General features: G+C 48.1%; 2 protein-coding genes across 3 annotated transcripts; one reads left to right on the top strand and one right to left on the bottom strand.

Annotated features, from left to right (window-relative positions):
* The first annotated feature begins 8184 nt into the window (after nt 1–8184).
* LIMD2 (LIM domain containing 2) lies at nt 8185–31088 on the top strand. Of its 2 annotated transcripts, none has more exons than XM_077806477.1 (6): nt 8185–8289; nt 20277–20418; nt 21677–21806; nt 28769–28813; nt 29289–29428; nt 30141–31088. In XM_077806477.1, exons 3-6 carry the CDS (start codon nt 21765–21767, stop codon nt 30298–30300), a joined length of 387 nt encoding a protein of 128 aa, XP_077662603.1. In that variant the 5' UTR covers nt 8185–8289; nt 20277–20418; nt 21677–21764; the 3' UTR covers nt 30301–31088. The 2 variants fall into 2 exon arrangements, with proteins under 2 accessions (XP_077662603.1, XP_077662604.1); XM_077806478.1 differs by lacking the exon at nt 8185–8289 and adding an exon at nt 18937–19071.
* Nucleotides 31089–46861: 15773 nt separating this feature from the next.
* On the bottom strand, nt 46862–97432 carry MAP3K3 (mitogen-activated protein kinase kinase kinase 3). The gene is made up of 17 exons (XM_077806414.1): nt 97146–97432; nt 88815–88939; nt 88316–88405; nt 83001–83041; nt 76004–76103; nt 74151–74264; nt 68921–69041; nt 63039–63172; nt 62135–62208; nt 60737–60804; nt 60358–60450; nt 59108–59299; nt 57024–57172; nt 55014–55145; nt 53063–53192; nt 50032–50209; nt 46862–47702 (listed from the first exon to the last, which is right to left on the bottom strand). The coding sequence occupies exons 1-17, from the start codon at nt 97147–97149 to the stop codon at nt 47474–47476; spliced, it is 1974 nt and encodes a 657-aa protein (XP_077662540.1). The 5' UTR covers nt 97150–97432; the 3' UTR covers nt 46862–47473.
* Nucleotides 97433–103147: the final 5715 nt, after the last annotated feature.

Here is a 103147-nt window from a genome sequence, read left to right as displayed (position 1 = left end):
GCAGCTGGGGCCCCGGGGAGGGGAGGGGCGGGGAGGGGGCAGGAGCTCCCCAGGGACGGGAGGGGGCAGCTGGGGCCCCGGGGAGGGGAGGGGAGGGGGCAGGAGCGGACAGGGGCTCCCTGGGGAGGGGGAAGGAGCTCCCCAGGATGGGAGGGGGAAGCTGGGGCCCCAAGGAGGGAGCTTTCACCTTCCAGGGGCTGCCCCACAGGGGGCGGGTTCCCTGCCCAGCACCGGGTGGGTCTGACGCAGCCCCCGGGGAGGCTCTAATTCAGGCTGTGGCTCCTGGGGGCGTTAATGAGCCTAGCCCAAGGGGCCAGGCTGGGAAATGCTCCCCCACCCCACCGCTGCAGGTGAGAGTGGCTGGTGCAAGCCATGTGTGCCATGAGGAGGGGGCCTCCTTCCCGCTGGGGCAGTGCTGAAGGCAAAGCACCTCCATGGTTCCAGGGCCGCTCTCCTCTGAATGGGGGAAAGCCGAGCTCCTGGCCACTTGGGGCCACGAAAGATCCCCTGGCACTTCTAGGTACAGTGCTGGGTGTTAGCCGGGCTGTCCTGGCCAAATGCCACCTCTGGCTACTGCATCCCGCCCCTCTGTAGGTACAGTACAGCAGGCCAATTCCCAGCTGCTGCGCCCTGTGAGACAGCTGCCACATCCCAGCCTCCAGGTGCCTGCGTTCCCATCTCCGTGTCTGGGTTAGTAAAGCTCTTTGCGGTCCCTGGACGAAAGGTGCTAATAGAAGGGATTATTATAGGCTACACTGAGTCAGTAGCAGCTGTTTCTGAATATTAAGAACACTGCTGTTTTCCAGCCTGCCAAATGCATGCTGAGGAGGCATGTGTATCATGATGCCTGCAGCATCTGAGTGGTTAATTCCTCCTCCCTGCACCTGTGTCTCATCTCCACCACCCCTCTCTTCTCTGTGCCTTGCCTCACTTCCTGTGAGCAGAAAGCCTCGCCAATGCAAATCATTTGGTTCCTGATCTTGAATTGGTCAAGCAAAGAGTGTGGCTGGCGGCATGGGTACAAGTACAGAGGATTTAGTGTCTTTGGTAGGGGATTTATTGGTGATCCTGGATGGCTCAAAGAATTGGGAGAGGGGTGGGTTTTATTTCCCTTTGTCTCTGGGTCAGGAGTAACTAAGGTGATAGCCTGATATTATCAGGCCCATCCCGATATAAGGGGCTTTGTCTTATATAGGATCCTATTACCCACCCTAATTATTCCCCCACATCCAGATTTTTCACATGTGCTATCTGGTCACCCTAGAAGAAACCAAAAGTCTTTCTCTTCTTTGGTGTCCTGTGTGAAATAAATTGGTGCATTCTGCTAAGAGCAGATGTAACACTGGCAGACCCCAGTCTTTGGTGTGTGGGATCAAACCGGGGACCTCTGGAGCTTAGTGCATGAGCCTCTACCACGTGAGCTAAAAGCCAAACGGCCATTAGCTAAGGCTGTAGAGCAGCCTCATTAATTGCTCTCTAAGTGGTCTCGGTGCCACTAGATGGGATAGACCACCACACCCAGAAGGTGTGTGGGTTACATGGACACGTGTCCAAATCGTACCAGCCGCCCTGTTGGCAGCAGAAAGGACAGAAGCTCATTTCTAGAGGTGGGATCTCTCATTCCTAGAGGTGTTGATTCTCATTTCTAGAGGAGATGCCCAGTTTTAAAGTATATTAGTGCCCAGTATGAGAGAGACTGGAAACACTCACTTGACATTGTGTGGTCAGGTGCTCTGTAAACAGCCCTCAGATACAGCTCTGCCAATGCACCTCAACCCTGGTCTGCAATGGTCTCTGTTATTCTAGTCCAGAGCCACCACAGCTCTGCCAAGGCACATAGTCCTTATCTGCAGTATCCAATGCTGTTCCAGCCCCAATGCCTCTGCCCAGGCATCTCATTCTGACCTACAGCATCCCCGGATACTCCAGTCATGAGCTTTTACTCAGTTCAGCCGATGCACCTCACTCCTCCCTCTCTGGTGCTTATACGGTCCCACCACTGTAATTTCTGAGCAGAACCCTCCTGAACTTTTCTCATGTCGTGTTGTGGATCATGCCCGCTAAGGACTATAAAAAGGGCTAGATTCTAATGTCAGTTATGCAGGCATCCTCTGGAGTAACCTCTGTCGATGGACTAATATAAAACAGAGAGGAATCTTGCATGGTCTCTTACAATATGTGTTAACTACTTATGCCAAACTGTTCCATTTTGTATTTAGCTGTGACACTTTGAGTATCTTTCCCAGACCTGAAGAATGGCTCTGTGTAGTCTGAAAGCTTGTCTCTTTCTCCCACAGAGGACGGACCGATAAAAGATATCCCCTCATCTACCATGTCTCTGTAGGAACCCCAGAATCCTTTTCCATTTTGTTCTCAGACAGATTTACACTTGGTTCTTTAGAAAACTCAGTTGGGTTCCCCACTGAGGCTTGGCCTCAGTCCCCTCTCTTTTAACAAGACTGAATCCTTTCCTCCTGGCCTTGTTTTGATGTAATGAAATGTGTACGAATCTGGCCTTGTCACTGTTCAGAAGGTGCAGCGTGTTCCCGCTAACTGATTTTACGGGCTTTAGCTATTTAGGGATTGAGCAGGTTTCTGATCAAACAATGGACTGCCCAGGACCATCTGTCACTCCCTGGTTCTTCCTTTTATTGCCCTCCTGTAATAATCAAGCAGGTCCATGTTCCATAATTTCATCCCCCCTAGCAACAAAGCCAGACAATGTGCTCAGATGCGCTGGTTTGTGGCGCTCCTGGCCTGGGAGTGGGGGGTGAGTATTGTCTCAGTGAGGGTCTGAAGGACGGGGCTCTCAAGAGCAACCTCTAAGAATGGCTGTTCCTAGAAGAGCTGCGTCTACTGCTGGCAGCCTGCCTGAGCTCTGGAGGAGCTGGATTGTCTCTGGAGGAGACAATCACAGGACAAACTGGTACAAAGGAGCAAAAGAGAAGAACACATCCCCTGGGTTACCTTGTTCCCACTCCTCCCCTGTGATTGGACCAGCTTGAGTAGAGATCAGGATGCTTGTTGGCCAATAACAGTGACGAGAATGTAAGCACCATCCAACCCAGACCTATCCAAACTGTGTTAGCCCTCTGCACCCAAGGACCTTATGAACATTCATTGACCTTTAGGTTCTACTCCCATTTTTCTGCTGGAGAAACTGAGGCACAGAGAGATGTGACAGGGTCACACCAAGGAGTCAGTGGCAGAGCCAGGAATAGAACCCAGGCGTCCTGGCTCTGTTCTGTGTTCTCTGTCTCTCCTGGAAGCCACAACACAGCGGAAAGCTGGCTCTGGCCAGGGTGGAGAGTTCTCTGACCAGCACCAGTCCCATCGCATGGATGTTTATGGTGTCCGTCCTGCTGGGGAGGGGAAGATGCTGGGGCAGGACAGTATCAGGAAGGCAGAAGCGTGTGCAGGTGAACGTGGGATGCGATTTACACACGTCCCCCCCCCCCCCCACCTCCTCCCAGCTCTGCTGTTCAGCATGCACCAGGCCTGGCACCTTGCTCGTCACCATAGCAACAAGTAATAGAGCTGAGCATCATTCTGGAGCTTTGCTGGGTGCGGTGGAGGCTGAGATGGAAGAATGAGCCTTGCTGGGGCTGCGAGAGGAGGGCAGGAACCACGAATTGCCATGGGGCACGAGAATCCAGCCTGGGATCCCCGTGAAGGGGGAGAAGGCCAGGTTACCGAGCTCTCAAGGGTGCCCTGTGTGACAGGGGAGGAGATGCTGAATGCCTTTTGTCGTACACGCAGCAGGGCGACTCAGTGCCTTTTGTCTTAGCTGGGTAGCTAAGGCTCCTTCGCCCCAATTCCTGCCAATGCACCTAATTTCCTGATCTGGAGCCTTTCCGCTGCTGTTCTGGTCCTTCCCCCAATCCTCCCTGCCCCCACTTCAATCCTGACCTGCAACCCCACCCTACTGTCAAAGACCTGGGTGAGCCCCCCACAACATGTCTCCCCGGAGCACCCCCCCGACTCCTTTAACAGTGGAAAAGGAAGGGTGTCCTGGCGTAGAGGGGTGTGGAGCAGAGCAGGGGGATGGGCTGCTACGCTTTCTAGCTAAGGTCCTTCCCACACAGATGATATAAACACGGACCCATGCTGCCCTTTGTGCATTCATTCACTCAGCCTGAGAACAGCCAGTACGCAGAGATCAGATTAATGAGCTGAGGAGGGTCCCCTTGTCTAGAATGCTCCTGGCCTTTTGGGGCCACAGTGTAACACAGGAGATCTGGGTTCTAGTCCTGGCTCTGCCACTGGCCTGCCAGGGGGCTTCGGGCAAGTCTCTTCCCCTCTCTGTGCATCTGTAAAACGGTGCTAATGATACTGGCCTCTTTTGTAAAGTGCTTTGAAATCATCTGATGAAACATGCTGTGTAAGAGCCTGGTATTTTTATTTATTAATCGGTTTCCATGTCTCAGTCATGTAGGATGGCGCAGGGCGCAAAAATGGACACAACTAGGACACGGCAGGGGTCTGACTCATGCCAGTGGCTATGCTTCCAGCTTCCTAACACAAAACCTAAACCACTGCCCACAAATTGACCTGGCCAAGTAGTAAAACACACCCAAATACACACACATCTCCTGTACAGAGCACTCCTGTACACCGGAGCCAAGGGGCCTGATTCTTCATTGCCCTGCACCTTTTGTCATCACTTACACAGCACAATGGGAGCACAAAACGCTACAGAAGGGTAACAATTTACATCCTCACGCTAGTGCAAACGATGACATAAGGTACAGGGCAGCTCTGGAACTTCCTTATTCTGCTTTGTATTGGGTGTCTGTCAGGAACGGCTCTCAGTGGCTTTCTGATCAAACAGCTGCTTCTTTCTTTTCAGAACAGTTCCTTCTGCTGCGCTCAGTTCCCACGCTGAGGTGGGGCCACGCCCTGGAGACTGGGTTTGCTGCTTTGGCTGTTTTTCGATGCTGGTGTGTGTGTGGGAGATATGCTTCCTCTCTAAGCACCTGATCAAAGTTGCTTGCGTTCTGGATGTCCTCAAGAACCATAGACTCTCTATGTGACCTTGCATATGTCTACACTGCATTTGTAAACCAAGGCTCAGACTCAGGTTTGACCCCAACCCTCCCTACCATCCACACACAACTCTTTCTGACTTAGGTCAGCAAGCCCTTTGGACCTGGGTCCTCGGACCGACCAGGGGATGGGCCCTAGGATGCACATCCAAGCCCGGTCATTTTGCAGTGTGGATGCAGGTCAAGCTGCAGACCCGAGTCAGAAGGTCTGTGTAGTGCAATGTGGGAGACCCGCGTTGACAATGCAGTGCGGACGCTCAAGCCTGGGCTCGGAAACACCGAGTCCACAAGCCCCGGTCCCACAGGCCCAGGTTAACAATGCAGTGTAGACCTACTCTCTGTGCCTCATTTCCCCATCTGCGCCATGGGATAGCAGCACTGCCCTGCCTCACGGGTGTGATGGGGATCCGTATATTAAAGGTTGCGAGGTGCCTGGGTAGCAGGGTCACAGGGCTCAGATAAGTACCATGGATAGAGTTTTGTTTCAGTGTTTTCTATTCCTCCTGCAGGGGTCTCCCTCAGCAGTGGGTCTGACATCACCTTGGTGTGGGTGGCTGATACAGCTGTGGCCTTTGCCGCTTGCTAGACACTTTCTGTTTGAAATCCAGCCTTCTCTCTCACTTACTCAGCTTGGCGTTGTTGTATTTCTTCTGTTCTAGTTTCCTGGTATTAGTTTCTTTTCTAACTGCTTCAGGCTGATTGTCTTTGGCTCCAGAAGCATATTAGATGTTGGTAGTAAGGGTTTTGTCCTTCTGGCCATGAGTTTCTGAAGTTGTGATATTTGAACAATGCTAAAGAGAGAGGCCTCGAATCCACTAGGGTTGGGGGGGGGGGGGAGTATTCAAGGATGAAATCCTGGCCCCATTAAAGTCATCAGGAGTGTTACCATTGGCGTCAATGAGACCAGGATTTCAGCCCCCAAGCCTTTGCTATTTGTGTGGACTTTCCCACCAACTCATCTGGCTGTGTCATGAGGTTTTACCTGAACTGATCTAGCCAAGGGAATTGCTGAATTGAGTCATTTGGGAAGTGTGGGGCATTTTCTGGTATGAACTTATCTAGACTCCCCTGGTGAGCAAATGGTACATTGCTACCCAGTCTGATTTGCAACAGCTCAGTTGCATTTAAAAATACAAACAAACCCATAGTAGTCACTAGTAAGAGACCTAAAGAGTATCTTTCCTGTTTCTTTCCAATAGATCTGCACCAGATTTGGACCAGGGGCAACAAGGAATCTCATGTGCTTTCAGTGGTTCTTTTCCATGGTGTTTCCTGTGTTCATTGTAGATTTCACACTCGGATATCTTCTCTTTCATGGCAGCATTCACGACATAATGAGGCATCTCCTGCTCTGTTCTTACGTCTCACTACCCAGATGGGCACTGTGGATTATGCGTAGTATTTCTGAACTTACACTGTGTGGACTTTATTATAGTGATCATATTCTTAACCAAGTAATTTAGTGTCTGTATTTGCTCAGCAACATCTAATTTTACCATCCAGTCAAGCTCAGCTGTGTCAGTGATAAGGGAACGTTATGTATGCAGTGTTATTGTAGCTATGTTGTTTCCCAGGATATTAGAGAGACTAGAGACAAGGTGAATGAGGTAATATCTTTTTAATAAAAGAGACAAACTTAGGAGCTTACGCAGAGCTCTTCTTCGGGCCTGGAAAACATCCTCACAGTGTCACAGCTAAAGGGGGAACAGATGGTTTAGTATAACTTGTTAACACATATTTCAAGGGCTCATTCAAGGTGAAGTGGCCCCTTAACACCCTTGTAGTCATAGGGGGGAAGGATAGGACTTTGTGTAATAAATGTTTTTTAGGCCATACAGTGGGATCTGTATCTGTATCAGTGTGATGTATTATTTTATTATTACATCCCCGCCTATTAAACACCTCTGGAAATTCATTCCTGTTTTTTGCATTTTGTTCTGTAGACAAATTCTGCCTCTCTTAGGTCACCTGGATGCATTTGCAGATGGATGTTTCATCTAAACACACCAGGGACTTCCTGCATGGCATCAAACTGTACTTAAATGGTATGAGTCCTCGTGCAGATCTATCAGTGTAACCGTGCTACTGTGGAGGCTCCTTTGGGGACCATTATGTGAAACAAGCTTCGTTTTTATCACTAGTTTTTTACTGGGGTTCTTAATACGTTTACAAAGCAAAACTCCACAACAGGTTGGTGTGTGACACTGGAAAGAAGTGAACAAAGTGCGAATTCAAAAGAGCCGTTGGAGCTGAGCGCAGACTTTCTGGGTGCCCTTGGGCAAATCATTTAGTCTCTCAGTGCCTCAGCGCAGAGGGGTGATGATAATGCTTCCTGTCTTCACAGGGAGGTCGTGAAGGTGAATGAATTAAAGCCTGTGAGGTGCTCAGACACCCCGGAGATGGGCAGCAGTAAGCACCTTCGATGGATGCCTTCTCTGATCCTTAGGAAGGGAGCGTGTCTGCTGTGAACCTTAGGGGGAGGGATCTCCCAAGGCAATGCATCAACTCCCCGGCTGTGCCTGTGGTCCCCCAATCCCTACAAGCTTTAGCAAGCCTTGGAACTTGGGAACGGAGCTATGGGAAGGAGGGAACTTCTGGGGGTGGGGGGAGGGCTGCCATGAGGGGTCAGGGGGGCCGCAATGAGCAGAGAGAATCGTGCCCCATAGTGTTGCTAAGTGGGCCTGAGGGTCTCTACCAAAGGGCACTGCTGACCGCCTCTCCAGAGATGGCTGAGCCCAAACCCCAGAACTTTGCCAGGGGGTCTTGTGGGGTGGGGGCTGTTTGGAGAACCGGCCCCATCTTGACAGCAGGGGAGGAGGAATGATTGTTTGCCCTGGCTCTCCTAGAGAGAGGCAGGGACCTGAGGCATGTGCTCTGGAGAGATCTCCTCTGGCAAGGCTCACATTGCCGACAGGCCAGGAAAGCCACTTGGAGTTTTATTCTGGCGGCGGCGGGGGGGCAGAGAGAGAATGGTGAGGGGGGGCTCGGAGGAGGTTGGGGGTTATAGGTTGCTTCACACAAAGGAGAAAAGCAAGGAGCCAATCACAGGCAGCAGCCTGGTGATAAAAGGACGAGCAAGGCGGCTGGAGGGAGCTGGCAGGAAGCAGCTCCCAGAGCTGAGTCTGGGCAGAAAACCCCCCCAAGAACCCCCCCGCCCGCTTCCTGGCCAGAGGGGCGGACAGACGCTGCCGGGGAAGCCTCCCTCTGCTCTGCCTTCCCGCGAGGAGCCGTGCCCGGCCACAGGGTGAGTCCCCGTTCTGCGGGGTACGACGGGGCGCCCGAGCTCCCCGCCCGGAGGAGACAAAGCGTCGGGCTGGGGGGGTGATGGGGAGCTCTGCCCCCAGCTGGGGGAGGGAGCGGGGAGCAGCCCCCCGGCGCCGGGGGGCTGGAGGGAAAGGGATGGAGAGATGCACAGGGAGGCAGACCCCGAGCCGGGGAGAAGGAGGCGCATGGACTGTGTTGCACAGCAGGGGAAAGGGGGGCTCCAGCCCTGCCCGATTTCGGGGCAGCGGGGTTCATGAGACAGGCCAGACGTAAGGGGAAGCCGCCTACAACTTTTGCTCTCCGGGGAGGGTTTCGGAGGAGGTCCAGATGGGTGGCCATTGGGGGCTGAGTCTTCAGGCTGCATGAACCCCAAGGGGTGTCTGGTTTTGGCCAGTGGTCAGGGCTCAATATGTGCCAGTTCAGAGCCCCCGGCACCCCTGGGCCGGGCCGTTCAGAGCCCCCGGCACCCCTGGGCCGGGCCGTTCAGTGCCCCCGGCACCCCTGGGCCACGCTGTTCAGAGCCCCCAGCACCCCTGGGCTTGCCGCCTCAGTTATGAAAGTAAAACAATTGCTGAGGGACCCCTCCGGGACATGGGGTCAGCCAGGGGCCAGGCGGCGTGAACCCTTAGCCCTCTGGGGAGATGGACGGGACACCTCTCTGAGCCTTGCCTGGGCTTGCAAGGAGAGGAGCTGGCCTGGAGGTGAGCAGAAGCCAGAGCCAGGGGTGATGCTGGGCTGGGGGGCGGCTGGGCTGGAGACTCAGCCCTGAAGCCGGCTGGAACGGTTTGGTTCCAACTTGTGGTCCACCAGAAATGCCTTCTTGGTCAAACTGAACCGTTTGGTGGCAATGTAGCGGTTGTGATGGAAACGTCAGCGGGTCCTGGCTAGCTTGTCTGGACCACCCCCCACTCAGTGGTAGGGACCTGCACATGCAGGGTGGGGGAGATGCGAGTTCGAGGTCCTACTCTGCCTAATTCAAAGCAGAGAACTGAATCTGGTTTTCCCACAGTCCAGGGCTATTGAGGTGTTTCTCATGCCCTTTCTCCCCCCCCCCCCCCCCGCCCCTTCTTGTTTTCCAGCTAGCCCTCCTCACCCCCACTGTCTGCACTGCATGGTTGTTTTTTCCTCCCTTGAATTTCCCAGCCTTGGTTGATCTGTAACCTCTTCAGCAGTTCTTTGTCACATGCTGCAGTACATACCAGGGAGGGGCTGGAGGGGTTCATTTTTAATGTGATCAGAGAAACCAGAGATGGAAGATGAGCTGTTAGATCATAACTAGTTTATCCCCCTTGGCTAATGCAGGATTATTCCTGACAGTGCATTTCCTAATGTCTCATCCAGTCCAGCTTTAAACCCCTTGAGCGAGGGGCTTTCATGGCTTCCCTTGGGAGATTGTTCCAGGTCTAAGAGTTTTAATAATAAAATCTTGCTCTTATCTAGCATTTTGCATACATAGATTTCAAAACACTTTCCCAGGAGATCAGGATCATTGTCCCCATGCTACAGATCGGGGGGAAAAGGAAGCACAGAGAAATGACACACTGACCCATTTGATTCAAATGGATCATTTAAAACCTAGTCCAGTTGAAACTGACAGGAAATGACTTATAGGCCCAACTTGTAGGCTTGTTACCCCCAGTCAAGGATCAGGTCCCCATTGTGCTAGCTTGCTGTGCAAACAAAAAACCAAGAAGACAGCCCCTGAGAGTGCTCCATCTGCATGTTAGACAGGATGCAACTGGCAGATGCAACAGACCCATTGGGTGAAAGGGTGAGAACCACGAAGCAGAGAGAGTTTAGTAGAAAAGCAGAGAGCGGCAAAGTTGAAGGGGACAGGGGAGTTTCAGATGAATTAAGCCAGTTTATAGAATGACTGGGTTTCCACACTCTCTAAAGTCTCTTACTTTTTTTTTTTGTGTGTCTAGTCTCCAAATCACCTTGGTCAAGAAATCCTAATTGGTTTGTGTTTGGTCTCATCAGCACTGGTACCATTCCATACTGGAGAGGTGTGGGACAGGGCTTAGTTCAATAGCATAGCCCTGCAAACTGTGACCCTCCGAGAACTCCCATCAGTGGTTGGCTGGGTTCTTGCAAGCCTTTGTTGGGAGACACGCTAGCCTGGGTGAATGGAGCCGAGCCACCCTGGAGATGGAGTTGAAGAACTCTGAGAGGTCCAATGCTGGGAGAGATGGCCTGGAGCCAAAGAGAAGCCCAGTCATGGTGTTTGAAGGGGGACTCTCAGACAGTTTATAAGGGCCATTAGCTCATGTGGAATTTACAAATGATGGGCAAGGTTTTCAGTGGGAACTAGTGGGAACCCAGGAAGAGGCTTGATTATCAGAGGACAGGAGCTCATGTTCTGAAAACTATGCCCCTTTAAGATGTCTCAGGCCGGACAACCCAAAAATGAAGGATCCCAAACCACAAATCACCATAGAAAATCTTGCCTTTTTTTCTGAGGTGCTGAACACTCCGATGTTCCATTGACTTTAATGGGACTTGTGAGTGCTCAGCATGTCTGACAAATCAAGCCTGTATCTATTTATAATGTCTCTAGCAGAAGAAAGCATAAGTGTTGAGTGTGTTTTCATATGTGAGCATCTTTAGGTACATTCTGAAAAAAATAAGGAAATTCCCAGACAAAAACATTGTTAAGATCTAGTTACTGTTGTCAGGATGGACCAGTGGCTTCTGCTAATGCACCTTAGGAGAATGTGGTATTTGGGTTTTTTTTCAGTGCCAGAAAACCAGTACATTCTACCTTAAGATATATGTCAGAAAGGCTCATAGAGAGAACCGCAAATTAACCGCTCAATGCCTTGTCTGTCCCATTGTCTTAGCCATTTGCCTGTACCCAACTACTGCAGATCCTCTAGTTCTTCATGCAGCTAATCATCTACCTGTGGAACTCTTAGCCGCAGTATGACTGAAAGTCCGATACCACTGGAAGATTCTAAAAGGGGACAAATGATTTTATGGCCAGTGTCATTTGCAGTACTGTGGTATTCAAACTGCCGGGCACATGGCATGTGCTGAGAGGAGCTATGGAGATCAAGAATAAATCCCGTGCGCCCATAAACAGCAACATATGCCAGTCTGGCTGCATTAGGTGTATTGCTTTTGCCAGCCCCTGAAGCATCAGGTAATGGCTGTTACCAAGAGCAGAACACGAAATGGAGCAGTATTTTGGCATGGCAAAGCTAATGCTCTATGGGTTGGCTGGTATCTAATTAGCTGAGCTACACAACAAGGGCCTAATCCTGAGATGAGCCAAGCACCCCTGACTCCCACTCACTTCAGTGTCCGCCATCAGGATCAGGCCCAGACGGGCTGCAGCTGGCTGGTAATAGTCCCAAGTGCAGCTACGATAGCGCGTGGACCCTCCCAAGGAGATGGCTTCCCTGCAGTGACACCCAAAGGCTGCCGGGAGGCTTTACCGAGCGATTGCTTAAGGGGGAATCTTTCTCTCTCGGGATCAGCCAGTGAGCCTATCATGGGAAGCCTCCTCAGCCTCTGAGGGGCATAGGGAGTCCTGGGTCACTTTCTGGGGAGCCAGTGGGCCTAGGGGGAGCAGTGTGCAGTCCATCTTGGCCAGAGGGAGGGGCACGGTGATGCAAGGAGGAGTGAAAAAGGACAAAAGTGGTCTAGAGTTTATGGGATTGTCTCCGGGGCAGCCCCATGTCCCGTAGAGCTCTGGGACACCCCAAGTAGGAACGTGCCAGTGTCTTGATGCTTATCGGACAGACATCAGAAAGTGTCAACTCCAGCAGAAGATTCGCCTCCAAACCCCATGGTACCTCTGGCCTCCTCCTGGCGAGATGGCTGGAACTGGTGTGGGGGTTCCCCTCTTGGCTCCAAATTCCTCTGACCCCCCTGGCTGTGGGGGTAGAAAATCCTTCTGCCACATTGGTGGGGGAGTCAGGACTTTACCCAGTGATAACTACAATAAACAGATGTGGCCCAGCACGTTCACCAGCCAGTTAGGTATTTACATGCCTAAATCCCACTGAAATCAATGGGCGTCAAGAGCCTATATACCTTTGAGGATCTGGGCCTTATGACACGGACTGAGCCACAGTGCCCTTAATTGTTCTCTTCACGAGAGTCAATTAGCCACAGTAATTACCACATTGCAGTCTCATGTCCAAGTCCCAAATCTCCTCAAAGCTACTCTGCTTCCCCCGGTGACTAGACTGTCCCCACCATCCCTCCAGCATCGATTACGGGCACCTGGTTTCCTGGTGGCTGGTGTTTGCATTCAGTGCAAGCCCTGCTCCACTCCGCCAATTCCACGGGCGTCCAGCTGACTCTGCGCCCATCAACTGCAGTGCTTTCTCCAGACCCCTCCTTAAGACTCGTCTCTGTTGCAGTACCCACAGGATGCTGCCGACTGAACACAGCTGGGCCCGGGGCGAGCAGAGATGAACAGTACTTCTGGGAAACCTGTGTTTTTAGTGCTAGCACATCTGCCCTCTTCCTGCCCCAGTTTTTCTGTTGTCTTGTCAGAAACCTAGCTTGAGAGCTCTCTGGGGACTGTCTTCTGACTACCCGTTTCTCAGCACCAAGCACAGTGAGCTCCCAAGCCTTGAGCAGAGCCCTGAGGCTCTACTACAATACAAATTATATCAGTCATTTTTTAAAAAAATGACCTCTCTGCTGTGCCTCAGTTTCCCCTTGCCATAAAGCAGGGGAGTATAAAACCTGCCCTCCCCCATCTGACAGGGAGCTGAGGGGCTTGTACAGTGCTTTGAGATCCCACTGTTGAAAGGCAGTTGCTATGGATCTCAACATTCCCATCTGCCTGGTGTCCTTCCAAAGACACCTGCTCCAGCCTCTCCCATTTTGTTTCCACGGATAATTCTGGGGGTGAGTGGGAGGGTTTTTTCCTCTCACTCTGTTCCAAGGTGGTTGGTGCATTGTCGCCCCTGACAAAGGCAGTCCTGTTTCTCCTAGAAACCTATTTCTCTTCAGCGTTCTTCAGCAGCTCATCTGCAGATTTCCTTCCCACGGGCAGTCTTTCAAGAGGCAACTCGGCAGCAAGATGTGGCTGGAAAAGGGACTGGAGGGATGAACTGGTAGAAGTGTGAGCTTGGTGCACTGTATCTGCATCCCAGTCCTGCAGGATTGCGGAGCGACTCCAGCTGAAGTCAATGGTAGCTGCAGGGTTAGCATCTGCCCTCGTCGCTGTAGTATCTGAGCACCCCTCTGAGGTAGGGCAGGGCTATTATCCCTATGTTATAGACGCAGAGCCAAGGCACAGCAAGACTAAGTGACTTGCCCAAGGTCACACAGGAAAGCTGGTAGCACAGAGGCTTGAACTCGCACCTCCTGCCTCAGGCCCTCACCACTGGGGGCATCTTTGGTCTCCCCACCTTGGCTCTAAAGGAGAATGACCCATTTGCTATTCATTCCTGGTCCATATGTTTCCCAGTGCCTCACATGCAGTACAGGTCAGAGAGCACTCGGGGGCGCTCCTAGTCTGCCACCGTCTAACCCCGCCCTTCTGTGACCTGCCCCAACTGCTCTTATCCTCCCCCTCGCCCGCCTGCCCACCCCTCCAAGCGTCCCGTGAGAGCTCGCACGTGAGCCCTGAGTGTGCTCAGACCCAGGCTCTCTCCCACCTTGCACGAATGTGCGGGGGCCAGAAGGAAAACCTCACTCCTGTGGATACTCAGTTAGGTCCCCAATGTGTTCCCTCGCCCTCTGCGAGTCCGTCTGGACCCAGTGGAGTGTATGCTCGGGCTACTGCAGCCTCCCAGCCCTGTGGCGATCAGGGTGGACGATCTAGCCCCGGCCAGTCAAGGCCCCAAAACTGATGCTATAGAAATGGGGGCACCTCTGCCCAGGGTGCAGTGAGTTTGGTGGGTCTCGGATCAGCTCCATAGGTCACAAAAATTCAGTTGGTGTCAATTGATGCCCTGGCTGGCAGTCGTGGCACAGAGGGCAAGGGCTGGATGGGCCCTGGAAACAGGGTGGGCAGAGGCATACTTATGACTCTGTGTGTGTGTGAAATTTGCACTGCCATTGCTTGCACACAATGGCTAAGCCAGGAAAATCAACCCCAAGGGCTGTCAGGTGGGGCTCTTTCACAGATGCCTCCCTGGTGCAGAGGGAAGAGCTGTGTCTAAGGTACTGAGTGCAAATCATCCCCCTGTTCTGGCAGAGCCCGTGCTGATTTGGATCCCTGGCACCTTTCACCAGCCGGAAATTCACTCAAAGTTAGCAAATGAGGCCAGGCGCCCTTCACCGTGGTGCTGTTTCTCATGGAACCTGCAATACGGGGGAGCCTTCCTGCCCTCCGCTTTACCCTTGGGAAAGTCTGACGCAAAGGCAGGATTATCCCACCAGTAAACATACTCCTTGCAGTGTTTGTAATGGGAACCATATGCTTGAGAGGGGCCCGGTGCCTGGCTCGCTGGCCCTACAGGAAGCATTTTGGCTTTCCGAAGGGCCACTCACCAGCTGGCCAGAGATTGCTCCAGGCCTATGCCGAGTGGCCGGGGAGAAGAGAACACGGTGAGGGGAGGGCGGAAATCTTCGTCTCTGCCGTGCCGAGAGGTACCACTGCCCCTCACAAATATACTGCAGAAAGTCTCCTTAGTCCTGTCGGAGCAAATGGCAGGTGCAGATTTCACCGTGGCGGGGCAGATCATTTCCTCCGAGTGACACGCCAATGTGGAGCGACGGTGAGCAGACTACAGAGTTTGTGTGCCCGTGAGCGTGTGGAGGTTGTTCGTTGTGACGATCGGGCCCTGTTTCTTTAAATCTGTAGCAGGAAACCGGGGGTGGGGAGGGGGGGAGGGGTGGTGGGAAAGATTCGAGGCAGAAACTCTGCAGTGAAGCGGAAAGGCAGAGCAGATTAAGGGATCGGGCTGTTTTCCTTATTCGAATAAAGTTCCTTGTTCAGTGTCAGCAGAAAGTGACTCATTTTGTGGTGCCTCGGCATTGTCCCCCGGCATTCGTGGCTGCTGGAGCCCCTCCCACCCTGCAGATACCTTCAGCTTGTCCACGGAGGCAATAATTAAATAAAAGAATGGAAGGGCCAGACCCTGAGGGCCTGACTCCGGCGCACCCTTGCTGAAGTCTCTGGGAGTTTGCCGGAGCCGGGACTTCAGGACTCTGCCCTGAGCAAGTCCAGCGTTGGCGAATTGTCATGGACGGGCACAGGCTTCCTTTGTGCTGTCCTGGTGCCCCCTCCAGCCCTTTGTAAAACCCTGACCTGGAGGGACGCCCTGTAATGGTGAAGGGGCAGGTCAGTCACCGTCTGTTCCATTCGTCCTTTCTCTGGTGACACTCCTGACAAGGGGCTGGAGGTGACTGTTCCACTGCGGGGTCTGCGCTGAGCACCCACAAACTCATGCCACACAGGTTCCCAAACAGGCATCGGTGACAGCAACCGTTGACCTGAGAGGATGTTCCAGCTGGCAAAGTGAAGCGGGATACACGTAGTTTCCTCGGCAGAGATTTTGTGCTAGGACTTAAGATGCCCCAAAGCCCCGAGGGGCTCCGCAGGGTGAGAATCCCCGCAGGAGACATTTCCCACATTTCCCCTTCACGGCCAGCCCTGCTTACTCTCTGACAAGCTTCACTGACTGCTGCTGGGTCAGCCCAGACTTGATCCTGGCTCGGGGGAATCCACTCCCAGCGGCAGCTGGGTGACAGCCCTCCCTTTCCCAAGAGCATGCGACGCAGAACATCAACGGGGGCCATGAGAAAGCGGCACCGAGTCTGCTTGGTTATTAAACCCAAAATAATAAAGTCGTTCCTTTTGTTACTGCCAGTTTGTCAAGCTGCCCGGGCTCGATGGGATAATCGATCGTTAATTAGCAGTCACTAATAGAGAGCCTCTCATCTCCGCATCTCAAAGTGCTCTACATTAGACCTGGTGGGAAACAGGTTTCCTGTCCCATGAATATATATTGACATTTTTCCCTGTCTCGGACTGGGATGAAAAGTCCAAATCTCGAAAATATTCTTGAAACAAAAAACTGATCCCCTCCCTCCCACTTTGAGTCAGTCAGGACATTCTGATCATTTCAAAACATTATGTTTCGGTGTTGACCCTTTGTCTATTGACGAGAAAACAACTTGTTGAAAAGTTCCTGACCAGCTGTATGCTACAGACAGAATTAGCCTGGCAAAGCACCCCCCACCCCTGATGTGAGGTCTCATGGGTCACTATCACAAGCTTCACCGTGTAGGTGGGGAAACTGAGGCAGACGGTGGGAAGATGCCTTGCCCAAGGTGTCAAAGTGAATGAGTTGCAGAGCCAGGAATAGAAATGACGATAGGATAGAAACACTGGAATGCGTTACCTAGGGAGGTGGTAGAATCTCCTTCCTTAGAAGTTTTTAAGGTCAGGCTTGACAAAGCCCTGGCTGGGATGATTTAATTGGGGATTGGTCCTGCTTTGAGCAGGGGGTTGGACTAGATGACCTCCTGAGGTCCCTTCCAACCCTGATATTCTGTGATTCTATGATTTAGCAGAAGTCACTGCAAACCCAGCCGTGATCACTAGGCTGCAGTGGGCTCGATTCTCATTTGCACATAAAGGGGGTGTAAATGGCACTGCCAGAGGGGTGTAGCATGGGCCTTAATCTAAATGAGAGAGAAGCCCAGTGCCTTGCGGGGGCAGCGGGGTGCGGGGGGGGGCAGATTTCTGACAGCGCTAAGGGCCAGGTTTCCAAGTGCTCGGCACCTACAATTGCACCCCCATTTTCCAGAGAGATCAACTCCCATTTAGGCAACAAGGACTCGAGTTTTCAAGAGCCCAGCATCCAGCGTGCACCCGCTGTGCGGGCCTCTTTGGGAAATGCAGCCCCCCCGTTGTGGGTGCACTGAGCCCTTGAAAGGCGGACCCATAAGGCACAAGTGGGGTGCTGCCTGTATGCTCTAGGGTGCACAACTTGCCGGTTCCCTGCACCTCTTGCTGCAGAGCATGACAATGCCGGTTCACAGGCCAGCCGAACCCTGATTGGGCAACCTCCTGTGCTGAGAGACTGGGGGCCCAACTGAAGTCAGTGGAGTTGCGCCAGGGATGAATCTGGCCCAGTCCCCTTCACCTCCATGAAAAGACAAGCTCCGTTACCTAGCTGGTTTTGGCTACTTCCTGCATTGTCACTGATAGTTGGGCCTTGTTCCAGCAGGAGTGACCTTAAGAGCGAAGCGTCCCCTGTAGTGGGTGGAAGCAAGTTGCAATCCCCCTCCGCTTCGCTCTCGCTAGGGCATAGGGCGATGTGTGGACAGGGACCCGCGACTCAGTCCCACGTCTTGGTGTGTAACGCACACCCACACAGGTAGCAACTCTGCATATGGCTGCTCCTCTCCCTCTCCTCCGTTCACGCTGACCTGCTCTCCTCACACAGGATTGCCTTTTCCTGCCATGCCTGTCTCTCTCTCTCTTGCTCTCTCTGCTTCATCATCTCTTTCGTTCCAGATCTCAGCCCCTCTTGTTCGCCCGCTGTCATTTTCCCACACATGCTCTAAGTACTTTATCTGGCCCTCCGTTGCTGTACTATCTGAGCATCTCGCAGTCTCTAGTGTATTTATCCTCACAACAGACCTGGTCAGCAGGGCGGTGCTATTAGCCCCATTGTACAGACCGGAAACCAAGGCACAGAGAGGCTAAGAGTCTTACCTGAGATCACACAGGAAGCCAGTGGCAGGAGCAGAGAGTGGGGTCCCTGCCCACGGCACCATGCTTCCTTCCTGCTCCGTAACTATTTCTTTCTGTTCTAATAACGCTGGAAAACTATAGGAACTGAGAGGCAGTGCGGCCCAGCGGCTAGACCCTGGAGTGACGCTGCCAGGTGACCTCTTTGGGCTCAGCGACTAAGTTCAGCTGGGAATGATCCAGCCTGGAAAACCCAGGCCCTTGATGCCACCTGCAGAGTTTGCTTGTTTAATGCTGTCGTCCCGCCCAAGAGCGTGGCTGAGCGTGCAGGTCTCGTGTTGCCACACCGATTGGCCCTGTGTGACTGGCCAGGCCGGTTGGAGGATCCCAGCACATTAGCCGTCTACAGCGCACCAGGGATGTCTAGCCAGAGCTTTCTCACAGACTGATGGGTGGCTGCCGTGGGCAAAGCGCAGGGAGCAGGTGGCTGTTCTCGAGCAGCAGCACTGTGCTCTGGACAGCGGTTCTAGAGCAGAGGGGGTGGCACATGGGAAGTCTGTTCTGGAATGGCTCGGAAGACGATGGCGCCTGGAAGGCAGTTCTGGAGCTGGGGGAGTGCCCCTGTAATGCTGCTCTTGGCCACGGTAACGTACACGGAAAGGCTGCTCTAGAGGCTGCTCTAGAGCGGCAGGGTTGTTCTAGAGCAGCAGGGCCATGCCCCGAAAGGCTGTTCTAGAGACATGGGTAAAGCCTCTCTGGGCTGGGACAACGACAACCCTTCTGGATGCATCTACGCTGGCAAGTATGGGCCCCGCCAGTCACTATCTGTGCAGCTCCCAGCAGCAGAGGCCGTAGTGTAGACAGGGAGCCGGCGTTCTTACCATTGTATCGTCTGCCCCCGACCCCTGAGCCCGGTCTGCACTAGCGCCTCCCCTGGTGGGAGCTGCCGCACTGTGGGGCCTGACCTAACTCAGGATGCTTGACCCACACTCCTGAGCACACCCTTCCCCTTGCTGCTCTCATGGCTGCCTCCCTATCCTCTGGCAGGAAGGATGTGTAGCAACATCTCCTGTTCAATCCCCGCAGAGCTGTGCCCTGAGGGGCCCCTCCACTGGGCCTAAGCTACCGAGAGGAGAGGGTTCGAACTGGGTATGTGCACAGAGGGGAGGGTCTCTGTGTGGGGTCTGTGCAGGGCAGGGGATGCAGGGGGAGCTTTGGAGAGATGCGTGGAAGGAGGGAGAGAGGGGTGGACGTGGTGGGGGCAGATGAGGAGGGAGGGGGACGGAGAGGTGCAAGGGGGAGGCTGAATGAAGCGTGTGTGTGTGTGCACGTTGGGGGGGTTGAATGAGGGTGTTCAGAGAGGTCAAGCAGGGATACAGGTAGCCGCAGAGCAGGGCCTGAGAGGTGTATATGGAGTGTGGGGGGGCAGGCTGAGGGTCATCTGGGTGGAGAGGGAGAAATGGGGTGAGGGGAGTGGTAGACGTTGAGGGGGTGTGTAGTGGGAGGCAGGGAGGGGGATGGGTTTGGGGAGGTGAGGGGTGTAGAGAGGGAGGGGGAGGAGCAGGTTGATGGGAGTGTGGGGTTGAGGGGCAGTTGAAAGTGTGGGGGCACATTGAGGGAGGTGGCTGAGAGGGGTGTGTGAGTGGGACATTGGGATGTGTGGAAGGTGGGGACCGAGGGGGTGTGTGTGAGTGGGACACTGGGGGGTGTGGAAGGTGGGGACCGAGGGGGTGTGTGTGAGTGGGACTCTGGGGGGTGTGGAGGATAGGGACTGAAGGTGTGTGTGTGAGTGGGGTATTGAAGGGAGTGTGGAGAGCAGAGTTGAGGGGGGTGTGGTGAGTGGGGCATTGGGGTGTGTGGAGGGTGGGAGTTGAGGGGTGCAAATGAGGGGGTGGTGAGGGGAGTGTTTGGGTGGGGGCTTACGGGTGTGGATGGGGTGGGGATGAGGAGGTGTGGGGGAATGGGGCATTAAGGGTAGGTATGTGTAGGGCGGGGGTTGAGGGGTGTGAGGAGAGGAGGCAGAGGGGTGACTGAAGGTGTGGGGCATGGTGAGAGGTATGTGGAGGGCGGGGGTAGGTGAGAAACCTAGGGGCTTTCTGCATGTCTTGGCAGCTGTTTCCCCAGCCATTGGTGTCTCGCTCTCTGGACATGTTTTTGGGACAGCGGGATGACACTCCCATGACCCCAGAGAACAGGCAGGGTAGGCCCCCCTGACTGGAGTGGGTTTACATCAGGGCAGTGGGGCACTGGGCAGTGCCAAGCCCCCCGGCATCAGAGCCCGCGCCTCCCTCACCGCACTGGGCAATGCTGTCACTGCTCTACCAGGGCAAACTATCTCTGTGTTTTCTCTGTAGGTCTCCCCAGCCCCGAGCGTCTCCTTGGTGCTGAGAACGTCCCGTCCCCAGAGGGCCAATCTCCTGACTAGGGGCAAAGCAGCCCAGCTTGTCGCTTGGCTCCATCCCAGCCGCGGCCTCTGCTGGAGCTTGGCGGAGCCTGGTAAGAGCTTCATTTCCTTTTCAGCCCTGGTTCTGGCTGGAACAGGAAGCTTCTCGGGAGGTCCAAAGACCCCTTTGATGCTCCTAAGGAGAGAGAGGGCCCTGGTTTTCTTTTTAAGGGTGCGTGCTCTAGGGCAAGCCCCAGGATGGGGCCTGAGCCCCACAAGGTGGGTCTGGCTTGTGAACCCCCTTCTTAGTGGGCGTTTGGATCCAGGGTCCTGGTTCCGGGGGGCAGTGGCTGGCCTGCTCTGACCCCACTGAGCACGTGCGTCTGGCCAAGTGTAACTCCGGCTGCGCGGCTCGGTGGAGCAGGAAATAACAAGCAAACCACAGAGGAGACGGGAAATGAGTTGGGTAAAATTGGAGCCACTTTCTCAGGGGCTGCAAATCCTGTGCGCTCAGCCTGAGGACAGCGCGGAGCCTGCGGGGGGAGGCTTCGGCCACCTGGCCCCTCCTAGAGCTAGAGCTGAGGGTCTGTGCAGGGGGCGACCCCAGCTCTCCTGGTGCTCTCAGCACCAGAGCTCTTAAAACCACACACAGTCTGTGAGCGTGCTGCTTTTCCCCACAGCTTAGCACCCCCCGGGAGCTGGGCAAGGCCCCCACCGCTTCCGATGCTCCCACAGGACCTGTCTGTCTCCATGTCAGCCTGCTCTCCCCACAGACAGATCACTCACAACTCCCCCGCCCTCCCACGTCCAGTGTCCCTTTGATGGCCAGGCTCCCTGCCTGGGCAGAACATCTGCGTGACTCCGGCCTGGAGCCTGGACATGGCATGTGAACTGCTATTATTATTTATCTGTAGCACCTAGGAGCCCCAGTCATGGGCCAGGTACTGTACAATCGCCCCCAAGGGCATGCTGGGAGGCTACTATCTAGAGCCCTTGCCTTTTTCCAGCTGACCCCTATTAAGGAAAGCCCAGTGACCCAGTGCAGCTACTCAGTGATCCTAGAGGCTGGACCCTGGGGAAGGAGGCAGGTGTTGTCAGGCAAGGGACAGTACTGAGGAGTTGAACCACCCCCTCCCCCTCAGTTACCAGCACCCTTTCCCCACGTCACACCATGGAAGCCTGGAGCTGCTGCCCCCCGGGGCTGCTCTGCATATTTGCCCGGGACCCCGTTTGCAAAGTCACCCGGTCAGGGTCAAGCACACAAGCTCTATGCACCGACCCTGCCAAGCCTTGAACGGGTGGCAGCTTGTCTGGGGTGAGGGAGCGGGTCTGCCCCAACGAGCCGTGCTCCTCTTGACGTTTCCTCCCCAGATATCACGAGGGGCCAGACTTAGCCACAGCAGCCTGGCCACCAACATCAACCTCAGGATTAAGGCAAAAGACAGAGTGGGAAGGAAGCATGTTCCAGGCCAAGGGACCAGCCAGCGCGACCTCCGCTCACGTAAGTGTCCTCACCCCTGGGAGTTATTATTTCACATTGCAAGAGTCGGAAACCCCCTTCCCACAAAGGAACGGCGTGTCCTTCGGTTCCTGGGGCAGAAAGCATGCACTGAGCACTTGGGAAGATGCTTCCGGTCATGGGTGATCAGTCAGCCATTATTGCAGCTGGTTGAATAGTTAAACCCTGCTAGGTGTAATGCAAACGTACAGTGTCATGCCATCTAGGGGCAGCTGGGCCAAGTTTGACATGGCTGCTGCAGTCTTCGCTAAGAGCTCTGGGTATGCTAGTTCCAGAGGTCCAAGGTTCAATGCCCGCTGATCCACCCAGGGCGAGTGCTCCATGTGGGAGGCTTTTTTGGGGAATGCAGCTTGATGCGACACTAGAGCAGGGGTCGGCAACCTGTCAGAAACGGTGTGCCGAATCTTCATTTAGTCACTTTAATTTAAGGTTTCGCGTGCCAGTCATACATTTTACCATTTTTTAGAAGGTCTCTCGCTATAAGTCTATATATTATATAACTAAACGATTGTCGTATGTAAAGTAAACAAGGTTTTCAAAATGTTTAAGAAGCTTCATTTAAAATTAAATTAAATTACGACGCCGGCTCACTCAGCCCATTGCCGGCTTGGGGTTTCGTTCACCTAGGCCGGTAGCAGGCTGAGCGGGGCCTGAGGCCAGAACCCCAGACTGGCAGGGGGCTGAGCAGGGCCTGCGGCCAGGATCCCAGCTGGCAAGGGACCGGCAACCAGAACCCCAGACCAGCAGCAGGGTGAGCGGGGCCTGCGGCTGGGACCCCGGCTGGCAAGGGGCCGGCAGCCAGAACCCCAGACTGGCAGGGGGCTGAGCGAGGCCTGCGGCCGGGACCCCAGCTGGCAAGGGGCCGGCAGCCAGAACCCCAGGCTGGCAGGGGGCTGAGCGGGGCCTGCGGCCGGGACCCCGGCTGGCAAGGGGCTGGTGGCCAGGACCCCAGACCGGCAGGGGGCTGAGCGGGGCCTGCGGCCGGGACCCCGGCTGGCAAGGGGCTGGTGGCCAGGACCCCAGACCGGCAGTGGGCTGAGCAGCTCAGCCCGCTGCTGGTCTGGGGTTCCGTCCGCCGGCTCCTGCCAGCCAGGGCCCCGCTCAGCCCCCTGCTGGTCTGGGATCCCAGCTCTGCCCACATACAGTGGGAACCTACCTTCTCCCTGGTTCTAGCCCATTCTCTTCCTCTCTCTCCACACTGAGCTGAGGGTGGGAGTGCACTGAGCACAGGGCTGGGGGTGAAGGAGCAGGCTGGGGGTTGGGGTGCAGGGTCTAGCCAGGAGCTAGAATGAGGGAGGGGGCTCAGGGTTGGGGCAGGAGGTCTGGGTGTGGAGTGCTTTCCTGGGCAGCTCCCATTTGGTGTGAGGGGTGCAGGTGGGAATGTGGGGGTGGGGGTGCAGGAGCTCCCTTTTGGTGCTCAGGGTGGGGGTGGGAATGTGGGGGGTGCAAGAGTCAGGGCAGAAGGCTGGGGGTGTGGGCTAGGGTTGTGGGGGTGCTCCCAGCCCCCTGCCCAGAGCAGCTCACGGCAGGGGGCTGGAGGGGATATGCCCTAATTCCATCCCCATGCCCCAAGACCCGCCCCTGCCTCTTCTGCGGCTCCGATACTCCCCCTCCCTGGCAAGGGCCATCAGCTGATCCCCAGCAGGGAGGGAGGGAGAGGAGGAGTGGCAGGACCCCAGCAGGCTGGGGGAAGAGGCAGGGGAGGGGGAGAGGAGGAGGGGCAGGACCCCAGCAGGCTGGGGGAAGAGGCGGGGGAGCAGGGAGAGGAGGAGGGGCAGGACCCCAGCAGGCTGGGGGAAGAGGAGGGGCAGGGGGGAGCTGGGCTGCCCTGCAGCAGCCTCCGGCAGGACCAAGCTTCTTCACCCTGCCCGCGTGGGGGCGGAGAAGAGTGGGTCGGGGTGGGCAGGATTTTTAATGGCTTGCTGCTGCCTGCCGGGGTCCCAGCCTGGGTTCGGCAGTGGGCTGAGCGGGGCCGGCGGCTGGGACCCCGGCTGGCAGCAGCGAGCCATTAAAAATCGGCTCGCGTGGCCCTCTGGGCTGGAGGCTTGTATTCCTCACTCTGGTCGCGACGCGGCCATGATCCCTGGTGTTTTCACCCTCTTTAGCATGACCGTGTCTTCTTCCAAAACTGCATCGGTCACCATTGACCATGTTTCAGTCGTCCAATCAGGGAGCAGAGATGACGCCACGTGACTGGGCTGACCGTCCAGACAACAGGGACGGTGACTAGTCTGAGCAACAAATTCACTACTATCCAGGGGTGCTGGAACAGTTTTTATAGTGGGGGGGGGGCTAAGAGCCATTGAACCGAACTGCAAACCCTGTGTGTAATAGAAACCACTTCAAGCCAGGGGGTGCGTCCACACTCCTAGTTCCAGCACCTATGCTACTGTCCCATTGACTATCTGGAGGATACTGACCAGCACTGACCATGTTAGAAAAGAATCGGGATCAGCGATGTCTTAAGGAAGGGTTTGACCAGAGGTGGTGTCTTTTGGGCCAGCTTTTCACAAGAGCTCAGCGTGTTGGGTGCTGAGCACTGGTGAAAATCGGGCCATTAAATATCACAGTGGGGACTGCTGAGTACTTTGGAAAATCTGCCCCCCAGTTGCGACTGACAAGCAATTGGAAATTTGACCCCAAGGAAGCAGAAATCTGATTAGCTGGGTCTGTGGCCGGCCCGCCGTGTTACTGCTCCCCGCTTTCCTGCCTTGTGGTGCTGAGTGCTTATTTGTGTTTCCATGGCAGTCTGTGACCTCCATCAGGAGCATATGTGTCATTTAGGATCAGACTAGGCAGAGATGGAAAAAGACCTGAGAACATCCCCTGCTAGGACAGGAGCTAGTCCTTCCCCCGGGGATATTAACAGATAGTGCACTTGACCGGAGGCTGCTGAGAAGCGCTGAGACATGGGACACTGCCGTTAGATCTGCCCATGGACGTATTTCAGCTTCAAAATGATGATGTTTTTCCCGGTTCAGCAAAGTTGTTCCTGGGGGCACTGAGTGTGCTGGCCAGGTACAGAGATGTCTGGGCAGACTGTGTGTAGTCCGAGCGGGAGCTAGGCACAGAGTGATCTGGACCCATTTACCCATCAATGACGAGATGTGCAGGTCAGTTATATGGGCGTCTGTGGGACTGCGTGGAGGTTTCGCTCTGCAGTTGACCCCTTGCAAAGGGGCAGCTTCTTTTCTAAATCCTGCAGCTGCTTCTGCCCAGCCAGGGGAGTCCATCTGGTTTCACAGGGCCTGATTCTCTTCTCCTTCCTACAGATCTCTCTCCATTAACGTCAGTGGGTGACTCCAGGCTTGGGCTGGTGTGAGTGAGGGCTTGTCTTCACCTACAGCAGCACAGCTCTCCCGTCGGCGTCTCCCGACAGGTGGTAGCTATGTTGACGGGAGAAGCCCTCCGGTCGGCACAGCGCTGTCTACATGGAGGGTAAGGTTGGAGTAACTCCGTGGCTCAGGGGTGTGGTTTTTTCACACCCCTGCGTGACGTAGTTATACCGATATAGGGCTGTAGCGTAGACCTGGCCTGAGAGAGGAATTTGGCCCCTGGCCTTAGCTGTATTGTGCTAGGCACTGAGAACAGCTGGGAAATGTCTGCAGAGGCGGCTCCTGGAAATGGGCATTTCCAGCATGTGTGTTACACAAACTGTTTCCCCCACAATACCGATGGAGCCAGAGGGAGAAGAGGCGGTGCTGGGAAAGGAGAGGGAGAATCAAGGGGGTGGCTGGAGAGAGAGGGGGAGGCTGTTCCAGACAGCAGGCGCTGGAGAGAAGATTCTTGCAGTACCAGGCTCTTGTGGGGGGACAGAGCGGAGGCTGGGGAGAGAGGGGAAGGAGAGAGTCGGTCAGGGGTGTCTTTGAAGCAGCAGCCAAGCCTGGAGTTACAAAGCTATAGCAAGCAGGGCTGAAACTGACATATTTTCATTACCCAGTTCATTGACTTCCCTGCATCCTGAGTTGGGTTACGCTGCTGAGTAACTTGCTAGAAGCCCATTAACCCCTTTGTTCCTGAACGGCTGTTTGAGCGATGAACTCTGTGGGCCTGATTCTCCACCGCCACGTGCGACACACAGTCACTTACGCCAGTGCTCCCAGATCACACTGGGAGCCACACTCGCATTGCACTGTCAGTGACAAGCCAGGGGAGCAGAGTCAGGCCACTGGGTGGAGCGGGTGAGGTGATGGGGCAGATGAAGCAGGGGTGGAGTGGCAGCAGAATCTCTGGTAACCAGGGCTGGGGGAGATGATACAGCTGACATCGGCGGCCCCAGGGTGCAGGGCCCTGTGTGCCACCGGAGTGTTGTTAAGCACACGGGATCCTTTTCAGGGGAAAAGGCAATACACCACGTTTATTGAAGATACAACAATTAGCATATGCATTTAATTACATTACACACACACACACACACACAGCACCGCAAGTCGATGTTACAGTTACCAGTCCAGAGTCTGGATCAATTAGCGGCCAGCTCGGTTGATCATGGGTAGGGAGGAGCCGGGTTCTGTCGGTCACGACACGATGTTCCGGGGAAGTCTTGGCAGGACGAACCCAAAGTTTTATGGCAAGGCACCCTGTTTACATGTGATTTTTTTTATTGGGACCAATGAGTTTTGCACGTCATTAATTGTTGTTTGACAAGTGCTTTTTCTTTTGTTTTGTTTTGTTTTTTATTAAGTTTTTAAGGGAGTTATTTTACACTGGTTTTGATCATAACTATTTTGTTTTTATTGATAGGTGCTTGTTTTATTTTTTGAGTTGTTAAACCCTTTTTTGACATTTTAAAAGGGGCGTGTTGCAGCCTCCTGGCACTCTTGTGTTTGCCTCTGGGTTTTTTGTTGTTTTTTGAATATTTGGTTGAGTGATGACCTTTGCACTTACTTTTTAATATACGTTTTTCATTTACACACAAAACAGAATTAATCTACACAGAACATTTTGAACAGGAACATTAAATTGCAATGCAAAAGAAAAACAAGTACAGCATTCTTTTACTTACTTTAAAATGCTAAACCTACAACAAAGTGGTGACCCTTAAAGGTTTGTTACTGCCTTGAAATTAGTCCAGACACAAAGAAATTCTGGCTGATACATTTCTACCAATGGCACATTAGGCCATTCCTTTTTGCTACTCAAAATACATTTAATAATAGGAGGACTTGTGGCACCTTAGAGACTAACAATGAAGACTAGTCCGATGAAGTGAGCTGTAGATCACGAAAGCTTATGCTCAAATAAATTGGTTAGTCTCTAAGGTGCCACAAGTCCTCCTGTTCTTGTTGCAAATACAGACTAACACGGCTGCTACTCTGAAACCTACATTTAATAATGTAATTTATTATTTTATTATTTTTTATATTAAATGATACAAAATACAAAATATAAAATTTTGCTACTGCTTGGCCCCCTTTTGATCCCTGAAGACCAATTCTTGAGGGGGGCATGTGTTATACAACTGGTTCATAGCAATATCCGGAGAGGTCATTTGAGCTGATGGTTGTAATTTCACAAACATTCTTTTTGTTCAACAGCACGTACAACACGTCCAGCAAACAAACACTGGACAATATTAACGCAACTAGTTAACGGGTGAGACATAATAGACAATGTGCCCCTAGAGGTCGGGGACCAGCCTGTAGAAATGTCGTACCGGTGATAGGCTGTTAGATATTTTTTAGACCTAGCAATTGTTAGCATGTTTTTATTTGCGGGTAATATTTGAATGACGCATTTCCCTATATTCCTTTGTGTCTGTGCTTTCGCTGAGATTATTAACCGGGTCGATCCTTTTGGGGGGAGGCAAATGGAGCAGAGCAAGTAACTCTCCAATGAGCTGCCGTCTGTTTAATGCAGCTGGCATTGCGTTAGTGTCTGTGCTTGGGGGGGCTGCGGGGGGGGGAGCGAAGGAGTCAGAGAGGAAGGCTGGTTTTGTGGCTGAGATAATGGATCGGGATTCAGGAGCTCTAGGTTCAATTCTCTGGTGTGCCACAGGCTGGCTGGGTGACCTTGGGCAAATCACTTGACCGGTCTGTGCTCAGTTCCTCATCTGTAAAATGGAGACTTCCTTTTTCTCACCCTTCAGCTGGTTTCTCTCTTTGGCTTTGGGGAACTCTTTGGGGAAGCAACTGGGGGTCTGTGCAGCGCCTAGTGCGATGGGGCCCTGAGCCCAGCTGCAGTGTCTCAGCACGGCCGTAATACAACGAAAGAATAAGTGCAGCCGGCCAGTCAGATCACTGACCGGATTATGGGCTGCAGTTGTGGGTGAATGTGTCAACAAGCATAATTCCCGAGCCATGGATTAAGGGTGGCCATCATACCCTAAGCTCTTGCTTGGCCTGTCTCATTATGAAATCTCTGGTCTTCCTGTATGACGAGGGACAGCAGGTAGAGTGGGGTGAAGCCTCTAGCCCCCAAACTCTGGTCTGCAATGCCTGAGGATTCAGAGGCTGAGGGCTGTGTCCGCCAGTCTGGTACCCGTGTTGATTGGGGGTGGGGGCACATTTTCAAAAGCGCTCAGGTCCCAATTAGGGGTCAGGGTAAAGGCCAGACTTCTTAAAAGTGGACCCGACATGCTGAGCCCTGGAAAAATCTGGCCCTGACTGTGGGGGCTGAGCTTTTGAAAATGCTGACCTAAGCGTGTTGAGTGCCCTCTAGTGGTACTACTTAGTACAGGAAATGCCCGTTGGACTACGTTACCCAGAAGCCTTAGGAGGAAGTCGGTGCTTTCTCGCATGGAGCGTGAAAAATAAAGCCCGCTGTGTCATCAGCAACAAACCTAAAAGTTCCTTATAAAAGGAACCTCCTCCCACACGTGTCTAATCTGCCACGACCTCCCTGCTTCCCAGCCAGGCAGGAGGCGTCTCTTCGCTGCCTGGCCGGCTCCTTCTCCTGCTGCACGTTGCGGGAGTCTCTCACTTGGATTTCTCTCCCCCTTTTAGGAGGCGAGGAGCACCCCTGGGGGCAGTGCGGTGCAGCGGTCCAAGGTACCTGACCCGCACGACCGTCTCGTGCCAGTCCCCGCGCTAGGGGCAGCCGCCGCCGCACGCTCAGAGTGCGGAGGCATCACGCAAAGGCAATGGATGGGTCCGGCGTGCGGGGGCTGGGGCAGGGTGGCTTTTGCCCGGCGAGCGTGACAGGTGATATATGGAAAGAACAGATCACGAGGCAGCCGGTACCCCCATCACCTTGTCCCCTGGGCCTGTAGCCGCTGTCAAGCGAAGCGAAGCGGGGCTGGGCTGGGTCACAGTCGGGGTGGAAACCTCCAAGGAAGAGCTATTTGCTGGGGGGGGGGGGGTGGATGGCTCTGGTTTGCACAGGCCCAGTGCCCCAGCATTCGGGCTAAATTGAAACGCTGCTAAGGACCCAGCGGGAGGGCTGGGGGGGGCGGCGAGACACCTGTGTCTCCTTGACGCTGGCGGGTGCTCAGCAGCGTCTCCCTTTGGTTTCTGTGCGGCTCAGTCGTTCAGCCTGAAAGCCCAGGTGAAGGAGATGTGCGCGGCCTGCCAAAAACCCGTCTACCCCATGGAGCGGCTGGTGGCCGATAAATTCGTCTTCCATAACGCCTGCTTCTGCTGCAAGCACTGCCATGCCAAGCTCAGGTGAGGAGGGGGCTGGGCTGGGCTGGGCTGGGCTGGGGGAAGGTTGGGCTGAGCCTCCCGGAGTCACAGCCCGTTGCTCAAACTCGGGATTAAGTGCTGGAGTCCTAAGAAAAGCCGTGCCAGGCGGGGCACCGCCCAGAGCTCTCCCGGAGGTGCCCGAGGACCGGAACGCTGCTCCGGCCGGAGTGGCCTGCCCAGCCCGGCATGGCTGGAGCAGAGGTATTAAGGGAGGAAGCTCGAAAGTCGGTTGAACGCAACCGGCGGGCCCCCGAGCACTGATGCGCCCCAGGTCCCAGGCCAGCCCGCGCTGGGCCAGAGGGAAAGCCGGGAGTCGTGGGAGCCTCGCTAGCTCTCCAAAGGCTGGGTCGGGAGTTTGGAAGGATGTTTCCAAGACACTGTACCCTAAAAACCCAGCCCCAGCTGGGAGCGAGGCCACGTCTCCGCGCGGGGGGTGCAGGCTGCGTGCCCGGTGACAGTGCAGAGACGAGAGAGGCCTTTTCTCCCGTCTTCCACCACCGCCGCTCCCCGCGCCCCTCCGCCCCGCCCCGGCTCCCCCCTGCCTCGCCTTCTCCCGTGGGAAATCGCTGCGCTGTCGCTCTTCGAGTTCCCGTTGCGCCCCCTTGTGGCCTGCCGGCGTCCCCCGGCGTCTCCCGGCGCCCGGCTGACCGCCCCCGGGCCGCGGGCGTGCTGATCCCAGCCTCCCTCCTTTCAGCCTGGGGAGCTACGCGGCGCTGCACGGTGAGTTCTACTGCAAGCCCCACTTCCAGCAGCTGTTCAAGAGCAAAGGCAACTACGACGAGGGGTTCGGGCGCAAGCAGCATAAGGAGCTGTGGGCGCACAAGGAGGTGGAGAGCGGGACCAAGACGGCGTGAGGGGGCCCGTTCCCGCCCCCTGCCCCCCCAGCCCCGAACCCAGAAGGGGCAACGTGGGGCGTGAAGCTGAACCGAGGGCTGACTGAGCTGATGTAAAGCAAAGGCGACCCGCAGAGCCGGCTGGGGTCAGGCAGACGCCACTTGGCTCCGAGCAGCCCCGGGGCTGGGGTGGGGTGTCCTTTGGCAGGTGAAGGGCCTGACTGGGGCGGGAGGGTTCTGGGACGCGCAAGGCTCAGTGGGGACGGTTGGAGGGGGCCGACCTGAATTGAGCATAAGCCTTGAGAGCAGGTGCTCGGTGGGAGACGGTCAGGGCTGGCCTGGGCATATGGGGTGGTTCCCCTAATATCTATAGGGCCCCCCCCTTACAGAAATCGGGGAAGAGCCACTGGGTGCCCACCAGACGGGCATGCAACACGCATTACCTTTAACCCCCGTCCCCATTCACGAGGCCCAGGTGTCTGCTGCCCTGGAGAAGGGGGCAGCTGGAGTCCACAGAACCAGTGCCCTGGTGTCAACCCCCTCCCCACCCCCCTCCTGCCTGCTGGTGCTGGCGGGAGGGGGGAGAAGCGGGGGGCGGGTCGCTCTTTGGGTTGCAGCAGCTCAGGTCAGCTGGGGTTGATCAGCCGTCACGATGTTGCCCCGTGCCTGTTTAACGTTGTCTGTCTGGTTTTTCTATTTGCCGTCGATTGGTACGTTCTGCACCAGAGCCCGGGCTGGCGGCTTGCCGCACACGGCCCCGGCCACGCGCTTGTTTTGATTATTTTTGTAATACAAGGTTTCTGAGCCTTGCCTGCCTCATTTTGCTTTCTGCGGGGGGACAGAGCCGATGGTGGGTGTGGCTGCCTCCTGCTGGCCAGCTGGTAGAGTTGACTGCCCCAGAGAGCCCCCGCTTTGCCGGCCACATGGACAGGAGGTGGGGTGGTTGGTGCCTCCCCTGGCTGGCATTCGTACCAGGACCGTTCAGGTAGCATTTCTACCAGCGAGGCCCAGGGGAGACTCCCCATGACTGCGCTGGGCTGACCTGGCCGTCACGACAGGTCCACAAAGCGCTGAGCCCGTCTCCGGAACGGCAGCCAGGGTGTCTGAGCAGGGGCCAGGCAGCAAGCAAAGTGGTGGAGGCTGCAGCGTGTGCGTTGCACAACTGTGTGTGCACACGCACAAGTGTACACGTGCGCCTCTGGCGGAGGGTGGGTGCAGACAAAGCAGAACGAATATACTGAGAAAGAGCTGCCCTCCAGAACACGCAGAGCAAGGTGCCAGACGGGGTTCGAGACGGACGGGCGAGGCTGGCTAGAGGCCGAGCCGTGCCCCAAGTGCGGCGCTGGTGTAAGAGAGGCTGGCGTGCCAGAGAGGCTCTACCCCCCCCCCCCCCCCGTTCCCCATTCAACCAGAACCACTGGACAGACCAGCTGCAGATCAGCGCGCGTTTCCCCCGTGAACAGCTCAGCCCCTGGTGGGGATGGGGGAGGTGGTTTGCAGCCCTCTCCCTGTTCGCCAAAGCCATGTTCTACAGTATCACGACCCAATTCCACCCATGTGGCTTTCTGATAAGCCCAAGGTAGCTACAGGGCGTGGCCACAGGCTTCCTGCAGCAAGTCATTGGGCCGCTCTGTGCCTCAGTTTCCCCATCACCAAACTGGGGCGCAGTGAGCCCGACCCACCTTCCAGGGGCAGCGGTGAGGCTCCATTAGGTTAAGTCGCGGGCTCGGCCCAAGCCTGGAAGGTGCACGGGCTGGGTGAGAGCTGAGCCCAGCCCACGCGCTGCCCAGTATGTGCCAAGCATCTGGCAGCGTCAGCGTTGTATGTACTGGGCTGAGCTCCAGTCAGGGGCGGAAGCTCTTTAAACAGCTCCCTTTGTCACAGCTCCGGCGGGCGGTGGGCGAGGGATGCTGAACCTCCAGGGTGGGCCTGCCTGGCCAGTGCTGGGTCCCACGCCGTGTGTCCTAAAGCCTTGGCCCTAGGCCAGCCTGGGCCTGAGCTAACTGGGTTGTGCTGGGCTCGGTGCAGGGGCCAGGCAGCCTGCTCTCCTCACCGTCCCCCACCCCTAATGCCTGGGCCAGGCAGCGTGAGCGCTGCAGCGGGTGCATGTAATGGCCAGGGGGGCCAGGCCGATGCTCCAGGATGCCCAGGGAGCAGAGGCAGGCACCGGTGCTGGTCAGACACGGATTGGCTTGGCCGGGTGCTTGGCTACGGGCACTGTGGAGTCAGGCACCCAGCAAAGGGGGGAATTGTCTTTGGAGTTCACGCCCCATTTGCGGGGCAGGTGATTTCAGATGCTTGGGGCAGGGCCCAGCTGCAGCACGCATCCCCTGGAGACAGGCCTGAGCCTTCTCTACAGGGGCCGTGCCTTGGCCCATGCAGGGGTGCTGAACGACTGCCTTTCGTTGCGCACAGCAGCCCTGTGTGTAATGCTGGCCCCCTGGCTGGGGCAGCAGCACTGAGTAAACCTGGGCGCCTCACCCTGTCTATGCCCAGCCGCCAGCCCTAGCAGGGGCCAGAGTGCCCTATCCAGCAGGATCCGTTGCACCCGCATTCCTTGGGCTAGGGCCATGCCACACCCAGCCGCTCTGCCTCAGGGGCCAGAACCCCCCGAAAGCACCTTCGGTTGGGTTCAACTCTCCACAGAGCTGGGGCAGCTGCAGTATTCGGCTCTGCAGCTGGATGGCCCCGGAGGTCAGTGCAGGGCAGTGTTGGCAGGGAATCCATCATGGAGGCAGGAGGAAGGGAACACAGAATGGGAAAAGCAAATGAGTTGGCCAGAAGCAGGCCTATCCTTGTCATCCACAGCTCTCTGAGCCACAAGAAAGGTGTTTCTCTCACCTCTCCCTGGAGGGCCCTTTGTGATCACTGTGCCCCCGCCCATGGAACTAGAAGATGATAGTGTAACTGCCGGGCTAGTGGGGGAATGTATGTCATTGTGCTTTAGTGGATGGAATTGGTGCAGTTGAGCTGCGTGTCATAGGTCCTATACTGCCACAGGAGAGTCCCCTTTAGCCCAAGGGGTCATTGACTGCAGCTGGAAATGAAGGCGTACAGCATCTCACAGGACTGGGCTCTGAGTCACGTATAGGAAAGTTGTTTCTTGCCCCTTCTCCACCCCTTTAGTGAGCCCCTTCCTCCCCGTACAACAGGCATGAGAAATTCGACACCAGCTTCTGGGATGGTGCTGCCCAGGGTTTGTGGTATGGGCACACGCTGACCACCCCAGCCTGGGCACAGAACGCCAATCCGGGGAGGGGGAGAGGGGTGGGATGCTGGCATGCACGTTGGCAGGGTGCCCCTTAGCCACTAACCACTTGGTGCAGACGCACCCCCTGGCCCGTGACTGAGAAAACATGGTGGCACTGAGGGGTTGCAGGGTCCATCTTCCCCAGCCCATGAGGCACCTCACAGACAGCTCTTGTTGCCGTGATTAGGATGCTAAGCTGGAGCGTAGGAGGCCCCAGTTCCATTCCCTCTGCCACACCCTGCGTGGGTCACCTTGGTCTTAGCGCTGCTGGATCTCAGCGGCCCAGCTGTAAGGTCGGGCTGGTATCCCTGCCCCGCCTCAAAGGGGGGTTAATAGAGCTAAGGAAGCGGAGGCGTACGGACACCACAGCGAGAGAGGGTCAGAGCCGTCCCACAGGTAGCTTCACCTTTAGCCCACCTCATGAGAGACGTGCAAATCGAACTCAGCGCTCCCGAAGTCTCCAGCAGGGTCAGGCCCTGGCCAGTTGCCTTTCTGACTTTGCGGGCTCGTGGGAATGCAGCTGACTCCCAGCTTATTTGCGGTGACTTGCAGAGGTGATGGCAGACGAATCACAGCTTCTGGGCTGCCGCTGAGCTACAAAAGGCCCGTTCTGTATGGGAGCTACGCTTTTCTCCTAATTACCTCGGCGTGCTGGGAAGGCGTGGGATGCAGCTGTAGAATATACAAATGGGGGACAACTTCTTGCCAGTGGAAATTAACCCTCTGAGGTCAAGGCTACGTGAATCATGTGGCAGTAATGCAGAGATTCAACAGGGAGACAGTGTGGCTCGGGTACGGCCCTGAAAGACCTGTAGCATGGCCCCGCTGGCCCAGGTCAGCTGGCCTTGATGTTCGGGCCAGGGCCCTGAAACTCTGGGAGGAGGGTCTCAGAGCCCAGGCTCCAGCCCAAATGTCTATATTGTAATTTTTAGCCCTGCAGCCAGAGCCTCGCAAGCCTGAACTAATTCACCCTGGCTCAGACTCCGTAGGGTGGGTTTTTTATTGTAATATAGCTGAGCACTGGCCTGAGCTAAAACCCAGGGTCTCTTCCTGCATCTGCCACCGATTTGCTGGGTGACTTGGGGTAAATTATCTCCCAGCTTAGCGCTGTTCTTACCTCCCACCCTTTTCAGGCTGGTCTGTTTAGATTGTAAACTCTCCAGGCTGGGGCCTCTCTCTCGCTCTGTGGTTGAGAGCCCCAAGTCAAGAGGGGTCATGGGCTCGTCTGGAACAGATACGTGCTACCAGAACCCAACTGCAAATAAACGCTGCCAAAGCTGGGTGGACGAAAGGTTCGTCTCTCATGGAACGTCTGCGTCTAGAAGAAAAATTTTAAAAATGCCCCAGGTGCCCGTGACCCCATTTCAGATGAATAAATAGAGGGAGAGGGGGGAGGTTTTAAATGTGTTTTTCACTTTCCATGGAGCTCATTTACCTTTTCTCGGTTTGGATGATGAAAGCAGATGAGATAGTTTCACAAGCCTGTTTCACGTCCTCCCATTTGGCACACACAGGGCACTGGTGGTTGGGTTTCTCAACACAGCCAAGGAGGATTTGAGAGAGAGAGAGAGAGAGAACGCGTGTGCACATTTGTTACCATTCTGAAAAACTCCTAGTCATTTTAGATTTTGTAACAGCTCCGGGGGCGGGGCGGGGCAGGGAAGGAAGAAAGCATTGCAGAAATTGGGGCCTAAGTTGACCCCCCCCCCCCCCAAAAAAAAAGAGAATAATCAAGAACAAGGATAAAAACGCCGAGCCCTCGTTCTTAACCACGGCAGTAAACCCCTCTCTCCCTTCATCCTGCCCGCAGTGCGGCGTCTGTCCACTCCCGTTCAGTGTGGGCAGGGAACTCCCATGGGGCACCGGGGGATGAGCAGCGCGTGCATATGTCCGGGTGAGAAATAGGAGAGCGGACCTACCCCGGCCCTGCTTCCACGAGCACGAGATCCTCAGCTTGTGGTTGGGGCGGGCGCAGCATCCAGCGATCAGCCCCAGACACCAGGACGGACGAAGAGGACAGCTACATGCTGAGTAGAAGCCTTATGCAGAGGAAGAGTTTGAAACCCCCACAGGCCCTGCTGCCCCTCAGGGGCACCGCCTGGGCTGGTGAGGGGAAAACCAAGGCCTTGGGGGTGGGAAGGGGGTAACTTCTGCCCCCCTGCTTGCATCATCTCCCCCACTGCATTTGTAACCTGGGGAGATGCAGAAACAGACTTTCCTTTAGAGGATCAGCAAGAACCAGGGAGCGAGGGATCAGTGGGGCCAGCCCTAAACCTGCCAACATCACCCATCACACCTCAGGATACATCAGGAGGGAATTTTTAAAACAGAGACTTAAAACAATGGTTCCCATTGGCCCAGAGCCAGAATTTGGGCCCCTGCAGGGTTGCGTGCACACGGAGGAGAAGACAGCGGTAGGAGTCAGCTCTGGTCTCCCTGTAAATGGGTTTGCGTACGTAGTGTTGTAAATGAAGGCTCGTTTCGCTGAGCAGAGCAGAAACAGAAAGCAGGCCGTTTCCTGGCTCAGAAATCCCCACCTCTGCTACTCCAGCTACCTATGGGCTGGACTCGCCCTCCTCCCCTGGCACACTGGGCCTGTGCCCCAGATCCTAGCCCCTCCCTTGGCCAGCAGGGAAACCCCTCAGTGCCCCTGGCCCAGGAGACCTGCCCTGCGCCCCAGGGGCACGGCTCAGCTGTTTTTACTACCTCCAGGGGATCGATTGCTCCTTCTGCTGAGCCTGAAAGAGGGGCTAGGCCCACCCCGTGGTGTCCAGCAATTTGAAAGGCAGAAGGGCCCCTTGTGATGATCGGTGCTGACGTCCTCAAGCACAGGCCATAGGATTGCCCTGCATTCCTTCCTGGGCAGAGCGTGTAGGAAAACACCCCCAGGATGATTTAAACATTTCTAGCGATGGAGAATCCACCCCTCACCCTGGTACATTGTTCCAATGGGTACGGATCCTCACTCTCAAACATTTGCACCTTATTCCTAGTCTGAATTTGTCTAGCTTCAACTTCCAGCCATTGCAGCTTGTTCGACCTTTGGCTGCTCCATGGAAGAACCCTCTGATTTAATTTCAGTACTCTCTATCGGAACTGATAGACAAGGGTCAAGTCACCTCTTAACCTGCTCTTTACTAGGCTAAATCAATTGAGCTCCTAGAGTCTAATCACTCGAAGGCAGGTTTTCCAATCCTTTAATCGTTCTCTTGGCTCTTCTCTGAACCCTCTCCAATTTCTCAACCTCCTTCTTGACTTAGGGACCCCAGAACAACCTCCCTGCTCCTACTAGATAGCTTGAATGAGGTCTGTGATGGTCTTTGGATCCAAGACCACCCTCTCTCTCTCATTGTCACCTTGCAACACAGTTACAAAGTGGGGCAGTGGTTAATTTGCCCTCTGATTGTGGAGACGTTAGGTCACCCTTGGGTCACATTTTCAAGTTCTTTTCTTCATGAGGACTAGAAACTTAGTTTATTCTACATTAAATGAAAGGCGACTCCAGGAGCAGGGGCTTTAAAAGAAGCCCTGACTATTACGAGACTTGTGATAATGTTTAGACAGGCAACTGTTGTGGCAATGTTTAGACAGGCTTTAGTGCTGCAAAGGTTACTTCAAGGGGAGCATCTGGAGCCAAATTCCAGCCCAACAGTGAAGGGGGGTGCAAGGGCACATACAGGAATGTCCCCAATGCAGCAGTGACATATGCTACATTTCTGCACAGCCCCCAGTATAGAGGCTTGCCAGGGTGAAAGATGAGGAGCCAGGACACCATGAGCTCCAGCGTTTGGGGCTCCAGAGCAGTAGAGATGGAGCTTGCGTATGGCTGCTGTATGAGCAGCCCTGGGGCTGCTCTATCTTACACCTGGGGCTGTTGCAGCACCTAAAGTGGCCCAGACACAGTTGACCCCCGTGAGAGCAGGCTCAGACCTCTCATCTGTTATCCCGCTGCTCTGCTCCTCCGGCTAATGGAGCACAAGGAGGCCTGGCCTCCGTCCCTGGCTCCCCCACTGGCACCTCCTTTGGGCTAGTCACTCAGTCTGTAAAATGGGGACTACACTAATACAGGTGGCCTTATAGCGGGAGTCTTCTCCATGGCCAGATGTGGAAGATACTGCCACCGCTTTGAGCTACAGTCTGATTTTGAACCACACCCTCCCTCGCACTCACAGCCAGGAGAAGCAAGCTGTCAACTTCAAGTAAGAGCCACCTTTGAGATCCCTCCCCCCTTCGGCTCAACTCACATGTTCTACCTGCCACGTTAACAGCTAATGCCACAGCTGGGAGTGCTTGCTCTATTTCAGATGGTCATTTCCATTGGCTCTGAGCCTTATACATTGAAGCATGAATTCATCCTACCCCATTCCAGCTATAAGAAGCCACCCTAGGCTCCTGCAGGCTTGTAACATAGCGCTAGCTGGCTGCTTATAATTGGTGCCGGCCAAAGCCTGGAAGCAAAGAGTGTGGTCAGGATTTTGTGGGTCCCCAAATTTGGCCAACGTGTAAATGGCCAAGATCTACCATGAAAAGTGATCCTGCCTCTCAGGAGGGCAGCAGCTTGGCAGGGATTATTGCTGAAGGCTGCAACGCCTAAGCTGGGCTTTTCATTTTAAACTCCATCGCTGAGCTGGAAGCCAGCCAGCATATCCAGGAAGCACAGGAAAAGTGAGTTTTGTGCTCCCCTGGTGGATCTGCAGCCACTCTGCACTAAGGGGAGTCCCACTGCTGGGCTGGGAGAGAAACGCTCATTTTTTCAGATCCACAGCGAGGAAAGCCACTGGCAGTATTTGCCGAGTAGAACAAGAGCTGGGGGAAGAGAAAGGCGGACCTGGCTCCTGACTCAAGGTACTTGCAGAGAGTCCAGACCCCAATAGTGCTGCAAAGGTTACTTCAAGGGGAGCATCTGGAGCCAAATTCCAGCCCAACAGTGAAGGGGGGTGCAAGGGCACATACAGGAATGTCCCCAATGCAGCAGTGACATATGCTACATTTCTGCACAGCCCCCAGTATAGAGGCTTGCCAGGGTGAAAGATGAGGAGCCAGGACACCATGAGCTCCAGCGTTTGGGGCTCCAGAGCAGTAGAGATGGAGCTTGCGTATGGCTGCTGTATGAGCAGCCCTGGGGCTGCTCTATCTTACACCTGGGGCTGTTGCAGCACCTAAAGTGGCCCAGAATCTGAGAGGCAGAAAAGGTGGCATAACACGACCTTGGCCTCCACTGCTCCTGGGCTGCGCCTTCTGTGTCTGTCGTGGGATCCAACTGCGAGCAACACACTAACCCTTTCATGGCAGCTCATTACATGCACAGGGTCTTTCTGTTGCAACTCCGCACAAGCCTCAAGCTTCCCCTCCCCTTTCCATGCCTTGGTTTTTGCCCGGCAGAGGGACTTTGACAGATCCGAAGCCAAGCCAAGCCATGAGACACTCTGGATAGAAACAGGAAAGTGCTCCAGTTCTCAGCCATGTCAAGTTCAGAGGGAAAAAATAATAAGAATCTGCTGAATGTTTATACTGTCAAGAGCTAACCCTGAGTCATGACAAGAGCCAGGCCCCTGGCGAAGATCACAGCCGCATGAGGGAGAACAGCGGTGCAGCCGGCAACAGCGCACGCACAATTCAGGGACTGCCATGGTCACTTCATATATCTGTATCTTAAAAAAATATCTAGCAATAGCCAAGAAAGCAGCTTTGGCTGTGATGTTTTCAGGCAGTTGAGTAGATCACTAGCGATAAGATTGGTCTCTGTCCAAAGATGCAAAGCCCCACATTCAGCACATGCAAACAAATGACTTCTCTCGAGATTTTTCCTAGTAATGAAAATGTGGTGTATGTTTTATTTCAACTTCCTCTTCCATAGCAGATGTACTGCATGCGATCCTCCAGATCTTACAAAGAATTAATTTCATATCACGTAGTTGAAGGCTGCTATCAACCCCCCCCCCCCCCCCACTCATCTCTTGGGCAGACTAAATAAGCCCGGTTCCCTCAGCCTCGCCTTGCACGTCACGTGCCCCAGTCGCCTAATCATTTTCGTTGCCCTCCGCTGGACTCTCTCCAATTTCATTCCATAATGTATTTAATTTAAATGTATAATTCAAAATAACCAATTCTACATCTTATATTTAGGCTCACAATTTGTTTGACACCGGTGCTGTAACTACATCAGGCAACACCACAATTTACGTATAGTGGGTTCTTCTAATGTGTTATCAATAAGATCAAAAGTAGTGTCATAAACCTCAGCCATCCCTTTCCAGGGGGCCCATTGACTGTTCTGCCCTGGGGCCCGGAATTGCTGTCGATGGGCATGCATATATACACAAGCCATATTAAAGCCAGAAAACAAAGGTTCCCAATTCAGGAGTTATTGTCCCACTAGAAACAATCATTAGGGTTCAGAGTAGTAGCCGTGTTAGTCTGTATCCGCAAAAAGAAAAGGAGTACTTGTGGCACCTTAGAGACTAACCAATTTATTTGCGCATTAGCTTTCGTGAGCTACAGTAGCACTTTAAAGATTTATAATATTTGCCTTAATCTCAGAGCAATTGAATGCTGTATTTAAAGGGAAAGTCACCTTAAAATCACCCACTTGCATAGTTGTATCACTGTTACTCGTAGTATTTACCCATTACAAGAAACAAAAGGCAGAGAAGTTATTTCATGTATGAATCTATCAGCACGGTGTCCAGTCCCTTTCACTGTCCCCCCCCCCCGTCAGTGATTTTCCCCTGTATCTTCACTTCCACACGTGGTAGTAGGAAAGGGGCAAATATTTAAGAAATAGGACAATGATGGTAAGGTCACCTACACTTTGGTAGAAGAATCAGATGACTCAGGGACCATAGTTGTGAAGTGTGCTCTAATACCTCAAAAAAGCTACCAGTAATGTCTACTGGACACCAAGTAGAATGAAACCGCCAGTGTTATGGGAGGGACAGAAAGTGTCTATTGTTCAGACCTAAAATAAGATAAGAGGAAAGAGAAGAGGGTTCCTGATTTTAGTGACATCCCTAGAGGTTCCAGGTTCTTCATTCTGCAAGACCAGGAATTTAAGGATCAAAATTAGCCCCAGAACAGTATTTTGTCCAGAAGACCTGGAGGGGCTGACGAACACTCAGGAATGGGAAGTTCCCAGGGGGACTAGCCCATGGTGGAGTGCTACAAAGAGGTTATTTGGCCACATTGGAGACAGACACCCTACAATGAGACACACAACAGAGTTAGGAGATGTGGGGTGATTTCTCACACTGCATGAGAGCTCTGGCCTGGGACAGCCTGGAGAAAAACAATCCTGGACGCATTTGGGTCCTGCTCAGGGAAGCCAAGGGGACTCAAGGGAAGAACCTGGCACAGTTGAAGTAACTAAGACAAGAGCAGAACATGACGAGCAGTTTGAAAAGGCACCAGAAAAAGCCAGTGACAATTTGAGCCGTGAGTTTCCCAGGGGATTAAGGGTTCTGTTTTCTCCTGGGGTACTGTAAATGGAAGTCAAGCCTGAAGACATTTAGACACATTGATAGCAGTGGGAGCTGGCATCTAAATCCTGTAGGCAGCTTTAAAAGTCCCATTCCAATGGCTAGCAAGCTCCAACAAGACCGATGGATTCCTCCCTTTCGAGCCCAAAGCCCCTGTTGTACACGCTCTCTAGTCTCCTTACTTGCTCCAAGTACAATGGGCTGGCTTCTCAGACTCTGTTTCCTGGAAGGACCAACTAGCAACCTTCAAGGAAAAGGTTTCAGAGTGCTAGCCCTGTTAGTCTGTATCCTGTCAACTGTTGGAAATGGGTGACATCCACCTTGATTGCATTGGCCTAGTTAGCAGTACAAAAGTAATTTTCCTCCTTTGATATTCACCCCTTCTTGTCAACTGTTGAGAATAGGCCACTTCCACCTTAATTGAATTGGCCTCGTTAGCCCTGACCCCACACTTGGGAAGGCAACTCCCATCGTTTCATGTTCTCTAATATTTATACTGCTCACCGTATTTTTCACTCCATGCATCTGATGAAGTGGATTTTAGCCCACAAAAGCTTATGCCCAAATAAATTTGTGAGTCTCTAAGGTGCCACAAGGACTCCTCCTTGTTTTTGCTTCACGAGAAAGCAGGTCTGGAGATTGCCATTGTTGCTGGCTATTTAGGTCACGTGCACAGTGGGCAGCATCTGACTTAATGTGAGAACTGCCCTAGAAGCTCCACAGGCTTCTCTAGGTTACTTCCCCTGAGAGCTCCAGCTGGGACCAAACACAGCAGCCAATTAACCACCACAGGGTGCCATAAGCACATCACCCCAGGTCTCTGCATGGTCTCACCATGGATCAGAGTCCAGCTCAGTGCCTGTTCCGATATTCAGAGTCCTCCATGGAATTGACCTAAGCTCTCCAAGAGACCCCCTCTCCCTTCCCGACTATGACCTCCCCCCACAGCCATAACACTGTTAAATAGTGCAGGAGACAGAGCTCTCATAGGAGCCAGGCCTAGACTATGGAACTCCCTGTCACAGGGGATGGGAACATGGGGATCACCCCCTTCAGAGCTAAATGCAGAGCCTGTTGTCTGACTCTGCTTTCTCTCAATACACCTTTCAGTTAAAAGCCTGATAAACTAGTCAAGCTGCTCTCCTGCCAGCTGGAGAGGAAGGGAATGGTATTTCTATTTTCGATACTCGGACAGCACTCAAGATACCACTGGGATGGGGACCACAGAAGTACTTAGAGAGAGGTGCAGACACTTCTGTCCCATTCTGTCACCTCCCTTGGAGTTGCAGAAACAAGACGACAGGAAGGGCAGATGCTCACCACGCCCTGCAGTGGCAGGGATTTGGCCAGAGGAGACAGACCAACCGGGCTCCATTACTGGATCCTCGTTCAATGCTTCACAGTAAGGATCTCTCTCCCTCTATCCCCCAGGAGAGTCACTGGGGCAAAACACTTCCTCAGACCAAGCTTGGCCTTGTGGATGAAAGTACGTCAGCACGTGGAGCTGTTTGTAGTGTTGTTGTAGCCATGTTAGGCCTAAAATATGAGAGATACAAGGTGGCCGAGGCAATACCTTTCACTGGGACAAGCTCTGTTAATGCAAAGGACAAGCTGAGCTTCAAAGAGCTCTATGAAGCTCGACAGCTTGTCAATTCCATCAGCAGAAGTTGGTCCAGTAAGATATTATGTCACCCACCTTCTCGCTTCCGTTTATAAGAAACGCACATGAGCATTTACATCACCCGAGAAGCCAGCTTTCATATAAATGATAATTTTATTGTAAATAAATGATACATTGGCCTGGCTTTGCACTGCAAGCCCCCGGTCGGTATACATAATCAGATAAACTACTGATTCAAGGTCTTCTGCACAATCCAGGTTAAGACAGTAATATCTCCCTGCTACCCATATGTTGTGTCAAACACGTGGTTACAGACTCCAGAATCCTCTAAACTGCTTCCCAGGCACGTCTCCCTCCCAGCTGGGAAATTCAGACCCATTCAGTGAGATCAGCGCCTAATGGTGCTTGGGATAGACACAGGAGCCTCTGGGAGTTGGTGCCCAAATCCCACTGGGCATTTAGCTCCCTTAGGCCTCTGAAAAAAAACCCAGTCAATTCCCAATTGCAGGGACAGGGCCTGGGTGCTGTACACAGGTTTCAGTTCACATTCAGCCACTTAACTGCCCACAGCAGCTGCAGTGATTAGGCACCAATCACTGGGCATTCGTCCTATCTGCTGTATGGTGCTGGACACCTGGCCTTTGCATACCAGGCAGGAGTTACACAGTGGGGATATACATTTCCTGAGGCATCAACAATTATACAGGCCCTGCTGGCACCTCAGAAATAATGTGCGTCACCAAAGCAGGCACCAATACCCCTATGGATCAGTTTGTTTTGCTTATTACCAGCAAAATAAAAGGGAACTGCTTTTGTGATCTGCAGCTTCACTGAATCCCTTTGGAATATTTTGTGTCATGCACAGAAGCCAAATTGCTGAAATTTACAGTGACTGGGAGAGAAATCAGATCTACTGGAGAGCAAGTGGATAACCTAGAATGCACAGAATCGTCACACCAAGACCAAAATGCCAATTTTTTGTTTCCTCACAAGCTCAATGGGTATTAAATCCCCTCCACGTTTGGTTTGTTCCAATGCTAGTTGATTGCATGGAACGTGCAGGTGAGGCATTCAGCAATCTCCTTTCTAATGGGGATTTTGCAGATATTTCACCTTAATGATTTGAGGTCTTAACTGTCCCAGGAGCAATGGTTTACTACAGGATTATCCTTCAGCGATTCTAATTCTCTTCATTACTGCAGGAACTTTCACTTGAGGATCTTAGAGCTCATAACAAGCACTGAGTCTCCCTCCCTTCCTGGGAGGAGCAGCTGAAGATGTAAAATGAGATTTGGGATAGTCACAACTGCTTAATTTTAGGCAGACAAACCCCCTCAAATGGGCTCCACTGTGATTTACACAGCTCTGGCAATGCCAAGAGGCCTTAAAAGAGTGGATACAAATGCAATTGATGCCCACTCTAATGCCCCTTTATGCTGACCAGGCTTAGTGTAAATGAGAGTCAGTCCTCGAGGTTGCTCCACTTGGGACAGATTGAGGATCTGAGATTTCAGTTTGCATGAATGGGGGTGAGTGCTTGACAGGCCCAGTGAGGAACCAAAGGCGGCATTTTGGGTTGGCAGTACTCGTTATAAACCATCAGCAAATTCTCTGCAAAACCAGCTGCTTTTTTTTTTTCCTTTTTAAATTCATAAAGGTGTCAAATTTATTTCCCCCCTGTAACAGTCGAGTCGATATATATAAAAATCACCAAATATGATCTTTTACGATATAAATAAAAGTATGAGGCATCAATGTTTACATGATGTAAAAAGAGCTAAAAAAGAGCGATATAAACTACATTCATAAAAGTGCATCTCCAAACATACAAGTAATGCTTTGGCTTGTGCCGAACGGGCGGCATTGGGTCAGGTACTGGAATACAAGAAGTCCAAGCTGGCTTACCATGTTCTCAAAGACCGAAGTCCTCTGTCACTGTTCAATTGCAATTTACTCTTCCATTAATAAAAACTGGAATACAAGTGTATACGCAGAGTAGGCACATTTCAGTTGGGGGGGGGGGGGGGGGGGAAGTTCCAGAGCTCTAGATAGGGTCAGAAGCTCTGGCAGGGTAAAGGACTTGGCACGTCAGTCCAGACGCTGTTTGCTCTGCTCCAGAACAGCGTTCCAGGGATACGTATGAGGTAAAAGCCACGACAGATCCTGAGGATTTAGTTGCTTTGAAACGTTAAACAAGTTACACCATTTCCTCAGCCCCCTATTCTATTCTCCCAAAGAGTGATGTGCCGGACAATGAGTAAAGACCACCGAAGCAGGCCTTAGTCAGTTCTGTGAGGACAAGCTGGGTAAAGAGGGGCCAAGGCAGACAGGAATGCTGCATTGGTCCTCACAGCTGCTGTACACCTGCAAGTTAAATTCTGAAGCAGGAAAAGGCTCTGATCTTTGGTACATTTCAAAAGGTAAGAAAGAGCTGGCTGCGAGCGATAAAACCACAGGCTTGAATAATACTGACATTTGCACAATGGAAGGACTACTCAGTCCTACTTCTATTGAGGACATGAGTCCAATTTTTCATTGCCCTGCGCCTTATGTGGTCATTTGCACCAGTGCAAAGCATGTGTAAAATGGTCCCAAAGCAGAGCAGAGTGGAAGTGTTATACCCCCACCCTCCCCCCCACTTTGCACGGGTTCAAGTGATGACAATGCATACGGCAACTAAGAGTGAGGCAGTATGTTTTTAAAAGGGACACTGTCTGGAAAAGTTTGGCTCAAAATCCAGGCTTTTGTAAGGTCAACAGACGTGTTTCCATATGAATTAAATAATTTCTGGAAAGACACTTGCAACCCAAACACTGCATCCTTGTGTTTGTGGCTGAGAGCCTGAAAGTGAAACTGACTAGAAACTGATCATAATCACTAGCCTGCTTTCATTGCTTATACATGTCTCTCAGTTGCGTCCATGAAAGACACTTTAGATGACGCCTTTTCAGTTTTATTAACCAGAGGTGTTATTTACTCCTAGGTGAGGAGCCTGTTTAATAAAAACATGACAACCTGCCACAAGTGTGCCTTTAAATGAGGTCTTATTGCCTTCAGTCCTCTATGTCACTAAGACCAGGACTACTAGTGTACCAATCAAAATGCAGCATTTGAGACTAGCAAGCCACCAGTGGCAGAGATATCAGAAGCTTGGTTCATATCCATGGAAAGATACAATCGAGCAGGGGGTCTCAAATTTCACTGCACCACGAGCCCCTTCTGACAACAAAAATTACTACACAACCCCAGGAGGGGGAGGGGGCTGAAGCTTGAGCCCACCCAAGCCCCACCACCCCTGGCGGGGTGGAGGCGCTGAAGCCAAAGGACTTCAGCCCTGGGTGGGGGCCCTATAACCTGAGCCCCAACACCCAGGGCTGAAGCTGAAGCCTGAGCCATGCTGCCCAGGACTCTGGCTTGGGCTTCGGACACAGGTGGTGGGCCTTGGGCCCCAGCAAGTAGAAAGCCAGCCTGGGTGACCCCATTAAAACAGGGTCCCGACCCACAGTTTGAGAACCACTGCAATAGAACAAAACAGTCTGTGTATGTTATGCCTCTCTCTTGGGGACCGATCCCATTTTTCCAATCAATTTCAGACAGGCATAACAAATGCTCTTTACCTTTGCCTCACTGACTGACATGTCTCAGTTACAAAAGCTTCTCTACCATGGTTTTTATTTGTTCCGGGTTTTTTTTTTTTTTTTTTAAAAAAGATGGTGGAAACCTGAAACGAACATTTCCGCATATACCGAAACATGCGGGGAAAGATCACCTTTGGTTTCACCCTAGAACGCCCAGTGAATTAGTGTCCAGCAAACTCCTCCCTATGCAAGAAAGGGCAACTCATTTTCTTCATGTAGCTTTGCCAGTCTGGCCTAATGCAAGTATTTAACCTTTCCCTGAAGTAAGTTCTCTGGCAGCACTGAAATCATCTTTGGTTTAAGGGATTGGTATAAATAGTTTAACCCTTGGAAAGACAGATGCAGCAGAAAGCTGTCCTGCGAACTCTCCCTTCCAGAAGAGTTTTGTTTGGAACAAGAAGTCTTAGGGAGGTACAGTGAGGACACCTTGTCCTGACGCTAGGATAACATTGGCCTTGAAAGTCAAGTATGGACTCCCTACCCTCGCTGGGAGAGCCCTTTAGCATAGGCCCTATAAAGCATGTGTTCTGCTGGAACTTCCTAATTATCCTGACATTTGGATAGCAAAACAACTCCCCCTCCCACCCCGAACCCCAGGGTTCATTATAAAATAATACTATTCACATATTTTCTGAATCAATATTTTCTGAACACCTTCAGATGCTGAATACTTAAGAAGAAAAATATATCATTATATATAGAGCGTATGCTCAATGACACATGGCTTTGCTGGATTCTTGTACTGTAGAAGCCTGGAAAGACCTAGCAGTCTGGAAAACAGAGCGATCCACCCTGTAAAGCCCCCTGTGGAGAGCTGGTTTGGGTGGCTGTCGTATGTTTCTACTCTGACCATAGCTCCTCCAGTTCCCACTTTGGTCCAGATTTCTGTTGCCTATGTACATTCAACAAGAAGCTTCCTAGAGCCCTCTGCTTGTGCCTGCAGAAAACATGCAGCCAGCTGCCACCCCACAACAAGATAACAAGGACAAAATGCAGCTCTGTGTTGCACAGCCATTGGCAGAATGAGCATCAGTCCAGCAAAACATACCAGGACACAAGGCCACACCCCGGGTTCCTCAGCATCAGTTGCCAGAGGACTAGGACAGCTGAGACAGCATTTTGAAGACGCAGCTCCACAACGGTCACTTGCATGGTTTCACCAGACAGGGGCATTGAAAGCCCAGAGTGAACGGCTGGCATGGGAGGTAATTCAGTACAGGAGCTGTGCAAAGTGATGTCTGAGCAGCTCTTCGGCTGAAGGTCTCTGCCGGGCTTCCACAAAGATTCGCTTTAGAAAGTCCCGGCAATGTTCCGATATGTGAGAAGGGAGCTGGGGGTTGGTTGGCTGGGTGGCAATTTTGAAAATGGCTGCCATGGCTTCATATTCTGCCCAGGGTGGTTTCTCGGTCAGCATCTCAACGACAGTGCAGCCAAGACTCCTGGAGAAGCAGACAGGAAAAAAATATGAGACAGCTTCATACAATAATGCTTAACATTTACATAGGAATTCCTAGCAGCAAGTGGTCAGGTACAGCTTTGCTCTGAAAAGGGACTATAAAAATGGCCTCATACTCAGATCTATTCTCTGCATGGATTCCAAGCCAGATCTGCTGACAACTGACATCACTACTTTTTACTACTGTGCTGAGAGTCGGCAGCTCTGGGAGAGGGAGCTGGGTTCCATTGTGGCTCACACAGCACCAACAATTTTTTAAGTTACACCTGTGCGGCCTTATGTCCTCAAACTCTGTCCTCAGTTAACACCTGTGCTACCCACTGAAGGCAACAGGTCCACACAGATGCCACTAACAGAATCATTTGACCTTCTGAACTTGTATCACGGGTGCCGGTGCAGAGTAGGATAACACCCAGCTGAACTCTCAGATCCCAGGGGGAGGTTTGCAGGGCTGCAAGATAGAAAAGATCTTTGTATCTGTAAACTGAGTAAATCAGAGATGTGTAATCCCACAAGGCCGTTTTGACAAAATCACTTTTCAGAGTAGAAAGACACTAAGAGCCTTGCTGTCCTTGTGTGGAAGGAAAGCTCGTATTACCCCTCATTTTACAGAGAGTCAAATTCAGCAGTGATTTGAAGCATGCGTAGCTCCGGCGACTCCAATGGAAATGTGCTTGTGTATGATGGCAGTGAATTTTGCTCAAGAAGAATTAAGTGACCTGCTCAAGGCCAAGAGGGAATCACCAACAGAGCTGAGCAGTTCCTGGCTTCCAGATCACACTTCCCGCTATTAAATAGGGAAAAATTCCCCATTCATCTTTAAAACTAAACTCTTCTGATCTGCGCTACAAAGAATGAGATGTTTCATCAAAGGCAGATTCCCATCAACCACTAAAGCAGGGGAGGAAAGGAATTAAATCTGATGCATGCACAAGTACCAGTTTCTTGACAAGGTTTAAACCCAACAAAAAAAGTTAACACTGGCTTCCCCGCAGCCTAAGACTTAGTACGAGAGTACAGAAAATGCAAACCATGTGTGCTGATGTGCTGGGGTTTGCTCAAGACCAAGCAGGGATATTTTACTGTTTAGACTGATTTATACCATTTAAGCAGATCCAGTTTCTTTAAGATATTCAGCAAACAGCAGGAATGTTTTTCATGTCAAGTTTTTCCAGCAATAACAAATAACTCACATATTTTGCTATTTAAGAAAAAAACTGGAGAGGCCTGCAGCGATGGCTGACCGCCAAGTGGCTGGATCGGTTACGTTTCTGTGTCTCCTCCATACACATCTACTCAGAGACTAACATGGAACTGGAAAATTCTGACCCCAAAATAACCATCAGGATTGTAAAGCCTGGAGCTCAGCCAACAGCAGCGCCTCTCTGATGGGAATGGACCACTGTCAGCATCAAAAGGAAATTTACAACTGCATCAATCCCGAGAGGATGCACATGTGCTCCATTCTTTCCCAGAGATTCCTAGTTGGGAGAGATCACTGTATACTGGGAAAAATTTTCAGTTACAATTCTGTTAAGTAGTTGTATGAAAAATAATGCAGTCCTCATTTAATTAAGGAGACATAAGCACTGCTTTTACTGGTAACTCTTAAAGCTGCACAACTTAACTATAGCCCTGGCCAGCCCACTGTCTCTAAAAACTTATACTTCAGGGATTTGGGACTGTTAATTCCTCTATTGCGTGAGTACTGTTTCCTGACTTGTGCTAATCCTAATGTGTATACAATTTCCATGTGTCTGTCTGCCAGTTCACCTCAATCCCGACCTACAGCTCCCCTGCTATTCCAGTCTGAGGCATTCCCTCCCCACAGTTCTGTCAATGCACCAAAATCCTAACTTTTGTCTATAACCATGCATGCTTATGGGACTGCAGACAAACTGAAAACAGGACTCTATCCTAAGTTACTTTCTGTCTAACCTAGATGTGACACAGTTAAGGGATATGGGAAGATGGAAGTACAATAAGAGAGAATCTTGAACACAGACATCTTGATAGCATCTTCCCTCCTCCCTCCACGTGATGATGTAATAGATAGAGGGACCACAGCCTTGCAGAATGGATTTTTGAAGATGAAATTGCACAATACGGTCCACAGCAGCCCTGGGTCTCAAGCTGTGATCAACTAGCCCAAATTGTGTCAAACTCATTTTTATTTTTGATTCAGGCTAAATTTGAATCCAAATCTACAGAGGCAGGGCTGATTCATTAACAACTGACCACATCACCTAGGTCTCAAGAAAAGCTGTGAATCTCTCTATGGAATATAGATAAAGCTCTGAGCAATTCCTCACCATACATCCGCTTTCCTTCCATAACCCTCTCCGCTGATCACCTCTGGGCTCATCCAGTATGGCGTGCCGGTGACAGAGCGGATACCTGTTCCAGACATGCAGATGGTCTGCAGCCGTTTGCTGGCCCCAAAGTCCCCAAGCTTCACATTCCCAGCAGAGTCACGGAGAATATTGGCTCCTAGAGGGAAAAGAATTCAGGCAGCTGTTGTACAATCCTGCTGTCGGATTTGCAACCTGTAGAGTTTACATCTGATCCAGATGTACCTGGGTCCAGGATAGGATCTTTCCCAATTAAGGCTCTGGTGACCTGGTATGCCACCATCTTTGTTCTCCAGGCTGCAATCAAGCCATTTGTCAACAACTGCCACTTTAGGGAAAAACACAAGGAAGTGAAGGGGGGGTGTGTGTGGAAGTGCTGAGTCAGTGTCCTCATTGTTGCAGTGTCTGCAAACAGGTCTGGCAACCTATAAATGGCCCCTCTGGTCAATGGCTGAGGCTGTACATAGCTCTGCTGAAAGGGTTCTTGTCTGAGTACAGGTTTGGTGTATATTCTGCTTGCCAGAAAGCAAAGATTAGCAGATGGAACTAATTAGATAACTTTGAACTCCTGCAATGAACAAGTTAGCCCACGTTACCTGCTTGGAGGTCCTGTTTACCCTGGCCAAAGGGAACTGGCAGATGGTGGCTTGCTATATAGATGTATGCTAGAGGCTAAGGAGGGCCTTTTTCACTCCCTTCAAGCTCACAGTGGGATCTGGAGCCCCTCACTGTCGCTGTCTGATAAACCTTACATATACCTGCTCTGCCTTATGTCAAGTGCCCTCTGTAGGGCAGCCTTAGGTTTGCAGGCCCCTATGCAGAGTATTATAGGGGTCCACCCAGTTTCCTGGAGGAAAGTGTGTAAGTCTGGCATGGAGGATGGGGATGTACCAATGAGTAACCTGCCAGGGAGCACAAGGCTCATGTGAATAGTTTTAAGATATGTACAAGACCCAGCATGAAGATGCTGTTTAGCACCAATGACTCACTCATCTTTATCAGCCTAGTAATGATGTGATGAGGACTTACAGGCCTGTATAGGGTACTCCACCTTCACCAGAATGCTCCCCCACCAGCCCTCCACTGGATAACAGGAACCTGTGCTGACAACTATTGTTAACCCTTAGGAGACTGGCTGGCTCCTAAGAAGATAATACTCGGAACTGGCAGTTTAAGGATTTTGTGGGTCACACAGGACATTAGTGTAGGAGGCCAGAGAAGATGTTCTGCAAGGGGGAGGTAAGATAGGTCAGGACAGCAGCCTGAAGGAAACCCTGCTGTCAGAAGCTGTTGCTGGATCTAGACGTGGTGTTCTTAAGGCATCCTGCCTGTCCACCAATGAGGCGGTAGCAGTTTGGCTAGGCACAGACTCATCTAGGAGGTAACCGAAAAAGAAGCAAAGTAGGTGACAGCAGGTGGGGAGAGAGGGGATCAGCCAGGAACAAAACCTTGCTTTGTTGGGATGAGAGAGAAAGGGATCAGCAGTTGCAGACGAGGGATTTTAAAGATTATATCTCCTCACAATACCATCCTTATTAGAACCACCAAATGTCAGCTCTTCCAGAGGCTGCAAAGCGGAGAACAGCGCTGTGACGTTGCACTCTATGATTTTATGAAAATATGTTAATGAGTGTGAATATAATGTAACTGGAATATGCTTCATGCAAAAGATCTCTTGTAAGGTATCATTACAAAGCTTATAATTTACTGAGCGTGGTCATCCTATTTGTATAAATGTAACACTCTTGTATCTGAAACTAGAAATATGAACTATAACTCTGAGGTCGTATTGTAATTATGCAAAGTGTGGGCCATTAATGGTGGTTTGGAATCTAGATGGCTCCCATCAGCTAGACAATTGACTGTAGATGGCTCTATTTACTTGTAAGTCTTCCTGTATACATGTGAGCTGACAAGTGTGTAATGAAGTCTTACAGTGACATGTGACCATGTCATCTGAACTGGAATCCATCTTTAACCTGGTGCTTTTCCATTTAGAAGGAAGGGTGGGAACCCAGAGAAGGACAAAGGATTCCCGCCTTTTGCAAAAGATATATAAGGGGGTGGAACAGAACAAAGGGGGCTGCAGTCATGAGAAATCCCCTACCTACCACCTGAGCTGAAACAAGGACTATACCAGGGAAAGGATTGGGCCCAGACTAGGAAGGTGCCCAGTCTGTGAAAGAAGCTTATTGAAACATTTCTGAGGGTAAGATTTCATCTATATTCAGCTTCTTACTGGATTGGGTTTAGACTTGCGTGTTTTATTTTATTTTGCTTGGTAATTTACTTTGTTCTGTCTGTTATTACTTGGAACCACTTAAATCCTACTTTTTGTGTTTAATAAAATCACTTTTTATTTATTAATTAACCCCAGAATATGTATTAATACCTTGGGAGAAGTGGGGGGCGGAAACAGCTATGCATATCTGTCTATCAGTGTTATAGAGGGCGAACTATTTATGAGTTTACCCTGTATAAGCTTTATACAGGGTAAAATGGATTTATTTGGGATTTGGACCCCCATTGGGAGTTGGGTATCTGAGTGTTGGAGACAGGAGCACTTCTTAAGCTGTTTTCAGTTAAGCCTGCAGCTTGTGGGGGACGTGGTTCAGACTTGGATCGGTGTTTGCAACAGGCAAGTGTGTCTGGCTCAAACCAGGCAAGGGACTGAATTCCTAAACTGGCAGGGAAAACAGGCTCAGAAGTAGTCTAGGCACATCAGGTGGCATTCTTAAGGGGGTTTCTGTGACCCAACCTGTCACAAGTGTGTACAGCTCTCCTCTTTCTATAGGTTGCTGATAAAGGTCCTTAACGTGTACTGCTGACTGATCTGGGCACTGAGAAGGCAATCATAAAGGAGACGTCACACCAACAGCTCAAGCTGGAGGCTTCCAAGAGTGTGTTTAGTTTTTAAACAGACCCCAAACATGACATGCAGTCTCCTATATAAACACTCAGCCCCCATCCGAGACCGGCCTGATGCTCTCACCCTTTATGTCCCTGTGCACGATCATGTTGCTGTGAAGGTAGGAGACGCCCTCAAGAATCTGGCGGGTGTACTTCCGGGTCACGTTTTCCGTCAGCGCACCGTAGGCCTTCAGCTGGTCTTTCACTGAACCCTATACCAAAAAGCAAATGGACAAGATTATCTTGGAAATGACAAGCCACAGGATCCGCAGAATCCATTCATTACCCAAGAGTTTGTGCTCACAGCATGGTCAGCTATTCTGAGCTGCAAACTAGCTAAAAAATATGTTTTTCTACCAAGAAGATCTAATCTCTTCAGCTCCTTGTCCTCTGGGGTAGAGGGATCAGACCATCTTGACTTCTCCTTGGTGGCTGATCACAAATAATGATCCTGGGGTAGGATGGAATGTAAAAATACTCTAATCCCTTCAAGGGGACCCAATATCTGGGGTCTGCTTGGATATTGCACAGATCAATGCAGGACTACCAGCTGACAAACTTTTTTTTGCCAACAGGATATGAAAATTAAAAAAACAAGTACAGTTAACAACTTTGGAATGAGAGAGACTTCAGTAGGACACAGGTTCCATCTCGCTGCCCCAGGCAGTGATAAGTAGGGCTCTATGTCGGTCACAGAGGTCGCAGAAGTCACGAATTCCATGACTTTCTGCAACCTCCGTGACTTCTGCAGCAGCCAGTGTGGCTGACCCTGGGGCCAGCTGCTTAGGTGGCCCTCAGGACAGCTACACTGGCCACTGCTGGAGCGGCCCCAGGCAGCTGGCCCCGGGGGCCGCCCGAGCAACGGCCAGTGCGCCTGGCCCCGGGGACCGCCCGAGCAACGACCCTGGGGGTGGCCAGAGCAGCTGCTGCTCAGCCACCCCCAGCAGCTGGTGCCTCTGGCATCGACCCCCCGCCACCAGCAGCCCTCCGGTCCCCCGCCCACCTGAGCAGTGGCTTCCCCCTCCTGCCTCCCTGACTAAATCTGGGGTATTTTTAGTAAAAAAGTCATGGACAGGTCACGGGCCCATGATCTTTTATTTATTGCTCGTGACCTGTCCATGATTTTTTACAAAAAATGCCCATGACTAAATCATAGCCTTAGTGATAAGGAACTGAGTGGAGGTTGGGGTCACTCCACCCTTTCTGGCCTTGGGAGGAGGAGTATGAACATGCAGAGCACATGCATGATCCCACCAGACAATCACTGGTTAAGCGATCTCAATCTCCTGCGCATGGGGTGTATGCGCACACTTGAACACTGTGAGAACTCCAATTTCTCAAAACGTTATCTCACAGATAAAGATCAAGGCAGATAAAACCGGACCCCCAAGTTTCAATGGTCTCTGATCTGATAGCTTCCCAGATCCTCCAAAACAGTCTCCTTTAACCACCACATAATGTGCAAGTTTGTTTTTGATGTTAGAGGCTAGAAGCTATTGTTTCAACACTGAAACTACAGGGGCCATCCCATGGCCCTGCATGCTTTCCAACCAGTGAACTTATCTGTATTCTGGAGGCACCCACAACATGGTATGCGCTGTCCAAACACACAGGAAGAAAGAATCTCTGCCCTCTGAAGAGCTTCCAATCAGATGCAGAGAAAGATTTAAAAATTCATGATCACATTTTTGTTGTATAATAAATCCTCAGTTCGCCCCAACTGTTTGTTTATTGGTTGTCTAATTTCTTGAGGGCTTTGTAGGAAGAGGCATTTACAGGAAGAGAGATGCATGGCCTTAGAGAGGAGTTGAGGGGGAAGTGTTCCATGCACAAAATATAGGAAGAAGGTGTGGGAGAAATGGGCAAGTTGGTGGCTGAGACTGGAAGTAGGGAGGGGCAGAGCTGTGACAGGCCATCAAGGTTGAACTTAAAATGTTCAGGAGGAACCAGCTGAGAAGATTTGAAGCGTGGGGTGACCTGGTCAGAGTAACAGGCCAGGACAACAATTCTAACTGATGTGTTTGCTCTCTTACCCCAGGCATATACTCCATGAAAATGGTCAAGGTCTTCTCCGCTCGGTCCCGGAGGCAGCCATAATACTGAACAATACGGTCATGCTGGAGATTCTTCAGCAGCTGGATCTCACACTCCAGAGCGCTCACTTCCTACAGATGTTGAGAGAGCAGGTTAGGTACAGTGCCTAAGGACCACCCCATTTCAACAACCCTTGCCCATGACACTGCCAAAAAGCCACTAATTTGACCCCTTGTGTCTGTGGGCTCAGCGTAAATCTATCCTCTGGATGGCATTAGTTAAGGCAGACCCTGGAAAAAGCTAATGTTCTAGCCACTATCAGGTTAATGTTTATTGTGTGAAAAGTTTGTAAGTATGATTGCAGGTGCTTCACCTGTAATAAGGTCTAGCAGAGAGGCACTGCTGTCCAGTGGGCTGAGTACCAGGAACGCCTGGTTTCTAGTCTTGACTATCAACGTCTTACTGCATAGCTTTGGCCGAGCCATTCAAAAAATTAACTATTTCGCCAGCTGTAACATGGGACTAGTCCTTCCTCCCACACTGGAGGGCTGAGGTTTTTAGTTTGTTTGTAAAAACAGTAATTGAATATAAAGCCCTGCAGATGTGCTAGGAATGAGTGTGTAGTATCCCCAGCCCTTTAGATACCAAGATATTTCTTAGGCACCCTTAACCTAAGAATTCAATCACTGGTTTCCTGCCCAGATTTATGCTGGTGAGTTTTACTCAAATTCAAGATTAGGAAGGGATACTGATCTTGTAGGATCTAAAGCATCTGCAACCGCACACAAAGATGCTCTCCCTTATCCTCATCACAGATGTAACAGGGTTTCATAGTACAATGGCAGGAGGGCTATCCAGCAATTTCAGGCTGAATCAGAGATCCTGACTGCACAGGAGACACATCAGATTCTCCCAGAGAATGAACATGCTGATCATTAAAGGTATCAGAGCACAACTGGTTTGTAGAACAGCAGTATGTTCCTCCCCCAAAAGCATTCCCACTGATTCAGTCCTCCACACCCTGCAACAGTTTCCTCTGCCATAGGAAGCTGCCAGATTCCTCTCTCCTATTTATGAAGAAGGTGCATCTTTTCAAGAGGGAGGAACTAGGCACTACACATATAAATGGAATCAGGTTTGGGGTGCCAGCACCTCCAAGACACATTCCAGCCTGTTCTCCCTTGGCCCAGCATCACTGTCTGATTTACAGCAGAGATACGGTGTAAATGAGAGCCCACTATGGTCAGGGCCTCACTTAAATTGGGATCATAATCCCCATTGCTCAGTTAGAACAATTACATCTTCATGGATCAATTCTCCTGCCTCGCAGTGAACTCGCTAGATATTGGGAAGGTGGCATATTAAACTGGCAAGGAGTCCCCTGATGGCAATGCACACTACAGTCACGGTGCGGGCACCAGCAAGTTACTCCATTACTCCTGCAGGCCACGAACCCAATGGACCCCTGCTCCCATTTCAACAGGAATGCCAGTTAAAACTGGTCAGAGCCAAGTTCTCACCCTGGATGTACAGTCTTCCTTTTGGCCAAGAAGTTAGATATCCAAGTTCAGTTTGTTTAGAGAATAATAAATCTTTAGAAACTTCTTGAAATGGGTCAGCAAACCCAACACAAGATTTACCATTTTACCCTTAAGGGGGCTTTGTAAACACAAAATTGTATGTCAAACCCCCAAATGTCTCAGTGTTGGTTTTTCTCATGCACTTCTGTCTAACAAGGCCTAATGGCAGTCACTCAGCACCCGAAAGGAACTTGGCAACAAGCCAGTAGGGGATGGCGGGGCAAAAGTAGAGTGAGGAAATAGATTTCAGATTCAAGCTTAAGCTGTTCTCAACACTAACAGAAGAGTGATTTTTAAATGACACCTTGAAGCCTGGAACCCTAGCACAGGCCGCGGAAGATGTTAGCTTTCAGAGAGAGACATAGGCACATTACGAAATCTCAGTGTGCATGGTTAGGTTCGGCAGCTTTGAGGAGTTCTTTCAAATACCTTGCTTGTTTCAGGACTGTCTGGGTCAAACTGGACTTGTTTAGCTGCAAGCTCTCTGCCAGTGTCCACATCGTAGCACAAGTACACACGACCAAAGGCACCCTGTCCCAGAAGTTTCCCTCGTCGCCAGTTTATTGGGGCACTTGGAGCTGCAAACACAATAATAATTTGCCCTGTTACAGTGCTAGTTGAGGATCACAAGGTGCTTTAGAAACATCAATTCCTACTACGAAGAGATTTCAATATCCATTTTACAGATTGGAAGTGACTCTCCTGAGGTCAGTGAGTCAGTGGCAGAACCCTGACTAGAATTCAGGGCTCCAACATGCACTCCTAGACCCCCGCTCTAATCACTGAATCACACTCATGCTAAAATGAATACATGGAACGTAACGAAATGCTGTTGTGAAGTTCCACTTGGAGATTATGTCCAAGTTGTTTCACTGAACTTAGTGATGCTTCACTCCATCAGGGGTTCCACTGAGATAAATCCATTGGAATGCAGCAATCATTTCTGGCCAGGTAAGTGGTCTGTTGCTTTGAAATGCAGCAATTCCTCCCCCTCAGCATCCACTCAAGAGAAGTTGCTATTACCTCAGGGGGGAGAGAGGCGAGTATTAAACCCCTAATCTTGCCGCAGTTGCTCCCTGTAGGGAATAAAAAGGAGCTGGGTGTCTTGCTCAGATCACTTCTTTCCTGCTGGAAATGACAAGAAGGATGACACCATTTCCAGGGGTCTTGTCAGAATTCTGGCTAGAGGAGTGTTTTGTGAGGGGACAAAGCCTTTGTTCTGTATAAATAGGAAACTCTGGTGTCAGATTCTAATAACTGAGCTCAGTTTTCCACTGAACTACGTATTTTGCAGTTATTTACACCAGCACAGAGTGAGAAACAGGAGTAACACTAAATCAGGGAGGTCATGTTTTATCCCCACTTTGCATCTAATTACAAAGAAAAGCCTGTAAACAAAACATTTTCATTATAAAAACAAAAAAAGCAGAAAGCAACCAGCCGGACAATTTGAGGATGCAAAGAGGCATAAATAATTGACTTTGTTATTGGGAGTCAATGTTTTAAAGAGATACATTTGATCAAGTTAAATTTGCTTTAAACAGTTAAGTTTAGTGACTCAAATTTAGGGGTTAATTTTCAAAGTTACTGCACAAGATTATCTTTGATGCTCTCCACATTCTAACACTTTGTCCTTTCATACCTATTTTTATGAGGAAATAACTTGGATATTTTTATTCTTTACAAACTGAAACATTCCCAAACAAGTCTAGGGTTCTATTAACATGGAAATAAATCTTACCACCAGGAATCACAAAAACAAAAATAATTCTTAATTAGTAACATACTGTAGTCTGCAAGCATCATTCTACATAAGATAAACTGTACTAATAAAATAAACAGCTCTTTAAGAACTGCTTTAAAACCCTGGACATCACCTGGATTCAGCTGATTTCAGATTTTACCTTGTGGCAGAATTGCCAATCTCTGTAATAGGAAAGCCCATTCTTTCAGTGTGAGCTTGCAGCAAACAGCCCACTGCTGGTATGGATCATGGTGAGGGACAGTGCTGGCTATTTTAGGGACTGCTATCAAAGTATTTTTAAATCCACATGTTCTTATTTAGTGACACTAGAGCTATTTCAGGCATAGCCAGCTATTGGAATTTCTCTTACACAGTCAGATCATAATGTACCAAAATGGGAATTGCTGAACAGTGTGACCAGAACACTGACTGGTAAGCAGAAAACAAGCCTGATATTCTAAGTCTGGACATGGTTTCCTAGCTGGACTCTCACTGGCTTCTCCCACCACAGGTGGGACCTAAAGGCTATCCAGCAGAAGGAGCACCAAGCTCTGAGACCATTTGTTTCTAAGCATCAGGACCAGTCTATCAGAGGAGCCAGAGTAGATGGCCATGTGCATGGCTTTGGAGCAGTTTGTCCTAGTGAAGCTCTTGGACAGATGGACACTAACTCCAGGTCCACTAAATTAAGAGCCTTCTCCCCGCATCCATGCTGGCTCCCTTCAGCACCTATTGTCCCAGATTGGCTGCTTTGGCACCTGACACTTACATTTGGTTGGGATGTTCCTTTCCTGCACGGTAAGGGCATTCTCACTGTCAGCACTCCGCAGGCGCCCACGGGGGTCCAGGTACTGCAATGCCAGGCCCAGATTCTCCCCATTGGTGCTCAAGGAGCGGCTTGATGGCACTAGCGTGAATAGGTTCCCTTGGTGCCGCCGTATCCGGGGGAATGTCCTCCGGCCTGAAGATATTAACAACGGGGAAGAGGGAGAGAAGGAGAAAGAAAGTTAAGTGTGCCAAATAACCTAGGCAAAAATAGGAAAGCATGGCCAGAGCCTGAGTCCTGGGGGGAAGGGGAAACCAGACATGTGAAATCCACCACAGTGCAGGTCACACACTGAAACATGCACATTCAGAGAGCATGCTACTTGAGCGCAGGACAACTTACCCTGGATCATAACCAAGAGAGATGGGAGGGGGAGTCACCTTACTGCCCTCACTCTGAGGCATACCTCCTCAGCAGCCTCACTAAGCTCCAAACAGGAACTTACTCTTAAATTAAAGCAAAGATTGAGGAGCCTTAGTGGGCAAGCTGCCATGCAAGCTCCGAGGCTTGCTAATGGCTACACAGGCTACAGCAAGAGGATTGAGAGACTGGCTTGCCAGATAACACCCCAGGCTTACAAACATAACACAGCACAAGGGGTAGTTAAGTAGGGTACACAGGCTAAGACCAACTTAATCTCTAAAATTACCCAAGCAGCCAGCAGGTCCTCTAACACACTTATTCCTTCAAATCCATTACTGTCTTACTAAAAGGAAGCTTTAAAGACTCTTTAAAGAGAGCACAGTGAGCCAGACGAGGTATAGCTGGTGCCAAGGATCCACGCTGGATAAAAATAGCAGAGGGGATCCCCAAGGTAGAAGCCTCTTTAGGTTATGGTCTCCAGCCTGTGGCCAAGGTACTTATTCATCATCCCAGGCAAGGCACTGTTCAGCAGGGATGCCCTCAGAGAGGGAGAGCAGAGAGGGAGTAAAGGATGGCCAGCCTGCATTGGTAGGGAAACCTGGAATCACACATGGCAGCAATCATCTTGAGCTACCACCATCATGCATGGCACCAACTGTGTACACAAGGAAGCTGTGTGTGGTGAGGCTCTCCAAACAGAGGAGTTACAGTTGTGCCCTAGTTGTTAAGAGTTTCCCACAGCCACCCAAAGGTGCTGGCTTACCTCTAGAGCTGCTGCCTCCTTCCCCTCCAATTTCAATCCAAGAGGCGAAGGGCTGCAACATACTCACCGTCACTGTAATCTTTGTGTTGCATGGAGACATGGTAGCGCCGAGGGTACGTCCCCCCTTTCCCTGCTTTGTCATAGATTTGATTCTCACGATCTGGTACCAGGTAAGAAGAAGCAGAGGAAGACTCCTTATGCAATGTACACAAGTTCTAATGGCAGCACATTCCACTATCAGCAGGCTTCATAGGAAAAGGCAGTAAATTCATAGCTAGATTGAAAAGTTCTCAAATGTACCCAGCAAACAAGGGGGGATAATCACCAAAAAAACAGAAAATATAAGGAGTAAGACTAATATCTGCACATAATAAATTAGCTACACTAAAGTCAGAACCTGTATTAATATCTATAACAGATGCTTTTTATACTGGGTGCTGATATACCTGAGAATTCCTGTCTGTTGTCGGGGAAGCTTTGCGCTCTGGACATCCGTGATTTCCGAAAAGAAGGGCTATTTAAAAAAAGAGCACAAGCCATTTTAGACAGATATTTACAGCAGTGGACACTGCAATGAATTCAAAGGAAGTTAATTCAGCTCCATATGGGTAAGTGCAGTTTTCAAACCTCTGGCCCAGAAGCAACAGAAAGACAAGATGCTACACAGCAATACGATTGCTGCTGCAGTGATTTATTTCCTGCTTTTGTGCTATGGAAGTGAAAAGTTAAAACCCGGCTAAACCCAAGTTAGCTTGGTTTAATCTCCCCTGCCATCACCCCTGGTGGTCCAGCTTGTGCGCCTAGACTGTTTGCTCTCTGAGATAGAAAGTCTGTTACGGGTTTGACACAGTTCCCCTACTATTCAGGTCAACATACACTTTTCTCTATACATGACCAAAAGCAACCACCTTGCCAAAGTATGAACATGGTTAGCAGCATCTTTTGAAAAAAGAAAAGGAGTACTTGTGGCACCTTAGAGACTAACAAATTTATCTGAGCATTATTGGTTGTCTCTAAGGTACCACAAGTACTCCTTTTCTTTTTGCGGATACAGACTAACACAGCATCTTTTGAGTCTCTCTCTCCTGCTCCTCCCCAACACATGGAATTCTTTGACCATGCTGAAGAATAGCCCCTTCCTTGGCAGCAGTGGCAGGAGACTTTGACAAAGGTTTCCAAGAGGTTAAGGTGGGTGGTTACACAAATCTAGTTTTCGCCACAAAACTAGGTTTCTCACATCCATTTCTCCTAAATAGGTTTAGATGGAGTGAGACTGACGCACCTTTCAGATTCCCTAATAAGAGGTCTTACTTAGCCTTCCTAGATCCTGGCCAACCTCCCCCCCCCAGGGAGCAGCCAAGTCCCCCTATTGCCAGCAGGGGGGAGTTTAACAACATGCAGGAGGAGGGAGAGAAATCCCTCATTTCCCTTTGGAATAAATGCTACATCATTTTATAAAACACATGGATCTAGTGTAATGATATACCCCGTAACATCACAATTTGTGTTTTGTTTTTTTTTTAAAAGTAGTTTCTTGTCAAATTCCAGTGCCCTGTAGCCAGAGGTTCTCTGACAGTCTAACCCCACACAATCTGCATACACTGAAAGGCTGTATTTTAAACTAACAAGATATATAAGACCCATTTGATTCGTTTATTTTATCTTCTGGCAAAACCATAATCTTAAAATGCAATTAATTCTCTCTAGGAAGTATATTGGGAAATTATGTAGGACTATGATTCTATTGTCTCTAAGTAAAATGATTTAAAGTGCAAAATAAACTAACCTTTACATAACCTCATCACAATATGATCACATAAGAGCTCTTATCAGTCTGTCTGTACCTGTCTGCTGATCTGTCCAAGGACTGACAACTTCCTGATATGGAATTTTCAGCACTGCTTAGAGGGTCCAACATCTGTAAAACAAGGTAATAAAACTGCAGTAGTAAGCTGAGTTGATGTTACCACATAAGATGCTGCACAGAAGGACGCAGCAGTCACCATTGCTCATCCAGAGTGAGTGACTGGGATTAGTCCAGAAAGGGAGGGGAACTATTTAGAAAGTACATCCCAACAAGTCCTCTGGGGGGGGGTGAAAGATGGGATTATGGTTGTAGCAGTTCGGAGCCACCATGTTATTTTAGATAATGGAGAGCTCTGACATGCACGATATGGTTGGAGTCATACAGTCTGTGTTTGTATATTTAAGGAAGGAAATATACATCATACTGGAGCACAGTCGGCCTCACAACGTAGAGAGCTGTCCCACCGCCCCAGCCTTGCCAATGAGTGTCACGCCCCAGCTCTCATCTGTGGGCCCCATTTGACTCCAGCAGCAGCAGAGATTCCGTTCCCTAACTGACCTCTCCACTCACAAGATGCACTGTGGCCTGGTTCCTGGTGTGTTTGAGTCTCTGCAGCCTCTGCTCAGACAGGGAAAGATCCCAGAGCCAGGGGGTGGTGACCCTGGGCATCCGTGTCAAGGGTACACAGAGCAGCTCATTGACAGGTGGTGAGCCCGCGCAGGTTATGCCTGGGGATTGCTCCTGGCAGTACAGCAGAGGGTTTCAAGGGCTGCACTGGAGTGGTACATAAACTATGCACCTATAAATGTTGTGTAACTGAACGAGCAAGCAGCAGCTGTTTGCTGGTGAATATTCTAGGATGAAGGCAGGCACAGGAAAGACTGCCAGCAGTGCTGGTGCTTACTGGATTTATTCCCCACCCCTCACACGTTTATACTCACACACTGTTCACTGGTCTCTGGGATGAACTCGCCTTCACTGTTTATGCTGGTGTAAGACCCCTGGCGAGCAATTCGCTGTTGCCTCTCTGGAACATACCCAGGGGGAGGTGAACTTCGGCCTGTGTTCTGAGAACCTGGACCACAGATACAGAGGGAGGTTTATTATCCAGATGCTTAAGGAAGAGATTGTGTGCATGTACATAAAGACAAAAAAGAAAGTCAGGAACAGAGGATGTGGAAAAAGCTAATGTACTCAATGCTTTTTTTGCCTCTGTTTTCACTAACAAGGTCAGCTCCCAGACTGCTGCGCTGGGCATCACAAAATGGGGAAGAGATGGCCAGCCCTCTGTGGAGATAGAGGTGGTTAGGGACTATTTAGAAAAGCTGGACGTGCACAAGTCCATGGGGCCGGACGAGTTGCATCCGAGAGTACTGAAGGAATTGGCAGCTGTGATTGCAGAGCCATTGGCCATTATCTTTGAAAACTCGTGGCGAACCGGGGAAGTCCCGGATGACTGGAAAAAGGCTAATGTAGTGCCAATCTTTAAAAAAGGGAAGAAGGAGGATCCTGGGAACTACAGGCCAGTCAGCCTCACCTCAGTCCCTGGAAAAATCATGGAGCAGGTCCTCAAAGAATCAATCCTGAAGTACTTACACGAGAGGAAAGTGATCAGGAACAGTCAGCATGGATTCACCAAGGGAAGGTCATGCCTGACTAATCTAATCGCCTTTTATCATGAGATTACTGGTTCTGTGGATGAAGGGAAAGCAGTGGATGTATTGTTTCTTGACTTTAGCAAAGCTTTTGACACGGTCTCCCACAGTATTCTTGTCAGCAAGTTAAGGAAGTATGGGCTGGATGAATGCACTATAAGGTGGGTAGAAAGCTGGCTAGATTGTCGGGCTCAACGGGTAGTGATCAATGGCTCCATGTCTAGTTGGCAGCCGGTGTCAAGTGGAGTGCCCCAAGGGTCGGTCCTGGGGCTGGTTTTGTTCAATATCTTCATAAATGATCTGGAGGATGGTGTGGATTGCACTCTCAGCAAATTTGCGGACGATACTAAACTGGGAGGTGTGGTAGATACGCTGGAGGGGAGGGATAGGATACAGAAGGACCTAGACAAATTGGAGGATTGGGCCAAAAGAAATCTGATGAGGTTCAATAAGGATAAGTGCAGGGTCCTGCACTTAGGACGGAAGAATCCAATGCACCGCTACAGACTAGGGACCGAATGGCTAGGCAGCAGTTCTGCGGAAAAGGACCTAGGGGTGACAGTGGACGAGAAGCTGGATATGAGTCAGCAGTGTGCCCTTGTTGCCAAGGCCAATGGCATTTTGGGATGTATAAGTAGGGGCATAGCGAGCAGATCGAGGGACGTGATCGTCCCCCTCTATTCGACATTGGTGAGGCCTCATCTGGAGTACTGTGTCCAGTTTTGGGCCCCACACTACAAGAAGGATGTGGATAAATTGGAGAGAGTCCAGCGAAGGGCAACAAAAATGATTAGGGGTCTAGAACACATGACTTATGAGGAGAGGCTGAGGGAGCTGGGATTGTTTAGCCTGCAGAAGAGAAGAATGAGGGGGGATTTGATAGCTGCTTTCAACTACCTGAAAGGGGGTTCCAAAGAGGATGGCTCTAGACTGTTCTCAATGGTAGCAGATGACAGAACGAGGAGTAATGGTCTCAAGTTGCAGTGGGGGAGGTTTAGATTGGATATTAGGAAAAACTTTTTCACTAAGAGGGTGGTGAAACACTGGAATGCGTTGCCTAGGGAGGTGGTGGAATCTCCTTCCTTGGAAGTTTTTAAGGTCAGGCTTGACAAAGCCCTGGCTGGGATGATTTAACTGGGAATTGGTCCTGCTTCGAGCAGGGGGTTGGACTAGATGACCTTCAGGGGTCCCTTCCAACCCTGATATTCTATGATTCTATGATTTCTGGAGCTCTCAAACATTCACGATGGTGAGAGCAATTCTGGAGCTATCGTAACAGGTATGTGCAGAGACTGAGCTCATAGGTGCTACTCAATACAATGGCTGCATTGCTGGCAAGTGTATAATTAGACAAAAGGACTGCTGTTTAAAATACCATGCAAGAGTCACCTGTGAAGCCCGTGAGCCCCAATAGATCACAGCTATCTATCCTGCCCTCTTCTCCTTTTTGAAACCGACCTCATGACACTCCAGGTGCTGTCTCCCATATCTCAGTGCTGGCAGGAGAGTGCAGCATTCAAAGGCAGAGGGCCTCCTTGCTACCCTGACCACATAATGGAGACATTATCCCCTTGCTGCCTGATCAGCTTCTGCCTACACAAAATGCTCCTGTCAGGACTGCCATTATTAATTGCTACATGCAAAACACAGCACCATTTAGTTTGAGCAGCAGCATCACTGACGCCTAACTAGCATCACGTGCGCTAGCCATTCCAACATTTAGTGTTTCATTAAATATACATTATGGGAGACCTGCAGCAGTACTGGGTTTCATTAGTAAGCACACCCAGCTATCTCCTCCTTGCCATGTGAGATTTGTACTGCATAAACAGCTTGAAGACTGCACTGCAAAGATTAATGGTTTAGTCTCAACCAGCCTGAATGAGTCAATGACTAGAGGACAGGAGAACAATTTCTAGGGAAAAATTAAGAGCACATCACATTTTACTTGAACTTAGGGCACTGTGGTACTTACTGCAAGAGGTTTCTGGTCAAGCATCTGCTTCACTAGAGTGTACGCTATTTATTGAGGGTAGCCTAACCCCTAGCATTCTTCTTTCTGTGCATCTCAGAGTGCTTCATAAAAGGAGGGGATAAGGATACTGACACTTCACAGAGGGGGAAAACAGGCAAAGCTAGGGTAAGATCCTGATTACCAGAAGGGCTAGGCTAAGCACTTACAGCTCCTCCTGACTCAAGGTGCGAGTGATCAGGACCTTTAGAAAAAAATATTAGGACCAAGGCGACTTGCCCAAGGTGACAGAGTGAGTCAGCAGCAGAACTGGGAAGATAAGACTCCCAGACTTGTGCGCTTATATGATGCTGTCTTTAACCTATGCAATATGCCCAGCTGCTACAATAGGCACATGAAAACTGGTAAGCGCCTTCCTAATGACAATATTTCATACAGCTCTTCCCCCAGTTTATTATACTTGTGATAATGAACTGAAATCAGATCTACCTACATGCTGTGGGATAACTTGGAAAGCGTCGGGCACCCGAGCATGTGCAAAAATTTACATCTGCTTTTAAAAAAATTACTGCCTGATTTTCCAAGCAAGTCTACAGGGGTCACATGATACTGGTAACCAATTAGAACCAAGATAAACAGGAGAGCATGCTGTATTGCTAGGCGGAGTCAAGAGAGCATACTTTCACTTTTTTCTGATACAATGCCATGGCTTGATGAAGGGAGCCCAAGTCCCGCTGGCTACAGGCCAGCCACTATTGTGGAAAGGTCACCATCACTGGGCAGGAAAAGGAAGTCAGTTCTAAATCAATGTATATCAAAGGAAGTGAGTGAAAAAAAACCACAAGTGCTGCTAGACAGCACTTACCATTTTCAGTTTTGTTTTTTGTTTTTATAAAACTTATCTTTACTCCAGAAACCTCAATTGCATAGCAGGCTTTAGGCAGACTGCCTGCTTTATATGATAGGTATCTACACAGGTGTATTCTGCACATCTAAACCATCACAACAGAACACTGCTCTGTATTAGTCTCCCATCTACATCTGGCATAAAAGCAGAGCTTGAAATCCTCCAGGAAATTGGGTTACATTCTTCATCCCAAATTAAGGGGGGGAGGAGGGGAGAAAGAGCAGCCACCTTCCAGAGATCTAGATTGATCTATAGGCTAGAGTACAACCATATCAGTGACAGGAATGGAGGCTTATCAGTATTTATTTTTGGGCTACAAATGAGGTGCCTGCCTGTCACCTAATCTGTCCCCCAGCTTGCCAGGGGCTGAGTAAATCTGCTGTGAAAAGTGATATTTGTATGTCTGTTAATATCACTTTTCACAGCAGCAGACTTGTTAGCTAGCTCCCAGGCAGTGCAAAGTGATATTAACAAACATACAAATATCACTTTTCAGAGGCAGACTTACTAGCTAGCAATTCTACGAACAAACAAACCAAAAAAGCAAAAGGAACAACAACAAAAAAGACAAGAACATGCAAAACACCTTATTTGTATTTCTATTCTGTTTAGGTCCAGTAAATAGAGACAACTGTACATTGTTACTGAGTCTGAAAAAAAAAACCCTACATAAACAAATTACAATGACTTGGACAGGTATATGTGCATATTTATTTGTTTTTCCTAAAGCTAATTAAGTTTTTCAGAAAAATTGTCAGACCGGCAGCAAGAGGCCGCACTTCGAGGCCACCAAGAAATTTGTTGCGAAAACCCCTGAAAGGTATACTTGGTCCTGCCTCAGTAATGTGGGACGGACTCAAATGACCTCAAGGTTGCTTCTTGCCCTACATTTTTATGATTCTGTAATTACACATCAAGATTTAACACACAAAAGAAGCTTATTTATAAGTCACATTTGCGGATGGCATTTCTGCCCAAAGAGCTTTCAAGGGGTGTCTCAGAGTCTGTTTTCTCCTTTTTCACATTAAAAGTTTACAGCCTTTAAAAATAGTAACAGCTCTTAGCACTTCTCACCCACAGATCTCAAAAATACTTTACAGTTATGCAAGGGAATATTACAGATAAGCAGCTCAAACTAGTCAAAGCCATTGCAAGCAGGGGTCAAAGATAAATGTATACATTCATGGTAGCTCTAGGTCAACATATTAAATAGGGCACTACAACTTGCCTTAATGAATGGTGTGCCAGGTCCTTAGCTATACACACAAAAGCTTCCTGGGAAGTACTGAGCACCCAGAACTTCAAATGAAATGAAGGGGAGTTGATACTCAGCAGCTCACAAGAATTAGGTTTTCATTATGGAAGCGACCTTCAGTGCTCTGTTGTGGCTGCCCTACTGCTGAACGAAATGCAGCTGCTTTGGAACTCATTACTGAAAAGTGCATGTCTGCTACAGTCAGCAGCCCTGAAAGGATCTTTCAACTGGAACATGAATTAATTAGAATAGCAGCTGTGAATAGCTCAAGAAATGGAAGGAAGGTACATTTATTTACTCTGATTTTCTTATTCTGAATGGGGCAGGCCCCAGCTACCTACCGTATTCACCCTTTGTTTGATCATCTGATACTAGCCACTATCAGAGATATCAGAATATGTGGATCTCTAGTCTGATCTGCTATGGCAACTCCTGTGTTCCTAGTAAAGCTTTAATCAGGGTGGCTGATAGATGCCAGAACCCAAGATTTATTTCATTGTAGTTTTGTGGACTAAAATGCCAGTCTAAATAAAAAAAGCTTAATGGACTAAATATGGCCTTTCCAAACCTCTAACCTCAATGAATTTCTGGGACATCCCACTTAGTAACTCTTTAGCTGTTCAACAGATTACATCAATATTCCTTACTATTATATCACAAACGTATAAAGGGCTTTTGATAAGGAATTATATTGTCCTAGGAAAAAGAAAAGGAGTACTTGTGGCACCTTAGAGACTAACCAATTTATTTGAGCATAAGCTTTTGTGAGCTACAGCTCACTTCATCGGAGCTGTAGCTCACGAAAGCTTATGCTCAAATAAATTGGTTAGTCTCTAAGGTGCCACAAGTCCTCCTTTTCTTTTTGCGAATACAGACTAACACGGCTGTTACTCTGAAATTGTCCTAGGAATATTCCTACAATCCGTCAATAGATTTCTCACAACTGTCTCCTCTGACAGCATGAACACTAATGCCCAATGGATACACATGGCTAAGAATATGAAGATGGTTGGGAAGTGGTGAGATATACTCACTGACAGACAGGAGCCTACTTCTGGGCTCTGGCGGCTGGTAGGCTGTGTTCACATCCCCCATAGATTGGGAAGTTTTGATCCTGACTTGTTTTGGCAGCCCCGAATGTGGTGAAGAACTAGTCTGGAGAGAAGAGAAAGCAGAAATTGAGCAGCCCGGACACATTTTCAGAAATATGAATTTTATTGCTAACAAGAAGGTGCATGAATGACAGCCCTGAAGACTGAAGTCCTTTTCATGCAGAGAGCAGGAACAATACAGGTAGCAGCAAGGCAAGCTTCCCAATTACAGGATGAAACAGGCGGAGAAGGTTCTGACCACTAGAAAACACTCCTCTTCACAATCTGGAATGGAACCCAAGGCTCACCATTCCTTTGGTGTCAGCAAAAGTCTGAAACCCACTGGCAAAATGTCTGAGGGCTGTAATACATTGATCTAGTTCTGGTTGATGAGCTTGGTGTGGGAGTGGTTGGGCGACCTTTAGTGGGGTGTGATATACAGGTGAGACTGGATGACCTGGAGATCCCTTAAACTAGGTTTTGTCCTCCTCCAGGAGCTACAGAGGATGACAACCTACTACTGTTATCAGTTACTCCATCAACTCAAGTGTCAGGGACTGAGTTATGGATTTAAAGGTCCCAATCACACTGACAAGCCATTTGAGTGTCAATGTGATTCCACATGATGGAATTTATTTCTTCTGTTTTTTAACAAGCTAGGAAATTGCACACAATCTACACTAAAATTATATAGTCAAACACACAAATTAGGAAATCACAAAATTAAGATTGCCTGGGCAACCTTAATCCAGCCCCCCTGCACATATGAACTCTGATAGTCTTTAATTACATGATCATATTTCCACACGATCTCTAAGTGAGTCAAGGAATAGATGGAGTAATTCAATATTTTGTTTTATCCTCATTGTTCAGTGGTGTCACTCCAAGCCTTATTATAGCACACTATTCAAATGCTGCTGAGGGCAGAATTTTAATTTCCTTGTGGTCTTTTCTATGGTGCTTATCACACTAGTATCTGAGTGCTTCATAAATATTATCTTATTTTCACATCACCAATGTGAAGTTGGAGGATTATTCATGTTTAATAAATGGGAAACTGAGGCACAGAAAAATTAAGGTCAAAACTGTTCACTAATTTTGGGTGCTCATTTTGACACACCTAGGATCTGATTTTTCAGAGTATTTAGCATTACATAGTAATTTACATGTCCATTGCCTTCGGTTGCAGCTGAGTGTAATCAGTACTTCTGGTGATTAGATCCCAGGGTCTGAAGTTGGGCATCTACAAAATGAGAACACAATGGAAGTGACCACCTAGGAGAAGTTGGGTTAAAATGCCTTGTTTAGCATCATACAGGAATTCTTCTGGAGATGCAGGGATTGAATCCAGTTCTCCAAGGTAATGATCAGCTTTCTTAAACCTGAGACCATTCTTTCTCTTCTTGCAATCCCCTGCCTCATATAAACCTTCCAGATTCTGCAACAAATGAGGAAGGGGTCCTACGAACAACCTTCTATCCTTTGACTGAGGCGGGGATTCTGTGTAAAAAACTAGTATGTGACCATGTAATTAAAGACTGTTTCGTACTGCATATGCACAAGGGAGCTGAATTACGTTTTCACAGGCAACCTTTTGAGTGCTTCATTTTACATTAGAAGACTATGAATGTTGCAGTGTGTAACTGGTATATAAAATCTGACGATATTACTATACAAAATCAAAGCCCCTGAGCCAATGGCTTATTGGGCTGATAGGGTTAAGGCCCGTCCGTTTCACAGCCAATAGTACACAGGGGATGATGAGGCCAATATCACATCTGACCACCTTAACCCAACAGATCACACACCCATTTTGCATCTGGGTGAATGGGACATCAGTGAGAGACTGGAACTCACGACCTTCAGAATTGTAGTCAAGTGCCTTAACTACCCAGCCACTGCACCTTATATTACTATACACAGCATGCAAAATATTTAAAAAGTCATGGCTTGATTTTCAGGTGAACAAAAAGAAAGAGGGAACTAAGCTTACCCCCAAATCAGTTTTTTTCAGATCCTAAGGTGGTACAGCTGAACACAGCCTCACAGGGTCTGAAGGACATATGCAGGAGAACTGAGGTGATATAGAGCCCTGCTAGACACCATGAATAGGATTTCCAAAAGCATTCAGTGTTAGCCTAACTCTGCTCCCAGTGAAATAATGGTAAAACACACTATATCAATGGGAGCAGAGTTAGGCCAACCCCACCATGTATCTACCCAGCTATTAAAGGAACATGGAGAGCACTGTCTCTGTGGGCAGAAGGGGCAGCAAGAGTGAAGGGCATGGATGAATCTTCAACAGAAGCAGATAGCCCTACTAAGAATGTCATCAACACACCTGACTGTAGTTACATACAGACACAATGCCAGTTCTCTCAGATCTGGTGAAGGTGTTTTCTATGGAAGGGAAGCTAAGCCAGTAAGCAGATGCTAGTTGTGGCTACCGTTAAACTAACGCGGACTGTGTAATCCACTGTCCTCTGACTGCTTCATAAAGGTGCCTAAGCAACTAGAGATAAATTACCAACATTAATTCTTTCAGTGACAAAGGGACGCTCTATTTTAATGAAGGGTTTGGGATATTGTTTATCTAACCCAGTAGATAAGGACCTAGTCTTCCCTAAGACAGATGTTTACAACAAATTGGGTAGATATCTTTTATTTAAACCCCACAACAGCTCTCCTCTTCACCCTGCCCCTCCCTGCAGCTGACCAGACACCGCAAATCACTAATCGCTGGCAACATACACATCAAATTCTCTCAGACATTGCCTTCTTACCGACAGCTGCGGCAGCAGCTGAGATTGGTTAGGCCAGCCTTACTAACTGCATGACCGTCTCTGTTGAGAGCCCTCGCCTGTCTGGCTTGACCCCCTGGTGGCACCCCAAAGCCAGAGCTTGCTGAACAGCAGGGTACAATGGAAGACTAGTTACGTTCATTTTTTTCCACCAAGGCAACACTTTTGAGGCAGGGGTTGGAGTGGGGGTAACTATTACAGTGTCTCAAGTTCTCTCTCTCAATTTTTTTATTTGAGATTTTTTTCCTATGGACCAGATCCTCAGCTATTCTATATTGATGTAACTCCACTGAAGTCAACGGGGTTACACCAAAATCCAATGAAGATCTAGCCCTACTACTCAATCTTCTCTACAAGCTCAGTTGATTGGCTATAGCAGTGCCTACCATCAGCATCTGTACTGTTAGAAAGGATCAAAGGCAGAGTTTCTTTTTAAAAGGATAAGGTACATAGATGCCCTGGCAAGAGGCACAATATCAAAATTAATGTAAGTACTCTCGTAAACTCAGTCTCTCACCAGTAAAGTCACAGGCAGTGCAGTAAAACTAGATTAGTTTTGCACACATTTGTGCCAAAATCACTGCATTACCTTTCCATCCCCAAAAAAGAAAAAAGAGCCCAACCAAAACAAAATCTGCATCCTGTACTTCAGGAAAAAATGCTTCCCGCTGCCTCACTCGGATGAGATCATGCAGCCAAGAAGCCTCCTTCAGGCTCATGGGCTTTTGCTTTATCACATGCAGGGCTCTCTTGTCAAGCAGCTTGGCAATGAAGAGGAAGTCAGAGGAGAGGGGAAGTAGTGGCACTTGAAGCCCTTGCTGTGCAACAATTTGCTTCTGCTTCCAGCAGAGGAGGAAAAAACAACTAACAGAGGACATCATCACAGCACTGACTAACGGTTGGTGAGGGGAGGAGAATTCATTCTTTACTGCAGGTGGTCAGTGGTGGCTTGTGTAAAGTTTGGATAATCTCTTACACCGAGTAGTAGCCTGAAAACATTCAAGTTAACAGAGGGCAGTAAAAACATGATTGTTTCTTCTCCAATACCAAAAATTTAAGGCTCTCTTTTACAGAATATTTCCTGATCGCATAGTGGTGGTGTTAAACCATATCTGAAGGTCATTGTACTTTTATCTAACATGGATGATGATGTTTGAGAGATGCTGAAGTACCTTTAAGTCCTTAAATCTGACCTCTCCAAGAATTACAGGTGTGCTGAGCACTCATCCTTATGGAGAAGTCCTACAGAATTTAATAGAAATGAACTTTCAGGATTTGATCGCAGCTACATTTAGAGTAACTTTTTGTGCAGCTCCACGTACCATTCTCTGCACGTTATTAGCTATTTGCATTTAACCATAAACTTTAGCTTTAAAAAAGTTGTGTGGATCGAATGCCGGTGGAAATAATTCACTAGGGCTGTTGACTCAGTGTGTCTCCTCTGTTTCTCTATAGCAGCAAGCAGCACAAGCCTCCATCCTGCCAGTATGGCTTAGCCTTAACATGGAAAGTTCTGGGGGGGAAACTCTCCTGGTGGAACAAGGGTAGCACAGTTTTCATGGTCTCTCAGTGCAAAGCACAGCAAGTTTCTGATGTGGGAGCTGGAATTGAGACCCTTCAAGCTCATCTCATACAGGCAGAAGTAAACATCCATCACATGGGAGCAGCTTTTGGCTGAATTAGGCTGGATTCAAACTAGCGACCTACAAGCTGAAAGGCTTTGTAGCTCATTAGGCAATATCATGAGGCATCCAGTCCCCCAAGAAGTGCAATATTATACCTTCAAAAATAAGGCTTGCTTTCTGGAATGGTGAGGTAAAATCAAGTTTTGACCTTTAAGGAGTTTACAGGGCAGGGCCTTCTGCTCTCTGGGCACGCAGGCAAAATGTCCCACATGTTGCACTCAGTTTCCTCCAAACACTCTACTAGCAAGTGTCCCACCTTGTTCTTATAGGGACACTGCCTACTCTAATTAAAATACTGTCAAAAACCCAGCCAAACAAATATTAAGTTATAAAATTCACATAGTACGTGCTATCTAATCAAAACCAAAAATCAACTTTCTATGAGCCAAATCCACTAAGATCACCTGGCCTAGTTTACCAGGGGATGCTCCTGATGCTCTATTTATACTAATTTTAACTCTTAAAAGTCTGCTGAACCAGGAAAAAAATTAAGCCAATACTTACTAGTAAAGTCCAAGCAAAGAGGTTATTTGAATGTGGAGCATAGCAGTCTTACTACTTTATATTGCTTCTCTTACTGGAGTACCACTGCAGTGCAAGGCTCTTTAACTAGGGGACATAAGGATCTCAAGGTGAAAAATCTCAAGCATTTCACTTAGTTGCAGTGTCACAAAATTGGTTACTTACATGGTTTCTCTCCTGGGACAGCAGTAATATTCTAAGGCTTTTCACATTTGAGCTTCGGTCCAAGATATCTACTGCTTTATCCAGGTCATCTTGATTTTTTAAGGGAATAGATAACTGCAAAATGTAGAACAAGGAAGAAACTTAATTAACAGAGCCATTAAACTTAACACTGCACATTGTCCAGTCAGATGTTTAAACAAACACTGGAAGATTTAGCGTACGGGATAGGATAACGAAGCATTTAGAGTCTCTTTGGACTTTCATGAAAACTGTTCACGATGCCATCTTTTTGCAATGGGACATTCCTCCCACCCCTTTCCCAATACTGGCTGACCTCACAGAAGATTCCCCATGGGAATGAGCTGCAAAAAGGCTGAGATTTCTACTTGAATTTGCTCTGGGGATCAAAAAACAAACAAACCAAGGTCTGAGCAAGGTCCCTCACTCCACAATGCAGCAGCAGTGTCACAAGGGATACTTGTGAATCCAGGAATAAGGGGGCAGGTGGAAAGTGGACCTCAGGTAATAGACTAATGCAGGGAGGAGGAACACCACTGTTTTTAGCCACATTAGATAGAATTGAGCTCCTGTGGGAGATAATAAAAATGAGAATATGCACCTTGCTACAAAGCTAGGAGGTTAAATCCAGAGGCTCTCTGCAGTTTAGCTCAGGAGTACCTCACTAGGAGGAGAAATGACAGGCAGACAACTGGGGAAGTTCTGGAATGTACCCCACATGCATTTCCTTTATACATAAAGAGCAAAATAGTAACTGCAACCACCTCCTCTCTGGCATCCCCAGTGCCCTCATCATCCCCCTTCCATACATCCCAAAATCCGGCCAATAAATTATCTTCACCTGATAAGATCCACCTCCCTGGATCCTCACTGCTCAAACTTCTTGTCCTTGCCTCCAAGGCCTTACACCGCTCCATCCCAGCCTACATCTGATACCAACTTTTATCAGGTTGCTCTCTAATGCCCCATTTGTCTCCTTCTCTTACTACTGTCTTTTCCCCACAGCACCCCCTTTGTGGCATACTCGCCACCATGCTTCCTGCATTTAACTCCACCTAAAGTGTATGTATGATAAAAGGGAAAGTGAATGGCTCAGAGGAGACATGCAAGAAATGAATCAAGCTAACGAAAAACCCCTTATTCTTTCCTCTCTAGTGCATCTTGTCTACTGTGTCTATCAGACTGTAAACTCTTTGGGGACAGAGACTGTCTTCACTGGGTGTCTTGAACTGCACCAAAACACATTGGTGCTAATAAGCAATCACCATGCCCTGAATATTTACAGACTGTTGCACTTTCATATTTATAAAGAACAGCAACTTTGCCCCAACGAAGGTGCTGGAGAACTATTTGACTTCAAGAATGTCAGTTCATACGCCAGCACTGAGGATCCACTTATTCCTGTTAATTTTTGTGGCATTGTGTTGGTAAGGAACAGATCTAAATTATAAAAAAAATCCCATCCTTTAGGGTGTAGTATGGGAAAGGAAAAAGGGGGAGGGCAGTGACATATTCCAAGAGGTGGGAGACAACAAGGAATTTCAACAGCACCAGCATTTGGAATGGACAGCACAATGGTCACATGACTCCAAATTCCCTCTATTTCCCCTGAAACCCACATCCCCTCCAAAAAACATGTACAGGAGAAAGTAAGATGTCAATTTTTCCAAAGCAAACAGAAATCAATGTGATTTTTGCTTATAGTGCCATTTTTCATCAAGAGCTAACTTGTGCAGTAACTGTTAATTTCAAATGAAATTTGGGAAGTTAAATTCAAACGCAGTCTCTAGAGAAGCCCCTGTGTACTTTTCACACTGCCTGGAAAGTGTCTGTACCTCATTGTTCATGTAGTGGAGATCCAGTGGTTGGCCAAAGGCTGTTTTCACTTTCTGCTGTACATCTTCATATCGCACAGGTCGGACAAATGGAATAATTCTGGAGGGCAAAAAAGACAGTCACTGATTGTCCAAACTAAAACAATTCACTGGCTAACTGATGTGGTCAGAACCAAGTGAACAATTCAAAAACATCAACGCATTAATTCATTCAAATGTTGCACTTTTCTGTCACAAATTATCCTTAACAGGGAGTGATTTTCTCAAATTTATTAGTTGAAATTCATTTAATTGTTTTTGCAAGGGATTCTTGGCTCATAGCTTGCTTGCAAGCGGTTCATTCGGAGTACATATTATAAGTTAGAGCTGTTTGACAGGACACAGTATGTTTCTGTTCCCTGATTAGATAAATATGTAACTTACACTGGTGGAATATCTCCCTCTACAGGCTGCTCCACGTAAGAAGATGAGTCTACTATAGCTGCCAGCTAAATGAGTTATCTCCTTAGCTCAAGTAGAGACTCACATTTGGTTCTGAAGGTCACAAGTTCAAGTCCTGCTGAAGGCCAAGATTGATGCTAAAAGTGAAATGACTCAGTGTCTGGTGCAAATACTCAAGTTTATGAATTTCAGACCTACTTCCTGATATTTTCCAATATTTGCTTATAATTAGCCATTTCCACAAACATTCCCACAAGTAAGCTTGTTCCCTGGAAGTGTTTTCTTGCCTCTAACAGAGAAGGACACAAGCACACTTGATTTAAGTGAAAAACCCAGATTCACAGAAATTGCTTTTCACCCTGCTTTGGCCATCCAGAGCATCCAAGTCCCAAGATCTTGAATTGCAGCACCAGCAACTGCTGTGCAGTCTTTGCTGCCACTACTCAAACACTTGCAATATTCCAAGTTTCTGTCAATGAATATAGCTGGATTTAACTGAGGCTGGACAACGTTGACCATTATTATTTGTATTGTTGTAGTGCCTAGGAGCCCTCATCATGAGCCAGGAAGCCATTATGCTAGGAGCTGTATAGAAAGAACAAAACATTTTCAGTTTTGTGCTAAACAAGCCTGATACTTCAAAGTTTAAAGGTGGCCAACCACACTGGACAGGAAGGACACCCCTCATTTCACTGTGTCAAATATTACACAACTGGCCAGGTACATGGTGGGGTTTTGTTCAGTTACCTCTGAACTGGCATGGGAAGTTTTATACTCCTATGTTCCAAATAAAATACTGTAAAATATATGACAGACTCATACTCCACGTACTGAAAACATCCTCTCAAATCTCCCAAGAGCCAATATAAATAATAAACATTTAAAAGGAGCACCACCAACACTTTCCTTGTGTACCTATAGGTAACGTGCCTCTGGACAGCTCTGTCAACATGGATATTAGGAGTCCAGTACCAAACTAGCTTTAGCCTGTCAGTAACCTACACAAATGACTAGAATATATATTAATCTGCTTAGTTTTCCCTGAATACAACCCTCTTGCCATACCAAGATCCTAGTTACAACATTCAGCCATTTCGCCCTCAGTCTCATTTGAAAAGGAAATTTAAAACCCAAAACTACGTAAACAGCCAGAAGCAATCCAAACCAGTCAATGGTGTGGCTACTTGTGGGGGACTGTGCATGACCCTGTGGCATAGTCGTGCTTCCAAGGACTGCAATACAGCTTTCCTTGTTGAGTATTATTATTGTTTCATTTGCTTTGAATAGGAACTAGAAAGGTTTCAGGCAGCAAGGTAACAGGTAACCTCAGTGCTGATTCTATAAAAGTGTTTCTTTTGTTGGAATGTTCTTGCTGTTGAAAGTTGTCAAGTACTCAGCAAGTCATATATCCCAACAACACTACATTAAGGGACTATTTTTCCTCTATCCAGTGGAAGGATCAATGTTGTGAAGCTCTGTGCTACATCAGGACTCTAGCTCTATTTACATCAACACTAAGCAACTGTGCATGTCAAGTGAAGGCCTAAAGAATGGCTCTCTCAACTCCCTTAAAACATTTAACCCCTTCACTGGCATTCTCAGGACATTCATGTGTCAACAGAACATCAACCCATTTTAATGCAATGTCAGGACACATGAGGCAAATGCGTTTCCCAGACATAACTTAGGAGTCATTCAGCACAAGAAGGCATAAAGACATACCTGCGGTGGGGAAGGAAGTGGAGAGTTCAACTGGCAAGAGTACAATTAACCGGCCCTTCTCTCTACCCAACCAGTCCACAGAGGATCCACCAGGGATGCTGGGTCCCCAGCAGCCTGCCCTCTCCATTCCACATGGGCCAGGCTGTATGTTTGCCCCTGTCTCTCCAACTACATCTGCTTCTGGGCCTTGCTACCCCTCCCACCAGATTCCTCTCCAACTTTTCTATTCCCTTTCCTTCCACCCATCACTCTCCACACTCCTTTGTTTCCCCAAACCAGTGATTCTCAACCTACTTACCATAGTGGGTCACATCCAATACCATCTGTATGGCCCTAAGGAGGTCAGCTGATCAACCCTCTTGATGGGCTGATGGGCCACAGATTGAGAACCACTACCCGAAACCCACTAGGGTCCTCCTCCATAAACAATCATAGAACTAAACCCATGCCCTTAGCTTACATGTTGTACCCCTTCCCCCCACCCTTTGTTTAGATGATTTGCTCTTAGGTGCAGGGACTCTTGTATGTGTCTGGACAGCACCCAGCACATTCTGAGAGTTAGTCTAATACAAATCTGATGGCTGCTCAGCTTCCTGCTGTTACATGAAGCAAGTTAGTGTAGCTCCTAGAGGATGGAAGTCCACATCACAGCCACCACAACTATTAGCACTAATTGGCAACCCTGCTGTCAGCCTTCAAGGGAAAGTACTGAATAGGCCACTGAGCTCCTGTCCTATCCCTAGAGGCAATACCCTTCAGATGAGGGTAGAGACATGTTGCTTGGGAAGCTCCAGTTTTCACTGCTTGTGCTTACTCGCCCTGTGATACTGGTCTCCAACACTATCAATCCAGCAGATTTCACCACCACTAGATACCCTTTAAGTATATAGAGGTTTTGTTTTAATAATTCCTAACTTCAGTCTGCTTCCTCAGCCCCTTGCTACTAGACCTACAACGTTTAGCTATTTAGAAATAGCCCTTGTTAAAAAAGGCAGCCCACAATAACATTTTCTGCATATTACCAAGAAACCAATCCATGAAATTATAGTACTTTGGCACTGGGCAAATGTAACTTGGCTCCCAGCTGCAGTGAAGCCCCTTATAAAGGCTTCTATTCTACACACACAGCACGAAAAACACACAAGATTTGTGGCACCCGAAAACAGCTCTATTAGAGGAGTGCACAGTTTTTAAACTAACACAAAATCATGGAGTTCAGGGTTTCAGGAGTCCATTCCTGCCTGACCACCTTAAATATTTGTGGTTAGATCTGGCAGCTTCTCTGAAATGAAACACACACACTTACATTCTCAGTGCAAGCCTTCTGTCTGTAACTGCATGCCACTTTGGGAATGGGGAATTAGGGCAAGCGTAACTGCATAATTAGACTAACACACAATCAAGCTTTTCATTTCAAAGTTACTTAAAAAAACCACTTTCTGCTTCCCTGAGCTCTGTGCCACCTTAAATACAAGCACTTGGGAAAGAGATGTGAAAGACAATAGCACTGTTGATGAGGTTCCACTTCCGAAGTTACCTTGTCACAACAATGTATATCGCAAAATATTGTGGCATGTCGGACAGTGGCTCTGTTGTACTCCACAGCATTCCTGTGTGACACCTGAAGTCAACTCATGTCAGCTCTCTATTAGGAATGCAGTAGATCATGACTATGACTACTTTTGGATTTTCTCTTGGTGTACCAAAAAGATTAGTGTGTTGTCTGCAGGAATTCAGGCATACAGTGAATTTTGAGAGTCGTATGATCCAATGGCTTAAAAAAAAAGTTTTTTTGAATGAAATGAAATGAAATTGTTGACTCTTCCCTGCCATCTTCTCCACTGTGTGTATTGTCAAGGAATTAGATGTAGTGTTATCAATTGGGTGAAATCTTATTCTGAGTTATATTAAACCCCCACTGAGATTGGTAGGTTTAATTTACCCTTCAATTAACATAATTGTAAGCATAAGCCAAATGTAAGACAACACCCAGAGGCTTTTGGCTGTGTACTGTTTTGGGTAGGGGTTTGGGAGGAACACAGAAACTGAGGTCAGATAGGAAGACAGACAGCCGGAAGGAGCATGGTGGCTGACCCTGGATGAAACCTGAGAAGAGGTTTTTGGGTCACGGGTGCACGCTAAAAGAGTGCTCTTGGTCCTGTGAACAAAAGAAGCTGTTTCTTACTATTTGATTCCTCCTGTGTTCAGAGACACAGGACTTTGCACACTTCTTGTAAATAAACAAGATTGCTCCAAAGAAAACACTAGACTATCAGCAAAAAGAAAAGGAGGACTTGTGGCACCTTAGAGACTAACAAATTTATTTGAGCATAAGCTTTTGTGAGCTACAGCTACATCTCACAAAAGCTTATGCTCAAATAAATTTGTGAGTCTCTAAGGTGCCACAAGTCCTCCTTTTCTTTTTGCGGATACAGACTAACACGGCTACTACTCTGAAACTAGACCATCAGCTTCTACTTCCAGCAGGAACATCCCCAGGGCCCTGAACTTTGACTAGCTGCTTGGATTGAAAAGGGGCAACAGTATTGTCTCTCCTGTACTCCTAGGACAACAAAACTGAAACAATTTCAAGATTTATCAACAGCTTAAAAATGTTAGCACAATGTTCTTTAACTGCAATAACACTCCTCTCTCTCTCTATGGAATCACACATTTTAAAATGCTTAAGTTGTCTGTGTACAAGGTAATTTATCCCAACAAAACATTCTTGTGTCCCAAGAAAGTAGGAACTACAGGACTTCACTAAGTTTTAATTGCTGGAAGTTATACTGTACACATGGAAATGCCTTAAAGTATTAATTCTGGGGTTTTGTAAGTCTTGCAAAATCCAGCATTAGAATAAAAGTTAATGAAAACTTGTCAGTAAAGAGTATTTCCCCTGTGGTGTCTACCACTCACAAACTGCTGTACAGTGATAATGGACATCAGAAAGTGAAGCACTGGAAAAAATGAAACTGACCAAGCTAGTTTCACTATCCTGAGCTAAGTAAAACAAGTAGTAACACAAACAAATGAAAAAATAGAGACTGCCAACTGGAAGTCACTTCAGGCTAGAATGACTTATTTTTTTCTTGTTACTATAATATGTAAATTGACTAGAACTAAAAGAGTAGAGAAAAAAATCTCTATTTTAAGTTTCTTTTGTGCAATGGACAGTACTTTGTGTATAGACAATTTCACTGTTTGCCCTGAATAGTCAGTTTCTTTTTGTAAGAGTCTTTCATGCAGCAACAGGGAAGAGAAAAAAAAATTAAAAATAGAAAAATAACTGCACAGCCATAAAATTCGGCAGGGAAACTCCAGGCAGGTATGAAACCTGAAACTACTCTAAACAGCTAGCCAATTGTTAAAAAGAGGTTCAAATATATATTTAAAGGATACATCAAATTAAGTTTTTAGTTTTTACTATAATGCAATAACTTAACTTGACATCGTAAGAATGATTTTTCTAGAGAAAGCAAAAGGGTCCAAATATGTGAGTAATGACATCCCCATGAAACCTAACTTTCTTAATCAGAATCCTGATTAAGGAGGTTTGAGAGTTCTCCTCCAAAATACTGCTACATACAAAGAACTCAGTCCTGCAACCTTTACTTAAGTCATCCTTACTTACTCAAAGGTCCCACTGAAGTTAATGAAACCAACCTAGTTACACGAATAAAGGTTGCAAGACCATGACTGAAGAAAGTCACTTATGTGGCATTCCTTTGCTTCTTTATTATTTCCAAAGGCAAGCCACTTCAGCAAAATAAGAGTGTTGGGGGTTACAGACAGGGGTGATGCATGCAATCTCCATTTTCTTTAACAGTGGTTATATAAATCACAACACATCACACGGGCCCAATTCAGTAAGGTACTTCAAAACATGTGTAACTAAGGGCATAAGTAATCCTATTGGCTTCAGTGGGACTGTGCATGTACTTAAGTACCTTACTGAATCAGAGCCTAGGAGAGGAGAGTTCCTCTCCATTTTTCAAGCTGAGCCACTGTACAACCTGGCTTGTCAGTCCCAAACACAGGGATGCCCAGCAGCACCCCAGTGAGGCATTCTCCTTAAGATTTTATTAACAAGTTTTTAATACAGGTTCACAGATTGAATTAACCTCTAAACATGTTTTCCAATTATGACCAAAACAAACTAGGAGAGGGTGAATCTAGAATATACACAGACAAGTTCCACTGGGGCAACTGGAACTTGGTTTTCACCCAAGTCACCTACTGTAGGATTTGCCAATATTGTGCATCCATGGGTCCCTTTTCCCAGCCAATGATGCCGAAATAGAGGCACTGCAACCGTATTACAGCTGCTCTTCCAAAACATGGGACACTTGCAACACTGTATCCTGACTCTGGTTTGCCCAGGCAACCACTAATCAACCTAGTGATTTCTAATTTAAGCTTCCCGAGTTACAAGTGTGTGTCGAGGGGCAGAGCGGATATCCATACCTTCTTCCAAAGGAGCCCCTCTGAGCAAGATAAACGCTACTGACAGAACCAGAAGGTACTAGGACTGTGGCTGCAAAAAGAGGACCTCAAGGAGGTGAAAGTGGAAAAAAAATAGGGGGTTGGGGGAGCACTGAGGAGAGAAAGGGAGAACTCAAGAATCCCAGCAGGAACCACCCTTTGCCCCACCCTGGGTAAAGCATTCTCTTTAGGTCAGAGTAAGCCATTTTAGAAATCAGAAACCCATGTAAGATCAGAGTCATAACGGCATGCACCATGTGGAATTCCTGTGAAGTCCACATCCATTTAGTCTGACTAGCGTACTTTATCAGACACACTATATACGAGAACACTGAAGGTAAAAACTTACCGTCTTTCCCCATTATGTTCAAACTTTATCCTTACATCAATCTGCCCAAGAGAGACGAAACAGAAGATTAGTCCATCATCAAATTCTTTGGCTTATTTCATAAGTTATAACAATGTGTACAATGAGGATCTGTGAGACAAAATATGAATTTGTTCTCTGTTCTCACTCGTGTTTAATACGTTATGATTTTCAACCCTCTCCCCACTTTAGTCCCAGAAAAAGCCCTAATTTTCCAGTACTCAGGCCGCTTCTTATACCATAAGTTCTCACCTATTTGACGTCAAATTATGAAGCCTTGCTTCTGGCAGCATTCATCAGAAACCACCAGATTGTCCGTCTATTCTGCCCCACAATAGGTGTGGCCATTGAAGCACTATTTTTGTTGGCCCCTTCCTCCCAACTCATTCCACCCACGCAGAAGCATTCTTCAGCTAGTGTCTTTCTCCCAGTATTACCACCTGCAGACTAGGAATTTATAAGCAGCATTAATCTTGTAACATCTCAAACTCACTATCTGATGGCTTATGTAAAATGAGATGTGTATCTGATACATACAAGCCAGTTAAGATGGATTTGACGCTGTTTTGTACCACCACAGCAACACAAAATAGTCAGGAACATATCTGACTCTTAATTTTCAATTGACATAATAGCTTGGTTTTCTTTTTTAAATATATATGCAAATTTGCCAAGTAAACTTCTAGGACACAAAACTGATATGTGACTGGCATAGTTATCAGGATATACGTATTCTATTTTTTCCTCTTCTATCAACACTCACAGGAAGACTGGGCAGATAAGAGGAGGACTTCATAGGTGTAATATGAGCAGGTATGTGGGGAGAGCACAGAGGGGGGATGACAGGGGACTTGAGCACCAACAGGAGCTAAGGGAAGTGTGGGGAAGCAGCCACATGCAAAGAGAGCATGAGATGGTGACAAAGGATGTGAAAGGGTGGGGACTGTGGGGAGTGAAGGAGCAGAGAGATGGTCCCATGCACCAGAAGGGAAGAGTGTGTTCATTTTGTCTAGTTACCCACGGATGATGCATGGAGCTAGCATGTGGCCGTGGAACTTTTAAAGAGCAGCGACAGATGTAGGAGGTCACAGTAAATACTATAAGACGGGGGAGGATTTGCCATTTTATTTGTAAATAGACATGAAATCCCTGCTTTAAGATAAACATAGCCTCTATGATGAAGTCACAACCAATACTTTCATAATACAAGTATGTCATCATTTAAAGTGTAGAAGGAAAGGAGGACTTGTGGCACCTTAGAGACTAACCAATTTATTTGAGCATAAGCTTTCGTGAGCTACAGCTCACTTCATCGGATGCAACAGTGTAAAAGGTTTCCCATTCATGTTATCCAAGTGCCCACCAATGTGGTACCTGTGCACTAAGCTGTAAACTCCGAGGATGCTAGACAGCACAGGGAGTGAAAGTACAGCACATTTAACCACTAGAGAACAAAGTTCAAGTTCCAATTTAGATCACAAAGATAAAAACTAAAAAGGAAAAGAAATCTGCTCTCATAAGGTATTATAATTTCTCCTGCACAACCCTAAGCGATTAGAGTGGATGAGGCCAGCTGTGAAAGCCTTAAAGACAATAGGCAATCATATCTAGGAACTGAAAAAAAAAGTGGGTAGGAAATGCTCTTTAAGGTAGAGGAAATATCTGGCAGACCCAGTGGTCAAGAAGGCAGTTCAAAGAGACCCATACATTCACTGCCAGTACACAGTATTCTTGCAGAAGTCCTGTAGGTGCATAACTGTTCATGACAAATGGGCTTCCTGACCAGAGGAACAATGATCTTGCAGCCAAAGTAATTTACATATAACTTTCCTAAAGTCTGCTCAGGCATGGGAGGAGTGCAAGGGGTGTGCTCCCCACACTGGCCCTACAGGAGCTGAATTAGGCCAGGTGGGCCCAATCAGCTAATTAGACTGCAAACCAGGGAGCTTTATGCTGGAGACAACTAATTAGAGAGAAGCTCACCTGGAAGGGACAGGTGGGGCTTTTACAAGACAGAGGAAACTGGAAGTAGAGCAGGTGGCTAGGAAAGGCTGTAGTCACTCCTTGGGAACAGGGAGGAGTGTTTGAAGGTTGCGGAGAGAAGTTGCCTAAAATTACTCTCTGGAGAAGGGAGTGAAGAGACTGGCAAACCCAGAGGAGTACGGAGGGATATAGGAGAGATGGAAGCAGCTCAGGGAAAAGCAGCAAGGTGCAGGGAACAGACCTTGGCTGCTGTGTAGAAGACCCCTTACCTGGAACCCAGAGTAGAGGGTGGGCCCAGGTTCACCTGCCAGCCATTGCGGGAGTGGCACTGTGAAGCAGAAGACTGCTTGAGACTGTTGGAGAGCAGGAACCTTGACGCACTCCCCCCCCCCCCCCCCGAAGAGGACAGCTGTGGCTCCTGAAAGTGGCTACAGAGGAGAAACTGACCGGGTGTAACCACTGGAAGGAGTGTAGGCCTGACTGATCTAATCCCCAGGGCTGCCAGGAGGCGGTGCCATCCAATGGTAAGTAGACCAACCCATGGCTGGGAAGGATGAATTTTATGCACAGGGTCATCAAAAGGGGAACTTTGTGTATTTACTCCAGTTCAGCTGCCTAATCAAGGAAAAGGAGGGCAGAAACTGTGAAAGAATGATGGGTTATTAAAGATGTTTTCCAGCTGACTGGGTAAGAATACATAATATGTATTTTATAAAAGTCTTTTAATGGCATAATGTACAGAGGGATAACAAATAAGAATCCAGTACACAACTAAGACATTGGGGTAACAACAGAATGACAACAAAAAGAGGGTGGGCATGTAACCTCAGCCTTGGGCAGTGTGGCTTGGGCTTCAGACTTGCTGGGGGCAGTGCCAACACCAGCCTTGGTGACCCCATTAAAATGGGGTCCCAACCCACCATTTGAGAACCCCTGCTCTAAAGGATAGGCGTTTAAGAAAGCTAAATGTCCTAGGGTTTGATCCCCACTAATAACCCAGGGCGGGGAAAATTTTATGCTGGTTACTGAAATGTAGCCTCCCTGGGGTGAAAGGATGGTAGCTGTATAGACAGTCAACAGTAATGCTGCACAAAAGTGCATGAAAGTAAAGAACACCTCTAAAGGGCATTTAAGAATTGGATTGCTTTACTGGCTTCCCTTTTAAGTGTTCCTCAGACACACAGGCTGAACTAATCCTTTCTCAGCATGTCAGTATTATCCCTTCAATACCTTCCTGAGCACTGTGGGTTACTTAAGACTTCTCCAGACACACTTGACTCCTCATTAAGGTTGGGATGAAGATCTCAGAATTTATCTGTGTTTCAGTAGAACTACATGGAGCTGAAAGTCTGTTAGAGGCTAAACTTAGGAACTACAGATCCATGGACAATTAGTGACAGTACAGGAAATACTGGAAAAGGGAGCTGGATTCCTGGTAATTACTTACTGTCCTTGGCAATATGACCCTAAAAGAGCAGTAGACTTCTGGATACACAGGCAGAAAATCCATAGACTTATCACTCAAGACAACATTCATTGTGAAATACACGTAGCTTGGACAGTAGCTTAGTTAAGAAAGTTGTATCTACTGCTCATACGGGCAATGAACAAAGCCAATGTTTCTTCACCCTGTGGGCCTCCACAGAGATACTAGATTAAATTGTGGGAGGGAGGTGTGTGCCACAAGCAGAGGAGAGTCACAAGGTTGAGTGAAGCAGCATGACCCCAAATCTAGTCTGACTCTCTGCAAAAAATACGCTGCTATGGGCGAAGCACTGGCTAGTTTCTTGAAATCTATCCTCCCTGTTCTAGTGACTATTCCACAGGGGAACAGGACTACAGGCTCAGGAAGCAACTCACTGGCTCACACCATCTATGCTCTCACAACAAAGAGCTTCCTATAGACTCCCCTATCCTATGCTGCATGTAACACTGTGATGAGTGAGCGAATGGGGAGGGGGGGGAAATGAAAAGACAAAACAAAAATAGGATAATATGCACAGGGAGACAGAACGGAGACAAACGAGTGGAAAAAGGAAGAGACGGACATGGTCACCATTGTGATATGGCAAAGCACAATGGGATTCTGGGAAGGGTCACTCCATCTATCATAACGGAGGCTCAGACAAAAAGCTGAATGCCACTGGACTAAGCACTAGCTTAAGAGAGGCACAGTTCATTAAGACACTTCACAAAAAGTCTTGAGACTTACATCCCCAATCCTAAACCTCTTCTGAGCAGAGCACTAATTGTGCACAATGGGGTGAAGGTTTTGTATGATGGACAAATCAGGTGTAGGTCAAGAAACCACACCATGTTCATTCCCACTTCCTGAATAAGCCAGGATTTGATCCTTGGCCTCCATAGCAGAAATGACCACGAACTAACCCTTACCCACTGAGCATCCCTTGCTTGGGAAATACAATTACATGAAAAACAGACCAATGAATTTGCCAAGTATCAGAGACCCAAGTATGACAGCCAGTCTGACTGTGTCTGCCTAAGAAATAATGGGTGTTGACTACATTTTGGTAACTAGGTGTTGAACTCTGATCCCACACCAGCAGGACAACAGAGTTCAATGCTAATTGGGGAGGCTCACTAGCATTGTTCATCTCTAATTGTAGTAAACCACATCTGATTATACATTTCATCAGGGTCAACCACACTTAGCTATAATGAGTGTTGAACTCTTTTGACCTTCCCCACATTATTGAGGCAATATATCCAATACTGAGAGGTCAGGGGCAGGAAGGAACTTAACTAGATTTAAGTAACAGCCTCAAAGCTTAAACCAGATCCACTCCACTAAAGTCATTTGACCATCTGTCATTAAGCCCAGGTGACTTGAATTAATTCTCTGAAAGTGCTGGACAAATATTTGCACATTAAAAGCCTGGGGGGTATTGTGGAGTTTGCACTGAAATGGCATTCACCCAAATAGCACACCATACAGGTGGAATTTCTAGGTTAATTTGTTCTTCAAGACTCATGAATTCAACCTTATCAGAGACAGATAAGACCTATTTGGTTATCTTGTCCTCCTCTCCTTCTGCTAAGCCACCAGTGCAGGATTCTTCCCTACAAAATCCCCAGAGCTTTGTCTAGATTAGTTTTTAAATGATTCAACTAATGGGACTTCCAGCACTCCCCTGGGGAAGGTACATTCTACAGCTACAAGACAAAGGCAATAGAAAAAAAAAAACTTCACCACCTTCCCATACCTGCTTAAATGAGCTCTGTAAAGGTCACTGAGCATGAACATGCTCTTAATTTATAATTGTTAATACTGAAATGGAAGCCAGTTTTCTTACCGGAATTTTTTTTTCTTCTACTGCACAGGCACACTGGTTTGTTATTGTAGGGTTGCTCAGGAGGGCTGGACTGCTGGCATTATGTTTTTTCTTAAAAGAAAAATTAACGTTGGTTTATAAAAAAAGAAATAAAAGGTGGACGGTGCAAGCTAAAACAAGAAAGCCACTCAGTAGAATTTTCAGCCAATCTACCCAGATAATGTCTTTCCACATACACTTAGGGGAGGCAGATCATTGAGCTGCTCTGACCAATCATCAAAACATTGCCTGCTTTAGTCCAATAGAAGGAATAAAATAACCCAAAGTGAACCTAAACCAGTGACCTAATCCAAATTAGGAGAGTATAAAGCCCATGAAGTAGGCACATCCCTCTGCAATGCCAGGACTTGCATAAAATACTGGTGCCCTATTGCAGTTGAAGCAAATGGACCCACTTCCACTCTAGTCTAATCCCTTGTGTGAGGTCATAATTGTCAATCTCCATTAAACAATCCTTCACCTGTTTGTTGGAATGAGCAGTGTCTTTATTCTTCATGGTATCAAAGCCAGGCAGCCTGTGACGCCGGCCCATTTGGAGCGCAACCAAGTCCTTCATGATGGAGTTCAATGCCTCCTCCTCCTCATCTGCAATCGACAAGAAGGAAGTTATTTTGGTGAGTATCAGTTAGGGAACTTTCAGGAATTCAAACTAGTGTTCCTCTGGCTGAGAGACCAGATTTTTTTTCCCCAAGTGCACAGAGTACATCTTCATTCACAACCACTAACCCCCATGACACCTGTATGAAGTAGACATGCATTAGCCTAATTTCAGAGGCAGGTAAATGGAAGGGTAGAGAGTTGTCTAATGTCATAAAGCAAGTCTGGTCAGAGCTAGAATTAGAATATGGGAGTTCCTGCCTCCCAGGACCATGTCCAGTTCACCCAGCAAAATCTGCTAAAGAGTGATTTAGGTCACTTAGAAGAATCAGCTGTAGGTGTTTTGTTGCCCAGGAAAACTGGCAAGCATCCGTCCCCTTCCAACCTTACATTCTGCTACCCCAGAGAGCCTTCACTGCTTGATGATGGAGCTAGCCCTGCACAACAGCAAGAAAGGAACCAGCCAACCAATTATTCTGAATTATTAGTAGGTCTCAAACATTTGTGCTGATTGTCAAGGGCACATCTCCCTATATCCCCAAAACAAGGTTCACAGAACAAAGGCATCAGAGTAGCAGCCGTGTTAGTCTGTATTTGCAAAAGGAAAAGCAGTACTTGTGGCACCTTAGAGACTAACAAATTTATTAGCGCATAAGCTTTCGTAAGCTATAGCCAAGTGAGCTGTAGCTCACGAAAGCTTATGCTCAAATAAATTGGTTAGTCTCTAAGGTGCCACGAATACTCCTTTTCTTTTTGCGAATACAGACTAACACGGCTGTTACTCTGAAACCTGTCTTTATAAACCATAACACCCTCCACCCAGGTACAGTCAAGCAAACAGTGAGGCTGCTAAACTATATCCGCTATATTCCATTTTCACGTAATTACAACTGTCAGGAAAAAAAATTGACCTTTTGGGTTAAAAGTTCTCATGTAACCAGTAAAATGTAGTCTTCCAGAGCCTGTCTGAATTTAGGACTGAGGTGAAATGGCAGAGCTGTGTGGAAAGCATAGAACTGGAATATAAGGAGGTACTGCAGGAGTTAGCTAGACACCTGCTTAGTCTATGCCAAATCATTCATTGAAATTAGTCCCTTGCTTTCAATATCAACTAAATATTGTAGAGAAAGAGTTGTATATGGCATGTGAACTTTTGCTCAAACTAGTTACTGGCTTATTGACTTCATTTCTGAAGCACTATGTATTCTGAGCAAAAAAGCATCGGATGTTATCAGTTACACAATCCTGTCATTGGCACATGTGTACATACTATATTCTTGGACTGTTGTATGTCTAGCTTATCAAAACTCTGGTGTTTGTTTCTTTAGACACTGTATCCAGTTAAATCTCCTCTAATAGGAGTGTAACCTCATTATAAAAGCTGAGCCAAATATAAACTCTACTTTGAACAAACTGAAAAGAATGTGTTGTTCTCTATGGAGTCTTGCAGAAAATTGGGGAGGGGATAGCGGGAGAGAGAGTTGGATGAAGAGAAACCTACTCATGTAGGTTTCACATTTGGCAGTGTTATAAGAAATACTAAATAAACTGACTAGTCTTTAAGGTGCCACAAGTACTCCTTTTCTTTTAACATAAACAGACAAGGTTATCAAGCTTTTCTATTTAATTTTAGGCTGTACTATTTTAAGATCTGTCATAAACCTGAGATTAGTTACCTAGATATGCAGACCTTGATATGCAATTTCTCCTCCTTCCCAAAGTACGTAGAGCTATCAGTTTATAACGTGGTTAAATTAAAATTTACAGCTCTCTGGGGCTAATTTAACAATTTTAACAAAACCAGAGTTAAAAATAAAAAACCCAGTTAAAGAAAGTCAGGTTTTGTTTTTTTTTTAAATCCCACTCTGGATGCATGTTGTTGCTCTAGGATATTGATTTATATAAGTACAAGCCTAACAAAGTCTTAGAATCAATGGGAACATGAGACATTTCTGAACATTACAGTATATAGATGTTTCTCAGGTATATATAATTGTAAAAAAACCCAACTTATTTGATGAAGCAAGGGTGCACATTTATTCCTCATTTCATGTTACACACTTGATCACAGATATTTATTCCTGAATTTAGGTTACTTGTTATAAAAAGACAGGTCACTAATTGACTTACTAATAACAAAATGAAGAAGTTAGATTATTATGCCCAAAGGAGGTGTATGTGGAGTGAATACATCAGACTTTTCCAAAATTTAATATAAACCATTATGAGTTCAAAGCAAAAGAGGGAAATTTATGTATTTGTAACAAAGCACCATCCAAAAGCCCCAATCAGGGTCACACAGTTCCTGCCCTGGGATTTCCAACAGCACTCAGCATTGACCTAACTCTGCTCCAATTCATGTTACTGGTAAAGCTTCTACAGACTTCAGCAAGAACAGTTAAGCCAATGTTAGGAACCCCTAGGAAAGAGATAGCTAAGACAGAAAATATCATAATGCCACTATTTAAATTCATGGTACACCCACACCTTGAATAGTGTGTGCAGTTCTGATGGCCCCATCCCAAACAAGATATATTAGAATTGGAAAAAGTATAGAGGGGGCAACAAAAATGATTAGGGGGTATGGAGGACAGATTAAAGAGACTGGGACTGTTCATCTTAGAAGAGACGACTAAGGGGGAGTTATAATAGAGGTCTATAAAATCATAAATGGTATAGAGAAAGTGAACAGGGAAGAGTTTATCCCTTCATATAATATGAGATCTAGAGGTCAACCAATGCAAATAATAGGCAGCAGCAAGTTTAAAACAAACTAAAGGAAGTACTTGACACAAGGCAGTCAACCTATAGAACTCATTGCCAGGGGATGTTGTGAAGGCCAAAAGTATAACTGGGTTCAAAGAGAATTAGACAAGTTCATGGAGGATAAGACTATCAATGGTTATTAACCAAGATAGTCAGGGACAAAATCCCATGCTCTGGGTATCCCTAAACCTCCAACTGCCAGAAACTCAGACTGGACAACAGGTGTTGGATCACTCAAGCTGCTGTTCTATTTACTCCCTCTGAAGCATCTGGCACCAGCCACTGTAGGATGACAGGATACTGGGCTAGATGGACCACTGGTCTGACCCACTATGGCTACTCTTATGTTCTCCCCCACCAGAGTGCATTACGCCAGCCGCCACCATGTAGACTAGCCCATGGTGTATCTCAATATAGTCTAAGACTAAAACCTTACAGTCTATGCAATAATTTAAAATTAATGCACCCTGAAAGTTGAGAATCAAGTATCAAATGTAATGAAATTAAACCATAACTGTTCCCTCCTGCCTAAGTGGATCTCCTTTCTTCCATATTGAAAAATAAGGATTTTCTGTAATCAAATTTGCTTACATTTTGCATTTGACAGCACTTTGTGTACAGTTAATTTTACTGCTTCCCTTATACAATCAATCGCTTTACCCCTGTTAGCGCAGGTGTTTCACACACCAATAAAGAGGAGAAAGTTTAAAACTAGAAAAATGTGATTGTAAAACCACAAGAAAACCTATGGGACTGGGATACTACCTGAAAGTACAGCCAACTGCACAGAGGTGGCTAGGGCCCACAGGGATACAAACGCTAAGATCTACTATCAGAGTTTGCGGTGCGTGCCCGCATAGTAATGCTGTTATACCAACGCTGACTGTGGATATCATGGTATCACCCATAAACACAGCCACATTAAATGATTTATGTTTCAAGTGGTCTCCAACCTGGTGGTCTTTTTAAAGAGTACTAGAGAACTGGGCTGGGAAAGGAAATTTCATGTCTTGGATTTGTCCATTGCCTTTATAACAAAAGTGTTAAATGTGATATAGTCAATATTCTGACACATTCAAGTCCAATCCTGCAAATTTGAAACCAGTCCAGAGCACTCAGCCCCTTTCAAGTTCAGATGCTGTACTGCAGTTTTAACAGTAGACTGTTTATTTTGATATCCTTCACAGACACATAATGATCCCAAAGTCAAATAAGTGAGACTGCTGAAAACATTCAGCCAAGTAGGCAATTTGGTTGGCTGAATGCTCCCTAGTGCTATAATACATGATACACTGTTTTGTTTTTTTTTAAGTTCATATTGGTGGCATCTGATCTTCATTTTTCACATCAATCTCCATTTTTACAGCAAACTGAATATTTGATTTTAACTCATTTTATATCAAAGTGTGGCTTCAGTTAAGGTCTGTATGGCAATGGAAATACAAATTTGAAAGACTGTTTCTTTTATATAGGTCAACAGGTACTTTATGATCAAGATTTTACAGCCTCAGCTTTAAAGAAAAAGTAATATTTGCAGCACTATCAGTTTTATGGCACAATGCAGAAGTTAATACAAATGAAATCTAAGCAACTTTGGAAGAGCACTGAGACACCCTGTTTTGCTAGGTCTCCAGCAGGTCTGGGAAACACAGTTCTGCTTTGTACGGGAAAGATGTTGTCCAGGAAATGCTTTTCATGTTTTAAAAACTACACTCCAGGATGTTATAACATTGATAAAGGGGAATTACTACTTACAAGGAAAGTTATTCCTTGTGTAAAGCATTTATTTCAGTTAAAATTCACTCAGACCTGCGTAATAAACCAAGTCAGCGAATTTGCTATGGCAGGGATGGAAATAGTTTAAAACAAAATCACAAAGTTCAACAAACAAAGCATAGAAGCATCTGCACATTGGTTAAAAACAGGAAGCCTGTAAACCCCTATAAACAAGTTTGCATGGTATGAGAACAGGAGGGATGGTGACAGAGTAGTGTCTGCTGTTTATTTGTAAGAAAGAAGCACACTTTTTAACACAGAGGCACCTGGTTAGTTTGATCCAATGACTGGGAAACTCATGGCAATCAATGAATTTTACAAGTTAGAAATACCAAAATACAGCCTAAAGCTTTTTTTCATTGAAGTGTAATTTGCAGTCCTTCAGTGCACATGGGTCAGTGTACCCTAGGGTATTTTGTAAAAGTAAAGTATTAATGATACAAAATTTCACTACATGTTCAGGGTCTGTTTTTACAACATGTCTGTACAGCATGTAGCATAAAGGCCTCAATCCCCTGATTCAGACCTCTGGGCACTATTGTAATGCTACTAATAGTACAACACAGCATTAGAGAAGTTCTATGGTAATTCGTTAATCTCACTATCAGAGGCTTATGTCTTCACAGTTGCCAGCGTCTTCAAAATTTGCAACTCACTTGCCTTACAAATGTCAAAAGCCAGAGCTCCTCTATGTGACTGCAAGGCACAGAAAAAACTGGGACTCCCTATTCTAAATTCTAACAAAACGGTTAAGAATTGAAAACTGGTTGTAAATGGCAGACTTATTCCTTCCCCCTCCCCCATAATGCAACAGTGGCTGTCAATGCAGCAAAGCCTAAAAGCTCTGCTTACGGGTAAGTGTGTGAGCCAAGGGAAGGAAATGACACAGGCAGGAAAAAAGCAGATTGAGGGAAAGACTCAACTGCAGCTGGGCCTGCAATGAGTATTTCAGTCTTGGTCTAGCACAAGCCCTTCAATCTCAACACAGCTCTCCCCACTGCTTCTCAAATATATGCACATGTTTCTCTTTAAACAAAAGCAGTATCAGCTTCTCCCACACTGCTGAAAAGCCCTGTACAGAAATTAAATTTAGTGGTAACCTCCTATAAAGTGCAAAAGAATCAACTTTAATGCACTTCAGTACTGTTAATGGAGTTACCTCAAATTGCAACACTAATATCCCTTTAACTACTCAGTATATTAACTAAGTTTTTTGGGGTAATTTATGAAGAAAAGTAGAAAGCTAAATGAAACAATGTAAAGAATAATACGGTATAACCTAGACTATCCAAACATCTATCCAAAACTGGGTCATTGTCTCCTAAGGTCTATCAGGTTGAAAATTCCCTCCATTATCTAAATAAACTATCCAATCTAATTTTCTATCGTCAAAGACCTCTAAATAATCATGGCTATACAATGATTATTTAATTTAAGAGCAATTGTACAAAGCAGGATGGCATTCGTTAGTTTAACAGCTAGTGAAATCATCCCTTTTCATTTTGCAACTCATGAGCGCACACACAAATGCTAGCTATATGATTGTGATTAGTAAGCATTTTAGTGGAAGGTAGACTTTCATTTTCTCAAGTATTGTGTGTTTAAAGACCTTCAGGTCTGTTGCTACAGAGCAACCATCAGACTATTCTGCCTGTATTTCTAAGCATGACCTAGTCATGAAGCTTAATGCATCAACATCTGAATTTACAATTAAACCAAATTATATATATTTGTTTTAAGCATTGTTAGCGATGCTGCATGGATTTATATTTTAACATAAGAACTAATTATATGCAGGAGACTAAATAACAAAGCAGAGTTTTAGCAAACCAGGTAACTTCAGAAAAAAAATCAAAGTTTAAACTCCCAAAACAGAGCAACAACACAACTCTGCAGTTAGGTTAATAACAGTACTTACTTTGCCAGCATACAAATATGGCCAAGTGCAAGCTCTATTTTACATAAATTAAACTTTTCTCTTGGTTTATAATAGACTGAATTTTGGACTAAACAAGAAACCAGGTAAACTCAGAAAACCTTGCAAGGCACTTCCCTCTACAGTTCATGTCTTCCGAAAACATTAACTCCAATAGTGCAGATTGAATTATGACAGCCTGTGGTGGCAACTTATAACTCTTCAGCTCCATAACTTGTCTAAAAATGCTATTGTCTGAATTTAGTAAAACAAATGAGGATCGAATGGAAGCTTCATACTGGAGACTGAAGATTTTGATAGAATTCCAAGTCACAAATAGTGCTATGGCCAAAATTTTCACATTTGGGTTGCTACAGTGAAGCACCTACATCCATATTTCAAAATACGTGGCCTGAATCTTACAGGTGCTAAACTTCACAATTTCAGTCAAAGTCAGAGGAGCTGTGGATGCTCATTCACCTTCCAAAAGTGTCTAACTTTAAACATCAGAGTTTGAAAATGTTGCCCTATATTTTTAGAATTTTACTGAAATACCCTCCAAGCTCCTGATCAAACTTATAGTAAAAGTATTTTACATTACCAATCAAAAATCAATATTGGTTTTAAAAAAATTTACAAAATGTTTACATTCCTCATTTATCACTAATTGTCACATACCATCAGGCAATAACAGAACCACCATAAGTTCTTCAAAATATAAGCCCCCCTGACACTGGAGCAAGAAACTATGTTAGTTCCAGCCATGTTCAAGAATGGTTTTCAAGCAGGATTTAGTTTCAGGGTGAGGTAAAAAGGGCATGTGACAAAGGTATAATAATACATAATACCAGGGGTGCTGGTATTTAGGTTCTCATAATACAAGAATGAAACTGAAAGTCACAAAATATTAAAATGAGCACAGGGAGTACTTTTTCACACAACTCCTAATTAACCAATGGAACTCACTGCCACAAGACAAAGAAAGATTATTCCTAGAAGTCTCTAACGATAACATCCACTGTTACAGCAGACAAGAAAAAAAAAGATTATAAGGGACACAACCTCACATCTAAAGGCGTAAGACAACTACTACCTAGTGGGGGCGGACAAAGTTACTACATATCTAACCCTGGCAGAGTTTTCACCTCTGCCCTCATTGTTGGATTCAGCACAGCACTTATGCCCTAAACTGATCTGGAAGTAACACCTCCCTAGGGGGGCTCTGCACACCAGGGCGGACAGGGCTTTAGCCCAGGCTGTGCCCAGCAGCCCACCAGAGGCCTTCGTGTCAGGGGCTCATGCGAGGAAAGAGGCGAGTCTCCCCGAGGCGCGTGGGGGCAACCCCTGCTAGGACCCCCTAGGCACACCGCAGGGTAAAGCACGGCCGGCGCCCCTAGCCCGGGCGAGCCCCAGCCGTCGCCGCACCCCGGGGTGCGGGTGGCACCCCAGTGGCAGGAGAGTGGGGGGAGTCCAGCCTGCAATCCCGGGGGCAGGCACGTGGACCTGGGGGGGGGGGGGAAGTGCTCTGAGCTGGGCCCCGACTGGGGAGACCAAAAGGCAGCCGAACCCCACAGACCGGGCGGCCCCAGATGCTCCCATGTCCCCCTCACAGGGGGGCCCGGGCGCGCGCAGTTCCCCTCTTCACACTCCCCCGCGCCAACGGCCGCAACCAGCCCCTCCCCCCCACCGGAGCCGACAGTCCCACCTCAGACTCGCCCCCCCCAGCCGGACCCCTACCCATCTCGGCGGCGGCCGGGCCCGCGCCCAGGCGGGGCGAGCGGCTTGGCTGCTCTCCGGCGCGCTGTCTCCGGCCCCAGGCTGTCACGGCCGCGGCTCCATGGCGGCCGGGATCCGGGGGGGAGGGCTCAGAGCCGCCGCCGCCGCATTCCCAGGCCCGGGCCACTGCCGCCAACGTCTCCTTGCAGCGGCCTCTCTCCGGCTCCTCCCCGCGGCGGGACCGGGATGGGGTGGGGGGGGCCCGGTCTCTCCCCTTCACCGCCTCCGCGGGGCGCACGGACCGTCAGCAAAACAAACCGCTCAGCGGCCGCCGCGCGCGCACGCACGCACCCGCCGCCGGCGCCGCCGCCTGCCAATCACAGGGGCCGACCCGTCGCTTGTCTGCCAATCACACGGGCCGAGCCACCCACCCGACGTTGCCGCCTGCCAATCAGAGGCGGCGAGCCCGCCCCGCCCCGCCCCTCCCTCCCAATCACGGGGGTCGACCCCTTCCATGCCAATCACAGGGGAAGAACGGCTGCACCGCCCCCCGTCAATCAGACGTATGGCCCCGCCCCTCTCTCTTCACGGGGCGGTATCCCCTCAGCCCCACCCCTGAACCTGCCAATCACCTTGATGGATGTCTGTCTAGGTGCTGGGACCCGCCCCCCAGAGTCTATTTGCTTAGGTTGCAGAGCCAGCTGCTGAGGTTACAGCTGGGGCTGGATGAGTGGGAGCCTGTACCTTGCCCTGCATTGTGGGTGTGCCCAGGTTTGCCCAGGGAACAATGATGGGCAGGGCTGTTTATTTAAATGTAATTGAAGTAATGGGGCAAAGAGGAGTTCAGATAGTTCCCTCCAGTATCCATTACTTGGCTGCAGTCATCCTTGTGCTTCAGCGGCCCTTCTGCAGCCCATGCACCTATTTGGGTTAGATTCTTTAGCTAACCTCTCTAAATTGTGGGTCATCTGCATTTGCTAGATCATTAAATGCTAGACCTAGGGCACCTCACTGTTACAGGAGTGTCAGGCCCCTGCCTTAGAAAAGTCAGGTTAGCTTAAAAAATCTGGAGACAAACTCAGCTTTTTTGCTATGTTTGTTGTTGAGCTCTTAGAATTCACATTTTCTGAACCACCAGGAAGGCCAGAAACACTTCATTTTAAAAAAAATACAATAAACAAAGACTACGATTCTCACATGACTCCAAGATTTGGGACTTCGAGAACCACCCCAAAAGTTGGCAACCTTATAGCTAATTTTTTGCCATGATAAAAATAGACCATTTATTCCTAATGTGGTTTCAGTCTTAGGTAATGGCACTCCTTTACCACCCACCTCCTGACTGTGTTTCCTTAACAACTTTATGTGAAAGACTCTGAATTTCTTTTGAAAATCCAAAAATACGTGAACCTGTTCTCTTTTATCCGCTACTTTTTTGAGATGCTCAAAAAATTCTAGCAGAGGCATGATTTTCCTTTACACAAGCCAGGTAGCTGTGGATTCCCTTCACCTCTAGAGCTGATTATCAATAGTTCTGCAGTCTGTGCCACCCCTAGGCCTAAACCCAAAGTGAAGGAGACCTAGATAAAATGGATATAAAACTGACTGAATACTGGCAGTAGGACCACATAGGGCAATGATCAATAGCTAAGAATCCAATTACAGGGCAGTGTCTAGTGTGGCAGGATGGGTAGAGCCTGGCCTCATTCCTACCAAAAGGCACCAGACACTCCTCTGAAGCAAAAGAGAATCACCCCCACACCAACCCACCCTTAGAGATACACTGGGGGCTGCCTCCTTCCCCAGGGAGCCATTAGGACACCTGCCCCCTTCTCTGCTGGTTCCACATGGGGCCAAGCTCTGCTCTGATGGCACCTATCAGCAATGATGTTGGCCAATATCACAAATACCAGAGCTGCTCAATAGGTGAAAGAGGGACCATCTGCAAATGTGATTAGCAGTTCTCTATCAGCCCAGTAGAGGGGACCCTTAGCCAGTTTATTTAAAGAAGTAGGAGCTGTACCCTCCTATTTAGGAAGGCTCAAGTAGGCAAAAGGGATGGCACTGTCAAAAATGGCATTACCTCTTTCAGAGACACTGACAATTCAGAAGCAAATGATCTAGAATGCTTATGGATCAACCCTGATATATATAGTACAAGATGGGGTACTAGTTGGTATCTGCTATAGATGACCAAATCACGCTACAGAACAGGATGAACACTTATCTATGTGTAGAATATAACTGATCACCGAGGACTTCACTCTGGATGCCATATGGTGGAGGTCTCATGCTGACAGTAGGAAAATCTCCTTGGAATTTCTAAAAACGATAGTTGACAATTTCCCAACACAAAGAGCATTTAAATTTATATTCAACATGGAACTCTGGCTCAGGCCTCATCTTGACAGATACAAACTGATCTTTGAACTGAAAATTGGTGGTTGCTTAAACACAAGTGACCATGACTTGATTACGTGTGTTAGACACGAAGAGAACTGAGGCCCCAACCAGTAATATATACTTGGGACCTTAAAAGGGCCAATTTCACAAAGCTGAAAATAAGAGTTAGCTAAATCACCTGGGAGGAAAAATTGAAACAAAAGAAATATGAATGATAATTGGGAACTGTTTAAGGATATTTTACTAGATGCCCAAAACCCACATTGCCACAGTTACAAAAGTCAGCTACTTTGGTTAAAAACAGCAGGACAGATGGGAAGTGAAAGCAGCAATAAAAACCCAGTATATAGCAAATGGAAAAAAAATGGGAAGTTGATAGTTTTTAATTTATATTTATTAGTAGGTATTGTCTCTTTGCTTCCCTTATCAATTTTCTACAAGGAGAAATCTCTGGCCAGGAGAGTTAAGGATGATAAGGAGGTGGTTGTCAATAGTAATGCAGAAAGGCAGAAATGTTCCATAAATATTTGTTTTGTATTTGGGAAAAAGCCGGATTATATATTTCACATCATATGATGAAATGTTTTCCATTCCAATAGTAACTAAGTAGTACGTTAAACAGAAGTTGCCAAGCTCCACACAGAAGACACTGGAAAAAAGAAGGATGATACTCTGTCTCAACTTTTAGCCCCGTGGTTAGGTACTTACCTGGGATGTAGAAGGCCCCGGGGTTCAAGTCCTCCTCTGCTTTAACCACTGGGCTATAGGATACTCTGATACGGGGCTCTCGCAATCTCCTATTAAAACTATTCTACCTTGGCTAAACAAACAGTCATCAGCACGGGGGGCCAGATCCTGTATCTTCTACCTCCCCGAGTGCCCTATCTCCGAGGCTATAGAGTCCTTCTCACACTCTCTGGTCCAATGACTAATTATTTATCCACAGTTTAAACAGGAGATATTCAGGGCACCCCATATCAGACTATCCCATAGACCAGAAGTTAGGGCACTCATCTGATATGTGGCAGATCCACTTTCAAATCCCTTCTCCTCAGGCAAAGGGGGAACTTCAACTGGGGGTCTTCCACATCCCAGGTGAGTACCAGAGCCAGTGGGCTACAAGTCTGAGGGGTGTCCTCTTTTCTTCCCTTGCAAGAACTGCCTTAGACACCTGACTCCACCAGGGGGTTCACAGCTGAGAATCCCATGCAGAGAGAGCACCAAACCCTGGTATGGGACTTCGGACACACTCGTCTCTTCAGCATCTCCCATTGGCTAATTAGGCAGCTCCCCACCCAGGATGCTGGCTTTCAAGAATTCCATTCTCATGTGCTGCTCTCTCCTCATTCATTGGATAGGGAGCCTAAGCACCTGAACACAGACTTTGTGAGGCTCCTAGAATATCACTAGGATTAAGAGTTAGGCACAATGACTAAGGCTGTGGCTACACTTGCAGCTGTAGAGCGCTTTGGGTTAAACCAGCCTTCGTAGATTGCACTAGGGAAAGCGCCACAGTCTGTCCACACTGGCGTGGCCACATTTGCAGAGGTGCATGATGGGCAGCTATCCCAGCGTTCAAGTGGCTGCAATGTGCTTTTCAAATGAGGGGGGTGGGGCAGAGTGTGCTGTGTGTATGTAGGGGGGAAGAGAGAGAGAGAATGGGTTTTTGGAGTGCTGAGAGCGTTCAGGCACTCCTGCATTCCTGCAGCGATTTCACAACAAAGGGAAGAGCGACCACTTGGCTTAATGACAGGTTATTGGATGTTTCCAAGGTCAATCAGAGCCCAGTAACTTAACTCCTCATTCACACTGACCCTGGGGTGTCTCAGCCAATACGCAACAGCCGTTATCCCTCTAGTGGAGTACCAGGAACGCTCCAGCCAGGGAGTCAGAGCGCTCTACGTGCCTTGCCAGTGTGGAGGGGTAGTAAGGTAGACCGCTCTGGGTGGCTTTATTGCAGTATAAAGTGCAAGTGTAGCCAAGGCCTAACACAACCAGCCAGCTCTCCACAGTTGGGATTCAGTGTGCCAGACAACACACCTTCTCCATCATGTTCAAACAACTACTGGCCTAAATAAGAGGAAGGCAGGCAAACCACATGCAAAGTTTCCAATCAATAGATCAATTTGAATTAGAAAAAGGATGAAACATTCCATCTGGATAGATTTCTACAGCACCTCTCACTGGAGTACCTATGTGCCAAGAAGTGAATTCTGCCCATGGAAAGCAAAGGCAGCAGTGGGAGTTGTGTGCTGATGTCAAGTGTGGAAATAGGCCCATAATGAGTGCCCACTGAAACCTAACGTTGGGGCTCACAGGGAATGGGAAAGGCGATCGAGGTGACAAATACTTCTCTCACCAGCTGCCTGAATGCACAAGCCAGTCCTCTGAGAACAGCCATTTATCCAGACTTTGCTGGATTTCACATACCCCAGAGCATGAAGCTATACAAGGCAAGTGAGGATGAGTTAAAAATGTCAGACAAGTGTATTTGTCCTAAGCGGAAAATGGCTTATTTGCTATACCCTGGCATACCGACCAATAGGGCACTCCACCAGAGACAGCAGCAAGGAGAAATCAGTGGAGACAGCAATAACTAAGTGGATGGCAATTGGGAAAGGGTTCTTTGGAAAACAGCGAAGATCCTGGAAGCAGCTCCATGGTCATGTAAAAAACCTTTCTAGGGCAAATCACATTTCAGAATGATATTATGACAAATAGAAGCAAAAGGCCAATGTCACTATTTTCCTCTAAACCTTGATTACTGGAACAAGAAGTCTATGTTTTGCTACGAGTATGCTAAGCGTCTTCAGAGGTAACTCCTTTCTTCAGGGCCAAAATTCTAAGAACGAGAGGCAGACAGAGATCCAGAAACCAGATTATTTTCATGGACAATAGACTGAGATAGTTTATAGAATTGCAACCAATGCATTTAATTTGCATATGAGAGCTAATTATTTCGTGTCAGGTTTCAGAGTAGCAGCCATGTTAATCTGTATTGGCAAAAAGAAAAGGAGGACTTGTGGCACCTTAGAGACTAACCAATTTATTTGAGCATAAGCTTTCGTGAGCTACAGCTCACTTCATTGGATGCATGCAGTGGAAAATACAGTGGGGAGATTTATATACATAGAGAACATGAAACAATGAGTGTTACCATACACACTGTAACGAGAGTGATCAGGCAAGGTGAATGCATCCGATGAAGTGAGCTGTAGCTCACAAAAGCTTATGCTCAAATAAATTGGTTAGTCTTTAAGGTGCCACAAGTCCTCCTGTTCTTTTATTTAATGTCAGTACATAACTTTTACTGAGCTCTTATGAAGTAAAGTGGCACTTCCAATTCAGACATCAACTGACCTCTCCATCAGTATTATAGAAAACAAATGGTTCAATCTGAGAAGGCAGGATGCCTCTCAGAAGCCAATAAAACTGGAGGAACTGAGTAGTTAATGAACAGAGCTTTCCACAATTAGATTGAAGGATGATTTTGTTCTAAAATTTACAACAGATCAAAACCTCAGGGATCAAGTCACCATTTGAACTAAAAATAATCCAACTGCCACCCTTTATTTTGATCACTATAGACAGGTACTGGTGAATTATTATTGTGCATTGAA

The sequence above is a fragment of the Eretmochelys imbricata genome, chromosome 27 (genome assembly GCF_965152235.1).
Source record: "Eretmochelys imbricata isolate rEreImb1 chromosome 27, rEreImb1.hap1, whole genome shotgun sequence".
Lineage (NCBI taxonomy): Eukaryota > Metazoa > Chordata > Testudines > Cheloniidae > Eretmochelys > Eretmochelys imbricata.
This window is presented reverse-complemented; position numbering and strand designations above follow the sequence as displayed.

Bases quoted from the DNA above. Each gene is read 5' to 3' on its own strand.
- LIMD2 (XM_077806477.1), top strand. From the start codon at position 21,765: ATGTTCCAGGCCAAGGGACCAGCCAGCGCGACCTCCGCTCAC. The intron at 21,807-28,768 runs GTAAGTGTCCTC...TCCCCCTTTTAG, and splicing joins CCAGCGCGACCTCCGCTCAC to GAGGCGAGGAGCACCCCTGG. The intron at 28,814-29,288 runs GTACCTGACCCG...TGTGCGGCTCAG, and splicing joins GTGCGGTGCAGCGGTCCAAG to TCGTTCAGCCTGAAAGCCCA.
- MAP3K3 (XM_077806414.1), bottom strand. The intron at 88,406-88,814 runs GTGAAGGATTGT...TTTTCTTTTAAG, and splicing joins CTGCTCATTCCAACAAACAG to AAAAAACATAATGCCAGCAG. The intron at 59,300-60,357 runs GTGAGTATGTTG...TAATATCTTCAG, and splicing joins ACACAAAGATTACAGTGACG to GCCGGAGGACATTCCCCCGG.